The sequence below is a fragment of the Carettochelys insculpta genome, chromosome 20 (assembly GCF_033958435.1).
Source record: "Carettochelys insculpta isolate YL-2023 chromosome 20, ASM3395843v1, whole genome shotgun sequence".
Taxonomy (NCBI): domain Eukaryota; kingdom Metazoa; phylum Chordata; order Testudines; family Carettochelyidae; genus Carettochelys; species Carettochelys insculpta.
This window is the reverse complement of record NC_134156.1, coordinates 20,316,661-20,443,824: the sequence shown is the minus strand read 5'-3', so window position 1 is coordinate 20,443,824 and position 127,164 is coordinate 20,316,661. Positions and strand designations below refer to the sequence as shown.

General features: G+C 49.3%; 1 protein-coding gene across 1 annotated transcript; it reads left to right on the top strand.

Annotated features, from left to right (window-relative positions):
- The first annotated feature begins 22,299 nt into the window (after positions 1 to 22,299).
- On the top strand, positions 22,300 to 95,996 carry RGS9 (regulator of G protein signaling 9). Its single transcript, XM_075014741.1, has 19 exons — positions 22,300 to 22,308; positions 24,233 to 24,329; positions 32,133 to 32,183; positions 32,345 to 32,451; positions 35,224 to 35,275; positions 37,071 to 37,129; positions 38,939 to 39,015; positions 42,357 to 42,438; positions 43,642 to 43,704; positions 56,521 to 56,550; positions 57,204 to 57,265; positions 63,678 to 63,791; positions 66,434 to 66,549; positions 67,030 to 67,117; positions 68,316 to 68,454; positions 70,923 to 71,008; positions 76,892 to 77,009; positions 87,361 to 87,863; positions 95,840 to 95,996. The coding sequence occupies exons 2-19, from the start codon at positions 24,248 to 24,250 to the stop codon at positions 95,994 to 95,996; spliced, it is 1,986 nt and encodes a 661-aa protein (XP_074870842.1). The 5' UTR covers positions 22,300 to 22,308; positions 24,233 to 24,247.
- Positions 95,997 to 127,164: the final 31,168 nt, after the last annotated feature.

The window sequence follows — 127,164 nt, the reverse complement described above, 5'->3', positions numbered from 1 at the left end:
GGGTATGTTTTCAACATTTTGATCTAAACAGAGACAAGTCATTGGAAAAATGGCATCATATGGCTCCATTTCTTTCTGTTTGCTTTGGTTTTTGGTGTCTCTGTGACTCCATATTAAATGTCTTCAATTTACACATAAGAACTGCAAGCTCAGCTGGAGATCAGAATCTCAAAATGGCTTTGGTCCATGCATTTCAGTAATTATTATATTTTGAAAATACATCTTATTTGACAGCTCTGTTGCAATTATATTATCCTAACCAGAATGTGTAATAATTTCCCTTTAGTGGTTCTGATCTAATATGTTTATACGACTTAATGTGAATCAACTTAACTTCACTCAATGTAAAAGTTTTACAGTTGAGTTCAAAGGCTTTATATATGAAGTACTTTACTCAGTAGAGTAAGTAGATTATTACAGAGACAGCATATCTGTGGTGCAAGAAAGTGCTGTTTTTACAGTCACTTTTCCAATCATAACTGCTGAAATTTCTCCTTAAAATAGGTAGACCAGATTTGCAGCTGAAATCCAGCTGATGCAGCAGAAGAAAAGCTACCAGGAAGCAAGTTACTTTTTCCAGCTTTCACTTCCTCCAGGTCTGGTCCCCTGAAAAGTTAGATTTGAGCATCTTGGGTGGGACCCCGCTGCCACATAAGCTGATTTTCATCAGCATATGAGGCAGGAGTCAGCCCCACTCCTCCTCCCCCATGCAGCTGGAATCTTGCTCAAAGCCATGCCGCCTGTGGATTAAGAAAAGATCAACCACCAACTAAACGGTAAAGATCTGCATCTTAAACTTCATTTATTAATGAAGCTGTTGTAAGCAGGACTATTAGTGACTTTAAAAAGTATCACCAGCACTCGGACTATACATAGAAGTCAAAAGGTCAAATTTCAGCCCTCTGCCTCAGAAAAGTTGCTGACCCTGGAGCTCGGCAGTGGAATTCAGTCTGATATATGTGCTTGACATGCTTACAATATCATTCCACTGGCTTAATGTCTATTATCTGTCATATGCTCAGATAAGAAAGGGGTCACGCTTGTAGTACTACCAGTGGCAGATTGTGATTTATGAACACAAACCAAAGAATGTATTCTTAAAAAAATATATCATTCAACAGAGTTTTTCATTCAACATCATGCTCTTCATTCAGCAGGGAGACAGCAAGGAGAATTGACTAGTGGGATGTGAAGAGACTGGTTTTAATTTCCGTGCACTTCAGCATTAGGACAATGCCTCAGAGTTAGGATGTGATGGGACCTTTTCCTTGCATTTATTTGGTGTTACTACTAATCAGGAGACAGAGCAGAGAGATAACCAGGGCTTACTGGGATTAGCTGTGGAGTTTTTATTGTGCATGTTGTCTGAAGAAAAATCAATCGGGATCCAAACACAAATAAGAAGCAAAACAAAAACCCCCTCACTGACCTGGCCCCCAAGTGAAAAGTAAAAACTCATGCTCAACTCGGGGCAGCAGGGTGCTCCTGCTTGGGGCATCGCCCAGCAGTAGGGTGACCCAGCACTCACCTTCCAGCTCTGTGAGGGGTTGCCAGGTTTTGGAGACTTGTCTCAGGGCTGGAGAGCGAGCTCCAGCTTACCCTTCTGCTGGGGGAATGCCCCTCACCTCACCTCATGGAAGATCAAAGTAAGCCTGGGGCCAGATCCAGCCTGCTTTAAGGCATGGTACTCATTGGGTGCAATGTGGAGCTGTTCACCCCAGGCAGGATTCTCCGCCAAATTCTGCCTGCAAGGGAGTAGCAAACTGCACTGGCACTGTGGCAGCACGCTGCCCTCTCCTCCCCATGAAGTGATGAAGGAGGGACGGTGTCTTGTAGCACATAGATGGATACCCTTGGAAAAAAAAAACAGTCTGTGGGCCCTGGCAAGCCCAGGACCTGTGGTTGCCACTAATGCCTCGAGATTTGTGGGCCAAGAGGGCAAAATCTGGCCCTAATGTAGCTTTCCAGCACTCTTATGAAGCATGCAACTATAGAAGTATAACTGGCTCCATTCTAAAGCTCAGACTCTGGAATGGAAAGTGATTTTGCCCATGTGTATGTTTCTGGATTGAATTCATGGGGCCAGTACTTGCAGTCCCCAGAAATTAGTGAGTGGGGAGGGAATCTTGCACAGATTCTGCCTTCATTCTGACTGCCTTGCATTCAGATCCTGCCTCCATTCTTGCCCGAATCTTAACAGACTCACACGCAAAATCAATCCAAGGAAACTCAGAATTACCCAGCTGCCATAACCGGGGATTTGCTGGTTTGTTCTTCTCTAATCTTTGGTAGTTAACTGTTCTTTCCAAGACATTTTACATCTGATCTGCTAGAATAGTTGGCCCACTGCTTCTGATGTGTCTCCTTTGACAGCGTCACTTGCTGGCCCAGAAATGGGGAGCAGATTTCTGGTGAGGTGCTCTGACTTTTTTCACTCACAGCATGGAACCCCGAATCCATTCCTGATTCTGGCTCTGTTTTTTTGCTGTTCCAACCCCTTCAGGGTGTTTATTCAGGTACTGATTTTGAAGCACATGTTTTAGGCAGAGTTGGCTTTAGCTGTGTTTGGCTTTAATTGTATCACCATTAATACCATAAGTTCAGAAGTATCATTATCTGTTGATATCTAATCAAGATGATTTGGAGTCTATGTACTGTAATTTATTTCCTTTCCCTAGTTTTAGGTCATCATCATCATCAATAACCATGGGCTCAGCACCCATTGGTGTCTGATGCCTCTCTCACTATTCCTTTCCATCTTTCCCTGTCCAGTGCAGAGGGGCTTAGTTTCTATGGACTAGCTTCACACCAATCTACTATATCATCTACCCATTCTCTGTGGGGTCTGCCTGTCCTTTTCAAACCGTCCATTATGCCAAATACCACGGTCTTGATTTTTTGTCTGTCGTTCATTCTGGAAATATGCCCAAATAGTTTTAGCTTCCATTTTATAACCTTCTGCAGTAGGTTCTCTTTTGGCTGCATCTTTAAATTGGACTATAAAGGGAAATCCTGCTGTAGCCTTAAGCTTGGAGTCCCTGGCCTTCCTCCATAATTGGTATCAAATCTCTCCATGTGGCTGGCAACACTTAATGCTGTAATCTAACTGGGTTTCCAAGCCATTCTCTTCTGACCTCTTGCATGCTTGTTACCTCTCTGATTCTGGTTTCATTTGCAAAGCTCATCACAGCTGAATAGAAACCAGAGATTCCTGACAAATGAAGACTTGAAGCAGTCATGTCGCTTGGACAGAGATACCCTGAACCCTCTCCTGCCTTGCAGCTGCCTACCCCAGCCCTGACCCCTCCTGCACCAGGAACTTCCTCCTGCCCCCAGTGCAGCATGGAGACCCTCCCACAGTCCAAACCTTTCAGCCCAAGACCTGAGCCAGCACCCCGCTTTGCTCCATCCCCTGTCTCAGCTTTTTGAAAATGAGTGAGGATGGGGCAAAAAGGGGAGCATTTAGTGAGAAAGGTGGGGCCTCAGAAGGGGTGGGCAGGGGCATGGCCTCCGAGAAGTGGTGGGGAAGTAGGCAGGGCTGGGATATATGGGTTTGTGGTGGATCCTGGATTGCACTTAAATTAAAAAAGTGATCTTAAAAAGGTTGGCGAGCATCTGTCTACTGTAAATCCATTCCTTCTGCTGATTGCCCTGGGGCGATTTCTGTGCTGCTAGCTTTTCTGTCATTAACTTTGTCAGCTCCTGAGGACTGCCAGTAGATGAACTTTTGGAAAAACTAGTGAGACAGTTTAACTGGAAGAAGATGAATATGGGTGAAAAAAATTACCCCCTGAACCTTGTGGCAATCAGCTAATGCCCTGAAGCCACAGATCTGTTTCCCCAACATTCCCAGGCAGAAGTCCAGAGGTTGTTAATAATCACTAAATCACGCAGCAGCAGGAAGCAGAGAATTGCAAAATAAAACCTGTCAAGCAGGTGTGCTGGCTGTCAGTGGCGACTGATTGGCGATCCCAGGAAGGTCAGACTGCGTGAGGGTCATACCACTCCAGGAGAGTGGCAGGACTGCCCCACACCAGAGCCATCCTGTCCATAGGATGAGGTGGGGCAGCCGCCCCAGGCTCTGCACTTTCAAGGGCCCCGCAGTGACTGCCCCACCCATCCTATGGATGGCAGAGGGAGGATTACCTGAGACAGGGCGCAAGCATTGGGGGCAGGTGCAGGTGGCGGCAGCAGCTGCAGCCACTTGCAGTGGCCTCCCCTCGGCCTCTCCCTCTCTCCCGCACTCAGCATGTGACACTCAACCACAGCTTCTTGGCCTACTGAGTCCCGCTTCTCTGCAGGCAGCTGGGAGGCTCCAGCCTCCCGTGGAGAAACGGGGTTCAGTGGGCTGGGAGACCACAGTGGAGAGCCATGTGGTGAATGGCAGGGGAGAGAGATCAGAGGACAGGCATCTTCTTGTGGCTGCTACTGCTGTCCACTGCCTGCACCACTGCCCCAGGAGATCCCCAGCCAGATAGGTTGGGGAGGAGGCCAGGGGTCAGGGTAGGGGGTGGGGCAGGGCTAAGGCCAGGGCCTGCAGCACAAGGAGACTGCCCAGGGACCCACACCTGGGGCACTGGGTGGGGAGGTTGCCCTGGGCCCCACCCACTCTGTTGGGATAGCCCTGCCCCACGCTCACTGGAAGTGGCATGGCGCTGGTGACGAGCGTGTGTGGGGGCGCAGACACTTGGGTGCATGCGACCCCTTGTGCACCCCCATGTTTTGCCCCTGCTGGCTGTCATACGATTGGAAGAGATGCAAAAATTTACATGGGGAGAGATAAGATACGGGAGCAGAGGCTGCTCATTCAGACGCTTCCAAATAATGTGTTGTTCTTCAAGGTGCTGCAGGTGCCTCCTTGTGTTGCTGGAACTGACTAACATGAGGTCATCAGCGCCTTTAGGCTATTGATGAAGATGCAACCTTGCAATGACTTCAGAACCAATGCACTTCACTGCGGTGTGGGAGCTGCGATATGCAGCTCAGACAAGAGTGACTTGAAAGTGTGTCACTGAGATGTGTTTGTGCATAGTGTATATGTGCATCGGTTCGGTGTGCGTCTGGGTGTGTAGTGTGGGCACATCCTTGGAGTCTTTGTGGGTGCATCCCTATGTGCAGAGTGTGGACGCTGATATGAATGGGGCGGTGTGGTGTGCAGGTGAGTGCATACAAAGGTAAGTGCATTGTATATTCATTAGAGTGTGTGATCTTTATGTGCGTTTGCAGTGTGTATATGAGTGTGTGCCCGCCTGACGTGTGAGTGATGGTGTCTGTGGTAAGTGTACATAAATGCATGTGCATGATATATGTGTTATATGTGTGGACGAGTGCACATATGAATGGTGGGTGGGGGTGTGGCATGTACTGGTGTGGGTGTCCCCAGGGACGGCAGGTGTTTCTATTAAACACCAGACACAATCATTATTGTTTTGCTGAAGCATTAAGATCTCACCTCTGTCTCACCCACAGAGGCTGTCTCTCTACATCAGGGCTGAAGTGCATTACTGCGGTGGTGAGGAAGTTTGCGTGACTGTTGCTGCATTGTACGTGTCTGGATAAATGATGGTTTTCAGTCTGCCCTGCTGTGAGTCTCACACTATTCATCCATCCGTCAGTCCTGGGCAGAGGAAACTCAAGCATGAGGAGTCTCTGTGACTGCGAGGCCTTTTCTGAATGCTTATTCAGTGCCATTCATCGACTCCCTTGACATGATCTCAGAGTGGGCTTTCTGGGGGGATCCCCATGCACTTTTTCTTTCATTCTAAGTACTCAGGTGGCCTCAGGCTTTTTGGGTTCCTTTCCTTTCCTTCCTCTCCGCGGGCATAGCCTACTACTGATGTCAAATAAAACAAACCAGAGGTGATCCTGGAAGGGTAATTTTCTATCCAGCCCTGTAAACTTCAGTGGAAAACATTCATTGTCTTCACAGGATCATCTCCTCTGGAAGCCTGTTAACTTCACCACCATCACCTGTTCATGATTTTAATCTCTAGTCTTGCAAATGCAAGTAACTTTACTCACATCATTAGACCTCTTGACCTTCACAAGAAGGGCTGTGAATTCCCCAGACTGGATGGGCTGAGCACCATTTGCAGCAATGGCATCCAGTCTTTCTGGTCCGACTGGGTTCGCAACCCCATCAACAAGACTACTCACATGCCTCAGTGTTTGCTTGGCTGTGCCCCTTAGAACCTAATTGTTGTCCCCTGTATGTGGCTGATTAGGACCCTACTTGCTCCTTCTGAACTGGCTGGGTGGTTGGCCACAGAGTTCAGATTGAGCCATGTTGAGTCCTTTGATGGGGAACTTTTTAAGGCAAGGCTTTGTCTTTTTTGTTTTCTGGGAAGTGGTGTTGATGTAGACGTACTGTACAAAATAATAAGAACAATAATCTAAGCAGAAATTGTCATTTTGTTGTTAGGAGTAAAACATTTTATTTAAACTTTTTTAAATGTTTTTCAGTAAACAGTAAGCACGTTGACTTCACATATTACTACATTTCAGCACCACCAGGAGTACTGATTTTAAAAATACTATTGTGTCATATTACATTTCTACAGAAATGTTGGCAAAGGCACTTTTTTACGAAGCAGCTGAAAGTGCTGATTTTTCTTTCATTTTACAAATGAAATGTTAGCTGGTGGCAGAAACCTGTTGTTTTTTATATATTATTTTCTAATGCACCAGCCAAAATACTGAATTTTAAAGCAGCTTATCAGCTGACATCCTCAGGACATGTTGATCTTAAGACAGTGATTATTAAATGTCTTTCACTGGGTCTAGTTAAATCCTTGGAAACGTCATCAGCAATATTGAGGTGGACCAGTTGGCATTCCGCAGCATCTAACAATCTGCAGAGGGGCTTGGAACGTTCAGACTCTGGAAAGACCTGATTGGCTGAAGACACGCCCACACCCCCCTCCCTTCTTCTCGTTGTGTGTCCAGGCTCCACCTAGTGCTGAGAGATGGGAAACAGAGGCCCCGATAGCCATGCAAATGAGGTCCTGAGAGCTGCTTGTTGATTGGCTGTAGAGGAGCAGTGTTTGCTCACCGCTGTCCTTAGTCTGTAGACTGGGGACTGCTCCAGCAGCAGAAGCACTTCCTTGCAATTGAGGAGTGGAAGCCTGGCTTTTCACTGTTTTGTTGTTTTGAATTTGGTTTCCTTGTGGCTTTTGGTTTGACTCAGTGGGGAAGGATGACTGTGAGACAGGTGGACCAAGGGCAGCATTACAGGCCAAGAATGGCATTCCTGAAAAAGGTAACCCAGTCTTAAAAATAATACCAATCCTACCTGATAGATAGTATGAGCATCAATATCTGTTGCTGCAAACATGTACAACTTCTGCCACCTGCATGGCTAAGCAAGAGGGCAGGAGGACGGGCAGGGCAATAATAGTCATTTTGTTATTCCGTATTATTTATGATCGTTCATGGAACTGAATGCCTGCAATGGCACTCTTATGACATATTGGTTATTAAGCGCTTCAAAATCTTTTTTCCTGCTCTGTTGTTACTGAAAGATTTGAGGCAAGTGCCCTTGTTTTCTGCAGGTTCCAGAGGAGGGCAACCTGTTACACAGCGCTGTTTGTGTCATGGGAGTCTAGAGGCATAAAGATTAAAACTGAGCAGGAAGGTGTGTTGAAAGCAGTCCCCCCCAAAAAAAAACCCACACGAATTTTTCTAATTATGCAATTGTATATTATGCCTTCTATGAGAAAGTTTTTATCATTTTTTTCCAAGGGCCATTCTAACTATATTGTTCGCTGGGATAAAAATCATCATCCCGAGAATTTGATTCTTTGATTCTGCTTTGAGCCATAATCTGGTTTATTTTCCCTCATGGGAGTGACTGTAAGCTACATATGACATATTACCCATGTTCATTTTTCAAAGGGCGCATACTGCCAAAAGGTTTGCTCTCTGGCTGTTTCATTGCATTTTGGATGGTGTGCATATTGATAATGGTTAGCTATTTGCAGAGCATGCAGATGGGAAAACCATGTTTTGATGAAATGTATAATTTTGTAAAGTGTTTCTATTTTTTCAACATTCTTTTAAAGGAATTTAAATATAACCTGCATCTGAAATATTTTAAACAGGATCAGTATTAATCCAGCTTTTCTATCATGAGTAGGCTGTCGTTCTTGTCTATGGCTTAGCTTGTTGAATGGAATTAGCAGAATTTCCAGTGACAAGTACGGCTGTCCACTTCAGATTTGTGATACAGTTAACTGCTTAAAAAAAAAAAGCTGGGGGAGGGGGGTAGCAAACAGACAAACAAAAAGTAGGCACAGCAGCTCTTTCGGCAGAGCATGTATGTAAACACCCCAGCAAGAGGAGGTGGTGGTAACACAGATTTAAAGAGGAGATGAGATGGAGTGTGAATTTATTCAGTCTCACAATATGAATCTTACAACAACAAAAACACTTACACTTTTCATGATGAAAGAGACATGCAAAATACTTCCTTGGGGGCTGTTCATTTATAGTGGCTTTGCCAGAGAAGCTCTGTCTTCTCAAGAGGAAAAACTAGCAAGCCAGATTTGGGGTTGATTTGTACTCTGAAATTCTACTGAAGGCTTTGGACAGGTACAGAGAATTGGCCTATACAGGTTGGTTCGCTCTAGTCCAGCACCCTTGGGACTTGATGGGTTGCTGAACCAGAGGATTTGCCAAACCATGGGCGACCAGTATTGTCTAGCAGCATTACCAACTCTTCCTCTATTTACTGGGTTCTTAGAAGACATTTAGGGCTGAATTACAAGTAAATAACAGCACAGAACACTGAGAGCCAGGACTGGTGGCTGGAAACAAACTTTTCGGCGCTGCTGGAATCTTGGCCACACCCGTGAAACGTGGACATCTGGCTGGCTAAAAACATGCTGGACCACAGCTGCAGAGGTTCAACCTGTATATGAAAACAAAACCAAATACTATTTATCAACCTCTGCGAAGTGCGCTGAGGTTCTAAATAGGAAGGGTCTGTAGAGGTGAAGTGCGTGCCACTACATACCTAATGATCTGCTTAGCAGGTGGGACGTGCAATTTGTTCAGCTAATCGTGTCTGTGGGCAATGAAGAGCGCAGGAGCCATTCAGTAGCAGGGTGACTTCCTCTGCAATGTGATCTTCACAGTCCTGGCCAGGGGTTTTTGCTTTCCCGTGCCCATTCCTGTGACACTGTACTGCAGGAGCCATCAGCAACAGGGTGGCCTCCTTCCTGGGCAGGCATTCCTCCTCCTCCTCCTCCTTGCAGTCCTGGCTGGGCTATCTCTGCTCTACATCCATGCCAGTGCATTAGCTGAATCGCTTCCTTGTCCCTCAGTGTCAGCTGCACAGGAGAGAAAGAAGTAATTCAGCTAATGCAGAGGTTTGCCTAAATAACAGGGTTTGGGCTGAATAGGAGTATGCTGTGTTATTACATTGGGCTCTATACAGCCATGAATCACTAGTTGTGGGGCTGGTGGTGACTAGAGTGCTGCTGAAATGCACAAAGGCAGCAGAATCTGGCTCTTTATTCCCACGTGGGAGTCTGAATACGGAGTACACATTTTTAAAGGAAGGAAGATGGACCTTTTGGAGTTGCTGTTTCCATGTTTGGAAAGTGGCTCCATCCTGCATGCGCAGATCACTGTCATTAGCTTCAGTAAGAGGTGAGGTTGCTCAGGATCAGCCTGAATGAGACCACTGTTGCGTGCACATAGCTTTGACAGTGAAGTGTGGGAGGCTTGGTACAAAGGCTTATAGGCCTTGCTTTACTAGTTCACCCTCATTTACAGCTATCCTATCAAATGTGGAAGTGCTACTGGCTCTTTTAAACACCTTGATAAGTATCTGCGACATACCATAGGGAGCGGCTCCTGGCAGGTCAGCAGGAGGAAGCTCCCAGGCCACTCACCTGATGGAAAACCTGTTGAAATCAGTGGAAAGATTCTCAGGGCCTTGCAAGAAAACCCTGTGTCAGGAAGGGGCAGCTGACTTGGGCTCATGCTATGGGGTTACAAATAGCAGTGGAATAACCTGGAATCTAGTCTCTGAAACCAGGGTAAGGGACATGACGCCAGAGCCCAGGCTCCAGCCCCAGCAGGAGTGTCTACACTGCTATATTTAGTCCTGTATTGTGAGCAATGCTGTCTAATTTTTGACATCCGTGGGCAGAATGCATTTTGTTAGGTGCACCGATTCATGTGAGGATGTGCATCATCAATAGAAACACTGTAGGTGGTTGTGGGCGCCTTACAAATCAGTGGGCAATACCTGAATCTCTCCTGGGTGGCCACCCAAGTGCCCTGCTTACAGGCAACAATGCCTGTGAGCCCAAGTCGGTTGACCCTAGGCTCTGACACTCACTGCAGCCCTGGTGCAGAAGGGCACTCTGCAGCCAGCATGAGCCCCTGCTGCCCACACAGGGATGGAAATGCAGTTTGGAGAGGCAGTGCCCCTTCCCATATCCCTGCAGTCTCTCCCTGTGTGCTGAGCACCTTTAGCCTCACTGATCGTGGGACTTGAAGATCCTTGGTATGCATTTCTCTTAAAGGATCTGGCCCCTAGGAAGCCACATAGTCTTTGTTAATTGCTCAAGTCTGTGCAAGTGGCTCCCATCAGCTGGCACCCACAGCATATTCCCCAAGTATGTGTTCGTGCCAGCCAGGCATATGGGATTTTCTGATGATGTCACAATGCTGTTGGTCCTGGTAGCTGTGTGGGAGTTACAATCCTAGTGCATTTGAAGGTACCCACATGGGCTGCCTATCAGCTTATTACTGGAATGTACACAAAGTGTGGGGGGGGTGACAATGCATTCTCTTCTCCCACACACAGGCGGTTAGGACAGTGACTCTGCTTTGTAGCTTCTCCATGCAATTGATGGTCCATTTGAAATGGCTTTGTTTTGTGCAAGGGCTTACCCACTTGGTTGTGAATTAAACAGCACCCCAAAGCTAACCACGTGCAAGGAGGTGGCTGTCGTGCTCCAGCCAAAGGGATCTATAGTAACATGCTGTAACAATACATCCTGAAAGCAGACACGTCTGCTGCTTGTAATGTGAGTATCCACAACAGCGCTGCTAAAACTGAAGCTAAACATCTTTCTAAAGGAGTGTTCTCTCTAATTTTTCTGTCCACATACAGAATAAATTTTGTTTCGTGCACTGAGGCATATGCAAATGTGCACCACCAGTAGAAACACATGCTGCTGGCTGTGGGCACTCTGTTAATCAGCTGGGCAGCACTTGAATCTCTCCTGGGTGGCACCCAAGTACTCAGCTTACAGGGAATGCTGATCATGAGCGGTATCAACTAACTCAGCCAGTGAACAGTTTTACTGGACTGAAAGATTGGTGGATTTATCCTCCTGCTTGTTTTTTAGGATAGAAATGTCAAGCGCATGTAGTTCTGGATCTGGGGTGACCTGACATGAACATCCATGGAGCAAATGGCTTTAAGCAACACACATACTATAATCCAACTCAAATACCCAACAGCCAGTGCAGTCACCTGACCTTAGGGAATGGTACCAAAATTATTTGGCTGATGATGTTGCCTAATTTTGAGGAGCAGGGATGCTGAGAGTGCAGTACCCCAGTCCTGAGTCTTCTTGTAACTCACTTGACATGTTGGGGGAAATCTCTGTGTCCCACAGTTTCAACAGCATCTACTAATTTTGGGAGCTTTTGTTTTTGGGGGGCACCCAAAGCTGGGTAGCCAGAAGCTGAGCCACCGAAAGAATTAGAGTCCAGCCTGGAAAATGTGAGCCAGAATCTCTGGGCCTCAGTTTCACACTCTGTGAAATGGGAATAATATTTACTCACCGTCATAAGACATTTGGAGCTCCTCTAGTGAAAGGTGCCATGGAAGTACAAACATTGAAATAATCATTGAGAGCTTCCTTTGCTGCATTAAAAGAATTTGGCTAAGCCAAGTGCCTGCTTTGGCATTTACAGTACGGTTCTAGGTGGCAGGTTACAAAGATGCTGTTAATTTCCTCCCCAAAGTATTCAAGGGGACAGTGGAAATAGAACCTCATCCTTCTTTCTCCAAAACTGCAGCTGCCTACTTGTTGAAGGGAAGGTGAATCTCCAGTAGCACTTTCAGGTCTATGCCACACAGTTGAAGAGTTCCAACTCTATCCAGCAGAGAGCAGTGCTAGCTCCTCACATTACTGGTACAGAACCCACTGAGCAGTTATCATCAGTGAAGAAGAAAATGGAGGGCAGGCTGGAGAGGAGGGGAAACGGGAAGAAATGGGAGCCTTAGTAAACCAGGAGGAGGATGAGAATATCAGCAGGGCGGACAGCCACTGCCTGCCCTGGGGCAGGGTGTGAGGGATGCCTGGACAAGAGTGGAAGGGGTGGGGCCTGGAGCGGTCAGCCCTGAGCAACTCCTGGACTGCTACGCTGCTCCTTCCCATCGTCCAGTGCTGATGGAGCAGGGCAGCTTTGCAGCTGCAGCGGTTCAGAGGGGCCAGAGCTCTGCTCACCTTTGAAAGGCTGGGCCCAGGTGCAATTACCCCCTCCCCACCCCCTCTGTCAGTGGGCCAGGCTGATAGTGTAGGTGAAAGGGACCTTCTGCTGTGAGGTGGTCCGTGGAGAGCATCAAAATCTGGGAAGAGTTAGAAGTGATGGGAAAATTGCAAGGGACTAAGATGTATGAAGGGAAAAAGGAAGAAGAAAGGCCTGATCTGGATCCACTTCACAAGCATCCATCTCTCGGAGTTACTCCTCTTCTGCCCCATTGCCAGTGAGATGAGTGTCAGGCCCAGAGAGACTTGAGGAGTTAGCACGTACAAAGCTTAGCACTGGGGATTCGGAAGGAAAACAACGACCTTGGCCGCCCTACCCATAAGCCAATGCTGGGGAACAGGCATGTCTAACGCCAGCTCACCCCAGTCTTCAGTAAGACACCTGTGTGCTGGATGGCGTATGGCAGGAACTGCCATTGGGGAAAGCAAGACAGCTGCTTTGGCACCTACAGTGGGTTTTAGAGCAGTCTGGCAATGGGCAGTGCCTGTGACAGCTGCTTTAGGTTCTTTTATTTACCTTTTTCCTTCATAAACCAGCACAGAAGCACTGTGGCAGGAAAGCCTGGTAGGCAGCGAGGAGAGCGTAAGAAATACCCACCCTGCATGGCGGAAGTTTCAGGCTAGATCCTCAGCTGCCATAAACTAGCACAGCTTAGTGATTTGCACCCGCTGAGGATCTGGCCGATCGTTGTGCAGCTGAGGGCCTGTTAGTCAGCCCTGTGCGATGGTGTCTGTGTGCGCTGCATCATGACTCATATTGTGTAGGCAGGACTGAAGGCGGACACCTGCCTGTGCCCTCCACTACCTTTTCAGGCTGGTCTTTAAGGCATCTTTTAGCATCTTCTGATACAATGGTTTGGTTAGAAAAAGGTCTCCTTCCTGGATCCATAGCTCTGACCTGGGGGGTTTCTTTCAGATCAAACTTTCTCCGCAGCCTTTTGCCCTCTTGGGTGTCCATGGGAATGGCCCAGGCTTAGAGCTGAATCTGCTCTGGGTTTGCTGTTTGTACAGTCCCAGATGTTAAATAGAATTCCTGCTGTGGGACTGCACGTAAGAGGAGCTGGGCTTAAGCTCCATGAAAGTTGCAGGAGCAGGGCTTGACGCTTCTTGGGATCGGGGAGGAGAGAGACTCTCAGGTTGTTCCCTGGTGAGCTGTGTTCTGCCCTCCCCCCCGGAAATGATCCCAAACATGTTGATCTCTTAAGAAACACCTAGTCACACAGCTGGAAAGGGAACAGAAGAGGTTGGGGCTGATGGAGCAGCAGAGAGGGGAAAGACTTCTCATCCATAAGACAAAATAGCAAATGACCAGGCAATCAGAAAAATCCCATTCCCTGTCCAAGGGTCCAAGTTCTGTAGTCTCCAGGCTATCTTCTCCACGTAACCCAGGGGTTGGGTGCCCGGCGATCCTCCAAGAGGTGCAACAGCTCATTGTTTCTTGACCAGGAGAGAAAGGGGTTTGGGTCACCAGGGGAAGGCCAGTACTACTGGGTGGCATGCAGGGCATCTGGCTGGGATCCCGTACCCCAGGGGGCCCTGCAAAGCTGCGTGTCATGATCCAGTCTCCTGTTGTGAGGGCTTGGGCTTCAGACTCCTGTAGTAGTTTGGGAAAGTTGAGACACACTGCTCTAGGAGAGACAGAGTAGAGGACAGCAAAAGGAGCTGGACCTCTGGAGACCTGTGTTCTTCTGGCCTGCTGAATGAATTTGAGCAAGTCACTTCCTCGTTCTGTGCCTGAATTTCCTGATCTTACAGTGGGGTTAATGTTGCTGACCTTAATAAAGTGCTTTGAGTTCTACTGATGAGCAGCACTGAATGAGAGCTAGACATTAGTGTTACTTTTAGTTTCGCATCTATCCCTGGACATTTCATCTGGAGGCCGTGTTCAGGTGGGATGGGCTGTGACTGAGCAAAAAAGGGTTGCTAGGCAGAGGGGAATCACCCTTAACTGTTAATTCCCAGAGTTGTCAGTGTTTGGGCATAGCTTTTTTGTAGCAAAACACCAAAAGTGCACAGTGGGCAGGAGCCAGTGGACAACAGAGGACACAAGTTCCACCTCTACCTTCTTTTTGTTTTAAATTATGTTTCAGTTGGTTAACAAACTGTTGAATCGTGTCAGAGGCTAAGGCTATACTGTTGTTTCTATTTCGGGATAGTTCAAGCATGGTATCAGAGGTGTTAGTCTGTATCTTCGAAGACAACAAGAAGTCCCGTGGTGCCTTATAGACTAACAGATATTGGCTACGTCTACACGTGAAGCCAACATCGAAATAGCTTATTTCGATGTAGCAACATCGAAATAGGCTATTTCGATGAATAACGTCTACACGTCCTCCAGGGCTGGCAACGTCGATGTTCAACATCGACGTTGCGCGGCACCACATCGAAATAGGCGCTGCGAGGGTACGTCTACACGCCAAAGTAGCACACATCGAAATAAGGGTGCCAGGCACAGCTGCAGACAGGGTCACAGGGCGGACTCAACAGCAAGCTGCTCCCTTAAAGGGCCCCTCCCAGACACAGTTGCACTAAACAACACAAGATACACAGAGCCGACAACTGGTTGCAGACCCTGTGCCTGCAGCATGGATCCCCAGCTGCCGCAGCAGCAGCCAGAAGCCCTGGGCTAAGGGCTGCTGCCCATGATGACCATAGAGCCCCGCAGGGGCTGGAGAGAGAGCATCTCTCAACCCCCCAGCTGATGGCCACCATGGAGGACCCAGCAATTTCGACGTTGCGGGACGCGGATCGTCTACACGGTCCCTACTTCGACGTTGAACGTCGAAGGAGGTTGCTATTCCGATCCCCTCATGAGGTTAGCGGCTTCGACGTCTCGCCGCCTAACGTCGAAGTTAACTTCGAAATAGCGCCCGACGCATGTAGCCGCGACGGGCGCTATTTCGAAGTTGGTGCCGCTACTTCGAAGTAGCGTGCACGTGTAGACACAGCTATTTTGGAGCATAAGCTTTCGTGCGCCAAGACCAACTTCAGAGCATGTCTTTGCCCACAAAAGCAAATGCTCCAAAATGTCTGTTAGTCTATAAGGTGCCGCAGGACTTCTTGTTGTTCAAGCACATTCCTGGCAACCGTCATTGTGAGACGAGGCTACCGAGAAGTTCAAAATAAGCACTTATTTCAAACTCTGGTGCAGGGTAGCCTGCACCAGGTTCAAAATAAGATGACTCTTAATATTTTGAGCTAGGGCTGCAAGATAGCTACAGTGTAATCCTAGCCAGAGGGGTAGAGAATAAGTGTTCATGGGTAAAAACCACTTCATTAGATACATGCACTCCATGCAGCAGGCAGAGTGGTTTTTACCCATGAAAGCTGATGGCTAATCAAATCCGTAAGCCTATAAGGTGCCACAGGACTCCAAGCTATTGAATGTTTGTAAAAGCACTGTGTGACCCTGTCTCTGTATGTTATTATTTGTTGCAGGCCCAGAGAAGAATAATATCAGCAGGGTGTGGTAGGATTAAGATGAAAGGGTGCATTGCCACCTCAAAAATTAGAGCTGGGAGTGTGATCTTTACAAATAGGATCAAAGACAGCTCGGGGGAGGGCAGAGATGGGCAGGCATTTATGATGGAATAGGTGCCAGGTGTTTACTTAGAGCCCTGGTAGGGGGCACTGGCTTAATAAAGAGCGTACAGAGGAGTGTGTGCTGAGAAAGAACATGAGTGGCTTTGTGAGAATGTGGTTCGACCCCTTTGCGATTGAATGTGTTGCTGTCACCGTCAAAAACGCTGCAAACAGCATTTGTCTCCTGTGTTAAGGTGTTGGAATTTGGAAATATCTGCACTGAGGGACATCACTTGTGTAATCCCAAAGCCGATCACCGCATGGATTTAGAGTCAATCCTGTTTGCATAAGCAAAGGTCAGTTAGGCACAGCGCTGGGAGTACATACGTGGCATACAGCACCGTAATCCAGTGGCAGGAATGAATCCGCTCTGTGCCTTTAAAGAGCAAGGACCTGTACTGTAGGTGTGTCCTGAGAGTTCATTCTGAAGGATCAAAGCAGGACCCTTGTCTGTGGTCTGTTTCAAAGGGTGAGCTGTGTTAGTCTGTATCTGCAAAAATAATGAGAAGTCCTATGGACAGTAAAGCAAATCCTTGGCTGCCCGGAATTTCCAGCCTGTCACTGTGATACACATTGAAATATCATGTGGACTCAGAGCTGGTGGAAATTAAATCCTTCTGCTCCAGATACACAGGCCTATGAGATAAACATCTTCATCGGGCATTAGCAGCCTGTCACATTAGACTTCTTTACAGCAAGTTATTCAGGAATAGCTCTTCTGGATTTACTCTTCCTAAATAAGTTCATGTGTGGACATACTTATTCTGGAATAAGAATACCTCAATTCTGGATTAGCTGAATCCGGTTTCCGTTGTCCTTCTTTCCCAGCACACCCTGTATTACATTTCGGCTACGTCTACACTAGCACAGTACGTCAAAGTAGCTTATTTCGAAGTAAGAACATCGAAATAGGCTACTTCGACGCGTATCGTCTATACGTCCTCCAGGGCTGGTGCCGTCGACGTTCAACGTCGAAGTAGCAACGGGGAACATCGAAAGGAGCTGCCCTGGAAGGAGATGCGGTGCGTCCACGCACACAAGCGCTCCCCGTTGAAAAAAGGGGCCAGCAAAGCCTGCGGACCGGGTCACAGGCTGGACTAGCCCTTCCGGGTCAACAGCAAGCCGCTCCTTTAAAGGGCCCCTCCCAGAGACACCGGCCTGCACAGCACGAGGTCTGCAGAGCAGTAGCCACTCTCTTGCAGACCAAGTCACAGCAGCTACGGACACCCAGCAGCAGCAGCAGCAGCAGGAAGAGGAGGCCCTCCAGGTAGTCATCCAGGGGGCAAGCGCCCTGCTAGGTGCTGCCTGGGAGGCCGCCCAGTGGTTCCTGCCTGAGGAGCCCTTTCTGGAGGCAGACGGGGATGCCCCTGACCACCGGGCTCCCCTCTTCCTCCCCCGGTGGCTGCTCCCTGCCTCTGGAGCTACCCCACCAGCTCCGAGTGGTGGGAGCAGCTCATCATGCGGGAGTGGGATGACAACATGTGGCTTCAGAACTTCTCCATGCACCAGCAGACCTTTCTCGAGCTCTGCCAGTGGCTCACCCCAGCACTGAGGCACCACGACACCTGGATACGGCGTGCCCTCCCCGTTGAGAGGAGGGTCGCAATAGCCATCTGGAAGCTGGCCACTCCAGGCAGCTATTGCTCCGTGGGACACCAGTTTGGAGTGTGAAAGGCCACGGTCAGGGCCGTCGTCATAGAGGTAAGGAGGCCCGGGCACGCACTCACTGGGGGGCGGGGGGCGGGCTGGGTGTGGGGTTGGGGAGGGAGAGATGGCGGGGAGGGAGGGGCTGGACGGGGGGGTACCCGGGGAGGTGCCTGGGAGGGGGGCCTGGGGGAAGGGCCCTGGGGCACCCTGCACAGCCTCATGGGTGCCTGTGTTCCCTCCCCACAGGTGGTCCGTGTGCTTAATGCCATGCTGCTCCAGAGGGTCGTCCGACTCGGGGACCTGGATGCAGCCATCGCAGGATTCGCCTCCATGGGGTTCCCGAACTGCTTCGGGGCCCTGGATGGGACCCACATCCCCATCCGCACCCCGGACCACAGTGGAGGAAGATACATAAACCGCAGGGGCTACCACTCCGTGGTCCTGCAGGGGGTGCCTGGGTCCCCTCAGGAAGGGAGCCCTGGGGGTGCTTGGGGGGCTAACTCGATGCCATGGTGCTGGTTAGAGGGTTCGGGGTCTGTAGAGGGCATGCAGGGCTAGCACGTGTGTGTGTTGCTGCCTGCACGCTCTCAGCTTCCTGCCACAGGAAATCCGGGTCCGTGGTGCTTTAAAGGCTGCCATGCTTGGGGACCATAGAGCCCCACAGGGGCTGGACACAGCATCTCAACGTCTCAGGTGATGGCCGCCATGGAGGACCCCACTATTTCGAAGTAGCGGGACGCGGATCGTCTACACACACCCTGTTTTGACGTTCAACGTTGAAGTAGGGCGCTATTCCCATCTTCGGATGGGAATAGCAATTTCGACGTCTCACCACCTAACATTGATTTCAACGTCGAAATAGCACAGGGCGCATGTAGACGCGATGGGTGCTATTTTGACATTGTGCTGGCTACTTTGAAGTAGCCGGCTAGTGTAGACGCACCCTTCATGTATTAAATAGAACCCTTCTGAAAACTGAAGGGGGGCGGCACTGGAAGGGGAAATCTTTTAAGGGATGAGATTTTAGTTTTATTATAATCATAGTAGGAGAGGCAGGGTTGTGTCATGGCTAGAGTCCTGGGCAGGGAATCTGTAGAACATGGGTTCCATTCACAGTCAGCCATTGACCTGTTGTGAGACCTTGGATTCTCAGTGCCCCATGTGTCTTCCCATCATTAAACCCTGTTCAGACTGTATGATTTTTCAGGGCAGGAGTGGTCCCTTACTCTGTTCATTCACTGATTACCCCTATGCAGGCCTGATCTTGGTAGAGTCCTAGAGGCTGGTGATGTTAATTGGCTAAACAGCATGAATGAGGCTTACCAGTGTGCCTACTGGGTAATTGGCTCTCTGGCCCTTTCCGGTTTAGCATCCTGGTAGTATCCAGCTGTGATCAGCCGTACCAGCCCTGGGCTGGTGGGTTGGGAGGTTGGACCCAAGCCAAGGGGGTGTGGGGAAATGCTGGGGCTACGGAGAGACCTAGATTAAAACAATTACCAGTTAGGTGCTGTAGTTTAGCTGTTTTAACTCCCCTACTGTAGATGCAATTGTAATACAAACAACACAAGGGTTGATGAAGCAGAAGGTGAGCATTTGAAATAGGAATGACAGTCCTCCGGCTGGGGGCTGGGGGTGGGGGGCCCATTTCTCTACATTGTCTCCATTTCTGCGAGGAAACAAACTCACATTCCAAACCAGCATTAAACGCCGCGGCCTCCATGAAGGGAATGTGCTCCTCTGTTTCCTATGGCGATCTGCAAGTGGGTTTTGTGCTGTATAATCGTAGAAACGTGCTGTTTTCAAGGAGACACAAATGCCAGGTGGGAGAAAAGGAGCACCCAGGGGAGACATCATGTTGGAGAAGATATCTTGTGCCCACCAGGGCCATCTTGGAGGGTTTCTACACTGTGGTCCAGATAGCCTTGGAGATTCCTTCAGACACGTTTGTTTTCTGTGTCCGTTTTTGTTTTCCCTGAGTAATCAGAATCCACTGATGAGTAAAAACAAAACAACCCTGAAGCTCAACCACGTAAATGAAAGCTGTGGCCAGTGTCATGAAACATGAAATAATGTGCCTTCGAAGGCAGTTGTGCCTTCATATATTTGGATCAGCTACAGCATCAACCAGTTAGCCATACTAACGAGCTAAACCTTGTTGAGCCAAAGGATTTTACATAGTGACTGAATAGAAGATGGAGTGCAGAAGCTGTAAATAGAATCGTTTGTGTTCGGGGGAGCCCCCAAAGACCAAAACTGAGCGCTGCCAGCAAGATATGAGCGAGCCTGGCCTGATGACTCATGGGACACAGCTATGAAGGAGGTTGCTCCAGAGACACTTGCTCCGTTAGTTCTTGGGGGTTGTTTTGAATTGCAGAAGTTTTGCCTTATCAGGATTTCCAACTGAAGGGAGGAAATCAAAGCAGGAGAATTAAAGAGATGACACTGAAAATTCTGTTTGTTGAGCTATAGTCTTGTCCTGCCTGCTGGCCTCCCACCTGCTGCCTGTGGCACATCACCCTTGCCTACAGTACCGCAAACTGTCCGCCTAAGCTGTAGCTGAAGTCGACGTAGTTGGGTCTACTTACTGCGGTGTCTTCACCACAGTAAGTCAACAGCTGACACTGTCCTGTTGACTCCTCTTATTCTTCTAGTTTTGGTGGAGTACCGGAGTCAGGGAAAGAGTGCTTGGCGTTAAATTTATTGCTTCTGTACTAGACCTGATAAATTGACCTCCACTGGATCAATCGCTACCCATTGATCCAGTGGGTTGTGAAGACTCTAAGCTCTCTGGGCAGTGACTATTTGCTTTTTATTTGCCATTAGAGTGCCTAACATCATGGGACCCTGACCCTGATAAACTATTAATCACTCTCTTCCTCGAGTTATGAGTTCAGGATTCTGATTTTCTTCCATCATGGTTGATGACCTCCCAAACACAGGCCAGAGAGACTTTCCTAGTGGTGAAATTCACCTTAATGCTCTTCTCAAAATAGGGTTGAGGTGGATCTTAAATGCTACCAGTGCTTTGTGATGGCTCTCTGTGCTGTGGCATGTTTTACCTACTATGAATTGATTTCAAGGGGAGTCTCCACCTATGGACCAAGGCGAAGACATGACTTCAGTGTCTACAAAATGAAAACCAGCTAGAGAACTCTCCTGGGCAAAAGCATGTTACAAAACGTGACAAAGCTGCAGAAAAGAAAGCAGATGTCCTCATTGTATTTTAAACAGCTCTTCTCCGCTCCTGCTGACAAGCTGGTGCTGAAGGCAACTTCTAATCTCTAGGAATCCCTAATAAGCAGCCGGTTCCCTTAGGAGAAGAGGAAAAGACCCGCTGAGTTTTGATCAGCAAAATGCGAGGTTTGCAGCCGAATCAGCAGGCACCCTGAGCTGGCAGCTGCCTGGCTTATCTCACATGCTTCTTTTGATATATGTTATTTCTTAAATCACCAGAGGGTGCTCAGTGGGGGCAGGAAAGCGACACGTCTCCAGAGCTGTTTGCTCATTAGAAAAAAAGCGCATCCCGAACCAGCAGGCGGAGTGGCTTTTGTGAACCAACTGTTGGCGCTTGACTAGCAAAGGCCCAGCAGGCAGACGGCGAGAGCCCTGTGCAATCACTCCACGCACAAGGGGTCGGACTGGAACATGGGCTACACAACAGATTTATTCAAAGGCTCTGCTCTCACAAAAACTGCTGGGACTCGCAGGGGTCAGAACATTGGTGTAAGTGGCTGTGTAATGTACCTGTCTAGGTCTTCAAAAACAATGAGAAGTCCTGCGATGCCATATAGACTAACAGATATTTTTGGAGCATAAGCTTTCACGGACAAAGACCCCATCTTTGCAACTGATGAAGCGGGTCTTTGCCCTTGAAACCTTGCGCTCCAAAATATCTTTTGGTCTATAAGGTGTCACAGGACTTCTTGTTGTTTTTGAAGATACAGGCTAATTTGGCTACCCTCTGATACTTGTCTAGGTCTTGTTTTCTGTGCCCCTTCTGTAATGTATTTTTCTTCACCGGACCCTGGCAGGAGGGTAGTCCTGCAGTTGTTCCCAGTTACAGACGGGGAGCAGAAGCACAGAGAGGTGAAATGACTCACCCAGAATCTCACAGAAAGTCTGTGACAAAAACAAGGTATTGAGTCCAGATCTCTCAAGTCACAGGCCAGTGCCTAAGCTCTGGACTATCCCTCTTCTCTTTGGGGCAACTGTTCTGTCTTCCTCCATCTTCAGATCTGAACACTAACAGGAAATAAAATCGTGAAAAAGAAAAACAATTACTTTATATTCTTTTAAAAAATGCGGGGGGAGCTAAGAGGATGATTTCAAAGGTATTTAGATAGGCCCCGGGAGTTATCTGGATCTTTAAGTGCCTAAATTACCTTTAAAGATCAGGCCCTAGGGCCCAAGAACCTCAAGGGTATTTAGTCATATAACTCCTGTTATTTTCAGTGTGCAGTAGGTACTTGAGTCCTCTTGAGGTTCTGGGTCTTATGCAGGGTTTTTCAGAAATAACTCATTTTGATGTTCTCACGTTGAAATAAGTTCATTTCTGAAAAGAGTGTTCTTGCTGCAAGGGCATTTCGAAATCGAGCATTTCCACTAGAGAGCCCAGTTTCTAAATAAGTGCAATGTTGGGGTGCCTCCCAGGAGGCCAATTAGTTGTAACTACCTCTGCTTAGCATACATTGAGTCAGTTTTGAACTTGAAAGTCGTTGGTTTTGGTAGTTACTATTTCGAGTTAAATACCCTGTTATTCCAGAATAACAAGCTTTGCAGTGTGGACACAAGGTTTTTTGTTTTTTTTTTCTGGAAAAAAAGAGTTTTTCTGGCAAAGAAGCCCCAGTGTAGATCAGCCCTAAGCGTTCAAGGGTAAGAGTGAGCTAGTCCAGGGGTGCCAACATTGGCATGCTAGCTGATTTCATCAGCACATGAAGCGACAGCTCAGCCCTGTTCCCTCTCCCCAGTGCAGCCAGGAGCTTACTCAAAGCCAGGCCGCCTGTGGATTAACAAAAGACCAGCTAATGCTACCAACCACTCCCTAAATGGTAAAGCTCTGCAGCTTCACTTATTTGTTAAGAAAGCTGTTGTAAGTAGGACTACTAATGACTTTCAAAATATCATGGGTGCTCAGACCGCACATAGAGGTCAGAAGGTCAAATTTCAGCACTACGCATTGGAAAGATTGATCTCCCCTGAGCTAGTCTCTTTACAGAAGGTCAGGTATATAGCAGCACCATGGGCTTGTTTCTCCCCTCCCTTATAGGCACTTTGCACTGTTGTGACTTCACTTGCTTCGGAGAATTTGTTTGGTATCTCACTGTTGGGGCAGGAGAGTCAAGCCCAGTGGCATTTAGTGGTCCACAAGAATGGACAAGGTACCAGAAGCTGTCTCTTTGCTGAGAGCTGTGCATTGTTTCTACTTCTTGAGTCGCAGTGTTCTCCCCGAGATGTGAATGCAAATCCCTAAAGGAGTCAAGAACACGAGGGCTCCTTAGCCATCTTCTCAACCCGCATATCCAGGGTCTCATCCTGCTGGGTGCTGAGTACAATTCCCTGTTAGCTGAGGTCTTGGGCGGCCACCCAGGAGAGATTCAGGTGCCACCCAGCTGATTAGCAGAGCAGCCACAGCCATCCACAGTAGGCATCCTGTGTTCCTTTTGGTGGTGCACATCACCCCATGCCTTGGTGCACATAGCAAAATGTGTTCCACCCCTGGATGGAAAGAATTAGAGCGAACACTGGTGCTGAGCACCGCCTGACAGTTGCTGGCCGGCCACAGCTGATGTCAGACTCCGACTGACTTGCATGTTTTGTGCAGCCTGTTAGCAGCGGAATGTACTTTGTCAGTGGTGTTTTAAAAATCCACCCCGTTATTATGCTCAGGCCAGAAAACAAACATTCTTGGCTTTGGCTTTTGCCTTCTGTGTTGACACCTTTGCTAATTCTTCCTAGGCATGATACACTTCCAAGTTAATCTGCAAGCCAAAGGAATAGCTGTGCAATGGAACTAGCGCTGCAGGTCTCTAGCACCACAGGTCTTATTCATCCCACACTGGTTCTCTTGAAGCCCCAGCAAGTTGCTAGTCTGGTGAAAAGATTTGTAGTTTGTCAGTTGTCAGTATCTCTCCTGAAGAAGCCAAGTGGCATTCTCTCTGAACTGAATTGGTGTGCGACAGCCGCATGCAGTGGGCGCTTAAGGTAATTGCCAAGGTGTATCTCCCCTATGGGAGAGCCTGGCAGGTCATGACAGCAAGATGGTACTTTGAGGTGGGATCACACTGTGGTATGAGTGTGCCCATACTAACAGCATGTTCATGTAAGCAGCCGCCCTAGGAAAGAAGAAGGTGGAGGGGTGATCTCTGTCGCCTTGTTCACTCCCCTTGTGCTAGTCTGGGATTAGTTGCCTTTGCAAAACTGACCAGGTTGGGCTGTGATGTTGTTTTGCCTCCCTGTTCATTCTCCCCAAACCGCTTGCTTTGCAGATTGAAGCCCTCGCGATGGAGATGCAGAATCCAGACACTGGCATCAAAATGCATACTCAGAAGGTGATGATCACCAACATCCCACATGCTATGACAGGTAAGATGTCACCATCCGGCTGTTTTTCTGAGTCTGTCAAGACGAGCTGGTCTCTTCATGCAAAGGGTAATACACCCATAACTGGCATCTCTTAGTGTTATTCTATTTATAGGCATTTGTATTACTCCCAATACCATATATGCTGGGAGCTTTATTGATGAAAGAGAAAAAACCAGGCTTGTGCTCTCCTCTTATTTTAGGTCTGTGTGGTGTATTCAGAAGGCTTGAGAGAGTTTTGTTAATAATAACAAGCGGCTTGTTATTTACATTGGAAAGCTGGGTTTTGTCCACACAGGAGATTCTGTGGATGACTGGAGAACTAGTGAAATGATGACGCCGGACAAGAGAAGGTCATGTGAGTGGCCACAAGACTGTCATAACCAAGATGGGCTCCTGGGCTAGGGTCGTTTTGCTAACTGTGCTTGCATACCTAGAATTTGCAGGGTGTGAAGACAGTCCGAAGCAGCACTTGAATGGTTGCAGAGGGAGCCCATGGCTCTCACAATGTCCTGTGCACCTCGCTTCATGTACCCTTGCTTTAGGTTTGTGCTGCTTCTCTGCAGCACGTGCCTATCTGAGCCTCCCTTTGGTTCCCAGCCTGTGGTTTCTCCTGAGGTCCTCCTAGTTCTTCCTTCCACCCTTTCAGCTTCTCCTGAGCCTACCTCAAGGCTCTCACCAACCCTGACAGCAGCCTGACTCTAGGGGTCTTTCATCAAAGGAGAATCCTGTCTCCTCTGCAGTATCCCCCTTACTGAGTTCCCTTAGGCATGATCTACACTAGGAAAATAAATCAATTTCAGATACGCCATTTTAGCTCTGGCAGTTGCGTAGCTGGAATTGATTTATCTACAATCAATTTACCTACCAGTCCTCACTGAGGAACTTCAATGGGAGAGTTTCTCCCATTGACTTCTTTTACGTCTTGCAATATCAGGAAGTGCAGGGGTTGACTGCCGACCCTGATAGGTCGATTTCATGCATCCCTACCAGAGGTGCGAAATCAGACCCTAGAAGATCAACTCTTAGCAGGTCGATCTTCTGGGTAATGTAGACGTGGCCTAAGTATCCTCCAATTCCTTGTAAGATCCCCAATTCTAATGACCCCGATTGGACAGCAGCCAGTCAGAAACAGGTCCACTCAGTGGGTCTTAACTCCACAGGCAAGAGGGGTGGAGTGTGCCCTATGCCATACAGATATACATTTCCCAAAAGAATTAAAGTGGGCAGAGCTATACTAGACTGTAATACGGAACTTTAGAAATGAATAGCAACCAATTACTCTCCCTTTTTAACATTTTTTGCTAATAATAATTTTTCTTGAATTCACTGGAGAGGAGCAAAATATTCAACCCACTTCTGTTCCTCTGAATTACAGTTTTTCCTCATTTGAATAGGTGGAAGAAACAGGCAGGTAGCTCTGCTTTGATGTGCCGGATTTGTCATTACTGTCAGCTGCTAACACACTTTCCTTTTGTGTGTGCCAGCTCCTTTCTCGTGGTGCTGGAAAGAAACCATTAACATCTTTACTTCCGCCTCCTAGAAACTGTCAGATGCGCCATTATGAAGAATATTACATTATTAATACGGGTTGAATCGCTCTAATCCAGAATTCTCTCATCCAGCATCATCCATAATCCGCCATGATTTTAGTTAACCAGATGACCACTTATCCTGGGTATGCCCAAGTTTCCCATGGTCCCATAAAGTTTGTTTCCAGCCACTAGCCCTGGCTCTCAGTGTTCTGTGCAGTTATTTAGCTGGAATTTACCCCTAAATGTCTTCTAAGAGCCTAGTATGCAGAGGAAATGTTGGTAGTGCTGCTAGACAATATTGACCTGCTGTAGTTTGGCAAATTCTCTCAGCTGGCGCCAGTCAGGTCCCAAGGTCGCTGGATTAGTGACGTTCAACCTGTACTCTCTGCTTTTCACACATTGTAGCAAATTTTTCCCTCACTTAGCCCCTTCTGCCTGCAGCCCTTGGAAACCCAGGACTGTAGAAAGTCCTATAGTGCTTTGTGGCTGAATTGTCCTCTGCACTGATGGCATGGGGCTGCACAGGGGTAACTGAGAAGAGGATTTGATCATAGAATCATAGAATTATAGAACACTAGGACTGGAAGGGACCTCAAGAGGCCATCAAGTCCAGCCCCCTGCCCCAATGGCAGGACCAAGTAGTGTCTCAGCCATCCCTGATAGACATCTATCTAACCTGTTCTTAAATATCTCCAGTGATGGAGATTCCACAACCTCCCTTGGCAATTTATTCCAGTGTTTGACCACCCTGACAGTTAGGAACTTTTTCCTAATGTCCAACCTAAACCTCCCTTGCTGCAGTTTAAGTCCATTGCCTCTTGGTCTATCCTCAGAGGCCAAGAAGAACAAGTTTTCTCCCTCCTCCTTATGACACCCTTTTAGATACCTGAAAACCACTATCATGTCTCCCCTCAGTCTTCTCTTTTCCAAACTGAACAAGCCCAGTTCTTTCAGCCTTTCTTCACAGGTCACATTCTCTAGAGCTTTAATCATTCTTGTCGCTCTTTTCTGGACCCTCTCTAATTTCTCCACATCTTTCTTGAACCGCGGTGCCCAGAACTGGACACAACACTCCAGCTGAGGCCTAACCAGTGCAGAGTAGAGCGGAAGAATGACTCCTCGTATCTTGTTCACAACACACCTGTTAATGCCTCCCAGAATCATGTTTGCTTTTTTTGCAACAGCATCACACTGTTGACTCATATTTAGCTTGTGGTCCACTATAACCCCTAGATCCCTTTCTGCTGTAGTAGTTCCTAGACAGTCTCTGCCCATTCTCTACGTGTGAAGAATTGTAGGGGAATAGTGTGTGCTCCATTTTGTGGATGGGGAAACTGAGGCAGATAGGTTTAGTAACTTGCTCAATCTTATTCTTAGACCAGGTCTTCTATCTTTCTGCATGCTAAGAGACAGCATGGTTTGCTTAACCAGGTGTAGCACAAAGGCAGTGAAGTGATTTATGGCAACTGAGGCTCTGGCCCTACGTCTTTCTTTAGTGCTATTGTGATGTTTTAAAACAGCCCCGCAGAGCTGGGTAGTTCTTATTACACTGGCGTTCACCAAGCAGCCCTATTGTATTTTGAAAATACAATTAGAGCAAATATGAATTGTGATGCTGGTGCATTATAAAGTACAACTGTGATTTTCTTTTAAAAATGAGTAAACAATGTGAAAGGAAAATGTTTCTGGGTGGCCATGGCTTGGTGGTTGCTGTCAGCTTTTACTCTAGCTCTGTAATTCCTGCTCTCTTCCACACGGTCATATATCCTGCCAGTTGAGGAAATGTGACTACTGGTCTCTTACATGCTAATCATAAATATTGCATGGACTGTGATATTTGCAGTATCTCCTGAATTGCATATCCATTGATTGAATACAGGGCATTTCAAAACAGATTGGCCTATAGGTAGTGGGCAGTGTTCCCTGTAAGCTGAGCCCATGGGCAGCTGTCCAGGAGAAATTCAGATGCCACCCTGCTGATTAGCAGAGTGCCCACAGCCGGCCATATGTGTTTCTACTGCTGATGCCATCTGCATATGTCTGCCTTGGTGCACATAATAAATTTTATTCTGCCCATGGATGGAGAAAATTAGCCGAAGCAGTGGTAGCGGGTGAGCTAATGTGTGGTGTAAAAGCACACAGCTCCATAGATGATGACACAGAGGACTTGGCTCGTCATGTTTAAGAAATGATGTAGGTGCACACTGAATGCCTAAAAAGTTTCAGACTTTCTTTGCAAGGGGGATTTGAGGGTCTCTTTCCATGGGGGCAGATATCCACCCATGTTTAATTTGCTCCTGTTAGGGAGAACACTTACAGAGCTCTCTAGGTATGAGTCACAGGATAATCTTTTAATTTAATCTATTTAAGGAAGCAGTCTGTGGGATAAAAGCTCCCAGCTCCTGGTACATGTCTAGATAATCAGTATAATGTCAGGAAAGGTCAACATTTCAATCCACCACAGTAGGTGACATTTGAAGGGAAATACGAGTAATTGATTAGGGACCCAATGCGACTTAGCCTGGCCTTGTTTAAATGGCAAGAGCGTTTCCATTTTGTTTGCTGCTCAGAAGATAACGAAAGGGCTGCAGAAGCTGATGCTGACTTTGTATGGCAGATGGAAACAGGCCACATCACCTTGAGAGACCTACGAAAGCTGAAATGCCTTTAAATATATGGAGCTTGGCTTTCCTCTGATATGTCTTATTGATCACTCTTGAAGGGCAGCTAGCTTTTAACGTCCATTGAACTCAATGGTAGAATTCATCCCAAAGAGAATTTTGAAAAAGAAAGCATTTGATATTTGCAAAGGTAGGTGATCAATGACACGACTCAAGGGGATAGCAAAGAGCAGTTATTTAGCAGAGACGGCCTCTTAATACAGCAAGAGCCGCAGCAGCACGGTGCTGTGTGCCTTTGGCTGTTTCTTTAACACAAGACGTTGCCAAGCGAAGGTTCTCTCTCTCTTTCCTCATTCAGTTCTTTTTATCCAGACTCTTTTCCTGAAGCTGCAGGCCTGCTCTTGCTGCCAGTGGCATTATGTGACCCATACCTTTGTCTCTTCCGTGAGATCAGGTGACAGGAAGGCACATGCATTGTGTATGTAATGTACACATCTACTGTGTGTGTTTCACTGTCCCATGTAGTAGCACCTTAGACCGTGTACACAGAAAAAGAATGAGTAACAGAGAGATAGCTGTGTTAGTCTGTATTCTGTCAAAACAAAAAAGCAGTCATGAAGCACTTTAAAAACTAGCAAAATAATTTATTAGGTGATGAGCTTTCGTGGGACAGACCTACTTCTTCAGGTCTATAGTCTTACCAGAACAGACTCAATATATAAAGCACAGAGGTCCAAAAATTGTTATCAAGGTTGGCAAATTAGCTAGAAGAGCAGAGAGAGGGCGTTGTGGGGTGGGGAAGTAAGTGTTAGGTCAACCATCAAAGTATGTGAAAGAGTCCTTATAATGGGTAAGTCTCCTACAGGCTTAGCTGAGAGCTAGCTCGCTTTTGGCTCAGACTGTAGAGGCTGCTGCACTAAGCTTCTGAGGTCCCAAGTTCTCATGGCAAGTTCTCATGGCAAATACACACATGACCTATGCGTCATTTATGTGCCATGTAAGGCAGATCACTGCGGCTTAAATGATTCCTTGACCTCATGTGGGCCCTCCGTGTAGGGGAGATTTCTCCCCTGTGAGGATTTAAAACAAAATTCCTAACACCATCACCTTGAGACTTCACACGCCCCCATGATCACCTCTTCATCAACTTCCTTTATAGGGAAACCATTGTTTGCACAGAACAGGTGTTTGGGGGCATATTTTCTTCTAGGGAGAAGAGATGGTTCTTGGAGATATTGGAACCCCAAAGAGTCCCCCTCTCATTTCTTCCCTTAACACTCCACATCTTTGAGGTCCTGATTCCAGCTACCTGCCTACCGGGCCAGGGTGTTTGAGCTGAATCCCCTTTGAAGTCCATCAATAACATTTCCTAGCCACCATAGAGCAGTGGGGCCGACAGCAGCTGCCATGGGTCCTGGGACAAAGTGGGAGTGGGGCCCCGCACTACACCTCGGAAGGGGCAGGGCCAAGAGCAGAAGGGGCAGGGCCTAGAGTAGTCAGCCTTCAGTGTCGCCCAGACTAGGATGCTGCCCCCTGAACTTCCTTGCAACCAGTGCAGCACTGCTGTGACATTTCAAAGGGGCCCAGGGCTCCGGGGCCCCTTTGAAATGTCATGCCCGAGGGGTAGAAACTGCTCCCTGTGCCCCCACTGTTGGCAGGTCTGCCATAGAGCAGCAGTCCTAATGTTGTTAACTCATGCTGCAAAAGAGCAGTTCCATTTCCGTGACCCATGCCAGACTTGACTTTGCATAGGATTGGCCGTTTAGTGATAGCGTTCCCTGTAAGCTGACTGCCTGAGCAGCCACCAAAGAAAGATTCATGTGCCTCCCAGCTGATTAACAGAGCACCCACCGGACCCACAGAGAGAGCAGCATGTGTGTCTATTGGTGGTGCACATAGACACGTGTTGGTGCACCTGACAAAATTTATTCTGCACACAGATTAAAACAATTAGAGGGAACACTGGTCTGGACTGAGAACCACAAAACTCATGTCCTATAGCCATTAGATTACGAAGGTTTTTTATATTTAAACCTACTATCTCCTAAAAATAACAGGCTCTGTATTACTGCTGATTGGTATTTTTTTTATCGAAATAGATTTTTGACAATACCAGCTTTTTGACCAAAGTGAAATTTTAAAAAATTTAATCTTGGCTAATTTTTGTAGATTTTTAAAAAAAAAATTGTTTAAAATTAAAACTGAAAATATTTTGATAATCAAAACCTTAGCATTTTTAACTTTTTCTTTTTTCATTCAGTTTTCAGCAAAAACTTCTTGCTTTAAAAATTTTAAAACCCAAAAATGTAAACAAAAATGATTTTTTTAACTACAATCGTTTTAAAAAACTGAAATAATATTTATTGTTTATAAACCATTTTCAGTCAAAATGATCTGTTTCTGAAAATCAGAAATTCTTGTGGAAAATTTTACAAAACGGATTCTCGTTTCCCAAATTGTCATTTTGGAATAGCCATTTTTTAAACCGGCTCTGATCTGTTTCCCATTACCAGTTCGTCAAACCTTCTACTTCCCCTGCTTACTGAAAGTATTTCTATTCAATGATTACATCCCTTTTCAGCTTAGATAGAAGAACTCTTTTATATCACTGTTATATATTTCCAGCCTTTGAAACCTGAATTGTTTTTTTATGCTTCAGTGTAATTTGTCAATAAGAATTCTAATTGAATTGTTCAATTCCTAAGAAGGGTTCCATTCCTTTTCACGCAGGCAATAAAATGTTCTCTAGGAGTTCACCTTTACAAAGAACACATCCGGTTTACATTTCCAGTTAGGTTGAATTTTGATGTGGTGTCTTACTAGCAACACTGAACATTGTTTTTTCATTATAAAAGATCTTGTTTGGTTATTGCAGAAAGATATTCATTAAACACCAGCAGAAATATGAATTTCAAAATGAAGGCTTTTGTAGACACCTAAAGGCACAATGGCAGCTGCTAAGAGATGTTTAAAAATACTTTGTGCAGGGACTGGTTGAGGCTACATCTACACTGGGCAAAGTAAGTCAACTGCAGATACTCAGTTCTAGCTGTGGCAATTGCATAGCTAGAATCGCTGCATTGGCACTCGGCTTACTTGGCCGTCCTTACTGAAGAAGGTCAATAGGAGAGTTTTTCCTGTTGACCTCCCTTACTCCTCATGTCTTGTAAGGAATACAGGGGTTGACTGCAATTCCTGAGAGATCGATTTTGTACATCCCTACCAGATGCGTGAAATCGTACCTGGAAGATAGATGCTGAGTGGGTCGATCTTCCAGGCTTGTTTAGACATAGTCTCGATGGCTCATGTAATGGGCAGTTACTATTATTTGTTATTTGTATTGTTTTAGCACCTAGGACAAGGATGGACAATACATGGTCTGTGGGATGGATGTCGTTCGCCAAGATTAGACCCTGGCAAATATTTGGCTATAGGAATGAGGGGATTTTGAAGTGTGTGGGGTCGTTTTAAAGGACCCCGTGTAAACAAGCTGCTCACGATCGAAAGCTTATGCTAATGATGTGCTGCATATTCATTGCAGTGCCTCATTAGCATATCCCGAAGTGTCTCACTAGCATCCCCCTTTCGAAAGGGGTCGGGGGGCTAGTATAGACATAGCCATAGTGTCTGATATTTTCCTTGTCTTGCAGGTAGCGATATACTGCAGTGGATTATCCAACGTCTGAAAATCGTTGAGGAAGGTAGGAGGTGTAGCCATCTAATGCTTTTCTAGCTTTGAACTCCAAAGCTGTCATCGGTTATTAGATGCAACCTAAATTCTTCTCCCCTGGGTAATGGATTGCTTCTTCATTCTGCTGCGGCCTCTTTGTATCATCAGTGTATCTGACTTCTCTCTTTTCAGAGGCACTGAACTTGGGGAATCTGATTGTCAAGCATGGATACATCTACCCTTTGCAAGAGCCGAAAAACCTCATCCTCAAGACAGACAGCAGCCTCTACAGATTTCAGGCAAGTTGTATCTTAGACACGGAACGCTGGCTGGGCATGACATACCCTTCATCTTGGCTTAGAAACAGAGAGTTCTGTGCTTCTGTTTAATTAAATTACTTTCCTTTATAGATTTGGAACACCGGTGGTTCCTTCTGAATGTATTTGCTCTTGCAGTTTATGCCCTAGCAAATGAAACCAATGGAACAGGTTCAGGAGACAGTACAATCATGGAATACTAGAACTGGAAGGCACCTCGAGAGGTCAAATCCAGTCCCCTGGACTCATGGCAGGACCAAGCACCATCTAGATAATCCCTGATAGATGTTTATCTAACCTGATCTGAAATATCTCCAATAACAGAGATTCCATGACCTCCCTAGACAATTTTTTTCCAGTGCTTAATCACCCTGACTTTTAAGAAGATTTTCTTAATGTCCGGCCTGAACCTCCCTTGCTGCAGTTTAAACCCAATATTACTACTTCTAACATCAGAGGTTAGGGAGAATAATTTTCTCCCTCTTTCTTGTAACAGCCTTTGAGGTACTTGAAAGGTGTTATCATGTCCACACTTCATCTTCTTTTTTCCAGACTAAACAAACCCAGTTCTTTCAATCTTCCCTCACAGGACATGATGTCTGGACCTTTAATAATTTTTGTTTGCTCTTTTCTGGACATTCTCCAGATGAACAAGTAGAGCAGGAGTGGCCAACCAGTTAGGGACTAAGAGACACAGACAGAGTGCAAAGAGCCAAGTGTTATGTATTTTTATCTCTGATAGAGAGATGAAAGTAAATATACAATACATGTCTCAATGCCCTCCCCCTCCCCCCAGAACCAGACACCCCCTGCTTCCCGCTATAACCTAATCGCCCTGTCCCTCCCGCCCCAGCCTCTCCCCACTCTAACTTGATGGCAGCAACTCACCAGAGCCACGATCACTGCTGCTGCCACATGCTTCTCCCACTAAGCCCTAAGGCACATGCATAGAGCAACGGACAGCACTTCTGGTGCACGGCTCGAAAGAGGAGCTGCATTGAATGGCTCAAAGAGCCGCAGGTTGGCCAGCCCTGAAAGAGAACATCCTTTAGTAAGGGGATGTGATAAACAGTTGAGATCATGGTTGAACTTGCCTTCACACACAATGGCTGCATCTACACGTGCATGCTACTTCGAAGTAGCGGCGCCAACTTCAAAATAGTGCCCATCATGGCTACACGTGTTGGGCGCTATTTCGAAGTTGAAATCGATGTTAGGCGGCGAGACGTCGAAGTCGCTAACCCCATGAGGGGATGGGAATAGCACCCTACTTCGAAGTTGAACGTCGAAGTAGGGCACGTGTAGACGATCCGCGTCCCGCAACATCGAAATAGTGGGGTCCGCCATGGCGGCCATCAGCTGAGGGGTTGAGAGACACTCTCTCTCCAGCCCCTGCGGGGCTCTGTGGTCACTGTGTGCAGCAGCCCTTAGCCCAGGGCTTCTGGCTGCTGCTGCTGCAGCTGGGGATCCATGCTGCATGCACAGGGTCTGCAACCAGTTGTCGGCTCTGTGGATCTTGTGTTGTTTAGTGCAACTGTGTCTGGGAGGGGCCCTTTAAGGGAGCAGCTTGCTGTTGAGTCCACCCTGTGACCCTGTCTGCAGCTGTTCCTGGCACCCTTATTTCGATGTGTGCTACTTGGGCATGTAGACATTCCCTTGCAGCACCTATTTCGATGTGGTGCTGCCCAACGTCGAAGTTGAATGTCGACGTTGCCAGCCCTGGAGGACGTGTAGACGTTATTCATCGAAATAGACTATTTCGATGTCGCTACATCAAAATAAGCTATTTCGATGTAGCGTGCACATGTAGACGTAGCCAATGAGAGATTAGGGCACTGTCGTATACGTTTCAGATTAGGTTATTGATATCAGCCGTCTGGTTCCCGTCTTGTTCCCCAATCCAAGCTCCAGCTCCTTGGCAATGTCAAGGAGAACATTGCAAAGTAAGACTATGATAAGCATATGCTTTGTTGTTCAGAAAGCTTGCATGGTTTTGAAAGCTGTGCCTTGTTAACAACAACTGATTGTCAAAGCAGAGGAAGCAGATATGTAATTGACACTCTCTTAAACCCGATTTAACAACAAGAACAACAAAGATAGCCTGTCTTATCTTCCTAATTGCTTATTAGGAAGATAAGAATTGCTGAGCTAAGAACGTGGATAGAATCGTAGAATCATAGAACACTAGACCTGGAAGGGACCTCGAGAGGTCATTCATTGAGTCCAATCCCCTTCTTTCAAGCACTCTCTAGACCAGGGTTTCCGAAATTTTGTACTGTTGGGAAGTGGTTTTTTTCAGTAAGATTTTTTGCAGTCCAAAAATAGAAATGCATATTAAAGAAAAAGAATGCAAAATAAATAAATTTTCACTGTTTATTATTTATTCACAGTAATAATAGAACATAGTGATAATTGCATATTTTCTAAGAACCGGTATTTTTTTTCCCAAGGGCCGGTACTGGGCCACGAACCACACTTTGAGAAATGCTGCCCTAGACCTTCCCTGGTAGATGGCTATCTAACCTGCTCTTCAATATAGTTTGTGAGCATGTTGATTCAGCTCCTTAAATGGTAGAAATATGGAGAACAATAAGTATTGTTTTGTAGCACATTTTCAAAGGAGCTGATGCCCCCCTCCTTCTGTCTGACAATGTAGTCAATACGATACTAACAAATATAAGGATTTTCGAGTCAGATGAAGCTGACTGTGGCTGCGTGAAAACTGAGGTCTTGTTTTTTGGCTTCTTTCTGCAGACACCTTATTTCTGGCCCACCCAGCAGTGGGCAGCAGATGATACCGACTATGGTAAGTGCTAACATTATAGCTGTTCTGTGGAAGCTTTGAGGGTACAGCACATTCCCACGTAGTCAGGCGGATGCTGATGATACACTGAGTGTTTCCTCTGTGTGCTGCTGTCCTGGCTATGCTCAGTGTGGGCACTCTGTCACCCTAGTTTATGTTCTCAGGCCCAATGTGTTCATTGCAGCGAATGTGGGGGCAGTCCCTCCCTTTTCCCAGGGTGGTGCAGCCCAGTGAGTGCCACAGGGCCATGTGTAACCGCCGACAGGCGCACTGGGATCTCTGGAGCTTAGTGCAGGAGCCTGTACAGTCTGAGCTGAAAGCCAGTTGGCTCTTAGCTAAGGGTGTAGAGGACACTCATTCTTTTTCTCTGTAAGTCGTCTCGGTGCCACAGCGTGGGCCAGCGAGTCACATCTTTGTGTGTGGGTCACTCATCCACGCGCCAGAAACGGCGTGGCACTAACAGTGAATGTGGGGGAAGATGCTGGGGGTGTATCCTCATCTGTGGCCCCCACTTATCAGGTAGGGCAAATAATATGGGCTAGGGGCAAATTTTCAAAGCGCCCGTAGAAAAGTCAGTGGGAGGGAGGTGCCCATCATGAAGTCTCCCAAAGGCTTCGGATCAGGAGCTGGGTTCATAAAGACGTTCCATGGAAGGGCTGGTTTTCACTTACTGTACGATTTTACAGGTGCTTACAACAGCCCCTCGTGAGCTGGAAACCCAAGCCAGTTTCTGTATCAATCGGTTTCCTTCATTGGTGATGCAGTGTTATTGTAAGGCTGCTCCTGAAGACTGGGCTGATCGTTCTGGCTATTCTAGGGCTGCTCATGGTCTTTAGAATACACAGTGATTTGTTCATTGCAAGGTTTCTTCTGAGGCCCTGGTCATCAGCTTCTATTTACCTGACTCTTTTGGGCCTCATGTATTTGTCCCAAAATCCAAACGACTGACCCGAAAATAACATAGTTTGGTTTTGAAGGTTGGAAGAAAATATTTAAAAAGCTTTAGAACAAAGAAGACATTGCCCCCAACTGAAAAAAACAGGCCCTGACCAGTGTTCCCGCTAACCGTTTCCATCTGTGTGCGGAATAAATTTTGTTATGTGCACCAAGACATGTGCACGTGTGCACCTCTGGTAGACACACACGCTGCCGGCTCTGGGCGCTCTGCCAATCAGCTGGGTGGCACTTGAATAGCTCCTGGGCAGCCGCCCAAGCACTCAGCTTACAGGGAACACTGGTTCTGACTTTTTAAGTGTTTGATTCAGTGCTGACTGAAGACCAGTTGTAACCCTCTCATTGACTCCAGCGTACTGTGGCCCAGGCTGTAAGGCAGGAATAATTTGTTAGCATAAAGCTACGTAATCAACTCCATCAAGCTCATGAGCGAAGGAGGACAGCCGTTCTTGCTCTTCTCTGTTGACAAGTGGCGCATCCCTGGCAGAACGGAGCTACTGAGGCTCTCTTCCTGGAGCCAGCTTCTGCGAGATTGGAACGTGTGTCTGGGAAATGCTTTGTCGGGGATCAGCCCCCGTTGTTCCCTCTAATTTTTTCCATCCTTGGGCTGAATAAATTTTTTTACGTGCACCAAGGAATGTACAGATGGGTGCCACCAATGGAACCACGCGCTGCCCACGGTGGGTGGCTGTGGGCGCTCTGCTAATCAGCTGGGCAATACCAGAATCTTTCCTGGGTGGCCACCCAAGTGCTCAGCTTACAGGGAACACTGGTCATCACACTGATTATGTGGACGAACTTTAGAGAGATATATAGTAACCAGACCTTTTCGCCTTTTTCCCAGCAATCTACCTAGCCAAGAAGAATATTAAGAGGAAAGGGATGTTAGAAGAGTATGAAAAGGTAAGAAGATGTTCAATGGTTTGGGCCTTTGTCAGTTCTGAGGCTGATTTAGCCTGAGCCAGCTGCCCTCTGGACTGGAGGGTGGAAAGTGACCAAAAGCCTCCGATGCGCTCCCTACTTTGGTTGCATCAAGTCCCAGTAAGTAACATCTCTGAATGGCTGTGAAATACAGGCTGCACTGCCCTTGTCTGGCACCATCAGGGGCTGCCCAGTCCCGAATGAGGGAATTTTCCAGACGACAGGAACTCCCCTCTGCCAGCCTCCCAGCCCCACTGCCCTTCACTACCTGCCCTGGGGTTTCCTTCACTCCAGGCCAGCCCCTCATCCCTGCTGGACTGAAACCGGCCTTGGCCATGCCAGGCTTCCTGTGGGGCCTCAGCCCCAACCCGTGGGCGCTGGCTCCAGCTCTGGCCCCGCTGGTGACACAGCCCCGGCCACAGCCCCACAGGCACCGGCCCTGGCTAGATTGTCAGATGCGACCTGGTCAGGCTGCCGGATACAGCTCAGCCCTATGGAGGCTAGCTTCAGCCTCGGCTTGGCTGCTGCTTCTGACCCGAGGCCACAAGCCCTGATGGGCTCCCCTGCCCAGGGCCACTGGCCCCGCTTTCTCCAGGCTCCACCCAGCCCAACCCCTACCAGCCTTCCAACCTGAGAGTCTTTGGTGCAGTAACATCCGTGGTCGTTCCAGACCGCTGATGTTTCTGGGCTAGAGATCCTGGTTTTGGGAGGTGAAACCTGTAGCTGCTGATGCACAAAAGTGCTAAAAGTAAATGATCGCTTCAATACACCAGTTCCTCTCTCCACGGTGGTAGAATGAAGTATTCAGCATGTCTGGAGCTCATCGAGATTCATTTCAGACTCACCCAGGTTTTCTAGCTCAAATTACCAGCCCGACCCTGGTTTGATCCAGAGAGGAGAGTATATTTTTATCATGAGCTGTAGGCCAAGAGCTCTGGACTGATGGGTGTTATTGTTATAGTGCATTTTTATTCACCCTCTTTGGTCCACCCAGGACACCCATGCTAGGCTTCTGGCTTCCAGCTGTCTCCTTTTTTGGGCAGAGACCCATATCTCCCTCTCTTCTGACTTTAAGGCTGCATATATCTCTGTCTACACAGTAATATCACCAGCAAGCCAGATTGCCCAAAAGGCCAGTGCCTACATATTGCTTCTGCTCCTTACTGTGTATTACCTGCAGCTCTGAGTCACCACCCAGCTCCTTCCAAGCAGCCACGTTTAAGCATTACAAAGAAAACACACTAAACCCTCCACCTCCAAGACTACACGCCTGCTAGAAACTTGCCTGAGATCACCCCTTGACATGTCTTTAGCTCTGCTCGGTTTGAGTCCTTCAGACATGCAGCTCTTTTCCCTCTGTTTACAAGTTCATCCATCTTTGACCCATAACCAGACCCCTCGTCTGTGCAGAGCAGTCAGGTTTTTTTATACAGCTTGGACCTTTGATCTTGGACCTCCAGACCAGGCAATTAGCAGACAATGACCCTCTCTTCAGAAAGATGTTTTCTTGCAGAATCAAAGCTGGGAAATTTGAACCTCTCCCCAGGAAATCCATGCCACTTTTATTGTCCCAGAAGTCCACACTTGTCTGCCATGTTTTCAGTATAGTCCTTTGAACTCCCCAGTCTCACATCTGTCACATCCCTCCTCTAGAGATTATATACAATCCTGTCCCACAATAATACATAAACGTAATAGAATGAGGTCTTCCAAAAATCCTGCAGGAAATTGCCAGGCATGTCAGAGCAGCTCATGTTTTTCTACTGACTGTGTGTTTGTTTTAAATTTCAGGAACATTACAGCTTGCTAAATAAAAAAATAAACTACAAATGGGATTTTGTTATTATGCAGGCCAAAGAGCAGTACAGGTAAGCGCTCTCAAATTCTGTTACCTGCTTCTTCATCCGCCCTGGGCGTCGATCTGATGCGCAAACAAATGGTAGAGTTCAAGTAAAAGCATTACATTGCAATGGTACAGCAGCTTATTAACAGATCCTTGGGAACATGAAGGGGAAAACCGCTTCCATATGAACTGTATTCCCAAGGGCGCCATTTCGGGAGGGGGAGGGGCAGCACCGCTGTGTACCAGGCCGCTGCTTGCTCTTCCTCCCATCGTCTTGACTATCAGGGAGCAAGAGGAAAGCATGCGATTTGAGTGCGTGCCTGTCACTCCTGGCCAGTGAGGGGTGCAAGCAGAGGAGTAATTCACACAATCTGTGCACTTCCCCTCGCTCCCTGGTCATGAGAACGAAAAGCAAGCAGCATCCCAGTATGCACTGCTGATTCTCCCCTGCCCTCCTTGCGTATTCTACCTTCACATGCCACCTGCTATGCATCTGGTGCTTAGCAGAGAAACTTTAGCCCAAGGTTTCAAGGGTGCGGGCAGTGGCCCGCACAAATTCACACTCTCCCATTTGCTCTTGCACAGGTGCACAACTAAATTTGCTGGCACACAGTGTGGAGCTGCAGCGTGGTTCTCGTAGGCAAAGGGGCACACGGGGTGCTGTGCATGTACCCCCCCTGCAGGTGCAAATGCCTCTTTGCACATGCAAAAGTAGGTGTTTGCCCTTACATATGTTACAACTCCTGTTGAAAATGAGGTGCCTGATCCTGCTGCATAGAAGTCCTTTCTTGGGCAAACCTCCCAGCAACTAGAGTGCCGGCGTGGCAGGAGGAGGGATTTCTGAATCAGGCCCTCGACCCTTTGCAGCTGTAAGAGGTTCTCTTTGAGTCCCCATTCACATAGACCTGAGGGCAGAATTTCAGACCCAAAATGAAGAGCAACAGAAAGTGTCCCTCAAACATTTCTGCAGAAAGCCTGGTGGAAGTTCTGTCAGTCCCAAGTGTTCAGCAATCACAAGTCGGGCTTGCCAAAAATCATGAAACTGCCTTGGAAATAGTTCAGCTATGCAAAAATAATTGATTTGGAGCACTTGCTATTTGTGTACTGCTTTTTTTTTTTAGTTTTCAGAGTGCATTGGGGTCATATTTTGAAGCTTTCGCCATGGTCACAAGGGCTAGACACGACCTTGTCTCTTGCCGAGTGAAGGCTGGAATCATACATCTACAGCAAACCCTCGAAATGCACAATTTCAATTTGTGCTTAACTCGCATTAACGTGAGTTAAGCACAACTCAGACTCTCACCCCCGCGCCCTCCCAGCCCTGGCTTAACCACCTTGTCACCGTGCGGCCCCGGCTCAGCACCCTGCAGCCCTGCTCACCAGCTACACCCAGCTCCGGCTCACCCGCCACCCCCATGCCCGGCTCTGGCTCTTGCCCATCACCCCCGTGCGGGGCTCTGGCTCAACCTCTCCCCTGCCCCAGTTCAATCCTCCCTCCCCCCGCGCAGCTCTAGCTCAACTCCATCTACCGCCCTCTGCAGCCCTAACCCACCCCAGGCTTAACCCCCCTGCCCCCCTCCCATGGCCCCAACCCACTGCCAGGCTTAACCCTCCCCAGCTGCCCCCCAGACCCCCAGGACTTTCCTTTCAAAAGGAGCTGCAGTGCTCCTGTTGCTTCCCCAGCTGCAGAACCTGCGTTCTGCTGGGGAAGAAAAGGCCGCCCCTGACTTACGCAAAATTTGGGTTATGGGAACGCAGCCCCCACGTAAATGAAGGTCTGCTGTAGTTGACTCCAGGAACGTGGCCTTATGGAAAACAGAAATTGTCACGAGACTCTTGACAAAATCGTGAGGGTTGGCCATGGTGTTGGTACCAATGTTCAAGCTGTGGTACAAGTATCCACCCTGGGGTCCCTAAGGTTTGGCCTGGGACATTCATATTTAGACACTTTAATACAGATGCATGATTTGCAGAAGAAGTGAACATCCGTTACTTCTGTGAGGTGGCAGAATTGCGGGAAGGTGGAAGAGGGGTTGGACATTAGGAAAATTATTTCACTGGGAGGGTGGTGAAGCACTGGAATGAATTACCAAGAGAAGTGGTGGAATCTCCATCCCTAGAGGTTTTTAAGTCACGGCTGGGATGATTTAACTGGGAATGATCCTGCTTTGGGCAGGGGGCTGGACTCAATGACCTCCTGAGGTCTCTTCCAGCCCTAGGATTCTATGATTCTGACCAATTGCTGCCAGGCCAAACAGAAGGGAATAATCCCAGCAGAGCTCAGGGACAGTTTGATGACTCGAAAGCTAGTGCCCCTCAGAGGTAGCATGTAGAGGTGCACGGTGGTCCCGTGCACCCCCCGCAGCATTGGACCCCCCCATTCACTATCAGCACTGTGCCACTTCTGGTGTGTGCAGGGGCAGTCCAGCCCTCCCCTGAGTGGTGCAGCCTGAGAGCATCACAATCTTCCTCGTTCTCAGGCTGCATTGATCCTTGCAGGGGCAGGGTGGGGAGGAGACCCCTGCATGCACTGGAAGTGGTGCAGTGCTTCCACAGAGAGAGGTGGGTGACGGTGGAGCAGGGGAAAAGGGAGAGCAAGGGCAAGGAGAGGGTGGAGGATGGGCTCACAGACCAGAGGAGGAGGGGCATGGGTGTGGCATGGGTAGGGAGGAGGTGAGATGCAGCATGTGGCCAGTGCCCCTCCTAGAATCCCTGTACAGGTTGAACCTCTCTAATTGGGCACCCTTGGGACCTGATTGGTGCCCGACGAGAGATTTGCCAGACCACAGGAGGTCAATAGTGCCTGGCAGCATTACCACCACTTCCACTGCTTACTGGGCTCTTAGATGGATTTAGGGGTAAATTACATTTACATAACACTGCGAGCCAGGTCTGGTGGCTGTAAACAAACTTTACAGGACCGTGAGAAACTTGGCCGTATCAGCTATCTAAAATCATCCCAGATTACAGATGTTACCAGACGAGAGCGTTCCAGATTAGAGAGGTTCAGCATGTACTGCTTGTCTCTGGCATCCTTCATTTATATCAGTGCGGTGAAACCAGTTGTAAGTTGTAAATTAGGACAGAAAGACATGTGGTCCAGAAACGGCAGCGTTTACTTGTGGCCTGAAGAAGCAGCTCAGAGTCACACCTTCTGGATTCAGCCAGATGAGCCTGTCAGTCAGAAAGCTGAGGGAAGTCAGAACAGGGTCATGTTCTCGATCTTGCTCTTTTTCAAGGAAAAACTCCTTTAGTGCTGTCCCCATCCCCTGGAACTGTGGCTAAAGGGCAAGAATATGTCATCAAAAGGGGAAGACGACCCACATTTCCCTCTGATGGGCTTGAAAGCCATTCTTTGCTTTACAGGGCAGGAAAGGAACGGAAGAAGGCAGACAGGTACGCGCTGGATTGTCAGGAGAAAGCCTATTGGCTAGTGCACCGAACACCTGTGAGTAGATGACCATCCTCCATAGCTGTAGAGTCTGTATTGGAGATACAGGGTCCAGAGAGCTCAGCCAGGGGCTGCACCTTTGAGAAGGTGCCTTGGAGTACTGCCTTGACCGTCGCGCTTGGCCAGGTGCCGCACAGGCAGAGACGGACATAGAGCCAAAACAGAGACTTTAATCCACTTTGCTGGCTGAACTTCCCAAACCCCTTGGACTTGCTCTCAAAGGTGAAGTGAGGAACCGTTCACCATAGCATCCATAATATGCACAGTTATTCTTAACTGCTTGTGTCCCAGGGAGGCTGTTATTTTGGAGGCAGGTGTCACCAGCGTGTTTCTTGAGAAAAGCCATGCAGGTCCCAGGGTGCCACTGGACTCCAGCAGGTACCCATGAGCGACACTCCCTCATCCCAGGCATAATCAGTGAGCCAGTTTAATTGTATCTGCTGAGTCAGGGGCCAGTGGAGAGCCCTGCAGGTGACATACTGGGATGCTTCGAGCCTGAGGCAAATGTCAGCCTGTGATTAGAGCTTTGCTTTCAGGTAAAGCGGTTGCTGGGAAACTTGGCCCCACTCAAATACCTTGGCCTCAGTTCATGCGTGATGCCACCCCTTTGGTGATAGTGGGTTCTTGGTTCTTTTGATTCTGATTTAGACTTGGATTAAGTATTTCTATCCAGGTCTGTTTCTCCATTTCCCCCATAAGAGCTCACTCTTGAGACCCAATTATTGACCATTATCTAAATATGGTGGATGATTAAAAAATCACTTGTGCCCAAGGCAGCCATGCTAATGGTACTTTTTTGTCCCTTCTTATTGCCTGTATCAAGGTGTGTCTCCTCTGTATAGATCATTGCTGGAATGAGCGTGGTTTTCCCCATGTGTGTACCCCTTGACTTCTAGTGACTGGGTGTCTCTGGATCTCTCTTGTTAAATCTTTCCTGGAGTATCTCTTGATCTCAGCTATGTTTGGACACGTCATGGTTATACTTTCATAGGTGTCTCTTGCTTTATTGACTTGGGCATCCCACATACATTCCCATGTGTCCCCAGCCAAGCGCTACAGTCATCTCCAGAAAGATCAGTCGAAGTTTTACCTTTTCCCACCCATTGGAGGACTTATTCATTTGCAGCAGATTCCTTCACGCGACTAAGGCGGTGTCGAGAAAGCAGACACAAATGTATTGTTGGTTCTTGTTTGTGACAGCCGGACATGCAAGACATCCTAGAGTACGGACTGAACCGAGTAACCGACCCCAATGAAAACAAGGTAAACTAGGTAAGGCTGCTTGCTTCCAGATCTACACTACACTCACAGGGCGTATCTCTGCTGATGTCAAAGGTGTAGGCTGCACCTCTGCAGTGTGTGTAGCCATACGTGAACCAGCTTTGACCTGGGTCAGTGCTTCCCAGCCTTTTCACTAGTGCGGGCCCCCGACCACCTCCTCCAGACCATTCGCAGACCCCTATCCGAGCCAGTTCTAGCCACTAAGTGAAATTAAATGAATTAAATGAAATGAAAAAGGAAACTACAACATAGATATTTGGACCGTGATTAATAACATTGTTGGAAGATATTGAATTTAAAAATAATAATTAGTTGTAACTTTGCAATTTATTTAAATCTTATTTTCGATGATCATTTTTATTTGTCTTTTATTTTTTCACGGACCCCCTGCAACACCCTCGGTTGGGAACCACTGATCTGGGTTGTTCATATTACAATAACAGTGCTGCCGGGTGGCACGTACTAATTGCCTGAGTACATACCTGGTTTGTCCAGTCTCTGCAGCTGCTTGTGCTGCTGCTATTAATACTCAAACTAGCTGTATGAAGTGTAGAAACAGTCCACATCCAGGACTGTACAGTTATTTGATTTTTCACTCCTTCTGAGTGCAGCAGAGTTACTCTGGATTTGCTCTGAGAGAGAGAGAGAGAGAGAGAGCAGAATTCAGCCCTAGAAATAGTATCTGGAAGCTTCACATTGCTTATCTTGCCTCCTTCCTTAAATCAATCAGAGTAATGCTCTTGGTCTGAGAATGTAAATGAAGGAAGTGACTGGCCTCCTGCATAGACTTGTCGCTACCATTGGTTCCCAACCAGATGATGCATACCACGCAGAGGTCTTCTAGGGCAGGGGTGGGCAATAAGCAGTGCATGGGCTGGATGTGGTTTGCCAGGGTTAGCCCATCAGGCCGCTGGACACTTTAGCTGTGTCTACACGTGCACGCTACTTCGAAGTAGCGGCACTAACTTCGAAATAGCGCCCGTCGCGGCTACACGCGTCGGGCGCTATTTCGAAGTTAACTTCGACGTTAGGCGGTGAGACGTCGAAGTCGCTAACCTCATGAGGGGATCGGAATAGCGCCCTACTTCGACGTTGAACGTCGAAGTAGGGACCGTGTAGACGATCCGCGTCCCGCAACGTCGAAATTGTGGGGTCCTCCATGGCAGCCATCAGCTGGGGGGTTGAGAGACGCTGTCTCTCCAGCCCGTGCGGGGCTCTATGGTCACCGTGTGCAGCAGCCCTTAGCCCAGGGCTTCTGGCTGCTGCTGCTGCAGCGGGGGATTCATGCTGCATGCACAGGGTCTGCAACTCGTTGTCGGCTCTGTGGATCTTGTGCTGTTTAGTGCAAGTGTGCCTGGGAGGGGCCCTTTAAGGGAGCGGCTGGCTGTTGAGTCCGCCCTGTGATCCTGTCTGCAGCTGTGCCTGGCACCCTTATTTCGATGTGTGCTACTGTGGCGTGTAGACGTTCCCTCGCTGCGCCTATTTCGATGTGGTGCTGCGCAACGTCGATGTTGAACATCGACGTTGCCAGCCCTGGAGGACGTGTAGACATTATTCATCAAAATAGCCTATTTCGATGTCGCCACATCGAAATAGGCTACTTCGATGTAGGCTTCACGTGTAGACGTAGCCTTTGTCTCTCACAGCTCTGGTCTGTTTCCCACAGCTTCCATTGGCTGGGAATGGCGATCTGCAGCCAATGGGAGCTCTGAGTGACTGTAACTGAGGTTGTGCAGGTAAATAAAGCATTCTGTTGCCCTCCGGTGGCTAGCCCTGGTGAATTGCATCCGGCCTGTGGGTCGCTTGTTCATAGAATCTAGGGCTGGAAGAGACCTCAGGAGGTCATTGAGTCCAGCCTCCATTTCTGTTTTAGGGGTTTCTGTTCGCCGGCGTTTTAATGGAGTGGGCCATTCTGTTAATGACTTAAGAGTTTGCGTGTTACTGAAGAGGAATTTTCACAACACTCTTGAAAGAAAGGCTGCTGAATTCTCTTTTATATTCAAATTCGACACATTAACACGTGGTTTGAACCGGGATGGGAATTTTCTGGGTCACTATAGGGACTTGTATGCACACTTGGCTTAATCTAATTCTTGACTCCCCCCCACCCCCGCCCCTCTACTCTCTGATTTGTTCACCTTGATAATTTTTCTCTGTGCCTTAAATATTGAGTCTGTTCTGGTCTGGCTATGGTCTGAAGAAGTGGGTCTCTCCCACGAAAGCTCATCACCTAATAAATTATTTTGTTAGTCTTTAAAGTGCTACTTGACTGCTTTTTTGTTTTGGTAGTATATAGACTAGCATGGCTATCTCTGTGTTACTGCTTTAGGGGTGTTTGCCTAGTTGTATAAAAAGCTACGTAAAACACACTAACAAAGTCAGTACAAACAAAAATTTCATTTAATGACTTATTTATACAACTCTATTTACTACAGACTGAAATGTTAGTACAATATTTATATGCCAATGGATTTGTTTTATAAATGTATGGTAAAAAAGAGAGCAAAAGCAATTTTTCACTAATAGTGTGTTAGGTCACTTTTGTGGTTTTCTCTGTGATATTGTTAGCAAATCATTTTTAAGGGAGGTGAAAGTTGGGGTACTCAGGACAAATCAGGTGCTTGAAAGGGGTACAGCAGTCTGGAAAGGTTGAGACCCACTGGCCTGTAGGATTAAGTCTATGCTGTGGTAGCTAGAACCATTCTTATCTTTCACCCATGGCTCTGATGAAAGTGAACAATGGAGCCCATGAAACAAGTGGTCCCATATTTACATGCTTAGAACCACCGCTGACAGCACATTTGGGCAGCTAGGTGAGTGAAGGCAGAGCATTGCTCATCCATCAAAGGTGGTGGTTGCATTGCTAAAGCTCACCGTATTGCTGATAAACTTTTCATGTTCCTGACGGCCCTTAAACATCTCCACTGTTAGAGCTAGATAATTGCTTTGGCCAAGTGGATTCTGTTGCCATGGAGACTGAGAAGCAGAGTGGAGTGCCAGGGTTTAGTACTCTCTCCTTTACTGCAAGTAGGAGCTGCTGAAATGTCCTTTGAAAGGAAACAAAAACACACACACACACACACACACACACACACACACACACACACACACACACACACACACACACACACACACACACACACAAAATATTACAGCTGGCCTGGAAAGCTCTTTAGATTTGCAAATGCTTTCAGAAGTCATCAACCATCTGGTGGCTGGTCAGTGGCTTATGTGAAACAGGTGAATGGTTCTCAGTTCAGTTCCTACCAGACCAAAGCCCTCACAACAACTGCAAAACATTTCACTGGCACGGTGCGTGCCCTTGTTGGCCTCTCAGCAAAGAGCCCAAGAAGGGAAGGCTGGATCCAAAGCCCACTGAATTCAGTGGGAGAGGTTCCATTGATTTCAATGGGCTTTGATCAGGCTCTGAATGGCCCACATGTACTTCAATACCCTCTCAGCTTCCTGGGTAGAGCATTGCATGGATATAAAATTTGTATCTGCTTCCACGTTTGTATCTGCAGAAATGAGCCATGGATCTCCACATTATAAAACAGATAGCCGAGGATTTGCGGGGTTCTAGATGCAAAATTTGCAGCCGCATCTGTATCTGCAGAAATGAGGCACGGATATCTGCATCCCCATCCACGGATGCCCAGGGATTTGCAGCGCTCTCTTTATGGGCTGCAAGTTGAAGTGTTTTGGCAGGGGGGTGGGCAGAGTGTACTCTTTTTGTCCCTGTTCAATAGATAAGGGAGGACTGCAGGCTTCGGAATTGTCAGGGGACCCTGTCCATAAATGCACATGCACACAATAAGGCTAAGATGTGGGGGAAAAATCAGTCCAATGTTCACACATGCCGCACTGCAAAATCTTCACATTATCACAAAAAGTTACACTGTAAGGGACAGAGAATAAGCCCCAGGAGACAGAAGTAACAAGCAACTGCAGAGAAATCCAAAATTCCGCTGGAGTTTACTGTGGATCTAAAGAATGTCTTAAACACCAGTGAGAAATATAACACAAGAGACCAGGGACTGCGTCTTTCCCTGTTTGCAATATGGGCTGGATTCTCTGCTCTTTTACGTCAGGTCAGTGTAACGCCATTGTGTTTGGTAGAGTTACTCCTTATCATCAGCAGGAGATCAGAATCAGATCCTTTGTTTGCCCTCTGTCTCTGGGAGACACCCCTGCTGCTGAAGTAGTGGAAGCGCTGCTGTTAGAACCCCGCTAGATATAATTAGAGGCAGGCAGATTGCAGTGTCTGGGGATGGTATAATATTTATGTTTGTAGATGGGTTGAATTCACTGTTGCTTTTCAGTTTTTTAATTTTTATATACTTAGCAGGATAATCAGGGCCCTTCTGTGGATGATTATTTATGCTAAATCTAAAACATGGACATATGTAAATAAATGAAAATTAGCACCATTTGGTCCATTGCAATAAGTAACTGACAGAAGTGCGAACAAAGGGGAAGCTGTAAAGAGAAGGAGCGGAGGAAAAATGGGACAGAAGGAGAGAGGGAATAGAAAAGAGAAAAGTGGTAATAAGCAGTAGGTGTTTGGGGGAGGAATTTCTTTGCAGTTTTGGGGTATTTTGCTAAAAACCAGACACGCAAATGGATAGGATGCCTCCTGCTTCTGTTTTTACATTTCAAAGTTATTGGACATAATGCACCAGAATAATGGGCTGAAATGCAGGACCTTGCCAGCATCTGACAAGCAGCTTTTCTGGCATCTCTTGAAAAACGCCAGACTTTCTGGACCCTCTACACGGGCAGCTTCCCCAAACTCCTGAGGCTTTTAACCTGCAAGAAGCTGAGCACAGGAGTATACTTTCACTTCTCTCACCAGGCACTGAGCTCTTTGGGGGATCTCGCTCTGATGGCCAAATCCTGTTCCTGCTGACTGATGTTTTCGAGGACAAACGTGTGCACCAATCCAACTGCTTTATTTGTGACTCAGCTTAGGCCCAGGCTATTGCATCTTAGTCTGCCAATTAGTTTTCTTCTCTCTCACTAGCTGAAGAGAAAAATATTCCCATTGATAATTAATTTCAGACATCAAAATGAATTCTTTGAAGCAGATTTAGGAATGAGCCATATCAGAGCCTTGCCTGGGATTGTTCATTGTACAAGCTGCCCACTGCCTAGATGATTGTCAGGGGTTTTTGGAATAAACAGCAGCTGAGTCATGGCACTTGTGAGGTGGCTTTTAGAGTTGACCAGTGGACTGTGGCTGGACAAAGTCCAGCAAGATGCAGATTTCAGATTTTCAGTCATCCAGTGGAACAACTTAATAAAGTATGTGATCGATTCACTATCACTTTAATGCTTTTAAAACCAGGATGGGTGTCTCTCTAGAAGAAGAGCTGTATTTCAACCACAAGTTATTGGGATTAGCGGGTAAAATTCTCAGGCTTGTATGATGCAGCATGTCAGAATAGATGATCATAGTAGTCTCTTCTGGTCTTAAAATCTGTGAATATCTGTAGAGCTTACTGATAAATATGCTCATGTTAGGCACATTTGCTAATTAAAATGACAGCATTTGCTGCTGCCATTAACATTAACTACTTCCACAGTTTCTAATACCCCTTTCAAGAGTGTCAGGCGGATGGGTCAATAAAATAAACAAAAAACTTAACCCAATATGCAGAAGCTGGAAGAGCCAGAAAATTAATCAGAGAACAGTATTTTTCAGTTTAGGTTACGATAGCCAAAGAGGTCCGCAATAAAGTGATGGGAGGGATTTTCACCCAGCGAGGACAGCATGAGCAATTACTTCACGTTTAGAAGCAGTGTCGCAACACTGCGAGCAGGAATGGAGAGGCCAGTGTTAAGGCAGGAAGAGTGTGGGCTCCAAGAGATGTAACCGTAAAAGAGGCTGGAGGCAGGAAGGGTTCAAACCCCGGTTTGTAGCTGTAGGGTGACCAATAGATTTTAAAAGATATGCATCTTCAAAAGGGTTTTATCAGACTCCCCATTGTCTCTCATAGTTTTGGGCTTGCTGTGAGGCCACAGTCCCCATGGGAGAGCAGACTGTGCAGTCCACTTTTCGCAGTGCCTGGCAGAGCTGCCAGTTGGTTCTGGCGAAGAGCCAGTTTGCCAGAGAATGGTTCGTGCTGAGAAGGGAGATGAGGTCTGGGTAGCAGTGGGCAGTGTGACTCAGGCCCGTTGATGGGGGTGGAGTCAAAGAGTGCAATTGATCAGGGGCCCAGGCAATTTAAAAGGGTCTTCGGGGCTTCTGGCCACTACCCCCGGCAGTGCAGGAGGGGCTAAGGCACAGTGGTGACAAGGGACACATAAGCACGGCGAAATGTCGTAATCCCGCCAGTGTCCTGAACAGTGACATCTTCTCCCCGGTGGAGCCTCATCCTCAGATCAGCTGTGCTGATTTACACCAGCCGAGGATCTGGCCCTTACCTTTGGGCGGCAGCAATTCAGAATCACAATCAGCGTGAAAACAGACCCCAGGTCTCCTCAGATGTTACTTCCAACCCCCCCTTACTCCATGGCGGGATAGGAAGAGATGGGCCTGACCCAGAATGCCAGCTCCAACCCCCCATCTGCACCCCCCTTTATTCTGACCCCTGTTGGCACAGACACTACTCCTTCTGTGCTCTGCGCTGATTAGTGGGGGGCCCACTAACATTCTGCCTGCTGACTGAGGACAGCACCCGGGGGCACTTTGCCCTAGAGCACACCAGGTGTATTTCCACCAGCACACAAGGGGTTAATCCCCCGCCGCTGGCGAACGGCCCCACTTGCGTTCAGCGCCAGAGCTCTGGGTTGTGTCCAAAGTGCTTCACTTCAGGGTTGCGTCATGCAGAAGAGTCCTGATTCGAAGTCACGTTCCCCTTTCACTTGCTGTGTGGCTGTGCGGGGTTCCCAGCCAGGCTGCCCTTGGAGTTTCCTCCTGAACGACGGGGCAGTGGATGCTGCGTGGCTGCCCATATAAACCTCGCAATGGAGAATGCTTTGTAGAGTACATGACAGTCAGATGAGACTGGCTGGAGTCCTTTATTCATTGGCATTTTGATGTAAGCCTGGAGGACCCATAGGCTTCTGCGCTGGATAATTGTTGAAGGGTATTACTCAATTAATCTGCTTCACCCTCGTTAAGGGAATATGGTAAATGACTCTTGGTCGCGGCATGAGATTCCTGTATATATCCAAGCGCAGGATGTCTCTCTTTTTTGGAGAGGAGGCACGGCACATTGGGAAGCTGATTAAATTGCCTAGGGTGGTTGTAGAATCTCCATCGTTGGGGATATTTAAGAACAAGTTGCATAAATATCTAACAGGGATGGTCTAGATGGTGCTCGGTCCTGCCATGAAGGCAGGGGCCTGGACTCGATGAGCTCTCAAGGTCCCTTCCAGTCCTCGTGTTCTGTGATTCTGAGCTGGAATGGGAGCTGTATGCAGAGTGCATTGGGGAAAAGTGGTGGTTTGTTCAGTGGGTCTCTGAATTCAACCTAAAGGCTTGTCTGGGGGCTGAATTGATGATGCAGTAGCTGCTGCCCAATGGTCAGCCCTGTGACCGCTCCCTCATGCATTTTGTCATACTCCTGCTCAAACAAGCAGCATGTCCGGGGCACTAGGAAGCTTTCAAAGTGTGGCAGCAGGAGCCGCATGACCTCACTAGTGAGCGGCAAGCTAATGTGTGGTAGATTTACACCTGGACTGGCTGGGCACTAAATTGGCAGCTGCAGGTGCCAGAGGAGGACCAGGATGCACAGAGCATTTACAAGTGGCAAGGCTGGGTTTCTAGTGGAGACAGAAACAATGAAAGCAGATCTGCTGAGGTGGGGCTCAGCATTCCCATCCATGCGCGGAATGCATTTTGTTACATGCACCAAGGCATGCATGGATGTGCACCAATACAGACACACACTGTGAGTGGTTCTGGGCGCTCTGCTAATCAGCCAGGTGGCACCTGAGTCTCTCCTGGGTGGCTGGCGAAGCACTCAGCTTCCAGGGAACCCTGGTGGGGAATACTGCGACCATTGGAATTATTGTGAAGGGGAGACAAGTACCGCTGCGCAGCCGAGGGGGGCTGGGACTCCTTTCGCTGCCTTACAGCAGCTTGTAAAACACTGCCAGACTGAGAGCTCTGAGGCTGCGGCTCTTTGGTTCTCTCTGCATAGCCAGTGCAGCGGATTGCTCCTTTCTGCTCCCTGCTCCAGCAATGTTCTAGTGTTATTTCTAATGGTGAGGGGGCAGAGCCATTCCGTGGCCCATCCAGTCCTCAGCTTTCCCCCGAAACTCCCACCCAGGGGACTAAATCCATGGCTGGCTGGTGATGGGGAGGAAGCTTTGGGAGCTGGACTGGGAGCTAACAATTCCCGGCCCCAGAGCTGCAGGGAGAGGTGGATGATTTGGGGAGTATTTTTGGGGCCAAGTGACCAAGAAGGAAGTGACTTCCTCAGGGTTTTGTGCCTTTGGGAGGATTCAGTTGCTCTTTCAGAATCTGTGTGTTTAAATCACCTCCCAGGCCTGTGGGTAGGTTGGTGGGAATTTAGTGCTGGGAAAAGCAAGAGGCAAATGCAACTGCCTAGAGCCATACCCCGTGGGTGTTATCCTGCAAACCCAGTGAAACTCACACAAGCCTCTGCCAGAGGATGTTGTGAGGTCCATGGTGAATTTGTATGTTTCCTTTTAGCCTTATCTTTAAAATCCACCCCACGGGCGAGTGTGGTCAGCTTGCTCAGTGGTTCTCAGCCCTTGCCACACCAGGACCCCTTTGGCATGATGCCTCCCGCTACAGTTTGGATCCTCCTCCCATCTAGCTGGGATCCTCTTCCAGTTTAGCAATATGAGAGGGGCAGGAGCCATGACCCCTTACCCCTGTTCGTGGCCCTCAGATTAGGAATGGAGCAGATGGCAGGATTTTGGCCTCTTCCCCTAGAGGCTCCCTACGCCCACCTCTTCATCGCAGTGCCACATTAGGTCCTGCAGTGGGGCCTTCCTTTCCAAGGTCACTCCTCCTGCTTCAGAAACAAACCCATTAATCTTGCCCAAGGCTGGCTTTCCAAGAGCCCAACCCTGCATCCCCGGCTCCTCACTGAAGGGAATACAATGGGCATTGAGAGCAGGCAGGACCCCTCCCTAAATGTCAACTGAATGCTCAAGAAGCCTTTCCAAAGGAATACAGGTTGGACCTCTCTAATCCAGCACCCTCGGGACCTGAGTGGTGCTAGATGGGGGAATTTGCTGAACCACAGAAGGTGAATATTGTCTAGCAGAGTTACTGACACTTCCACTCCTGATTGGGCTCTTAGAAGACATTTGGGGTAAATTACAGTTAAATAACAGCAAAGGACACAGAGCCATGCATGGTGGCTGTAAACAAACTTTATAGGACCACAGAAAACTTGGCCACAACCATGGTAAGTGGTCACCCAGCAACTAAAAGCATGCTGAATTACGGAGATTGCCGGGCAAGAGAGTTCCGGATTACAGAGGCTTGATCTGTACTGTACCGCTACGTGCTCAGATGTAACCTTACAACCCAGACTAATTGGAGAAGAGTTTTGAGTTTATTCGGAAGACCACCCATGTTAATTTCATTCATGGCTCTATTGCTCTAAGTAACCTTTAATTTACTCTTCCCCTTCTCTCTTTTTCTCTTTCCCACCAGTGATTTGTCTCTCCTGTGTGTGGCATGGCTGCCTAACTCTGAGGCCCTCGATCTGTTTTGCTGTAGAAGACTAAAGCATCTTAACTTCCGTACAAGCTGTCCTCTACCCACTGTGCTGGCACCCTTCCTTTTTCTTTCCTAATCCAACTGCACTGTTCCTGTCAGAAACATCCACTTGTGATAATGCAGATGGGGAGGGGACCAAGGAAAGGACTTTAATTCAGAAGAGTTTTCTTTCTGATGTACTGCGAGCTAACCCATTGATTTTCCTAAATTAGCCGCATCAGCCACCCTCATACCTCTGCAAGCAGAATAGTTTAGCCAGGACTTGATACATCGTAAAAGTTCTCAGGACACCTCAGGAAGATAACAAATTCCCATTATACATGAAATAGTTTGGCTTGAACAGAGTTGTAGTTTTCCAAAGAAGATGCTTCTAAAATGTTCCTGTCAGAGTAGTTAAACATTGGAATAAATTGCCTGGGAAGGATGTGGAATCTCCATCACTGGAGAGATTTAAGAGCAGGTTAGATAGACATCTATCAGAGACGATTTAGATGGTACTTGGTTCTGCCAAGGGGGCAGAGAATTGGACTCAATGACCTCTTGAGGTCCCTTCTTGTTCTAGTGTTCTGTGATTCTAAGTTAATAGAAGTGCAGTAGATTTTAGTCTGTCCTGTGAGAATGGGTAGAGGTAGATGATTTTCTGCTCTCCATGGCTACAACAATTAGATCTGAAGTAAAGACAACACAAGTAGAAATGTGAGGAATCTCTCTGTGGCTTTAATAGTGCAAGTTAACCAGCAGCACCAAGTCAGAACAGGAAATGTGCGTAAGCATAGGCTGAACCTTAGTCCCCATATGTAGTATGCGATCAGCTCTCATGGTGCTTTCAGTGGACCTGATGCTGCATTGAAAGCAACAGGAGTTTTCACATTGCCTTCACTGGGCCCAGAATCAGGTTCAGTGTCAAAGACATAGTGGGTGCAGAGCTCACTTAGACTTAGCAAAGTAACTATGAGCAACCTGTGGAACTCCTTGCCAGAGGGTGTTGTGAAGTCCAAGACTATAACCGGGGTCAAAAAAAGAACTCGATAAGCTCATGGAGGGTAGGCCCGTCAATGGATATTATCCAGAATGGGCAGGAATGGAGTCCCTAGCCTCTGTCTGTCAGAATGGGCGACAGGAGATGGATCACTTGATGATTCCCTGTTCTGTTCATTCCCTTTGGGGCACCTGGCATTGGTCACTGTTGGAAGACAGGAAACTGGGCTAGATGGACCTTCAGTCTGACCCTATATGGCCATTCTTCTGTTCTTATGAGCAGAATAACAGGCCTGTTGCAAATAATGAACCTGCAGCCCAGACTCAAGCAGAGTCAAGCGCAGCCCTGCAGCCCATTGTCTTCAAGCATTCCAATACTGATCCATTGGTACCTTGGGAGCGTTACACTCTGAGCCTGATTCCTTGAATGTTACGGACGGCAACTGATTTCCACAGGAGTTTTGCCTATACACAGACGACAGGATTGGAGCCTTTGTTAATAATTTCTCCCCTTCCCAGTTTGTCACAGCACTTGCTGCTTCCCAGTCTTGTCCACCTAAGCAGAGCAGTTGTGTCCTCCACCAGTGATATTTGCCCTGACACCTGAGGCCACTGGATTCCGCAATCATGAGACCTGATTGCACTCTGAGGGGTTGCATTTTCCCCTGCATGTGTAAGCCTCACTCTCATTCACATCAGGTCCTGCATGTGTCTAGTGGGGGATCATTCCCATTGGTGCAGAAATTATTTTTGCATTTCCTACTGGCCTGCTAGCTTCAGCTGAGGTTGCATCCACTGCAGCAGGTCAGATCTATTCATGATAGTTCCAATGGATGTCTCTGAAAAAGAACTTCTGCTTAGCATGTTGTACAGGTGAGCTGTGTGTTAGTATCACATGGAATAGTTTGTGTTAGTGTCACGCCGGCCACACTTGTGGCACCATGGTGCATTTTGGATGCTCTGTTGCGTATCCCGCTCTTGTCACCACGGCGGTGAGTATATCTTGTCAGAAACAGCTGGGGTTCGGCTAACTGTGCACATGTTCTCCCGCCAGAGGTGTAAAAAGGTGCTTGTGTGCATCTGGAGAGAAGCTGCTCTCTGATCATAGCAACCAAATGTGGCACTACAGATTAAGGGGAGTATGGGTCAGTTAGGAGAGAGTGGAGGGAGTGAATTCCTTTTGGGGGGTGAGTCAGAAGTGTCCAACACCTGGCTGCTGGGCCAGATCTGTAGTGCTGGGCATATTTATGCGACTCACATGGCAGGTACCGATTCTGAAAAATCTAACGTTTCCTTGGAAAGACAAACATCTAACCTCATGTTTGCAAATGTCTCTAGGGCTGCCAACCTGGCAGTTTTTGCCAGCGCTAGCCTCCCACAGCGCAGTCCATGTCACTGATTTTCCCGCCATGTTAATTAGATGGGAGAATTCCGAGCTGCAGCTCCAAAGATCACATGGGGCAGATGAGCTGCGTAAATTTAATGAGAGACGCAGGGCTAAAAGCCTGTGCAGGGTTTTGTAGGCTTTCCGGGAAGATCTCTGACTTTACCTGCCTTTCCTCCTCTCTCCTCCAGTTTACTCAAGAAAAATAACTTACTCTGTGCTTCAAAGGAAGCTGCATGAATAAACACCCTGCAGTTAATGTCTTGCCATCAATTGCGTGCTCATTGATGGATGACATATAACATAGTCTGAACAATTGAAGCCCCTTTACACAGCAGATATTGTTTCCACTGCTTTTTAATTGTGCTGTTTTTACTTGGTCCCTGCCTCCTTTAACTGCTATTGAATGATGGAATCTGTGTCTGCTAACTGAGTCTATTTTAGCTCCATTAGAATAACCCTGTAACTGAATGCACACAGGCTGTGATGGCGTAGGCAACGCTATGCAATGCGTACGTCTACCCACATATGGTATATAGATGCACTTAGCACTGATGATACCCTGATTAAACGAGCTGCTGGCCTGTATTTGTTTTTAATTGTAATAAGGATTAAACAGCAGAAAGGTGCCCAGTAGGGAATCCTGGAATTGCATTTTAAGGAGTAGCTTTGAGCACTTCCCCCACCCACACCCCATCTTCAATGCTTTTGCTTCTTTGTTTTGCAGAAAAAAACCATTGATGTTTATAGAAGAGAGGTAATTGAACTTTCACCTCTTTGCAAATATTAGCTGTTTGTCTCTTATTATTGTTGTTGGCATTTGTTTTGCATCAGTGCCCTAAGGTTAGTGTTTCTTATACATAGATCAGTGTGGTTCCTGCCTCCAAACATTGTCAGTCGAATACATTTTCAAGAGTCTCCCCGCATTGCACTGCCATCAGTGCCAGCAGGCGGCGGAAGGCTCTGAGTGGGACTAGGCCATGTGGTGAAAACACTTCTGTCTGGATGTGGATGGATTGGCACCAGCAGTAGAGCCATAATGGGAAACACCCCCGAGGTTGCCAACATAGAGACAGCCAAACTGCAATGATAATTGCATGCTTAAATCCTCCAGAACATCTGTAGGTGATCAGACTCATTGTGCAGGCAGAAGTGCTATTATGTTGTGGGGAGCTCTGGATAATTACTTGCACATTATATTCTCTTGACATTTGAAAAACCCTAATGAAAATAACCGTGGGGATAAAATAATTCAATGACTCTGAGGCTCCATCGGGCACCCACTTCTTAGGGGATATGCAGGAACTATTGTAATTGTCCAGCTGTCTTGCAGAAGTGGGGAGGAGGTGCCCAGTTTTCACCTAAATGGTTGCCGTTCTGCTAACCATACAACGTATCTCTTCCTCTTAGATCATGTACTATCAGCAAGTCATCATGAAGTCCACAGTGAAGTCTTCCGTCTCTCTTAGCGGGTAAGTCTGATTCCCTTATGCTCTCTATTCCCTAATTAGTCTTCAATCCTCTTCCCTTAATGAGATGCTTAACCTATTTAGTTTGACAGCTGGTGACTCAGGAGGGCAATCGATAGCATGGCCTCACACAGTGTTCTTCAGATGCAGCATCTCCAGGCTGTGTAATAACTAGATTGGAAAGTGATGAGAAAACCAAGGGCACCCACAAAGCAGAGAAGGCTCTGAGTCCCAGCTCTGTCATGAAGGCCCAGTACTAATAATATGGAGATGCACATCTCATAGAGCTGGAAGGGACCTTGGGAGGTCATCAAGTCCAGTCCCCTGCCCTCTTGGGAGGACTGAGCACCATCCTTTTTATGTTAAAAAAAAAAAAAACAAAAAAAACTACTTGCCCCAGGTTACTGAACAGCTACCTCAAGGACCAAACTCACAACCCTGACTTTAGCAGGCCAATGCTCAAACCACTGTTCTCCAATTGGGAGCTTTCCCCTAAACTTAAATGGAAACAGGATGCAGTGGAACTAATTAGTTAATTATAACACGCAAACTTTGGGACTGAGCATAGATACTTATCATATTCTTTACCACCATCATCATTTTGACAGGAAATCAGTATCATCTGCCAGTATCAATGACTAGTGAGGCTGAAGGGCCATGGACATAACTCAGGTTCTGGTTTAAAAGGAATGAGTTATTTGGGAAAACAGAGTGGAACAAAGCACCATCAGTGAAGGAAACTCTGGTTCTGGCAGGGGAAAGCACCCGATGTTAGACAGATACTGTAATTCCTGTCACTCACCACCATGATATCCAGGGGCGGAATCTGTCTGTACCACATGAGGGTGCAGCAGCTATGTTTCACAGGCTACCTGGTTGTGGTTTGGCTGGGTGCCTGCCCTACATCCGTTTGCTGTGGTGGGCTAAGCGGCAAGTGAGATGGACACTTCTCCCCACCAGTCCATCCTCTCATTTTTTTCCATCAGTTTGTGGAATAAATTTTGTGATGTGCACCGAGGCATGTGCAGCTGTGATAACACATGCTGTGGGCACCGAGGGTGCTCTGCTAATCAGCTGGGGTACAGCTGAGTCTCTCCCGGGTGGCCGCAAGCACTCAGCTTACAAGGAACACTGCTCCCTGCCCTCCACAACCTGCTTAGCCACCCTCAGCCGGGCGTCTACGTTTTAGCGCTTGGTGTGGGCGCTCAGCAGAGTTCAGTGAATCATGGCAGCAAGTCTTCCAGTCTGGCCCTACGCACTTAGGGCTGCAGAGCTCACAGTGGTGCTCCAAAATAGCTGTGTGGGCAGCACTTAGAGGTTGAAGCTGAGGATTCAGGAATCCCACTGAGGGCGAGGGGACAGGTTTCAGAGCCTGAGCTGCGACATGGACACGGCATTTTTTAGCATAGGAGCATCAGCCTCCGGAGCTAGAGTCTTATGGTGGAAGGCTCGGTGCTGTGGACAGCATAAACATATCCTGTGTACAGGTTGAACCTCACCCTTGGGACCTGACCAACACCAGACGAGAGAATTTGACAAACCTCAGGAGGTCAATATTGTCTAGCACATTACCAACACTTCCACTGCTGACTGGCCTCTGAGAAGACATGTAGGGGTAAATTACAGCTAACTTCACAGCACAGAACACTGAGAGCCAGGGCTGGTGGCTGGAAACAAACTTTATGGGACCCCGGGAAACATGGCCACACCCATGATAAGTGATCATCCGGCTAACTAAGATCATGCCGGATTACAGATGGTGCTGGATGAAAGAGTTCTGGATTTGAGAGGTTCAACCTGTGCTCTTAAAAGTTGTGACTGAAAACTATCCCTCCTGATAGCCTGAGAGAGCGACTTCCCTCCCCCTCCCTACTCCCCACTGAGATCTTTCCCGAATCATGCGAATTAACTGCTGCACTATCTGGTTTTTGGGTTAACCCATTTCACTCACTGGATGGGAGATGGATGAACTGCAACATGTGTTTACCAAGTGCCGTTGCTATGCAACCTGGAAGCTTATATGGCCTCATAGATTGCCAGTGATGAACACAGATTGACATCCAGCCAGACCGTGACAAGGACCTAGCTAGAGTTTGATCTGGGTGTTCTCCATTGGGAAAGAAGTCATATCCCTGTACCATGAAGATAATGAAGACCAGCCTCGAATGTAGGTCACTTTGCATGTACTAGGCAGTTATGGTAGAGTCCAGTTCACACACATCGATCCCCACCGCTTGTTTTGCATATAGTACCACCCGTCGTGCGATTTCACCACGTCTCATGAAGTTTGATGTTCTGTCTTAAAGCCCCAGCTCTTGGAGTTATGTGGTGACATCAGACCATCCCCATTTTCATGAGAAATAGCCCAAGCTTCCGTCCCTCCTGGTTGCAGAGGAGAAACCCTAGAGGCTCAGAACCCAGAAGGCAATTCACGGGTTTAAACCAGGGGCGGGCAATAAGTTTGATGGAGGGGAGCATGCCAAGAATTTGGAATGTGGTCAAGGACTGCACTCTTCCATGATATTAGTGGAGGAGATGCCAGGTCTGGGAAGGAGGTTGGTTGCAAAAGGAAGCTTGGGGTCAGGGATTGGGGTGCAAGAGGGCGTGCAGGATTTTGTGTTGTGACCTAGGGAAGGGCACTGGGGTGCGGAGTCTGGGAGGGGCATGGGTGCAGGAGAAGGGGCAGAGGGTTTGGGTTATGTACTGGGCAGGCAGAGGGCTTGGGGGACAGAGGGTCTGGGCTGCCAGAGGCAGACTGTGACTATGAGACTTATCTGGGCAACTCCCAGCCAGCAGCCCCGCAGGTTTGTTAAGAAGGCTGCCTGCCTGCCCAGCCATGTGCTTCTGTGAACAGCTAGGAGACTGAAGGAAGGAGGAGGGGTTCTGTAATCTGGATGCTCCCATTGGCTAGAAACCAGCCAATGGGATTATGAAGCTTCTGCCCCCCTCCACTCTGCTCGTGGCTATTGAAAATCTAACAGGGTCCCGCTGCCCCTTTTTGGACTGGCATGTGGGGCAGGCACGGAGCCTGCCTAAGGCTGCCCTCTGCATCTGCAGGCTGCATGTGGCAGCTTGGCAGGCCAGATTTGGTCTATGGGCCATATTTTGCCCAGCTCTGGTTTAAACCAAGCTCCTGGTGTGGGGCAAGGGCTTGTCACTCAGGAATTCTGAGTGCTTGGCAATGGCAAGGCCGGGCCAGGAGGAGCTGGGTCGTGGGTCAGAGGTTCATACATTTTCAGGCAAGAAGAGACCATTGTGAGCCTCTATTCTGACTTCCTTACTAACGCCAGCCTGAAGGTCCAGGAATCCACTGAGGGTGAGGGGACAGGGTCACGTCAGTCGGGTAGTGGTTGGAATTGTACACAGACAGGTCCTGCCCTGCTCTGGGGAGTGGGAGGCGGTCAGACTATGGGGCAGCCCATGCTGGGAAGGGAGCTTTTGGAGGCTGTTCGTCGTGTGGCTATGGAGGAAGGGTGGGGAGAGACAGCGGGGCCCCGAGCCCCATTCCCATGACCCTCAGAAGTCACTGGATTGCTGCTCCATGCCCTCTGGGCAGAGTTCCCTGTAAGCTGAGCACTTGGGCAGCCAAACGAGAGGTTCAGGTGCCTCCCAGCTGATTAACAGAGCGCCCACAGCCACCCACAGTGGGCTCCCTGTGTTTCTATTGGTGGTGCACATCCACACATACCTTGGTGCACATAACAAAGTTTATTCTGCCCATAGATGAAAAAAGGACACAAGGCCTCTGTGGAGGATTCCTTCTCCCCCTGCCCAGCAATTGATCTGGCACTGAGCCATGTTACCTAGGAGAGGCGTGTACGAAATGGTTATGTTCTTGAGGAAGGCCTGGAAGGAAGGCAGTGTGGTCTGCTGGTTACAACAAGGGAAAGGTGTTAGGTGTTCTTGTTCAGTGCCTTCCTCTGCTTCTGTCTCTCCTCTCTGCCCTTGGGCGAGTCACATAAACCTCTCTGTGCCTCAGTCCGTGAACTGGCGCTGACGGCACTTACCTGCCTTCCATGCAGCGGTGCCGTGTCGCCTGCAACTCCAACTCCCCGTCAGTGACGTGCCGCTTCTGGTGAGCGCAGGCACGGTCCTGCCACTCCCCCAGAGTGGCCCAGCCCAAGAGCAGCGTGAGCTCGAGCAGCCCTTTGGGAAGAAGAGGCGTGTGGGGGTGCAGCAGGGCGGGGTGGGGAGGTGTAGGGGTGGAGCCAGGCCCATCGACGGGTGGCGGGGCAGGACAAAAGGTGATGTTGCCCCCGGGCCCTGCATTTCAAAGCAGCAGGGGCAGCCGGCGCTCCGGGCCCCTTTCAAGTGACACGGGAGGTGGGGGGCCTGGGATGGACTGCCTTAAGCTCCACCCCATCAGCAGGGAGCCAGGCCCCCCTCCCACCCCTGGGCCCACAGTGGCTGTGGCACTGCTGGGGGGAGCAAGGGTAGGGAAGGGAGGAGCAGGGATATAGCTGGGGCAGGGAAAGGAGGCGCTTGGGGGGATTTAGTGGGGCATGGAGGGGCTTATGAGCAGAGAAGGGCGGGGGTGGGGTGGGGGAGGGACACAGGGCCAGCGCCCTCCCTGGAGTCACCCTCACCAGCCACCACTGCTTCCAGGGCTTAATTAGCCAACATTTGCTGATGAAGCACTTCACCGAGGGACTAGCCCTGTCTCTCTGCTGGCTCAGACCCAGTCCCCAGAGCTAAGCTTCCCTCAGCTTGGAGGCGATTTGGAGCTTAGAGCTAAGCTCAGAACTCAGGCCTGTCTCAGCCTTATGGCTCAGGGCAGGCTCAGGCTCCAGACAGCAGGCACACGCCAGAGTGCTGTATGGATGCAGGAGGAGCTGGCAAGCCTGGCTCATTAGAGGGACTGAGCGGGTGGGTTAAGAGTTGCAGCTCATTTAGAATTGACCTGAATTAGGCGAGTGCTGAATACCTGGGCATTTCCACTGAGACCATAGCATCAGCTACGCTGGTGTCAGACCCACCAGTTGCTCTGGGCAACAGCGTCATGTAGGTTCTGTGCCAAGATCTCTATTGGCATCACAGCTTCGGCCAGCACGCACCCAGCTTTGAATACACATGGGCACAAGCCTGGGATGAATTTTAAACACAGCAACCAGATGGCTCTTTCAAAAACGAAGCAAAAAGCCTTTCTCAGGGTGTTAGTGAAACTGTTGGAAGTGCAAGTCTGGCCAGCCCCTGAACTGGAGGTGGTACCTGAAGTAGGTCTCTGCTTTGCTCCTGCTCAAACAGATGTTGTCTTCCTACGGAAAGCAGCTCAACGCACTCTGCAGAGTAACAAGCTAGACCGTCACTGGGGGGAGGAAAGGGGTAGCCAGCTGCGGCACGCTGAATTAAGCTGTGATGCTGATGGAGATCTTGCCCAGCCAGGTCTTATCTCCCCAGGTTCTCTGGGACATGGAACACTGACAGGACAGTCCGGGGGGAGGGAGCCCATTGTGGCAAAAATTCAAAGGTGCCATTTTTTGGAAAGTAGCTGCTCAGGGCCTTCTCGACGTTCTACCCGTAGTCCATCCATCAGGCTGTCTGGATCCCTGTCCAGGTTTCTGCAACTTATGTTTTCTTTCCTTTCTCGGATGGGTGATATATCAAAGCAGCAACCCTTTGGGGTGGGAGTCTGGTCCAATGGTTAGAACAGAGCCTGAGCTCCTGATTCCTGACGGGGGGGATGGACTTGATGACCTCCTGAGGTCTCTTCCAGCCCTAGGACTCTATGATTCTATGATAGGAGTCTGTGCTCTGCTCCTGAAGTCACCGTGGGACCTGGGGTATGCCTTAGGTTCAGCTCTCAACTCTGGGACCATTCACATCCCCCCCACCCAATCATTGAAAGGCAACATAGATGGCTGCATTTGGTGGGTGATTTTGTTGCATGTTGTGGCTGGATGGGAAAGCAGCAGTGCGAGGACATTGTTAAGAGTGGGGGTGCTAACCCCCACCTTACCTCTGTCTTCCCTCCCAGCAGAGGCTGGGAGCAAAGTCTTAGCATGGGTCTGGCTGCAGAGCCTTCAGCACACAGAACCAGAGCAGAGCCCTTCCTCACCCCCGCCTGGGTGCACAGGGCTAGCAATTGGGACCCCAGGTGTGGGGCTGAGCATGGGGGAGCAGCAGAGACCACAGCACACAGGCTACCTGGACCCTGGGTGCTAGGCTGGGAGTCCTGAGGTGCTGCAGAACCCCACACCCCTAGTTTCCACACCTATGTGGGAGAAGATTTTTTGTTCTTATTAATTCTGACTCGCATTGCGTCAGTGCTCAGAGGCCCCATTCAGGATCTAGGCCCTATTGTGCATGCACTTAGGCAGAGGCCCAGGCCCTGGGGAGCAACTGCCTTAGGTTTATAAACATGCTGGTTGAAATGCTGCCTGCAGCTGATCATCTGGGTTTCATCTGCTCTTTTCAGACTCGTGAAGTACAGCGAACAGTTTCGCTCCAACGACCCCATCATGTCTGGATGCCTCCCCAGCAACCCCTGGATCACAGATGACACGGAGTTCTGGGAGCTCAATGCAAAGCTGTATGTATTTACTCTCCTGCCAGTTTGGGGCTTATGAGACCTTTCCATTTTTCCATATCCAGCAAGGGAGGTGTTGAGTTAGTCATGATGTCCATTCTGCTGTGATGAGTCAAGGTGCTTTCCTGTTCTTATCAAAACAAAAAAGCAGTCCAGTAGCACTTTAAAGACTAACAAAATAATTTATCAGGTGATGAGCTTTCGTGGGACAGACCCACTTCTTCAGATCATAGCCAGACCAGAACAGACTCAATATTTAAGGCACAGAGAACCAAAAATAGTAATCAAGGTTGACAAATCAGAAAAATATGATCAAGGTGAGCAAATCAGAGAGCAGAGGGGCAGAAGGGAGGGGGGAGACAAGAATTAGATAAAGCCAAGTATGCAAAAGAGCCCCTATAATGAGCTGGAAAATTCCCATCCCGGTTCAAACCACACGTTAATGTGTCGAATTTGAATATAAAAGAGAGTTCAGCAGCTTCGCTTTCCAAACGGTTGTGAAAAGTCCTCTTCAGTAAAACACAGACTTTCAGGTCATTGTCCACCTTGATAACTATTTTTGGTTCTCTGTGCCTTAAATATTGAGTCTGTTCTGGTCTGGCTATGGTCTGAAGAAGAGGGTCTGTCCCACGAAAGCTCATCACCTAATAAATTGTTTTGTTGGTCCTTAAAGTGCTACTGGATGGTTTTTTTGTTTTGATAGTATATAGACTAGCACAGCCATCTCTCTGTTATTTTCCTGTTCTTGGTATATGAAGGAGGTTCTCTGAGTGGTCAGTGGTCTCTTGGACATCTGTACTTGCAGTATCATAGAAGTGTAGCAGTTATCACATTTGCCTGACAGGTGAAAGCTCTGTGATCTATTTGGCACCGGTGAGGTCACATCTGGAGCATTGTGTCTAGTTCTGGGCCTCCCGGTATAGAAAGGATGTGGATGCATAGAAGAGGATCCAGCAGAGGGCAACAAAAAGGATTAGGGGGTTGGAGCACATGACCTGTGAGGAGAGGCTGAGGGATCTGGGCTTTTTTCATTTGCAGAATAGAAGGATGAGGGGTGATTTGATAGCAGCCTTTAGTTTCTGGGCTCCAAAGAGGGTGGAGAGAGGCTGCTCTCAGTCGTGACAGTTGGCAGAACAAGGAATAATGGTGTAAAGTTATAGTGGGAGAGGTGTAGGTTGGATATTAGGAAAAACTATTTCACCAGGAGGGTGGTGAAGCCCTGGAACGTGCTACCGAGAGAGGTGGTGGAATCTCCATCCCTTAGAGGCTTTCAAGTCCCGGCTTGAGAAAGCCCTGGCTGGGATGATTTAGCTGGTGTTGATCCTGCTTTGGGCAGGGGGCTGGACTCGATGATCTCGTGAGGTCTCTTCCAGCCCTAAGATTCTATGATTCTATCATCTGCTTTCTCTTTAAGTGGAGTGCTCCATACTGGCCTGGGAGTTCATCCATTCACACCATGCCTGTTCTGTGGGCTTAATTCTGTTCTTGGAGGAGTGTGAGGGGCTCTCCTTCACCTGAGGGCAGAATTTGTCCCATTACCATCAAGCTGGCATACTTCATCTAAGCTGCAGTCCTGGACCCCAGTCCCGAGGTCCACAGACAAGCAAAATTCCACCGGGAGACCTCCCTGCCTAAGGACTGAAGCCCCGGCCCCATGCAGTGCATGTCCTGTGAGAGCTGTTCCCTTGCCAAATTGGTCAGTAAAACTGGGTACAAGCAGGGCTGGCGGCAGACTTTGCTGGGCCCCCAGGCAAGGTGTGTGGGGGTGGGAGCTCCATGGAGCGGACGACAACCTTCCCGCATCCAGTTCTCACTGCCACCTGAACAGCGCTCTGGCAGCGATTTAAAGGGCCTGGGGCTCTGGCCACAGTCGCAGCTGTGGTGGCCTGGAGCCCCAGGTCCTTTTAAATGGCCGGGCCCCAGGCAAAGAGCCCGTCCCATCAGTGGTTCTGGGCACATGACTGTATTGTGTTGACAGAGGTGCATAATGGTCACAGCTATTGCAGCCTCCCAGGGGGACCGACAGCCACCGTGGGCCCCAGGGCAAGGTGGAAGTGTGGGGGGGCCAATGGAGCCAAGGGTGGAAGGAGCCAGGCCTAGGGCAGTCAGACCTTAGAGCTGCTCAGACCCCGGCCCCTCCCTCCACCAGAGTTGCACACAAGGACCTGGTGTTCCAAAGGGATCCAGAGCTCCAGCCACCACCACCACCAAAGTAGCAGCTCTGGGCCCCTTTGAAACACGGGGACCCTGTGCAACAGCCCCCCCTTGCCCCTCCCCCGCCCATCAGCGGGCCTACAAGCTTCAGTCCAGAGGGATCTATTGTATTAGATCAAATCTCACACCAGTGTAAATCAGCAGGAAGTCAATGGTGCAGCACCACTGCACAACAGGTGTAAATCAGAGCAGAATCAGCCCCTCTGAGCGTCATGCCTCATCCCACTGTGCAGACAGCTGTTTAAATGCCACTTATCTGATGGGCTGACCTCAGGAGCTCATTACAGTGGGCCAGAAAGCAGACAGCATGAGGAGATCTCCTGGCACTGCAGCGAAGGACATTCTGTTTTTAATTAATATGCCAATTAAGCAGGTGACTCAGATCCTGACTCCGGAGGGTAACGATGGTGTTTGTGTTGAAACCTTTGCAGAGTGGAAATCCCTACCAGGATGCGCGTGGAGCGATGGGCCTTTAATTTTAACGAGCTGATGAGGGACCCGAAAGGCCGGCAGAACTTCCAGCTGTTCCTGAAGAAAGAATTCAGTGGTGGGTCTGAATTCCTGTATCTCCCCCATGACCCTCTCCAAAGTGGCAGCTGATGGGGTATTTTTAGAAAGCCATTACATTACAAGCCGGCAGTGCTCTGCCTTGCTAGATGTGACTGTGCAGTCAGCGTGCACAATACCATCTAGTGGCAGAGGACATAAAATACAGCCATGAAGAAACCACTCTGCAACAGGAGCTGTTTTTTTTCCAGAGTACCTGCAAATCAACCAGTACTATAAAGAATTATACATCTCAATTTTGTATGCACTTAACTGAGGGCAAAATTCAACTGTATGCAGAGAGACAGCCAAAAGCCTGCACCAGATGGAAGGCCTCAGGGTGGTGGTCATAATGAGCGTTTCAGGACCACAGACAGTAAATATTGAATCCCGTGAATCCAACTGAGGGTTTTTATTTCACTTAGCTGCTGCTTTCTTTCTGTCTCTCGCCCATTCTTGTAACTGATCTCTCATTATTCAGGAGAGAATCTGGGGTTCTGGGAAGCCTGTGAGGACCTGAAGTATGGAGACCAATCCAAGGTCAAAGAAAAAGCAGAAGAAATTTACAAGTGAGTGTTCGGATGCTTTGGTTTTCAATCCACCTCCTTGATGTGTTGCCATCCTCATCCTCGACTTGGGCTGCTCTCCTCTAGGAAAAGTGTATTCCTGAGTATCTGCCAGGATTTCTTTTGTGAGCTGCCATGGAACACGTGTGAGATAGTCCCAGTGTAGGAGGGATGCCCCAGAGATAAAAACTAGTATTGTTTTGTTATAAAGCAACTCCCCCACCCACATCCATTTCATTCATACGAGGAAGAGGATTTGCTGGGAGACGAAAGCTTTGAGTTCTGCCTAAGTCTGAGGCTTGGCCTACACTATGCAGGTAAGTCAGTTGCAGATGCGTAATTCTAGCTACGGCAGTTGCATAGCTAAAATCGACTTACCAACAATTGACTTACCTGGCCATCCACAGTGAGGAAGGTCGACGGGGTAAACTTTCAGGTTGACCTCCCTTACTCCCCGCAATAGTAAGGAGTGCAGGGGGGGATTTCGCATGTCCCTTCCAGGCGTGCAAAATTGAACCCAGGAAAATCGTCCCTGAGCAGGTCGGTCAATCTTCTGGGTAATGTAGACTTGGCTTTATTCTATGATATTCAGCCTCCTCTTCACACCCTGAGGAAGGGGAACAATATTATGTCTGCACTTCTCATTAGCATTATGAGGCTTCATTAGCAAATATTTCTGAAAGCACTTGGCGCTTTCCAGAAGAGGGAGGGTCTGCGAGGGCCTAACCCAAAGCCCACTGAAGTCTATGGGAAGACCCGCATTCATTTCTGAATCAGGGCCTGCATGCAAAATACCATTCATACTGTAAATTGTAGCATCAAAGCCGGTGATTTTTGGTTGTGCCAGAGGTGCTCATTCTGGCAAAACGGAGGTTTGCGACCCCAGGGTGTGGCAAAGAACCAACGGGGACTTCTGGGTGGCAGTTGGAAGTGTAACCGCCCACAGGTGGACCTGGACCTGGGATCTCTGGAGCTCAGAGCAGGAGTTGCTACAGTCTTAGCTAAAACCCAGTGGGTTCTCAGCTAAAGCTATAGAGGAGACTTGTTCTTATTCTCTGTGTAAGTGGTCTAGGTGCCACTCCATGGGGCAGTGAACCACGCCCAGGTGTGTGAGTTACAGAAGCACTTTTCAGTCCATCCATAGAAGCGCAACAGTCTCCGTTGGGTCCCAACTTGTGAAATTGACTGTTTCTGGTTTCAGACTCTTCCTGGCTCCTGGGGCAAGGCGCTGGATTAACATTGATGGCACGACGATGGGGATCACAGTCAGAGGTCTCAAGCATCCTCATCGCTATGTTTTAGATGCTGCTCAGACTCATATTTACATGCTCATGAAAAAGGTTTGTAATTTGCTTAGAAATCCCAAGAGCATCCCAGTTGCTCTGGGCCTTTCCCTGTCTCTGAGTGCTACCTGCTCTTGCTCCCAAGTCACCCCTGTTTGAAAGAAGACAACCTGCTGCCCTGCCGTGGAAAAGAAATGGTTCCTACCATCACTGCTGTAAGGCAATGTGCTCTAGTTGGTGGTTCGAACTCAGGGCCATGAACCAGAAAATCCCAGACTGGAATTTCATCTCTGCTGCTGACTCACACTGTGCCTTGGACAAATCACTTCACTCCAGTGTCTCGTTTTTCCTATCTGTAACATGGGGATGCGAATACCGCACTCAGTTACAAGGTTAGACAGACCATTCTGATCTAGTCCAGTGATTCCCAGCCTAGGGTCCGTGGACACCTGGGGATCTGTGAGGGTATTGCAGGGGGTCCGTGAAAAAAATAAAACATAAATAAAAACAATCCTAGAAAATAAGTTTTAAATAAATTGCAAAATTACACTCAATTATTGTTTTTAAATATCTTCCGATAACATTATGAATTGCTGCCCAAAAATCTATGTTGTGGTTTCCTTTTCCATTTAATGAAGTGTACATAGCAGTTAGGGTTGGCTTTGGTGGGGGCTTGAGAACCGTTGCAGGGGCTGATTGGGGCTCTGCAATTGGTTTGGGAGGGTGACTGGGGGTCTGCACAAGTGAAAAGGTTGGGAACCACTGATCTAGTGTGATCTCTGTATAACATAGGCTAGAGAACTGCCCTGAATTAATTAGTGTTGTGAAGCTGCAATAATTCATCAGAGAGGTAGCCGAGTTAGTCTGTATCTTCACAAACAACAAGTAGTCCTGTGACACCTTATAGGCTAACAGATGTTTTGGAGCATAAGCTTTCGTGGGCAAAGACCCGCTTTGTCAGATGCATGAGTGCAGGAGGAGGGGGGCGGGATTCAGAGGAGGATTTAAAGAGGGAGTCAGATCTCACAAGACCTATTCAGTCAGAGTGGATGTGGCCCATTATCAGCAGTTAATGTGCAGTTGTGAACATCAAGAGAGGAGAAATCAAGGCAGTTCAGTCGGGGGATGTGGCCCATTATCGGTAGCTACCTATAAGGTGCCACAGGACTTCTTGTTAGTTTGTGTAATGCTTTACAGTGCTCGATTTTGTTATTGTTTTGTGGGAATTACAGATGCATTCAGTATCTCTCCCAGACCTATTCAGCATGTGGCAGGATGCACATTTTAGCTTAGAGAATTCCTGCGGTAACTGTGGGAGGGTTCATAAAACTGGGATACACAGAGGTGAGTTGTGTGCCAAGAACACATGATGCAGTGCTGCCCCTGAACAATAAGTTTTTGTCCTGTGTTTTCATGCACTTTCCTTGGTCCAGAGGCAGGCGCCCTGTTATAGAGCTGAGCTTTGGAGCTGTGTTGACTCATAGATAGGCTGAGTCAGTGTTGACCGTCAGACGGTGGCAACAAGAAATAACAACGCCTGGTCTGAGTCTTCCTTGCACTTGGGAGCTAGGCAGCATGCTTAGAAAAAAGGGGCATTGCGAGCCAGATCCGCAGCTGGGAAAATTGGCGTTGATGGCAAGGGAGCTGTGCTGTTTTGCACCAGCTGAGGACAGCGCCTCGCACTAGGTCTTGATTTACACTGCCATGACAGCGAGGGTGTGCCTACACTGCAGCAAAAGACCCCTACTAGCAGGTGTCAGGCTGGTGGGCTTCAGGCAGCGGAGCTGAAAATAACAGTGTAGTGTGGCCAGAGCCCCTCTTCGCCTTGGCCAGGGGTTTGGGCTTGCAGCTGGTTTCTGGGGTGCAGAGCCCAGCCACTCCTTCTGGGACTCTCCCCCCTGCTGCCACCCAACTGTCTCTAGCTCTGTAACAGCTGGTGCTTCATAGTTATCAAGCACATACGGTCCCTTATAACTGGGGAGGCTTTTGTAGACTTCCAGCAGGCCTGAAGTGGAGTCAGCTGGCCCCAGTCTGCCTGGGCCAGCTCCCTGCCATTTGTTCCCAATGGTCCTGCAGCCTCTCATTAGCTGGCCTTTTACCCTTTGGGGGCTGCCTTTCCCCTTCTCTGTAGCAGCCCTCTGACCTGACCTTGTCACAGCAGACATTTGTGCTTGGCCGAACATCTACATTGCTATTTTAGCCCTGCAGCCTGAGCCCTGTGTGCCAGCTTCAGCTGAGCTGTGCTCTGAGGCTCAGCCAAGTGGGTTTTTTATTGCACAGTAGATGCAGCGCAAGAGGTCCGCATGGTAAGCTAGGCGTATCAGTCCCCTTTGTTCTGAGTTCTACCTTGGGGATGTTACTGCCACGCAGGAAGCTGTTGGTTTTGATGAACAGGTTCTCACGGGTGGCAGGGCAAGATTACCAATTTTCCAGCCTCCTTGGCTCCTGAGCAGCTGTACTCAGAGATGCTTTTAATTAGACTGTTTACAATCCGTAACTACCGCTTTCCCTTCTTCCCCCAGTAGGACTCTTACGGTCGCTATTTAAAGTCTCCAATATACAAGGAGATGTTGGCCAAGGCCATCGTGCCCCAACAGACAGTGAAAAAAAGGCAAGTAAATCGGGGCGTAATTGTGGGTTACGTGTGTTTTGATTGCACTGGGGAGACGAGGCACTGGAGCTGCTGTGAAATGACTGTGATTTATACATTTGTTTAATCAAAGTGGGTTTTTCCACTGCAATGAAGTCTTGCTGATTACCCGGCTTGTTTGTGAACCCTGTGGAAACAGCTTGCGTGCAGTTAGAGCCTATCTGGCAAGTGCTAAATTCCTTTTTGTCTATTGAGTGTGCCTGGAAAGGCGGTGATTGCTGAATTAATGATTTCCCGTCCCCAGGGGAGGGAGTACTGTACATGAGGCATGAAGCAACCTACCCAGGGTTAAGCAAACCCATCCAAAGCTCTCTGGGATTTAGGGCAAGACAGGGTAGCTGTGTTTCCCTCCTTTACACTTGGCACATATGTGTAATTAGTGCTCACAGCCCTGCACTCAGGTAGCTGTATTACACAAGTGCAAAGCAGAGAAGAGCAGTAGCATCTTACACTCCCTGTGCACCGTGGGAATGCTGGCACCAGTACAAGGCACTGGAAAATCAGGCTGTTTCCAGATCAGACACTGGCTCCGCCCATCAGCTGTCACCAGTGTTCTGGGTAAGCTGAGCACTTGCATGGCCACCCAGGGGAGAGTCAGGTGCCGTCCAGCTGGTAAGAGCACGCACAGCCACTCGCAGCCAGCAGCATGTGTTTGCAGCGGTGCTGCACATCCACTCATGCCTGGGTGCACATAAATAAATTTATTCTGCCCATTACTGGAAAAACATTAGTGGGAACAGTGGCTGCAACAGCGATTTCAGCTGTCTCATCAGGCCAAACTTGCCGGGTCATGGCCAAAAGGGGAGTCTGCTGCCTCTGGGGCAGGGAGCTCCTCTCTCTCTGTGCACCGGACACAGCCCATTACCCAGCACGGAGAGAGCATCTCACAAGCTCTGTTCTTCTAGGGCCGGCTCCAAAGCCCATTTAAGTCAATGGAAAGAGTCCTGCTAACTTCCGTGGCCTTTGGATCAGGTCCTTACTGAGGCCACCATTTCCAACAGCAGGTCATATTAAGGTAATTTTGGAGTGGCTACAGATGTAGCTGCCCCCAAACTTCAGGAAGTCCTCTGCAGAGACACCAGCTCCTCATTTGTTCTCGCTCCTTCCCAGGTTGTGCAGAATCCAGGTTCAAGGCGCTTCCAGTTGCAACTGCAATAACAGATGACACATAGATAGACAGATGGTTTTTCCCACTTCTGCAGATGCAGCATGTGGCTCTGTCCCATGCTCAGCTACCAGTGAAGGCTTGCTGCCATGCCCGCACGTCCTAGAGAGGTCGCTTGTGGTGCTGGCAAATGCATTCATGTTCCCAGAGCGCTGCTTTTGGGATGTAATATTCACCCCCCAGACAGCCGCCAGCGTGCTCTGACAGAGAAAAACACACTGGCGCCTCACATCAAAGGTTGCTGATTTGATACTGGATTTCGTTGTCGTTGATAATGGTTTCCTCGCGGAAGAGCAAGGGCAGTGGAGAGAGAGATATCTGTGCATCACCGCAGACACGAAAGCTCCAGCTTGAGCACCCAGAGAGCTGTCGCTGCATGATACACCTTGCTCGCAGAGGGTTAGGCAGGTCCTCTCAGGGTGGCGTGAGGTGACACGCCTCACAGAGGGAGGGGAGGAGTTTGCAGCCTGTTTCACTGAAGAGAAGGTTTAGGTTGGGGTTTAGCATCAGTCTCCCAGTGTTTCTCAATCTTTTTGATACCAGGGACCAGAGTCAATGTATGTGGGGTACACAGGTCACATGCACCCCCAGCGTCCCCCTACGCACTCACTGGCAGCACCACATGCTTTGTAAACATCTCTTCAGAAGCAGCAGGCGAGGGCGGAGCAGGGGAGCGGAGAGGCAAGGCAGGGGCAGAGTTGGGCGAGGTGGATGGGTGGAGCATGGGCAGGGAGGGAACAGAGCAGGGGCGTGTGGCTGGTGCCCCACTGGGATCCCCACACTAGTTGCCTCTTCCAGGGACCAGCTTCGTAAATGGTGTCAGGGAGCTCTGAAGGACCACGGACGGATCGTTGAGAAACACGGCTCTAACTTCTGACAGTGAAGTCCATGGTAAAATGCCCGAGGCTTGCCCTAGCAGCAGAATTAGGCTGGTGTGGAGAGGACTTGTAGAAATCTCTCCCATCATCCCCGGCCCCACTAGCAGACATGTGACGATTAAGGGCATAATGGCCCCCATTCTAATCTCATGGAGGTCAGTGCACAGCTGTCATTGAGCTCAAAGGTTCAAGAGCAGGCCCGTGTCCTCACTGCGGGCTGGACTGAAGGGCAGTGATCGAGCCAGTGAGAGGTGGTTTATCATGTCTCGTACAGTAGTCCCTCGAGTAATGCAAGGGCTGGGCTCCCCCGCACCCTCGCGTAACTTGAATTTTGTGTAAGTGGGGCGTGGCTTTGTTCCCCAGCGGAACGCACGTTCTGCTGCTGGAGAAGTAGCAGGAGCACCCGGAGCTCCTTTTGAACAGTAAGTCCTGGGTTGGGGGAGGGTTAAGGCTGGTGGTGGGCTGGGGCCATGGGAGAGGGGTCAGGGGAAGTTAAGCCTGGGGTGGGTTTGGGCTTCAGGTAGAGTTGAGTGGGGCTGCATGGCCCTGCAGGGCATTGAGCTGGAGCCATGCGGATGGGGTGGTATTTGAATCAGGGCTGGTGGGGGTTGAATTGGAGCCGTGCCTGGGGGGTTTGAACCGGGGCTGGGGTGGTGAGCCAGAGCCACATGCAGGGGGTGATGAGCCAGGCCACGGGGGTTTGAACCAGGGGGGAGTGGGGTTTGAACCAGAGCTGTGTGTAGGGGTGTTGAACTGAGGCCAGGAGCTTTGAACTGGGGCTCAGGTGGTGAGCCAGGCTGTGGGGGGTTTGAACCAGGGTGTGTGTGGGCGCGGTTTGAACTGGAGATGCACACAGGAGATTTGAACTGGGGCTGGGGGTTGAACCAGGGAGGGGATGGTGAGCCAGAGCCATGCAGGTGATGAGCTGGGTGCCGGGGAGGTTAAACCGGGGCCATGTGGGGCTGGGTGGTGTTGAACCGGGGCCAGGGAGGTTGAGCCAGGACCAGGGAGGACCGGGATTTTGAGTTGCGCTTAACTTGCATTAATGCAAGCTAAGCGCAACTCGGAATTGCGCATTTCAAGGGTTTACTGTATAGACGTGATAAATCAACTGCTGGGAGCTCTCCCGTCGTCTTTCGGACTCCACCGAAATGGGAAGAGAGCAGCTGATGGCAGAGCATCAGCTGTCGACTGACCAGTAAGCAGACTTCAGTATGTTGACTTCAGCTATATTGCTCAAGTAGCTGGAGTTGTGTAACTTAGATTGGTGGCCTGCAGTAGTATAGACAAGGCCTCAGTTACCTGCTGATGCACATAATGAGGGGGAATTTGCTACTTCTAGTCCCATACCTGGCATGAGGAGCAAGGACACCCTTGTTCTGCTGGCAGATCTGCAACTGACTTGTGTGGCTTCAGCCCATTCACTGAGACCTTGTTTGCTTTTAAAACGCACAGACTTCCCATCCCTTTTACTCCGGACGTGCTGTTTTCTAAATGGCGCGTGCACAAATGCGGGCTTTCAAATCAGGCTCTTCATCTCTCTGGGTCTCCATGTACCCACCCGCTCTCACAGGGCTGGTGAAACTCAGAACCAGCTGCTCTTTGAAAGTGCCTGGAGATCCCCAGCTGGAAAGTGCAATCAAAGCCTCAAGTATCCACATCTGCATTACCTCGTACTTCCCCAACCTTTGCTCAGACACAGTGACAGGAGCCCACGTGCACACCTAATATATAACCTCAGGGGTTTAATTTAACAAGCTGTTTCTGTAACTGGTATTCCTTCTCTGCTCGGGGCCATCTGGATACTCAGGGATTTCAGTCCAGGTTCTCCTTGCTGAATGAATGGCTGCAGTACTTGCTGCATGTTGAAAACAAATGTGTGTTACTTTGTAGGTGTGGCAATTTGGGGGCAAAGGTGTCTTATGGTAGCACTTGGAAGGTGCACCCCCAAATTCCCCAACAAAGTTTTAATTGCTAAATGGGGTGCCCCTATATTCCCCACTTCTGCCTCTCTGGATAGCCCTCTCTATACCCCTTCCTCTCATAGGCACCAGTTGCCTATGTTTGCGGGTAATCGTTGGATTTAGGGTGATATCAGAATTTAGGTGTTAAGAACATAAGAATGGCCATACTGGATCAGACCAAAGGTCCATCTCACCCAATATCCTATCACCTGATATCAGGTGTCTTGGGGCATGAAGAGAACAGGTAATAATCAAGTGATCCCTCGCTGGTTGCCCATTTCCAGCTTCTGGCCAGCAGAGGCTTGGGACACCATCCCTGTCCATCCTAGATAATACCCACTGACAGACCTATTCTCCATAAATTTATCTAGCCCTTATTTTGAACGCTGTTATAGTCTTGGCCTTCAAAACATCCTCTGGCAAGGAGTTCCACAGGTTGATTGTGTATTCTGTGTTTCTGTAAATCTGGGCCAGAAGAGGGGGCTTTTTACAAATTCGCAGCCATTTTCCATGGTTAGGGCCAGAGTCTACTACAGATTGAACCTTTCTAACTTGGACTTCTCTCATACGGCAACTCGGTCATCCAGCGTGATTTTAATTAGCTGGATGTCCACTTATCTTGGGTGTGGCCAAGTTTCCACTGGTCCCATAAAGTTTGTTTCCAGCCACCAGTCCTGGCTCTCAGTGTTCTGTGCTGTTATTGAGCTGTAATTTATCGCGAAATCTCTTCTAAGCAGTGGAAGTGTTGGTAATGCTGCTAGACAATATTGACCTCCCGTGGTCCGGCAACTTCTCCCATCCAGCAATGGTCAGGTCCTGAGGGTGCCGGATTAGAGAAATTCAACCCATACCTTCATTCATGATAAGTTATACCTTCCTCTGCAGATGGTTCCACTGATTTCAGTGTGAATTCAGAGCAATTCAGGGTAACAGAACTGGGCCCTAATTGACTAGAGATGGGCAAAATGTTCCCAACATAATCTGAGGTTGAGCCATTTGGCCAGTTCAAACCTTGTCCCATTCTCCCATCATCATCATGCCACTGTAGAGCCTGTCCCAGTCACGTGGTTTATACAGCGTGCCTCAGTCCTGCACAATCTCACCATCAAGTTCATGGCCACAGGAGGTGAGAAGAGGGGCTGGGAGGCTGCTGGAAATGCCATGGGAAAAATCTGCGCAGTGCATCCTGCCGCTGAACTGTTTTGGAGTCTGCTGGGGGAGAGCCCCTTTGTAGCCGTAAATGTTGGCAGTGTCAGGGCCTGAGTCTCCTGAAGATGTTAGGGGAGTTCTGATGCTGGTTTTAATTGTGGCAGCGCCAGCGGGGCTGACAACCACTGAGGGCAAAGTTGGGGGGGGGGGGCCCTCCCATGCTGTACCTGGAAGGGGGGAGGCCAAGGGCAGAAGGGGCAGGGCCAAGGACAGTCAGCCCTTAGCACTGCCCAGACAGCAGCTACGAGACCCCCCCTTCCTGCCCCCCAGCCGCGTGGTGTGGTGCAATGGTGCTTCTGTGGCACATCAAAGGGGCCGGGAGCTCTGACTGCCACCTCTGCCAAAGTAGCAGCCGCAGCCAGAGCTCTGGGCGCCTTTGACAAACCGGGCCGCAAGGCAGCTGTCCCCGTTACCCCCACCCTGTCGCCAGGGCTGGGCAGGGCTGGGTCCTTGGTAGGTGGTGTCTGGGATGTGTGTGTGCTGGGTTGTTTCTCCAAACAGAAGACACTAACACCTCCTTGCCGCCAAGCAGTGGCCTTGGGCACTGGGTGACAAGGATGCATTTTCTGGTCCATTTTGCCTCTCTCTGACCCCCAGTAACTCCCTGCTTCTCTCTCTCTCTGCTTAGTTCCAGTTTCCCATTCGCACGCCGTCACCTCCGGTCCAGCCCCAGCCCTGTCATCCTGAGGCAGCAGGAAGAAGAGGCCAAGGCCAAAGAAGCAGCGACAACCGTGGATATTACCCAGGTTATGAGCAAGCTGGATCGCAGGAGCCAGCTCAAGCAGGAGCTTCCCAAGTAGGCTCCAGTCCTTAGTCCAGGCCACGCCTCAGGAAGAGAGCAGGCAAGGGGCTGCTGGCAAGGCTGGTGCTGAGTTTCCTGCCTCTCACCGGCAGGTGTCAGTGCTGCCTTACCTTACCTTTCCAGACCCGTTTCCGCTCTGCAGCAGGCTTCCTGCAGGTTGCCGTGGCAGCGGGAGCAGCAGTTGTCACCTCACAGGCACAGCGGGGTGTGGAAATGCTGAAAGCCGGCTGCACCCCAGGCTTTGGCTCTCCCAGACTTTTCCCCGCTGCAATGGGCTCATCGGACAGGTCAAGGGGAGGATGTTTCTGAAGGGCCCCAAACCCAGGCGAGGATCCAGAGCTCCATCCGTATCCCTCTGCCTCTTCCATCCCTACCAGCCACCTAGAGAACTTGGATGGTGATTCTGTTACAAGGCAGCTTAGAAATCAGCTCCTTATCCTGTCTCCAGCCTGTGGGTTAAGGCTGGTGCGAAGCCGCCCCACCCCCGGGGGCAGCACACTCTTGGGCGTGCTGGGGGAACATGCCCTAGAACCTCTAGCCCTGCCCTGTGCAGCTGGGCAGCTCTGCCATGGTTCTGCTTTGGGTGCCTTGGGGTGCACCCATGTTGCTATAGGAGGGAGCAGGTGCGCACGGAGGCTGCAGCTGTGTTTGGCTGCTGTTCAGGAGTCAGAAGGATGAGCGCGGATTCCTGGGAGGAGCAAAGTTAACTTTTTCAAAGGCACCGGGGTGAGTTGGAGGCCCCTTATTCCCTTGGCTGCCTTGAAGCTGTCAGCCTAGAGGTGGTTAGCTGAGACCTCGTTTCAGTGAAAGGGATCTCTCCTGGTCCCTCCTGAACTCACTCGTGTAATGAGTCATGCACGGGCTTAGAGGGGACAGCAGCCTCCCACTAGGACAGGCAAGTGAGAGAGCAGTGCCTCACTTCTGATGGGTTGCCTTTAGCAAACCCTGTCTCACTTCTGCATCGCCTTTGCCTTGGGATGCTCCTTCCTCTTGTTAAACATGAACAAACATCAGCTTCCAGGGGCTCATGCTAGCTTGTGGCCCAGCAGTCATTCTGTTTGGCGTAGGATGTAGGGGTTGGTGCAGGCCCTTCTGTAATGGACTATTCATTTGCTCCTGTTTGGACGTGATCGGGAGGGGAAGTTACTTCCTGAAACCAGAACTCTCCAGTTAAGTGCAAAGCACATTTCAGAGTAATACCAAACCAGCCGGGGAAGCCTTTGGGGCTGGACCAGCCATGATCCCAGTGGGGTCTGTGGAACACTTGGGTGGGAGGGACAGCTGCATCGTCCTGATTTAGAATTTAAGTGATCCTGGGGGATGGGCAAAGGCTAAGGCTCAGGCTATGTTTTAGCCCCTCTCTCCATCGGATGATTTCCCAGAGACAACGAGAGCAGGACCTGGCTGGCAGCAGGTGCTGCGTAGGGAAAGAATCTCAGCAGTAGTTTCTCCTGTATCTAGACACAACTTTCAGTCCCAGGGCTTTTCTGCACAGTGCCCTGCGGATGCAGTTGTTCAGTAGCCAGCATATTTCAGCGTCCAGAGCTTTTGTGCAGGTCACCGGCTGTGCTACAGCCCCTCACCCACCTGCCGTGTGTCCGGCCGAGAGACCCTGTCGGTACCACATGAAGGTGTGGAGCTGGGAGTGGCAGAGCATTCAACATTCCCCATTTTCCCCTTGGGCCAGTCCACAAGGACCTATCTCAGGCCAAAGTTCTGCAAGTCTGGGGCAGCCGGGTGTCCCCTCTGCACCTTTGTTCCATCCTCGGGCTTTGTGTCTCCAGGAGCAGACAGTCCTAATGTCCTGGGCAGTGGGGAGCTCTCGCTCCCACAGCTTCTGTTCTGGGCTGCTTCCTCCTTGACTATAACCCCCTTCTCCGCTGCCCTCAGCAGTCAGCTAGATCCAGGCCCACCAACAGGAGTGGGAGGGTGTCAAAGGGAGCCGCTGTCCCAGGGCCTGGTGATTCAAAAAGGCCTGGAGCTCTCAGCTGCTACTGCAGCAGTGGCTGGAGCTCTGGGCCCTTTGTATCACTGCTGGACCCCTGGCTGGCACGAAAGGCTTGGTGAGCAGGAAGGGGGATGGAGCATGGCACAGACCAGGCAGTGCTGAGGCTGGCTGCCTCAGCCCTGCCTCTTCTGCCTGAGGCCCTACCCCTTCTGGGAGCATGGCACCACCCCGCCCATTTTCCCCAGGGGGCTGGCAATTCTGTCAGCCACCCTGGTTAGAAAAATGACAGCCTCTGATGAGGCCGTGATCCCATTGGCAGTCAGTGGCCAAAGGCTGCCTGAGCAAGCGTAGTGAGCCCTGTCCTTGGAGGCTGAAAGCATCACCTCCATGACTCTGCCAGGAAAAGCCAGGCTGAGAGTCAAGGCTGGGATTTTCCAATCAGCTTAAGGGCGCACGAAATCCCATTCTTAATGACTTGACTCCTTCAAAAACCCTAGATCCAGACTCAGGTTTTGTGCCCATTCTAGCCTGTACCACCACCATTCTGCTGCAGCTCCTGTGTGAACTGTGGGCTGGTGACATTTGCCCACTTCTTGTTTGCTCCTGTTATGCTGGGCGTCGGTGCGGCTGCGCCTAAAGCGCACATCAGCCTGTGCTAGAGTCACATTTTGCCAGGCAGGTCAGAACAGACTTGTTGTAAGGAGCGCGGCCGAAGCAAGCACAGTAAAGATTAAAACCGCCAAGGGTTTTGGAACAGGCATCAATTGTTGTGCACCATCCTTCAACTAACGGGGGTCAGGAAGACCCTTTTCTGTGGGGCAGGTTATTTCCCAGCTGCCTCTTACAAAGTTTCTTTCCCCTTCCTCTGCAGCTGCTGGTACTGGCTGTTACAGGAGACAGGATACTGGGCTGGCTAGTCTGGTTTGGTCTGGCAGTCCCTGAGTCCCTCTACAGAATGAGAGTAGCTCGTCTGCTAATATCTGGTCAGGGTGCGGAGGCTCTCCTGACCAGCAGTAACATTGCTAAAGCTCTACTCCTGGGTCTCTTGAAATCAAGGGCAAAACCCCCATTGCCTTCAGTGGGAGCAGGACAGGCCCGTATGAAGGGAGGGATGTGAAGGAAGCAAACTCACCACCCCCATGTCTGGTTGCATTCCCTTCTTCCCTGCTGCACTGTGCCCGGGGAGCCTGCAGGCATGATGGGCAAACCCAAGGCATTCTGCGAGTTGTAGTTCCTTGGCCAGCTCCCTGCCTAGAGAGCTGGCCCAGGAGCATGGAAGGGACTACATTTCCCAGCATGCCTTTGGCTGCCAGCAATAGGAGAGGAAGAGGGACAGAAGGATATTATTTTTCACTTACAATATTACAGCAACATTCCAGAAGGTAATTTCTATAAAACCTTAATTACTGTACACGTTTTTAGTATGTTCTAACAAAGCCATTTTACCATTCACTGTTTCCAGTCCTGCAAGGCGCTGGGCCCCGTCAGCTACCCTCCACATCCATGGTTATTGAGGGTACTTAGCAGTGATCTGAATTAGTCCAATGCTAATTGGGATCTCCCATAAGCTAACATGCAGCGAAGTGGAGCTCGAGACCATGTGAACTCTACAGTCTTTCTGTAGCGGGTGCAGCACCAAATGGAGTGGGACCCCAGTCAATGGTTGGAGATCCCAAGTGCTGTCATAACACAGATAAGAAAATAGGTTGCAGTCACTCTGCCTGATGCTGCATTTGGTTGCTGAATGGCTTAGCTGGTATCTCCATTGATTGGTTTCTCTAGATTTTATGTAAGTCCAGCACCATTTTTATACTGCCACCCGCAGTGTGTCTACAGCCTGGGTAGATGTGCAAGCTGGTGATGGTCTAGCTGCTACATTAGCAGCAGCGAAGTCACATCAGTAGGGGCAGCAGCTTGGTCTAGGTCCTTGCTTAGGTACCCAGCACCCTAGGTGGCTTTCATCAGCCCATGCTGCTGAAGCTGCACTGCTTTGTTATTCAGGCTAGCTCAGGTGTATGTGTGTGTGCTGCAGTCACACCTATAATGCAGTGCAGGTAGGCCTGGTGAGTGTGAAGCATCTCCCCAGGGCTGGGAAGATCAGGACCAAATACCCACACTCTTAGAAGTAAGCTCAGTTTTGGTGCCTGATTTCACACTCTACTCAAAATGTTCCTTCTAATTTTTTTTCCATCCATGTGTGGACTAAATTTTATGTGCACTGAGGCATGCATAGATGTGCACCAACAATAGAAACAAATGCTGCCAGCTGTAGGTGCTCTGCCAATCAGCTGGGCAGCAACCGAATCTCTTCCAGGAAGCTGCCCAAGTGCTTAGCTTACAGTGAACACCAACTACATACCTTTTGTAGCTAGCTGCATTCACACAGGTCTGTGTGATCAGAGACCTCATGTCTAGAGCGCTGCAAAGCCGCAGATATCTGCCGGTATCTGCATGGGTGGATGTGGATATCTGCAGCTCCTTTTTGCAGATGCAGATACCATTCTTTCTATCTGGGGTCCCGCAAATTTGCAGATATCTGCATCCGCCGATGTGGCTGTGGATATCCGCAGATGATTTTTGCACATGTGGATGCAGATACCAATTTTGTATCCACGCAGGGCTCTATTCTTCTCACCCCTTGTTGTTCATCTTCTGTTAGTAGGCCTTTTTATCGGCCAGTCTCCTCAGCATGCTATGAGTTCAGTTTCACTCCATATCTCACCAAGGAATAGTTTGTTTCCATTGGATTTAATTGGATTCCAATTGATTTTCTCCATTGTTTCTATGCTTTATTTGCTTTCCCTCATCTGTCTAATAAAAGTGCATGTAGAAAATGGAACAGACCATTGTGTGTGTCCTTCATTGTGTTGTTTTGTTGCATGTGCGTATTTATCTTTTTGTGCTTCTGCTTTTAACATTTTTGTTTAAACAGTTCAGCCTGTTTTTATTTCTCCTTATTTAGAACCTTACAGTAAAACCAGATCTTAGAGAAGCTAGGAATGCATAATGTAAGTTAATAACCGCCGGCAAATTATTCTCATGAGCCTATGCTACACCAGGTCTACACTAGGCCGAAAAGTTGTCCTAAGATAATGTTGTCCCAGCTCTGACACTTGCATAGCTGGAATTGACATATCATAGATCAATTTTTCTGGCCATCCATACAGCGGGAGGTGGACGGCAGAAACTCTCCCATCCACCTCACTTACTCCTCACGACAATGAGGAGTACCAGGGCTGACTGTGGAGCCCTGATGGTTTAATTTAGCATGTCCCCACTAGGCATTCTAAACTGAACCCTGGAAGATTGACCATGAACGAGTTGATCTTTCACTAAGTATAGGGGTACCCTTAGCGTATGTCCTAGGTCTCCTATGGAAGGCATGACACCGTGATAGCCCAGCTACACAACCACGGTGCTCAAGCTGTAGCAGCTTCTGCTTGTGAGTTCTGGAGGAGTTGGTCAAGATGGTGTCTACCACATATGCACCTTCAAGTCAGATCTTAGCCCTGTTGTGTCCTCCATCATCCATGCCTTAACCACGTTGTAATTGATTTGGGGGCTCACCAGCTTGTCACTAGGTCGGCTGCCCAGTTGCAGCTAGTAATAGTCTCCCAGAGCTCCTTGCTAACAATTATCCTCTGCTGCGGTTAAGATGCATTCCCTTGCAGTGATTTGCCCTGTAACCCTGGGCCTATCCAGCCATCGTTGAAGCCAATAAAAATTTAGCTAGTGTCTTTCACAGGTACTCAATCAGGCCACCGTACCTGCTTGTTTCCCCTTTTAGTACATCGTTGTACATGCTTCAGGGTGAATGAGTGCTGTCCAAGTTTCAAAAGTCCTGAGCTATCCAACTTTCTGAAGAGCGATGATTTTCCCAAAGGCAGATTGGGATCTGTAGCCCAGCATAGGGCCCATCCATTCTTCCTAGTTGCTCATGGAGACAGACCTCTGTACTCCCTGAACTCTGATGCTGCTCTGATTTTATGAACACCTCCAAGCCTTCTCTAAAGCCTGCACTACGGGATGAGATGACTCCACCATTCATGCTCATTCCTACCTAAGCATTGACCTTATACCTGCAGCCACAGGCAGTTCTGGGCAATCTGAGCTGTGCTAACAGCTGTCTACCTCAGCAAGAAAGGGAAAGAAGGAAGAGACACAATCTTCAGTGCCTCAGTCCCCTGGAGATCTGCTGTCTTCGAGACCAAAGGGAAGGAGTTCTGCAGATGGAAACAGCTGCATAGCCAGGATAGCGCTAGCTCTGCTCAGTAGCAAATTCAGAGCCCCCCAAAGTCTGACTCACCCAGAAAGAGAGATGCCATGGAGGGGACAGTTCCTACTTGTCTGAAGGCCCTCAAAGTATTTCTCTTGTCCTCAGGCATGAATGCAAGAGTAGAATCCCTCATGTCTCCAGGTGTCATTCTAACACCAACAGACCCTGGTTCTCTGTGGTCAGTATTGAACTTGAGACCTCAAGAGCTTAGTATAACAGTCTCTTTGGCAGGACCTAAAGAGCCAGACAGCTATTACCAGAGGCTGGTGAGAAGATTCATTATTTGGATAAGTGGTCTCAGTGCCATCAGATGGACTCAGGAGGCAGGTAATTGCTGTAACCACCCTGATGGTTTCACCCAGCTGCCTCCAGCTCTCATTTGTTCTATTCCTTTCCCTTTTCTCCTGGGTTATTTCCCCAACTGTGAATTTTCTTTTGGTCTCTGTGTTTTTCCCTTCCTTTGCGCTGCCCTCTTTCAGCTCCCTTTCTCAAGGGCTCCATACTGCTCAGCCGGGGGGGCTTTGACGAGGGCTCTGGGCCTCCTCACATGCTCCCTGCTAAGCTGAGTGCTGTAGGATCAGACAGGTGGACTCCTGTCTGGAACTTCTAGAGCTTAGTGCAGTTTGAGCTAAATGCCAGCTGGCTCTCAGCTCAGAGTACATAGGAGACTTGTTCATTCTCTGTGTAAGTGGTCTAAGTGCTACTACATTGGACAGTGAACCACACCCAGGTACATGGGTTACATTTACAACGCAAGTTAGGGTTCTCCATGACAGTCAAGTTTGAAAAGGGCTGCTGTGGCAGGAGCACTTGTCAGAGAATTGTGTCTTTTTTTAAGCTTCTCTGCCCTTTGCTCATCAAGGTGGTTCATTCCCTGTTCTCTCACACCCACTATTTCTTGTATGACGCAGAAAGATTGCTCTGGTTGAGAAGCCCACCACAGGCAATAAGCCAGAACAAGACTGCATCTGCCTTCCCTCTGGCTCTTTGCTGCAGGGGTAGGCAGGTGGGTATGGGCCTATCCTGATCTCACAGTGCTTTGGGGGAGGATACTCTGAAGATAACACCGTGTTGTATCCCTTGGAGAGGAGGGTCAGTCTGTAGTGAAGAAAAGATGACAGCTCTCCTAGATGGCTAACATCCAGCTGAGGTGACAGGCCCAGTAGTAGCATCTTGTATTAACAATACTGGCTTGGGGGTAGGGCCTGTGACACAGAACCAGGAAACATGGGTTCAAGTCACATCTCTAGGCCTTATTTTACCCACCTCTGTAAAGAAGATAATGACACTCACCTGCCTTCCTAACCTTCTTGTGATCTTAGGGTGAAAAGTGATAGATGAGGGCTCAATGAGCTGCCCTGAGGCCCATCAAAAGGTCTCAAGGAGAGAGAGGTCCCAAGGCAAGCCCCCCAGCTCAGCATTTTGGAGTGTTTGGACCCACATGGGCATCTGTTTCTTTTAGAGATGAGCCCATCTTATTAGAGGTGAGCTCAAGCTGCAAAGTCTGATTGGATTCAGATCTTCCTCCAAGCTCAGTGCGCTCTTGGTGAGAGCTTGGTTCCAAGCCTTACTGAAGGCCTGTGAAGTAGGCCATGATCCCCATCCAAATTTCTCCAGGAGATCCCCTGGCTGTAGGGAGGCACATGCAGGCAGGTGGGGTGAGTGAGTCTGGGCCATTCCTGTGGAAGCAATTTCCAGCATTGGTTTGGTGGCACCACCCTGATGGTTTCACCCAGCTGCCTCCAGCTCTCATTTGTTCTATTCCTTTCCCTTTTCTCCTGGGTTATTTCCCCAACTGTGAATTTTCTTTTGGTCTCTGTGTTTTTCCCTTCCTTTGCACTGCCCTCTTGCAGCTCCCTTTCTCAAGGGCTCCATACTGCTCAGCCGGGGGGGCTTTGACGAGGGCTCTGGGCCTCCTCACATGCTCCCTGCTAAGCTGAGTGCTGTAGGATCAGACAGCAGCTTGAACCAGGAGACAGCACTTTAGCCCCAGCCTCAGGAGCCTTTTGAGGGGACAACTCCAGAGTCAGGTAGGTTTCTCGGCCCCCATAGTATTTATCCTCTCCATCCTTGGCTGCACCAGAGGTCCTTCATGTTACAGAATTCTAGCCTAAGGTCAGGTCTACACTAGACCTGAAAGTCGATCCTAGATACGCAGTTGCAGCTATATCAATTGCATAGCTGGAATCAACTTATCTAACATTGACTTATCTGGCTCTCCTCACTGAGGGAGGTGGACAGGAGAAACTCTCCCATCGACCTTCCTTATTCCTCACGATAATGAGGAGTACGGGGTCGGCTGTCGAGCCCTGATAGTTCAATTTTGTGCATCCCTACTAAGTGCATGAAATTGAACCCCAAAGGGTCGACCCTAACAGGTGTGCTGTGAGCAAGACACGAGAAGTCATTCTTCTGCTCTTCTCTGCGCTGGTTAGGCCTCAGTTGGAGTATTGTGTCCAGTTCTGGGCACCACATTTCAAGAAAGATGTGGTGAAATTGGAGAGGGTTTAGAAAAGAGCAACAAGAATGATCAAAGGTCTACAGAACATGACCTATGAAGGAAGGCTGAAAGAATTGGGCTTGTTCAGTTTGGAAAAAAGGAGATGGGGACATCATAGTGGTTTTCAGGTATCTAAAAGGGTGTCATAAGGAGGAGGGAGAAAACTTGTTCTTCTTGGCCTCTGGGAATAGAACAAGAAGCAATGGGCTTAAACTGCAGCAAGGGAGGTTTAGGTTGGACATTAGGAAAAAGTTCCTAACTGTCAGGGTGGTCAAACACTGGAATACATTGCCTAGGGAGGTTGTGGAATCTCCATCTCTGGAGACTTTTAAGAACAGGTTAGATAGATGTCTATCAGCGATGGTCTAGACAGTACTTGGTCCTGCCATTGGGGCAGGGGGCTGGACTTGATGACCTCTCGAGGTCCCTTCCAGTCCTAGTGTTCTATGATTCTATGACCGGGTTGTTCTTGTAATTACAGATGTACCCTAAGTTTTCATGTGCCTCCCCTATAGTATGAGCCACAAGCTGCCAACCTGAATCACCTCATCGGAGGGTTTGCTCTCTCTGGTGTGTGCTCACCCTGGGCTATTTAAGAAGCCTCAGCATTTCTATAGCATGGTATGTTAATCCAGTGCCAGCCAGCCGGAAAGGCTTCTGCTGTGAGGTATCTGACAACCATCCTTTTGATGTGCATCCTGCTGGGGTGCCTGGCAGGGTTCCCTCCCTTTTTTAATCTCCACGGCTGGAATAACTTCTGTTATGTGCACCCTGTGCAGATTTGCGCCCCCAATATGCACATGCTACCGGCTGTCTGAGGTGTTGGGCACTCTGATCACCAGCTGGGTGGCATCTGAATCTCTCCTGGGTGGCAGCCCGTGTGCTCAACAGGCAAGGAACACTGATGCCAGGTCTTGCCAATCCAAGAACTCAAGCCTCTATCATTTGAGCTAAGAAGGGCTCTTCCAGCAGATAGCAGTAGCAGGTCTCTTAGCCTCTCTCAGGGTCAGTCATGAGAGGGCACCATCACACGGTCTCATACACACAGTCTACCTGCCTACCGAGAAGCTTAGCTGCCCCACATTGCTGTCATCCCTGAGCACCAGTCAAGCTTGCCAATTGGGGCGTGGTGGTGGTGGAAGGGATCATATGCCCTTTCAAAGGCTGCCACTGCCACTACTGCAGCAGTGGCCGGAGCCCCAGGCCCCTTTGAAATGCCACAGAAGGGCCATTAACGCCACTGCACGGCTCTGAGGCTTTGGGGGAGGGCCCAGTGCCATGCTCCAGGCCGTGCTAAGGCTGACGGCGCTCAGCCCTGCCCCTTTAAGCCAAGACTCCCCACCCTTCTGGGTGTGCAGCAGGGTCCCCCCCCACACACCTTGCCTCTGGGCCTGTGATGGCTGTCAACCAACTGGCACCAGTAAATTGCATATCTCCCAAAGTGCTCGTAAGCGCTCTCTTGCCTTCTCTGGGGGAATTATTTCCAGCTGGTAGCTACACTTGCTGTTGTGTACCCTGTGACCAGCAGGCTGCTTTTCCCGCTCTAATCTGTCTCCTTTTCTTCTCCGCAGTTGTGTCAGTTCACTGCTCCCATTCCTCACCTGGCTGTGTACACCGGTGCCTCCGTTCCTTCCTCTCCATCAACTCCGCCCCCCTCCTGCCACGTCCCAAACAACCTGCCTGCCCAGTCCCCTGGACGGATCACTCTGCCCAACAACGCTGTCTGCCCCTCGCCCATTAGCGTAGCCCTCGACAGCATCCCCTGCCTGGAGCCGAAGTGGGAAGCCAACGGCTCCCACTCTAACAACTTTCCTTCTATCACCGAGAGCACCGAGATCTCTGTGGACTCTGAATCAGGCACTTGCAGCAGCCAAGTGCCCGAGAACCGGGAAGCCAAGGGGCCTCCCAAATCCCGGATGACCTTGTCCTTCAGCAGGTTCCTGAAACGGGGATGTTTAAACTCGCCCATGTTTGCCACTCTCTCGCCAAAGTGCCCGTCTATCACCCACGGAAAGGTCCAGCCGCTGGATGATCTGGAGGAACAGCTACAGCAGAAGTCCAAGAAAGTGACTAAGTAAGTATAGCTGTGGTGTGTGGAGGAGCTCTGCTCTGGGATATTACAGGTGGCCAGCCTGGATAGAGGTGGGATGGGACTTCCAGGCAGTGGTGTCTGCATGGAGCTACTCCTGCTCTCTCACCTTAATTATATGTTGGTTACACTCTGGAAGCATCAGCCTCGCCTGGGGCAGACATGGAGAACCCCTGGTTGGGCTGGGCACAGAGAGGGATATGGCCAGAGCTCAGAGGACTACAGCTATTCTCTCTGAGAACAGGGGACCATGAGAAGTAGAGTATAAATTAGCAGAGCCCTGAGATGGCTCTGACTTACAGTAGGGGCCAGGTAGGGCACTGAGCTAGAGTTACCATGTAAAAAAGAGGACACCCCTGAGAGGGAGTGTGTCTGTCTCACTATCTACCAACTCACCTTGTATTCATGTGTTATACATAATACATTACTACAAGGTGAGTTGGTAGATACTGCTGCAGATACGCTCCCTCTCAGGGGTGTCCTTTGAAAGGTCAAATGCGGTCACTTGAACTGGACGCGCTCAGAACATGGGGAGTGCAAAGGTGGCTTACTGCCTCCCCCACCTTCTCCAACCCTCTCAGCACGGGGCCAGAGTAACCGAGTAAAAACCCTCACTGTCCCTCCCCAACCAGCCTGAGACAACGGAGGCTCTTACCAACCTGGCTCCAACTCCTGAAAAATTCTTAAACTTTACTTCAAAACGTTTCAGACTTTGCACGTAAGGAGACTGGGGAAGGGAAAGAGGGAAATATCCAGCAGGCTACCGTCCCCTCCCTCAGTGCCACAAGCCACAGGGATGAGTGCCGGAAGAGATGTGGGGCACAGTCAGAGGCAGCTACTGAGTCCTGACTGGCAGACCCCCAAGCTCAGTGTGGAGAGGAAGGCCAGAGATTGCCCCTAGAGTTTCCAAAGCCCCCAGCTTTTGCTTGGCTTCTAGTGCAAGGCCCAGGCTACTGGGCCTCACCTAGTTTCATTCTGTCTGTCAGACAGGTAGTACTTCCACCTTTCCACCCCTTTTGGCTATGTCTACACATAGAAAAAATCATAGAATCATGGTTCAATAGAGCTGGAAGAGACCTAAAAAAGCCATGGAATCCAGCCCGCTGCTCTAAGCAGGACCAGACCCATCAGATCAGCCTGGCCAGGGCTTTGTCGAGGTGCGACTTAAACACCTCCAGGGATGGAGACTCCACTACTTCCCTGGGTAGAACATTCCAGTGCTTCACCACCATCCTGGTGCAAAAGTTTTTCCTAATGTTCAAACTGTACTTTTCCAACCACAACTTGAGACCATTGTTCCGTGTTCTGCCATCCATGACCACTGTGAACAGCCTCTCTCCAGCCTCTTTGCAGCCTCCCTTCAGTAAGCTGAAGGCTGTTATCAGTCTCCCCTCAGTCTTTTCTTCTGCAGACTAAACAGTCCCAATTCCCTCAGCCTTTCTTCATAGGTCATATGCTCCAGCCCCCTAATTATTTTGGTCGCCCTCTGCTGGACCCTCTCCAGTGTATCCACATCCTTCCTATAATTGGGGGCCCAGAACTGCACACAGTACTCCAGATGCGGGCTCGCCAAAGCCGAATATAGAGGCATAATCACTTCTCTGGAGCTACTGGCAATGCTCCTTTTGATGCAACCTAATATGCCATTAGCTTTCTTGGCTACAACGGCACACTGTTGACTCATGTCCAGCTTCTCGTCCACTACAACTCCCAGGTCCTTTTCTGCAAAATTACTACCGAGCCAGTCGGACCCCAGCCTGTAACTATGCTTGGGATTCTTCCGGCCCAAGTGCAGGACTCTGCACTTGTCCTTATTGAACCTCATCAGATTTCTTGCAGCCCAGTCTTCCAATTTGTCTAAGTCAGTCTGGACCCTGTCCCTACCCTCCAGCATATCTACCTCTCCCGCTAGCTTAGTGTCATCCGCAAACCTGCTGAGGGTGCAATCCAACCCCTCATCCAGGTCATTGGTAAATATATTGCACAGAAGAGGACCCAGAACCAAACCTTGGGGCACTCCCCCAGAAACCGACCGCCATCCTGACATCTAGCTGTTGATCACTACCTGCTGGGCCCGACCTTCTAGCCAGCTTTCTATCCATCTGACTGTCCATTTATCCAATCCACGTTCCTTTAACTTGCCAACAAGAATATTGTGGGAGATCGTATCAACAACTTTGCTAAAGTCAAGATAAATCACATCCCCTGATTCTCCCCTATCCACAGAGCCAGTTATCTCATCGTAGAAACTAATCAGATTGGTCAGGCATGACTTGCCGTTCATGAATCCAGGCTGACTATTCCTGATCACTCTCCCCTCCTCCAAGTGCCTCAAAATGACGTCCTTGAGGAGCCCCTCCATGATTTTCCCAGGGACTGATGTAAGACTGACCAGCCCATAGTTCCCTGGATCATCCTTCTTCCCTTTTTTAAAGATGGACACCACATTTGCCTTTTTCCAATCATCTGGGATCTCTCCCAATCTCCACAACTTTTCAAAGATAACGGCCAAGGGCTCATCAACAACATACGCCAACTCCCTCAGAACCCTAGGATGAATTAGGTCTGGGCCCATCGATTTATGTACATTTAGCTTTTTTCAATAGCTCCTAACCTGTTCTTTCCCCACCAAAGGCTGTCCACCTTCATCCCACAATGCATCACTTATTGCATTAGTCCGGGAGCTGTCTCTGTCCGTGAAGACAGAGCCAAAGAAAGCATTAAGTACTTCAGCTTTCCCTACCTCGTCTGTCACTGGGTTACCTCCCTCATCCAGTAGGGGCCTCATGCCCTCTCTGATCACCTTCTTCTTGCTAACATGCCTGTAGAAATTTTTCTTGTTATCCTTCACATTCCTCGCGAGTCGCAATTCCAGTTGCGCTTTTGCCTTCCTGATAACTGCCCTACATTCTCGAGCTGTACGTTTATATCCCTCCCTAGACATCTGTCCCAATTTCCACTTTTTGTAAGCTTCCTTTTTGTGCCTAAGTTTTCCAAGGATTTCCCCATTAAGCCAGTCTGGTCTCCTACCATATTTACTTCTCTTGCTGTGCATTGGGACAGTTTCTTTCTGCGCCTTCAATAGGGCTTCCTTAAAATACTGCCAGTTTTCCTGGACTCCTTTTCCCTTCATAGTAGCATCCCAGGGGATTCTGCCCATCAGGTTGCTGAAGGAGTCAAAGTCTGCTTTTCTGAAGTCCAAGGTGTGTAATTTGCTGCTCTCTTTCCTTCCTTTGGTCAGGATCCTGAAGTCTACCATCTCATGATCACTGCTTCCCAGGTTGTCTCCCACCTCTACCTTCCCTATTAGTTCCTCCCTGTTTGTAAGCAGAAGGTCGAGCCGCACACGACCTCTGGTCGGGTTCTTCAGTACTTGTACCAAGAAGTGATCCCCAGCATTCCGCAGAAATTTCCTGGACTGCTTGTGTACCACTGTATTGGTCTATAGGACCCTGCAAACATTGAAGTCCCCTTATTCCTATCAGTGATAGGAATAAGGGGATTTCAAAATCTGCGGAGTCCTTTAGAAAAGGACCCCCGTGTCGCCAAGCCACGCTCGAGCCAAATGTGGCACTTTGAAAGTGCTGTGGCTGGTGGCATACTAATGAGGTGCTGAATATTCATTTCAGCGCCTCATTAGTATTCTTTAATTTGGCCATTAGCATGGCTATTTTGAAGTTTTTTCTAAGTGTAGACACGGCCTTTGAGTGTCAAACCGTTCATTGCTCCTCTTGGGGCCAGCAGGAAGCTTGCCAATGGGGTGGGCATCTGGAGAGGGTGGCAGCACACACGCCATCACCCCCCCGCCGCCAGCTCTGTAAAGACAAGCTGGGAACCAGCTTGTCAGCACACATTAGCTAACAGAGCAGCTGCAGTTTCCCTGTGCAACCCCTTGTCTGTCTTTATTGGGTTACTTGGGAGCAGGCAACACTCACGTGCCCCTGCACCTGATGGGTTTAATATTAAAGGAGATCCTGAGCGTCCCAGTGGTGATGTTGGATAGTTGGGAATTCCCTTGCCACCCTTGATTTCTAAAGGTCCATAAAGTGGCAGGGCCTCCACCTGGCTGGCCCCTGTACACTCTTAATGGTGTGCGTTGGGAACCTCCAGGAACACTTATAGGCTGGGTTTAACACCCAGCCAGCAATTATAACTAGTAACTATGTAACAGACCCAATTAAATCAACACACACCTTTACTTAATTTAAGGAGACCGGGGGTAATGACTAAAATCAATTAACAATATCCACAGAAATGAATTTATCTCACTAGCATGCACACTGCCGTGAGCTATCCCACCCCAGCGCGCACACTCTTCAAATATCAGAGCTGCAGATGCTTGCATTGGCGCGCTCGCTGCTGGTGTTCCACTGGATTGCACACAGCTAGGTGAGAGCTCTGAGTGTCGGGCCAGGCGAAGCAGCAAGCTGACCAGCCCCTCTGATGCTGGAGCCGGCCTCTGCTGCATTTTCACAGACACAGGCAGAGTTCCTTCCCTGCAGGGTCTCTCAAGAGCAGGCTAAGCAGTCCTGGCAGGGAGAAAACTCCACACCTGCCCTGAAGTGGTCTGTTTGATCACAGTGTGGCCCCCACAGGAGCCTTCACTCCCCCAAAACCGGGAGACCACCATCTTCTTCCCCAGCCAGCCAAAAAGCCCCCTTTTCTTCCCAAAGCACCATGGGAGTTGTAGTCGCTAGAGCCAGATTGCCGCACACAGGATCCTCCCAGTAAAAGGCAGAGGCTCCCATTGACAGAAGAACCTATGCCTGTCAGCCCAGGGGCGGGGAGCTGCGGTACAGCATCTGTGGCCTTGCTTGCTAGTGTGAGAGGTTACAGATGAGCCTCACCTGCAGGCCCTGCTACCACCTGGATCCAGAGCTGGCACTGCAGGGAAGCAGCCTCTGAGGTAAGCCAGTGCTCAGGCCTCCAGCTCTGCGGTGTTGCTCACTTACGCTGCCCCATGCCCTCCTGCCCTGTCTGCCATGAGCTGTGGTGCCCATCGACTGCAAATCCCGCTGTCACAGCTGCTGACAATGCTCTTGGGCCTCACAGAGGTTTGGGGGGGATGCTGGGGGCACATCTGAAATGGAGACACCCCCCCCAAACCTTTCTTAAAGAATTATCCCCGAGGGGAGGCTCGGCGTGTGTGTGAGGGAGGGGGGCATTGGAAAGTGAGCCTGTGCCTTTAACAGGGACTTGGCTTCCATCCCACGGGCCTGGGCTGGTTGCCTGCCCCGAGTGTTGAGACGTGGGGTGCCAGCGCAGAGCCACACCCCAGGTTGGGCCTGGCTTCCCTCAGTCATGCCAGAGGGCCTTCCAGGGCCGATGTCAGGGAGGAGCGCTGTGACCCCGCCTGGCAGGTCACCAGGCTGCTTGGCTTGAGGCCCTCTCACATGGTCCCTTTTGCTCCACAGCAACAGAAGAAATTGATTGTGAGTCACATGTTGGCTGGGTGCGGTCCTGGTTAGTCACAGAGGAGCGGGCACAGCCCTGTATGCCTGAGCCCAGTGCAACCAAACAGGCAGTTTCCCGGCTCACGATTTCCAAGCCTGCGCCTCTGGCCAGTCCAGCATCCCTCACAGCTCTGTCTCTGCTCCCCCTCAGGGCCGCCCTCACGACTGCTTCTCTCTCTCTTTCCTGCCGTTCGGGTTCCTTCCAGCCCCACACAGCTGCCAGCCAGTCATAGCTGCTGCCCCTGTTTTTGCAGTCCCCAGGGAAACACCTTGCCCCCCCCACCCCCGCCCTGTGCTGTGCTGGTCTGGAACTGAGGCGGTGGCTCCTGTTGCTTCAGATTGCATTAGCCAAAGGGCATTTCGTTTCACGTGCATCTAATCCAGAACATGAAAAGTGCTCAGCCTTCACCCAGATCTGTGGCTGGTGGCAGCCGTTAGCCTCTTCTAGCAGAGCCAAACATTAAAGATTAGGAGGTGCACAGAGATTGTGGCAATGGGGGATGTAGCAGGTTCGTGATTCACCACCTCCGCCTCGGTGGTTCCTGCTGGCCAGACTGGGATTAGCTCTTCAGCCTCGGAGAGCCCCCTGCTGGGTTTTTCTTATTACTTGTCTCTTGTTAGTGGCCCCAGCACTTGCCGGACTCCATGTACCTTCCAGCCCACGATGCCTGTTTCCATGGAGTACTACCCTGTGGCAATGCCCTCACCTTCTGGGGTTCCCTGGGAGGGAACCACAACCCCCTACCACCACCTTGCCTCAGTGACCTACTGCCAGGCATCATCTAGCCCCTTACCTCAGGGGCCAACTACAGTCTGACAAGGCCACTCCTCTTTTCAAGGGGGTGTGGACCTGCTGTCTTCTCCTGGTCCCACTGCCTCTCTGCTACCATAGTACCCTCAGGCCTCAGCCTGGGAGTTTGTCCAGTCAGAGCTTCCCAGCTCTGTCTCAAGTACCCTCTCTAACTTCCAAGGCAACCAGGTCCTTCCTGCTCCCTAACTGGATCAAGAGTGTGGGTGCCTCCTCTCCAGGTGCCCTTCTTATAGGGCTTAGCCAGGCCCTGATTGGCCATCTCTAGCCGTCCTCTGATTCACCCAGGGCCATTTAACCCCTTATGGACCAGTCCACTATCACAGAAGGCATGTAAGTAGGATAGAGCTACACGGACTGATGGTGGGGGAGAGATACTACTGCCAGACACACCTTGAGCCTCCTTGGAGATGGCACCCTTCCCGTTTATCTTACCTAGTTCAGGGTCTCTCTGAGCTAATGTGTTTTCCTGCCAGAGGAACTGGGGCTCTGGCCCACAATGGGATTCTGTACTGTTCGAATTGAACATCACAGGAGTGCGCGTTTGGGCTCTGTGCTGGCTATCCCCAGTCAGAGGCAACCTTCAAATGCTGCCTCTGCCTCTTTGTCCTGGCGCAAGTACTTAATTTTTGTCCTGAATGGCTGCCTTGAGAACTCGGCGGAGGGGGTGGAGGCGTTGCTGGATAGATCTAGCACTGGTTGTTGCCTTCAAGCAGGCCTGCTGATGGGGCTGGGGGTGCACAATTGCTGAGGGGCCCTGCGATTCACAAGGACCTGGGGCTCTCGGCTGCTGTTGCCACTCCTTCAACAGCAGTATAGGCCAGAGCCCCTGGCCCTTTAATTTGCCACTGGAGCATCATCAGGCATGCTCTGGGCAGCTCCGATGGCTGCCTGGGGATGGGGAGGGGTGTTGCTTGGAGTGTTCGAGATTGCACCAACGGCTGACTACCACCAGCCCTGCCCCTTCTGCCTGAAGTCCCACCTTCCTAGGAGTGTGGAGCCAGCCCCCCCGCCCCCCATCTTGCCCAGGGGCCCAGCAACTCTGTCCATATCCCTTCCCTCAAGAGACATGACTGGGTAATGTCAGAACAATGTAGCAAGTAGGCATCCCAAATCTGACTTCTCTGACCCCGTTGTCTTGCCAAACACACTCCTATGGTTTTGGTTCCAGTGCCAGAAGGAGACTTTCCCCAGATCTGGTTCAGGTGCAGCCCATGGAGGTGGAAGAGCAAATGACAAGATGGTGGGAATCTTGTGAGGTGATCTCAAAAATTCTGCCACGTGGGGTCAAAATAATACAACACCAATCTATGACCCAAAAGGTGTTGGTCCGGAGTTTCCTTCACCCTTGTACCCAAACGCTACCCCTGGTTCCTCCACCTACCTAAAGTTAATCCAGATGGGAAACCCTGCCCCACACTTTGGAGTCCATCTCTGATCCTGATCAGGTAACTGAGTCTAAAGTGCAAAACTAGGCCTGCAAACAAATCTCTTAATTCACTTGGCACTCGTCTCTGTTGCTTCATAGAGGGGTTGGTATGCCTCTTCTCCCCTCTTCCAGCCACCTGGGCATGCGTCCATAATGCATGCTTTGAGAAACTGAAAAACTGAAAGCCAAACTCTACACTGTACATTGGTCATCTTCAGAAAGCAGTTCAGAAAGTGCCTGATATGTGATGAGTTTTCATTTTGCAACACAGCTTCTTCCAGATAAAAGTGGACATTCCTCCGGAGAGCAGAATCTATCCAATAGACTCCGAAGAAGAAGAGGAGGACGGCTCCCGGGCTTGCAAGGACTCTGTGATGGAAGTTATCTGCCCTTGGGAGAACCTTACAGAACAAGGGAAAGCTGGATAATAAGCAGCTCTTCAGGCCGATGGGATGTGACCTATTTATAAATGGAGATTTTCTTTCCAGGCTCTGACTCTGAAAGTTCCACCATGTACATTTCAGTATATGAACCAAGCTGCTAAAAAGTACATTAGAGTCATGCTTTAGAATCAAGGAGGCTCAAACCATTCTGATTATGAGTAATGGATGCAGACACACACATGTGGGTGTAATCTGGGAACCTTGAATGTCTCCTGACCTATTTTCCTTCATATCTTTAGAAAGTCAGACTCATCTGTTACTGACTTCTTGACAAATGAACCTTATTTGTTGCCTTATAGCTGATAAAAATATGTCCTAGGAGATACTCTTTCCCATGTAAGTAGATTCTTGGTCCAAGGTGCTGGTGCACTGCTTGTAAAGTGCTGCACAGGTGTAATTTGGCTATCTTGAAGGCATCTCTAAGACTAGAATTCGGACTTCAAGCATCTCCCAAGTTTGGGGGTCTTTGGATTCTAGTGTCAGGGGAGTAGCTGTGTTAGTCTGTAACTTTGAAAACAATAAGCAGTCCTGGGATACTTTAGAGATTAACAAATGTATTAGGTCATGAGCTTTCATAAGTAAAACCCACTGTCTGGATTCAGGACTGTCTCTAATTATTAACAATTTTTTAATTCTAAAGCAATTTAACTTGGAAGCATCTGCTGGCTGGGGGAAAAAACTAAGCTCAGACATTTTCATGGAGCAACTGTAAGGTAGATGGATTGGCATAACCCACTGACCAGCTACAAAACTGGACTCCATGGAAAACAAAGAACAAAGGACTTTTTAGGTCCCACTTACCGTCAATAGGCCTTCAGGGCCAAGATGGGTCTTGATTTCCTGAATCTAACCACACATCTGAATGTTTGGGAAGTTCAGGGTTGGTTCTAGATCCAAACTCGGCAGCTCAGGCTCACATCTGAATGTGAATTTGAAATGTTGTCCTATGCCTTAACTGCATCTCTGCCAACAGCGTTAGAGCATCACTTTCCTTGTACAGTATATATTAAGAGGTTCCTCTTCCTCTCAGTTTCTACAGATGTGTGGAAGTCTCTAAATGTGACTATCCTTGGGTGTTGTTTTGTAAAGAGGCCAAGTGGCTTGTGGCTGTAGGCACTGGTGTTATTTTGTCTTTTCTAATGGTATATGATGACATGTCCATGTTGAGTTGAAATGGTTCAACACGCTGATACCTACTGCAGCATTTAATGTCCTACCCTCTCCCAACCCATGATCATATGAACCCAATTTAAGGGCAGGAATTAAAGCTGCTGTTCAATGCATTGTCCTTCTCTTCAGTGGTGGCTGAGCTCCAATATGCATGTGTCGTGTGAATTCCACAGCTACCAAACCACCACCACAAAGCTCGGGCTGTTCAGATTCACAGTTCTGGCTCAGTCCTGTTGTCGTGACCCATACTTCTTGGTGGATCATGGAATCAAAGGGTTGAAAGAGACCTCAGGAGGTCATTGAGTCCAACCCTCCTGCTCAAAGCAGGGCCAATCCCAACTAAATGATTCCAGCTGGTGCTTTGCCAAGCCAGGACTTAAAGATCTCTAGGGAAGGAGATTCTACCTCCTCCCTAGGTAACTCATTCCAGTGCTTCACCATCCTCCTAGTGAAATAGTTTTTCTTAATATCCAGCCTAGGACATGGTTCCCTCTGGGTTATTTTCCATTGTGTTTCTCGGTCAGGCAGATGTAAGATGCTCCCCTCCCACTTCTGGGAGTAGCCACAGTGCCCACAAGCAGAACACAGAGTCTCTCCCTGACCTCAGTACAAACCAGGTGAGACTTGGGCACGGAGTAAAATGGATGTCAGTGAGATGAGAGCTGGGGCCCTTCTTTTAAATCCTTGTCCCCCAGCACCACCTTCTCACCCTGTCCCAGGAGTTGGCACCACCATCTTGTTTGAAGACTAAATTACCCTATTTAGTGACAGACATTGGGAGGAGGGGTTTATGTCATTCATTCATTAATTTTTTTTTTGAAAAATTGCCATGGACCTCAAAATTTTTACCACAAACACATTGTTGATCCCTGCCCTTTCCTGTGCACAGTCTAAGTTGCGGCCCTTCTGGGCAATCCTGCTGGATTTCAAACAGACGCACTCCTGCTGCCCAGAGTTACATGCAGGAAGACAAATTTCTGAGGGGTAGCCATCTTGGTCTGTTTCAGTAAAAACAAAGATCCTTTGACGCCTTAAAGATTAACAAATTCATTAGGGCATAAGCTTCCGTGGGCTGGAGTTGAAAACGTACACCCTAATGAATTTGTTAACCTTTATGGTACCGCAGGACTCCTTGTATATGTAGGTAGTTTTTTAACGCAAGAGGTCCTGGCCTGAGTGTCACTAGGACGTTCCCTTCCCTTTCTTTACAGCTGGATGGGAAGGGCTCCCACAGGTTCCCAGCTGGTCACAAGACATACGGAGAGCTTCAGATGGGTTGCGCCTTCAGGAGGCGGTGGAATTCTATCCAGCCTTCGAGCACCATTCTGACCATTGGCGCAGAGGTACGGGATGGGGACATTTTCGTTTCTGCTTTGCTGAGGTCTGAACAATCAGAGAGAGTTGCCCTGGCTGCTCAGAGGGCTCCCCCATTTCCCCAGAGAACCCAAAGGGGGAGAGACAAACTGAAACTCGCTCCAGGTCAGGATGAAGATTTAGCAAAATTTTCTGGCTTGCCTCTGTCCCTGGCTATTTTTCTCAAAGAGTTGCTGCCCTCTTCTGGGGATTTAGAATCAGTGCAGCTGTTGAGGTGATGTGGCCTTTTGTCTGTGAGGCTCCCTGTTGAGTTTAAATTGATAGATGAGGCTGTGGGGAGGAGGGAGAGGGGTGTGTGGAGGTGTGTGTGAGAGAGAAACAGATGGGTGTGATAGGTGAGAAAGATGGAAAGAGCAGAGAGCACCCATGTAATACTGACTTCAATGTGAAAACGTATCTGCCCGGCCCCAGTCTGAAGGATTGTGTTCAGCTTTGCTACAAAGCAAAGTCATGGAGGCCCCATGTGGCAGAGGGTTACTGAAAGGGTTAATGTCCCACCCCTTCACACGTGCATGCACACCCCCCTCGGCCCCACCCACACCTAATTCTGATCTCCTGCGTTAAGTGTGCACTCTGTCAACGTGATCTATTTGCCGTCGCTATTTGCTTGGTACTCAAATCTCTCAAAGAGGGCAGGGGAGGGCTTCTGGTAGCGGACGTTCCTGTCCGGGTGTAGTGAGGCTGGATCGTGACAGACAGCAGCAACCGGCAGAGATGAGGGATGCACTTTTCGCCAAAGCAGTGGGGGAGGAGGGCAATATTGCAGCTCCTTCGTGGGCCAGGCAGGGTTTGATGGACTAAGATGCCCCCGCTCCAGCTCCAGGATGGAACATATCTGGTGTCTCCTGCTGGGCAGGACAGACCACAAGGCTACTGCCCTGGCTTGTTGGATACTCCCTGAGTCATGTTCTGAATCAGGGTCATACGCCTCCCCCTCAGCCCCAGCCCACCATCAGCACCACACTCTTTCTGGTGAGTGCAGGGGTTGGTACCACCCCTCGCTTTGAGCAGCCCAGTCCAGGGGCAGCGCCTCAGGCCACACCGTTCCAGGGGAGGGACAGGGCTGCCCTTGTGCTCATTGGAAGTGGGGTGGTGCTTCCAGAGGAAGATGCAGGCCGGGGTGGGGCAGGAGGGGGGCAGGGGTGAACAGGGGTGGGGCAGAACACATGGCCAGTGCTCCCCTTCACACCTCCCTCGCCAGTTCAGGAGGACAGTTTCCCCAACCTGTATTGGGGGACGAGGTGACCTAGGTGGTTGGTCAGACACCACTGGAGGTGTTGCTCAGCTGGCCCTATCCTGTTAGAGCTGTAACTGCTTTGGCAGAGAAACACTTTGTCCAGCCCAGGTCTTGAAGACCAGAAGAGAATCGGATGGGAGCCCAAAGGTGCAGCATCTCTCCCACCATGAGATGCATAATAGTTTCTTTGAGAAGGAAACCTCTCAAACCAGGGCACAGGAATTATTACTCAGGATATGACCATTAGTCACTCTACTCTGGAAGCCTGGCCTTGGGCCCCACTTGGCAAAGCTCTTAATCATACGCTTAAGTCTCATTGGTTTCAGTAGGATTGAAGCACATGTTTAAAGTTAAGTGCTTCCTTGAACTGGGTCTTGGGAAAACAGTGAGTAACACATACCAAATTTCTAACTGACGCTGTTCGTGAGTTTATGCCTCGAATCGTGATGTCTGATGATTCCTTCACCATTTTATCCTAGCCAGTATACTGCAGATATTCACCTTCATATACCTGTCTTTTTTAAAAAAACTCACTTCATCATAGCTTTTCCTCTCCCAACATCCTACAGCAGTGAGTTCCACAGGTTTGTGGAACACTGCATATAAATATATTCCCTTCTGTCTGCTTTAAACCTGAAGCCCTTTAATCAGCCCTGATCAGTTTGGGTGACTCCCATTTTGATACTAAGTCTTTCTGGCAGCTCCCATTCCCAGCTCTTCTTTCCTTCACTCCTTTGTGAGGAGAGGAGCAGGGTTTCCCTGCTGGAGTCTGCAACCCTTCAAGATTTCACCTACTTTAACCACCTCCTGCATTCAAGGCCAACATCCCTCTGGCTGAGGAATGCTGAGAAGGCATGGGGAGGTTGTTCAGAGCTCATCAACAACCCCCTCCCATGTCCGGCTGTGTAGTGGAAAGCCACAAACACCTATTTGGGGGTTCTAGCTTTTCTTAGGCATAGACAGTTTTGCCAAGGGAAGAGGAGAATCATGCATCACTGGCTGGAAGTGGCTGGGCACACATCTCTGTCCAGAAGCAGCTCTTAGCTGTTTTGTCTCACTCTACCTACCGTTTTAAACCTACCAGCAAGTTAGGAGAACTTTTTTTGTCATTAGTACAGGCTGAACCTCTCTAATCTGGCATCCTTGGGATATGACCAATGCTGAATGAGAGAATTTGCTGGACCACAGGAGGTCAATATTGTCTAGCAGCGTAACCAACACTTCCACTACTTACTGGATTCTTAGGATACATTTAGAGGTAAATTACAGCTAAATAACAGCACAGAACTCCAAGAGCCAGGACTGTTGGCTGGAAACAAACTTTATGGGACCACTGGAAACTTGGTCACACCCATGATAAGTGGTCATCTGATTAACTAAAATCATGCTGGATTACAGATCTTGCTGGAGGAGAGATTTCCAGACTAGAGAGGTTCAACCTGTAGCAGAAGCTAACATTAGCATAGCCTACGCCTGGTATCTCACTGACCTGTACAAAACATTCATAGTTTACCCTCTAATTGAGAGAGAAAAAAATATTGTGCAAAGCTCATCTAACAGAGAGAAACTGCTGTTTTATAACACTGTGTTTGGTCCGGCTCTGACCACACCACTCATTCGCTTCTGCCAGAGGCTGAACACATTGACAAGCCTTTCTGTTCAAAGTTTCAAGCCACTGGCAATATGATCCAACATTTATTTGATCCTGGAAAAAAAAAAGTCTCCAGTATAACATAACTCACGCCAGACCTCGCAGTCATTTTGCAGTCAAAAGTCCTATTGCCTGGCTTGGGAATTTGGATTTGAACTTGGCCCAGACAGGGAACAGAGAAAACTGGCCCTTCAAAATTAAGCTTTTCCCCTAAAAACAAATATCCCAAGAGCAACGGACTTAAAAAGTGAAATGAAAACATGTTCTCTCCCTGAACAACAAGAATTCTTGTGGCACCTTATAGACTAACAGATAACTAACATGTTCTCTCCCTGATTCACTTCTGCGTACTGGCGAGCGTGCTTCTACTGCTCTTAGCTATGGACAGCAGTCATCTCTGATGTCAGCATGACAAATGTGGTGTAATTTGCCATCAATAACACCGTGTGTATGTGTAACGTGTTACTTGCCAGTAATTGCTTTGCGCAATGGCAATATAGAACCCAACACCCACAAGTTTAGGGCAACTTTGTGGTGCAGAGGAAATGGGGAGAATCCTTAAGTAGTTTGGGAACCCTTGAATGGGCCACCTTTTTTTTTTCTATTGTGGAAGCCACCAGATTTGAGCCAAGTAGCAGTGTATACGTGTATCTAGGACATGTATGTTTGTATGTCTCTGGTAAACACGGTGCTCCCCTTAACCCCTCCCTCGCCAGTTCAGGAGGACAGTTTCCCCAACCTGTATTGGGGGACGAGGTGACCTAGGTGGTTGATCAGACACCACTGGAGGTGTTGCTCAGCTGGCCCTATCTTGTTAGAGCTGTGGCTCCTTTGTTGCTTATTTAGAACCATTTCCTATAAGGCAATTCAGAGATGCAACAGTAACAGCCCTTGGCTGCCACCCTCTGTAGTGGGGATCTCACCCATGTGCATCTGAACAGCAGTATGATGGCAAGAGCATTATCCTCTGAGCTCTGGGAAAAGATGTATCCTGTCCCCAGGATCTGGCTGTGTCACAACCAGCTGCTCAATGCATTGATTCTCTCTTTTTATAGCACCATCAGCATGCTCAGGGCGGCACCGTACACTGTAATAACAACAATCCCTGCCCCCAAAGGGCTTGTGACCAAACAGATCCAGAGAAGACAGGAAATCCCCCATTGCAGAGGTGGGTTCTACAAACACTGACCCCTCCGGGCGGAGGGTGGGGGGGAATGTTTATACAATGCTAGTGCAATGAAGTGATCTTCCATAACCCAGGCACTACGGTAGTACACTCATCCCTTGCTATACGAGCACAGGTGGTTCTCAACTTTCTGCTCATAGGCGAACGCTATGAGGGACACTAAATTCCTATTAAAATACATGTAAAAGTCTCTGATTGGTTCCAAGTGCTCCTAGCTTGCTGAAGGGATGGCAGCAAGTGGTGCTGCCTTTGGAAGGCACGTGAACCTTGGGTTTGGGGGTGGGGGTTGGAGAGGGTTAAAGGCTGGGGGGCAGTTTGGGGCCATGAGTGGGAGGGAAGGATAAAACCTGGTGGTGGGTTGGGTCCATGGGGCGGGTTGAGGGGGGTTAAGGCTGCAGCAGGTTGGGTCTGCGGGCCAGCGGGGGCAGGTCAGGCTGTGGTGGGTTGGGTCTGTGGGGCCGGTGGCGGGGTCAGGCTGCAGCGGGTTGGAGTCGTGGGGAGGGGGATAAGGCTCGTATTAGCGGGGGACGGGGGCAGTTCACTCCTCCAGTGAACAAAGGTAGGTATAAGCGTCCCTCGTTTTAGCGAGTACTTGTAAGTACAGTACTCGTTTAAAGAGGGATGAGTGTACAAATAAATAATGCCTAGGTGACAGCCAGGCTCAGAGGCTTGGGGACTAGGGTACCCATTGGCTTTGCATTGGGAACTCCAGCCGAGATTTTCTGTGAATTTGGATGGACAACCTCAGCATCTTACTCCAGGTATTTCAAACAAAGAATTTGACTTGATTCTTTCCCACTAGTGTGGCGGAGACTAGACTGTTCGTGGATCAGCGCTGGCTTTCCCATAATGCCAGCAGTAGTGATCAAAAGCTACTTGACCTTGAAGTGACCCATTCTGGTTCCTAGTGGGCGCCCCACAGCCTTCCCTGCCATTGGTAATAGCAGCAGCAAGGCACATGGCTGAAGGGGTCTAGAAACTCTACAGTCCTAAAGGGGCATCCATATTAGGGTCAAACTGATGGCAGAACAGAAGTTTCGCCTGCGGAGGATGGCACCCATGGTGACTCTCCTTGGTGCACAGGGCAAATTTCCTCTGTGCCAAGGGCCAATGCCAGCGAAATGCACCACTTAGTCCCTCAGAACGGGGCACAGGTGGGACTGAAGTGCGCACACAGAGTGGGGGTGTCAGTGTTTGCAGGGACGCAGTGGAGAAATTACCTAACTAAATAAATAGTCGCAGGGGGATAGTGTGCAAGTTTCACACATTTAACCCCGGAGATCTCAATTATCACACTCACTACAAGGACAACTTCCCCCCTTTTGATATTCGCAAGACTGGCACCACCCACCCATCCCACTTCATTTACTCCTCCCACAGTCCTAGTAATGACAACTGACTACCCCACTCCCATACACTCCTTTTTCCCCCTTCTTTTTCTTCCTTCCCCTGCTATATAAGGTTCTCCTCCTCTGCTGCTGCATTCTTCTTGCTTCTGGCAGCCACACAGCAGTCCTGTAGCACCTTAAAGCCAAAGGCTTTTATTTATCTGGTAATGAGCATTCATGGGTAAGACCCACTTATTCAGATTCTGGAGCAAAAATTATATATATGTAGGGAGAGAGAGAAAGAGAGAGAGAGATGAGATATATACATATCTATATCTCTACATATATCTAATTTTTCTCCAGAATCTGAATAAGTGGGTCTTACCCACGAAAGCTCATTACTGGATAAATAAAAGCGTTAGTCTTTAAGGTGCTACAGGACTCCTTGGTTTTAACAAAAACAAGTTTTGCAGTAACAGTGATCAGCTCCAGGGTACAAACACGCCTCGCTGAGGTCGATGTGTTGGTGGAGCTTTATCTGTGGAAGGCTCAAATCCCTCGACTTGCTTGTGTCACTGCCTCGGCTTGCAGAATGACCCCGGATGGTATTTCCTGCTACCCCCATCGCCGTCGGAGGCTTGCCACCCTGCTTGTGGCTCTGGCAGTTCAAGTTGCCCTACCATGCGGTAGCCCCATTCAAAGCTGGTTGGAGTCACCTGGGTGACTTAGCTCTCTGCAGCAGCATAGACATCCAAAGTATTCTGGTAATGCGAAGGATGTGTGAGGTTAATGACTGGGAAAAGTGATCCCTCCCTGTGGGCAGCCTCTGAAAAAGTGCCCTGCTGTGTGGCTGCCAGAAGAAAGAAGAATCCAGCAGGAGAGGAGGAGAACCTTTGCCCTCGTGTGAGTTGGTCTGTGCTGCACCTGCCTCCCCGCTGCTGGGGTGGGTAGGGAGGAGGATGGTGTTTTATTCCTGGATCTGCACTGGCACACAAAGCAGCTTCTGCTGCTCAGATCCTATTACTGTGAACCTCGGTCCCACAAAGCAGCCGCCTGTGCATCTCCCAGAGGCAGCGTTTACGGCTGCTGTGCTGCTTTTCACTCGCAGGCTTGGGAACTGCGTTTGTGCTCCTGGTTCTGCCCGTCGGATATTACGTGGCAGGGCTGGTAATGGAAGGATTGACAAGAATGCCTGTGTCGGGTGAGGGGAGAAAGATACTTGATTAACAAGAGGTCTCCTCCGTATCCCCAGCTGAGAGAGGGGGTCACACGCTGCCTAGTGGGGGGATCAGGTGGGCTTATTTAGTTCTGACTAAAATAAAAAGTGACCCGTGGCTGAGACAGAAACAGGTTTTCTGGAGTTCATGCGTATGGGAATTATGCCAGTGAAAGGAGCCGGCCCCACACCTCTGGAGGCTGAAATCTTGGATTTGTCCAGAGGGTAAAGGCAGCGTCAGAGCAAGGTCTCCTCATGCTGCCAGAATGCCTCAGGGTGGCATTCTGGGATGCTGGCTGTCTAATATAGACGCCTTAAGGAGAGGTCCGTTTTCTCAGAGATGCCGATTGTCCGCAGCCCCCTCCAGCTGCTGTGTCTACCCCAATCTCTCCCGCTGGGACCAGCAGCCAGAGTGCCAAATATAGGGAGGGACTGCTAGAGGCACTATTGACTTCAAAGGGAGCTGAGAGCACCTGGCATCTCACAGGATCCAGCCTCAGAAGCCCAAAGCATCTGATCTCTCACATGAGATTTCCGACCCAGGCTTTCCAGCCGATGCGGTGTGGGTAGCTCTGGCCAGTGGGTAAGCGATGCCTATCGGCCAGGCCCTCTGCCCGGCTGGAAGGGGCTCTGGTACCACAGCGAGGCTGGCAGTTAAGGGCCCCATCTAGCAGAGGATCAGTGGAACAGCTGACTTGGAGCATGGCAGCTTCATGCAGCATCACATCCCTGACTTTTCTCTCCTGGTTGCCTTCATGGCCGGGAAGCAGAGAAGTAAACGGAGCCCCTGCCCCCCAGATCCCTGCCCCAGCTCACCATCCAAACTCTCTGCACCCCCTCTCCCTCCGCCCCAGGTCACAGCTCCTTACCAGCCCCTCAGCCCCCTCCCCCAGGCCAGAATCCTCTCTGGCACCCATACCCCTTCCCAGAGCCTGCACCCTAATCCCCTGCCCCAGGTCACAGCCCCTTCCTTCAAGACTCCACCCCCACTCCTGCACTCCAACCCCCTACTTCAAGCTCCCTTCTGCATCCAGCCTCCAGCCCAGACCCTGCACCCGCTCCATAGAAAAGCGCAGCCCTTGAGCACCTCCCAAACTCTCTGAGTGGCCCCCATCAAAAATTATGTCCCGCCCGCCCGCTCTTGAGAGCCAGGCTGTCTGGTGGAATTTGCCCACAGTGCAGGGGACTGTGCCTCTCTTAACCGTCCCTCATATCCTCCAAATCGGGCATCCATGGGACTTAGGCAATGCCATCGGCCCTCTGCGCAGGTGTGAGTTCCCCTCAGTTAGAATTAGGATGGAGACCTTGTGACGATGCCCTGACAGAGGATAGAGCCTAGACCAATGAGGCACGAGGGCAGGGAATCCCCTCACTGGTGGCATCACCTCCTTGTTCCCTGGTGACATGGCTGAGTCATTTGGCAACGGGCTCGGCTCAGAAGCAGCTGTGATGCTGGGCGAGATCCTCTGCGTGCTCCTGGTTCCAGGAGCTGTTCCACATGGCTCTGAAGAGGGAAACAGGAAGCTCCGGTAATTTGATTTACCTTTTAAAATTCACGTTGCCATAGCAGCTTGGCACAGCACCTCTTGTTCTCCTGCTTGCAGAACTTTGATCCCCAGGAAAACAGCAGGATGCTGCTCCCCCTCGTGCTGCATGTGGGTGTGTATTAAAGGGCCCAGGGAGCAGGCTTTTGCTCTCCACAAAGCTCTAGGTTACGTCTTCCCCCAAGAAGGTCACAGTCAGAGGAACAGAATTTCAAACAGGTAGTCGCGTTAGTCTGTATCTTCAAAAGCAACAAGAAGTCCTGTGGCTCCTTATAGACTAACAGATATTATGGAACATAAGCTTTCATGGGCAAAGACCCCCTATAAGGTGCCACAAGACTTTTTGTTGTTCTTGAGGAATTTCAAACGCCTGCCCCAAATGCTGCAGGTTGCAGTCGGGGCCAGATTCATGGTTGGTGTAAATCTACGTCATTCTGTTGGCGTAACTGGCTTCTGATTTGGACCAGTGGAGGATCTGGTTCCAGGCGTTGCCTAACACGGTGTGGAATCTTACACGGCCCAGTATGGAGTCGGCTTCCGGTGGCCAAGGGCCGAGTGGGTCAGACTTTTCAGACGTAGATCACCCAAGGGCGTGAGAGGTGAATTTCCTCCAGTGTGCCGCCATGGGGAGTGCTTTGATAGTTCACAGAGTGGAGCCTCCAGAGGGAAACAGGGCAGAGAATGAAAAAGAATCTCAGGAATCCAGCTCATGTAATTTCCTGTCTCACTTTTGCAGTCAGTTCACTAAGTCCCATCCTCTCGGCAGTCTCCTGCATCTCTCTGCTTAAAAAGCTCGCTGGGTGGGTGGGTCTCTTCTCCATTGTGCAGAGGTCTTCCAGTTGCAATTGTCAACCTCACCCTTCTCCGAATCCAGGACAGGATTAACTCTTCTGGGCTACGTCTACACGTGAAGCCTACATCGAAGTAGCCTATTTCGATGTGGCAACATCGGAATAGGCTATTTCAATGAATAAAGTCTACACGTCCTCCAGGGCTGGCAATGTCGATGTTCAACATCGACGTTGCGCAGCACCACATCGAAATAGGCGCAGCGAGGGAACGTCTACACACCACAGAAGCACACATCGAAATAAGGGTGCCAGGCACAGCTGCAGACAGGGTCACAGGGCGGACTCAACAGCAAGCAGCTCCCTTAAAGGGCCCCTCCCAGACACACTTGCACTAAACAACACAAGATACACAGAGCCGACAACGAGTTGCAGACCCTGTGCATGCAGCATGAATCCCCCGCTGCAGCAGCAGCAGCCAGAAGCCCTGGGCTAAGGGCTGCTGCACACGGTGACCATAGAGCCCCGCATGGGCTGGAGAGAGAGCGTCTCTCAACCCCCCAGCTGATGGCTGCCATGGAGGACCCCACAATTTTGACGTTGTGGGACGCGGATCGTCTACACGGTCCCTACTTCGACGTTGAACGTCGAAGTAGGGCGCTATTCCGATCCCCTCATGAGGTTAGCGACTTCGACGTCTCGCTGCCTAACGTCGAAGTTAACTTCGAAATAGCGCCCGACGCGTGTAGCCGCGACGGGCGCTATTTCGATGTTAGTGCCGCTACTTCGAAGTCGCGTGCACGTGTAGACACAGCTCTGGGGGCCCAGGGCTAGTAAATTTTGTGGGGGCCCCCCTAGGCTCTGGGGAGGCCCAAAAATAAAAGATTCAGTGTGCGGGAGGGGGCTGCCAGGGAGTGGGCTGGAGGTGGAGTGCGGGGTCTGGGCAGGAGGTAGGGTGTAGAAGTGGGCTGGATTGCAGGTCTGGGAGGGAGGAAGGATGCAGGCAGGAGTGTGGGTGTGGAGTCTGGGGAGGATGAAAGGTGCAGGAGGGAACTGGGCTGTGGGAGCTGGGAGGGAGGGAGGGTGCAGGAAGGGGCTGGGGCTGTAGGGACTTGGAGGGAGGTGCTAGGCAGAGCCGGTGGGGTGCAAGCTCTGGGAGGGAACTTGGGTACAGGAGCAGGCTGGGGATAGAGGTGAGGGGTCTGGGTAGGAGGTAGGGGGGCAGGAGTAGCCTGGGAGTGCAGGTCTGGGAGAGAGGGAGGAGGGGGTGGAGCAGGGTTGAAGTGCAGGCTCCAGGAGTGAGACAGGGTGCAGGAGAGGGCTGGGGCTGCAGGTCCGGGAGGGAGACAGGGTGCAGGAGAGGGCTGGGGCTGCAGGTCCAGGAGGACAGGAGGTTCCAGGAGGGGGCCAAGGGTTGAGGCATTTACCTGGCACAGTTCCCATTTGGTGGGTGGGAACAGGTTCTGCACTGGCCTGCTCTTGCAGGTCCCACCCCCTGCCATTTCCATTGGCTACTATTCCCAGCCAATGGGAGTGCTGGGGGAAAGCCTCCAGGTGAGCGCAGGTGCAGAGAACTTTCCTAAACTCAGGGCACCCTGGCTCCAGCCTGGGGGCCAGGGGAACAGCAGTGTCCAGAGCCATCTCCCTGTGCCAGGCAGAGCCATCTAGGAATGCAGCACTGGGGCTCTGGGCTGCAGCCTCAAAAGCCCCTTTCATAATCTGGCTCTGCCTGGATGTGTATAAAACTAAATGGTGCAAAAAAAAAAAAATAAAAATCATTTGCTGATAACAACATCCAGATCCAGCACCTCCCAACCTCCCCTGTGCAGACAGTAACTCACCACTTCCTTATTTCACCAGAGAGAAAACAGAGCCAATGAAGAGAGGTGAAGCAACCTATTCATAAGGCCCCACAGTGAGAGACCGGCAGAGCTGGGACCAGCAGCCCCTGGCTCCAGGACCTTGTAAGGTTTGCTATCCCCAACGGCCTCTCCCAAACCCAGGGCTGTGACTGGACTTTATTTGCATGTTCATCCAGGGCCAGTCAGGGGGTGGGGAGAGGGCAGGAGGGCCATTTGACCTTGTTCTCTAGCTCAAAAGGGGACTCAGATTTAGACACTTGTTCGTTTTTTGGCATGGGGTAAGTTCTGCAGCTAGTTTTTGTGCAGCTCTCTCAATAATTAGTGCATGTACACAGCAAAAGTCTCTGGACAAGAGATTTTTAAGTGCAGGTTAGATAGATACCTATGGGGATGATCTAGATGGCATTTGGTCCTGCCAAGTGGGCAGGGAACTGGACTCAATGACCTCTTGAGGTCCCTTCCAGGTCTAGTGTTCTATAATTCTATGTCTACTCTTTTTTTGGTGCCTTATTTTATTTTCACGTGTCCTTGTTTCTTATTTTTACTATGGCTAGGGGCTTCAAAAGCTGGAAGCTGCCCTGGTCTCAATCTGGCCTATACTGATTTGCTGCACTTCCAGCCTTTTCAGCTGGTACATCTTCTCTGGCTTAGTGGAAAAAATTGTGGGGTGCAGTGATACACCCTGGACCTCACCTTGGCCCTTGTCCTTGACCCTGACCTTATTTTTGAAGACCCACCAAAGCACTAATTTTCCGAAAGTGTCTCTTTCCACAGGAATTGTTCTGCCAAAAACATCTGGTCGTATTCATTCTTTGCCACTGACGCTAAGGTAGTTCCCCTATGCTGCGCCAGAAGTAAAAATAGCTATTTAGGCGTCTTTCTCAGTGTGTTCCCTACCAAGATTGGTCAAAGCCTCAGAGGAGTTAGATGCCAAATTTCTGTTGGCTGCCAATGAGCCTTAAGCTGCTTGTGCACTTTTGAAAACCCCACTAGACACCTTTATGCATCTGTGGGAGCCTAAATACCTTCTCACATCTAGCAATGGGGAGCCAAAGTTTCCTTGGAAGTCAGTAGTATTTGGCATCTTAGTGACTTTTGAAAATAGGACTTAGGCTGCTGAGTCACTTTGGTGTTTCTGAAAAAAATTGCTTTTAGTTCCTGCATCCCTCAGGATACGCTGTGAAAAAGACCTAATTGGCTGCCTCTTGAAGCCAACAGCTGGTTTCCTGTTGCCTACATCAGGCATTGGCTCAGCCCCTACATGGAGGTAATAATAATTCTACCCACCTTGTAAGGTTATATTTAAAGGGGTTTCAGCTCTTTGGATGAAAGGGGGCTACAGAAATGCAAAGTATTATTAATGCAAGCTAAAGGGAACAGTATCATTAGGCAACGTAATTGTGTTTTATTTCACCAGTTCATCTAATGCACAAAGGCTGCATCAACTCAGCTTATGTGACTCACTGTGACTATGTCATAGGTCCTCTCTGCAGCCAGTTCGCTGAGCGAATAGCTGATTTTTTTTTTGGAGCTGGGGGAGGAGGGTTTCACTGGCTAACCCAAAAAATCAAAACAATATTTGGTTTTAGATTGATTAGTAACAAAAATATTTACTGGCAACCCAGAAAAATGGGGGAAACTGATTGTTCAAAAAAATGCTTTTTTTAACCCAAAATATTTAATTACAGGTTTTAGAGGTTTTGGAAAAGTAAAAATGAAGTAGCACTTGAAATAAAAAGTTGTTTCACAGTCAAAACATTTTGCTGAGACAGGGTTTTATTTTCAGAAACAACAAGAAGACCTGTGACACCTTATAGACTACCAGATATTTTGGAGCCTAAGCTTTTATGGGCTTCATCGAAAGCTTAGGCTTCATTGAAAGCTTAGGCTCCAAAATATCTGGTAGTCTAGAAGGTGACACAGGACCTCTTGTTGTTTTTGAAGGTTTGATTTGATTTTTTTCCTACCAAAACAATTTGGCAAAGTCAAATTTTTCAGGAAGAAAAATTGAGTTGGAAAAATTTTGCTCAGGTTTAGGTTTAAGTTGGTTACAGCTCCAGTTAAGGAAGGTTGGTGTGTTCGCTTAATGTGTTGCAATTCTTGCTTTCACTTCCAGAGAGCAAGGGTTCAATCCTCCATCTGTCAGCCAAGGTGGTAGTTGTCACATGGTTTCATAAAATTCCTCACTATTGCATTATGTAGCTTGATTGTAGTTGTCATAGAGAGAAGGAGATGGAGTTTTTTTTACTGCAGTGGTGAAAATGCCTTCTGGTGAAAATGTTTCCTCTGCATCAGCTCCATCAACCATACTGGGACATTCCAAGAGAAGAATCGAGGAGAGACATGGCCAAATCTGCTTTAACAAACCACCAAATCACCCAAGGCAAGTCTTCACTACAGGAATCTTCTGGAGTTTGATCTAGTGCGCCAAGCCTAGTAGGGACATGCTAAATCAAACTCACAGGGCATTGGTGTCATACTCCTGCCCCATTTTAGGAGTAAGGGAAGTCCTCCCTTAGCGGAGACGGCTTGGAAACCTGAATTAAGGTACATCAACTCTAAAGACATAATTTATGTAGCTAGAATTACAGACCTTTATACGACCTTCCACAATAATGCAGACCTGCCCACCATTAAACACCAGATCAACCAGCACCACCTTTTTGTTGTTGATGTTAGTCGTCCACTGCTCCAGCTCTGGAGCAGCTCCTCTAAGACGGGAGCTCAGCGCTGCGATTTCGGAAAGCTCAGCGTGATTTTTCTGAGCTCGTGCAGCCAGACGTTTTCAGTCAGTCTCCTTCTCGCCTGCCCGCCCTCCCTCCCCGCCAACTGGGGAAAAAACAAAAGCAGAAATTGGGGTAAAAGTTGAAGAACGCTTTAATTTATAAGAAAAAGAGCTAAATAATTGATGCAGCCGTGGTGCCAAAGGTAACTTCGCTGGCTCCCTCTATCACACAAAGACATTGAGCATTGATTGAGATCAAAGTATCAAAAACCCCTGCTGCTGAGCTGAAAGGCAAAACTTTCCGCTGCCTTTCTCTGCTCTAATAATATCGTCTTTATGTAGTTAATAAACTGCACACTTCAGTCAAACTATATCATTACAGAGGACTTAGGGAGCTAATAATTTAAAAGCAAAGAATCGCCTCTGTTCTTCGCTTTGAACTAAACAACATTCTGTTGAATGAGGGGGACATCAAAGCGTCGTCACTATTACCAATGCGGCTGGAGGAGAAGGCCTCACAGGGTGTGTACTTCAGTCGTCAAGGGGGAAAAAAACCAAGATTAAAGATATTGGCTTATCAACCCATAGGCAGGACCAGGTGTTTTTGTTTCTGCTGTGCAAGCATCAGGTGGTTTACTTATCAATGAGTTTTCTTGTTAAATGGGTGGTTATGAATTAGGCTGAACCCTTCACTCCCCGCTCTGGGCCTTATAAAGAACCGCTTTCATTTTTAACTATTTTTTCTGCTTCTTTTTAATGGCTGCCTTGTATTTCCCCCCATGCGATCACACTTCACTTCTGTTCTACTTGGTCCCATTTTCTGTGGGTTGTTATAGCTCCTTGTCACCGTAGGACACACATGCTTCTGAAGCACCAACATGCAGAACCAAACCTGGGATCTCAGGAGCGTGGTGCAGGAGCCACTACCTCTCGAGTGAAAATCCAGCTAAGGCTGCAGAGAACACTCATTCATTCCCTTTGTAAGTCATCTATGGGCCATGACAGGTTGAACTGCTCTAGTCCAGAACTCGCTCGTCTGGCAACATCTGGCATCTGGCATGATTTTAGTTAGATGGGATCACCACTGGGATCCCACGGTCCCATAACGTTTGTTTCCAGCTGCCAGTCCCAGCTGTCAGTGTTCTGTGCTGTTATTTAGCTGTAATTTACCCTCAAATGTCTCTCACTCAGCAGTGGAAGTGTTTGTAATGTTTCTAGAAAACACTGACCTCTTGTGGTTTGGCAAATTCTGTTGTTTAGCATCCGTCATGTCCCAAGGGCTCTGGACTATAGAGGTTCAACCTGTACGTGGCGCAGTGAACCACACCCAGTAGGTGCGTGGCATGGGTTACGTACTTCCCTAGCTGAGCATCAGAGACCCAGCTGAAATCCCAGATGAAGCCTCACTTGTAACACCATCAACAGGCAGAACAGAACCACAAACCTCTGGAACTTAGTGCCGGAGCCTGTGCAGTTTGAGCTAAAATCCAGCTGCCTTGCAACTAGGGCCGTAGAGGAGACTGATTCTTCCTCTCTGTAAATTGGTCTACACGCCACTGCATGAGGACAGTGAACGGCAGCCAGTGTGTGGGTTACATGTCTGTTAGGGTGTGTCTACACTTGCATTCCTCTTTCGAAAGAGGCATGCAAATAAGGCATATCGAAAATGCAAATGAGGCATAAATTTACATATTCAGCAACTCATTTGCACATTCTAATTTCAAAAGAGCTTCTTTCGAAAGAAGAAAGCCAGTGTAGACTCTGCTCTTTCGAAAGTAAACCCCATCTTTGAAAAAATCCTTCTTCCCATCAAATAAAGGGAAGAAGGATTCTTTCAAAGATGGGTTTTCTTTCAAAAGAGCAGAGTCTACACTGGCTTTCTTCTTTCGAAAGAAGCTCTTTTGAAATTAGAATATGCAAATGAGGTACCCAATATGCAAATTTATGTCTCATTTGCATTTTCAATGTGCCTCATTTGCATACCTCTTTCGAAAGAGGAATGCAAGTGTAGACACACCCTTAGTGTATGTTAGTTCCACTCACCTGGGAGAGCGATGGAATGGGGTAGGATGCCAGGAACCCCACGGGCACAGGAGTCACTGCTCCCTGCAGGCTGAGAAGAGGTGCCATGCAAGCCAGTTCCACCCACTGCAATGCACAGGGGTCTGGGCAAGAGTAGGACGGCAGATCCCTGATCACAGCTGAGTCACCAATCAAGTTCTGCTGCAGTGGGAGAAGAGGGCAGAGGCAAGTTCTCCCTTCAGCGTACCTTGGCAGTGCCCTGGTGTGGCTGCAATGCTGCTCCCTGGCCGCTCCTGGAAGGTTTACGGCCCAGGCATGGGCTGCTGGAAGTGACCAGATGCCTTCTTCCCCATCACCACTTTACTCCTCCTCTCCTCATGTACTGGATGCTCACTCCGAACATGCTGTGCTCCGATGAACCAGGGTTGCCATAAAACACATGGGAATGGGCCCTGGCTACAATGGGGGTGGGTGAGTGAAGGCCACCATGACAGCCTTCTGGTCCCTTTGAGTCAGCAAGAAGGGAGAGGCTTGGACCTGCTGCTGCACCCCAAGGTGCTCTGGAGTGGGGACAATTCCAGCCTTGAGCTGCTGGCTACTCTGTCTTGATTTGGCTAGTGCCAGGCCTGAGTGACCCATGAGCAAACTTTGGGATGAAGACTCTGAATATAACTGGGTCACGAATCCCTGCCACTCTCACTTCAGCTCCATGCAGCCCTCCTCCAAGGACCGCCCCATGAGAGTGAGCTGCAGAGTGCATGCGGGTCGTGAGCGACGGTCCCAATAAGCTGAGTGCTTGGGCGTCTGCCCAGGAGAGATTCAAATACCTCCCAGCTGATTAGCAGAGCACCCACGGTGCCGACAGCTGGCAGCGTGCGTTGCTATCGGTGGTGCACATTCCTCCATGCCTCGGTGCACATAACAACATTGATTCTGCACATGGACGGAAACAATTAGAGTGAACATTGGTAGCTAGATCCCTCAATGATGACGGACTCTGACGGGTCCCTTAGGGTCCCACCCCAAGGCATGGGGTACCGGACAGTCAAATAACAAAAACAACCATCTTGGTGGGTTTCTTTACAGCTGGGGAAGATCTGGAACTGAATCCAGTTTGGTGCCTGCCCCTCCCCGCCAAAACAAGCTGAGGGGCATTCAGACTTGGGGTAATGGTTTGAGCTCAGTGTCACCAGCGCAAGGTAAAAACAAGTGCTTGGAGGGAGGGAGCCTTTAATCTCTGCCCCTTCCTGGGCCTGTCTCCTGTTTCTGATGGTTAGTGTGTGCCCATTATGGCAGATACCTCTGCCTCTCAAATCCTGACTTTCATTTGCATCAAACATTCTGCTTGGATCTCTGCTGCCTGGACCTTGTTCCCCGTTAAAGATGGGTGTTTGAAAAGCAGAAAATAATGGCGTATTTCAAAGCCACAATTCTGCTGCCTTTTGAAATGCTGCCTCCATTCAAAACCACTTAAATTTATACATCTTTCTAAGTCCTTGCTATCCTCAGAGGCTTCCCCAGTTTGGCGCCAATGCCCCTGATTTGTGCAAATGTTCGCCTGGATTTCTGTGTCAGAAAGTCGAGATGTGACATGAATGCATTGGACCTTAACGGTGGGTAACAACCCTCTCCTGGGAACTATTGCTCAAATTATCCTTTAAAATCCTTTGGGGACGAAACTTGTAGCAAACAGATTTTCAGAAACAGACGAGTGCCTGGCTGCCGGATCGTGAGTGTGCATGTTTGTGTGCCAATCCGTGTGTGCACACGCATGTGTGAATGCATGTGCCACATTCTCATTTACACTAATGCCACTGTACCCCTCCTCTCTCTCAAAGCTACATGGAATGGCTCAGCAGCGCTGCCACGGTGTTCCAAAGCGGCCCAGAGCTCTAGCTGTCGCCCCGGCCAAAATCTCAGTAGCAGTGGCTGCCACTCTAGGCCCCTTTGAAAGGATGTGCCCCAGGGAAACTGCCCCGGCCCCCGCACCGGCAGGCATGGCTTAGGGTGGAGCCCTGCCATGTTGAAGTCAGCGGGGCCAGAATTTCACCCTGGATGTGTAAAGAGAATCTAAGGGGAGTGCAAATGTAATTGACGGCCAGGGTTGTGTCAACTGGCCTTGATGTAAATAGGAAGCAGATCGTGTGTTCCCATTCAGAGGTTTGTAAGCGTGTCATATTCTTTGGTTGAATGGATGAGCATGTGGTGGCATCTGTGTGCGTCTGTGTTCCTGGGCATGTGACTGTGTGTGCTCAGGCATGTGCCCATAGGCATGCAGCAGTGACGGGAAGATTATTTAACATGTGGACAACGCTTCCCAGGTGCTGACAGTAGAACTGATGGGCTGAGGAGGTAGTGCTTAAAATGCATCACATTTTAGTTTGGGGAGCTCAAAGCCAAATCTGGGGCCTACTTAACAGCATCAAGTTCTTGTCAGTTTGGAAAATGTTGACCCCCACTATAGCAGAAATGCCTTGCAATCGCCTGAGCTCCTAAGATTTCCACCATCCTGAATGACACAAGACCACGTGGCTATTTTATACAGACTCTATCACACCCCGCCCCAGAACAAACAAATCCCTTCGGTAACACCGCTGACAGCACTGGGCTTTCAACTCTTACTTCGGCACTGGTGAGGCCACAGCTGGAGTATTGCAAACAGTTCTACCCCAACCCCACAAATACAGAAAGAATGTGGATGCATTGGAGAGGGTCCAGCAGAGGGCAATGAAAATGCTTAGGAGGCTGGAGTGCCTGACCTCTGAGGAAGGGCTGAGGGATTTTGACTTGTTTAGTTTGCAGAAGAAAGAGTGAGGGGTGATTTGACAGCAGCCATCAGCTTCCTGAAGGGGCGTGCAAAAGAGGGTGGAGAGAGGCTGTTCTCAGTAGTGACTGGTGGCAGAATAAGGAGCAATGGTCTCAAGTTACAATGGGGGAGGTGTAGGTTGGATATTAGGAAAAACTATTTCACCAGGAGGGTGGTGAAGCCCTGGAATGTGTTACCTAGAGAGGTTGTGGAATCTCCATCCCTGGAGGCTTTTAAGTCCCAGCTTGACAGAGTCCTGGCTGGGATGATTTAGCTGGGGTTGATCCTGCTTTGGGCAGGGGGCTGGACTGGATAACCTCCGGAGGTCCCTTCCAGCCCTAGGGTCTATGATTCTATGACGTGTTGGGAATAGCATTTCACATACGTGTACAGAAACTAGCTCTGCATGCGAGCCATCAGCACATGAGGCAGCTTGAGGAACACAGAGGTGTCAGGTAGATTTATAACGGAGCCACTTAAAGGCGTGAGGTTAATGATAAAAGCAATTAGAGGCACAGCCAGAGCAGATCAGCATTGTGCTCCAAGGAGAGCTGGAAGGTGCTGGCATGTCAATGAGCTACGAAGGATATTTGGAGGGACTGTCAGAGAACAAGGCTCTTGTATCAGCGGTTGCGGAAAGTGGCTCTGGTGATGGTCACTGCAGTGCCAGACACAGCGAGCCTCTCTCTGGCCTTTCCCAAAGCCAGAGGCACGGGCCTTCCAACAGGGGGGAGTCCGGGGGTCAACTGTATAGGAGCCCAGTGTTTCAATGGGGCTCAGAGCTCCCAGCTGCACTCCGGGCCCCTTTGAAAGGCCACGGGAGCATCACTCTACTGCTCCTCGTGGCTTTGAAGGGCTGGGGAAAGGGGGCTCAGCGCCATGCTCTGGGCAGTGCTAAGACCTGCTTGCCCTTGGCCCCGCCCCTTCCCCCAAGGCTCCACCCCTTGCAGGAGTGTGGAACCGCCTCCCCCCACACCTTGTCCCAGGGCCATGGTAGCTTCAGCCCTGCAGCAAAGGCAGTGACATTGCCTTTAACGTTGTAGCTCTCAGCAGAGCTAAGTAGGTTAGCATCTTGCAGTGGGTTTTCAGTGGCAAGTTGAACCCCTCTAGTCTGGCAATATCCACGGTCTGGCGTGATGTTACTTAGCCAGATATCTGCTTGGTAAGGCCAAGTTCCCTGCACTCTGCCTGCCTCACCTTTGTTCACGCCTCTCACTGCCCCATGCTGGGGTGTTTGCAGACCCTAGCTGTGTCTACACGTGCACGCTACTTCGAAGCAGCGGCACTAACTTCGAAATAGCGCCCGTCGCGGCTACACGCGTCGGGCGCTATTTCAAAGTTAACTTCGACGTTAGGCGGCGAGACGTCGAAGTCGCTAACCTCATGAGGGGATCGGAATAGCGCCCTACTTCGACGTTCAACGTCGAAGTAGGGACCGTGTAGACGATCTGCGTCCCGCAACGTCGAAATTGCCGGGTCCTCCATGGCGGCCATCAGCTGGGGGGTTGAGAGATGCTCTCTCTCCAGCCCCTGCGGGGCTCTATGGTCACCGTGGGCAGCAGCCCTTAGCCCAGGGCTCCTGGCTGCTGCTGCGGCAGCTGGGGATCCATGCTGCAGGCACAGGGTCTGCAACCAGTTGTCGGCTCTGTGTATCTTGTGTTGTTTAGTGCAACTGTGTCTGGGAGGGGCCCTTTAAGGGAGCGGCTTGCTGTTGAGTCTGCCCTGTGACCCTGTCTGCAGCTGTGCCTGGCACCCTTATTTCGATGTGTGCTACTTTGGCGTGTAGACGTTCCCTCGCTGCGCCTATTTCGATGTGGTGCCGCGCAACGTCGAAGTTGAACATCGACATTGCCAGCCCTGGAGGACGTGTAGACGTTATTCATCGAAATAGCCTATTTCGATGTTGCTACATCGAAATAAGCTATTTCGATGTTGGCTTCACGTGTAGACGTAGCCCCTCAGGGCTGGTGGCTGGGACCCCAGGTGACAGCAAAGAGGCTGGCACCTGGGACATGGGGCTGGCAGATTGACCTCTCATGGCTCAGCAAAATTCTCTAGTTCAGCATCGGTCAGGTCCCAGGGGAGCCAGACTAGAGGGGTTTCACCTGTATTGCCACAGATGGGAGGCAGCAAACACGCTCTCTGTGCAGGACACAGCACAATGCCTCTTCCACACCGTTGGTTTTCAACCAGCCCAAGTCCTGGGCTGTTCCTCGGCATCAGCTCTTCCAAGATTTCAGCTCTTTCCTCCCAGCTATTTTTCAGTGTTCAACTTGAAAGGAAAATGTTGCATTTTAGGCCAAATTTCCCCCCTCCCTCCCCAGTCTCTGGAAGAACAAAGTGATTGAAATCAGGAAGCAAAGGGACTCTGTGTATGTGCTCCGTGGGGACCTCGATCCCTGCTGGATTTGGTTTGATTGGATTGAAGTGTGATTTCATCCTTCACCATTTGTCATAATGCCACTGATAAATAAAAACCACATGGCAGCCAACTTTCAAATCCCCACTGAGGAGCTCTCTGGGAGGAAGATGCTATAGAAAAGGGGCTTGAGGAGTAGCCTTTGCTTGTGAGAGTGACAGACAATGCATCTGCATTTTCAGGACTTGGGATGATGCTGAGTTGCAGCAGATGCTTTATATAACTCTAGTTTTGCTTCTTAGCCTTGCGACGAAGAGGGGAAGGATGTGTCTGGACTTCTCCCAGCTCTGCCACCGGTCAAGTCCCTGTCACACACATCTTTAAAAGGGAGCTCTGATTTTGAGGGCCTACCTGGGAGGGCCCTGAATTTCAGTGGTGGGAACTCGGCCCTTCCTGAAAAGGAGGTACCTTTTGGCGTGTTGCAAGCTGAGTGACCTATAACTGAGCCCCACCTCCCAGTGCCTGTCATTTTTGAAAACCTTGATTTTAGTTGCCTCCCTTTGGGAACCAAATGCTTGAGTACCGCAGCCCAAGTCGGGTGTCTGAAAATTAGAGGTCACCTTTGAGGAGATGGGTTGTGACCTCTTTGTGCTGCAGTTTAAACTCTCCCTGCCTGTACAGAGGGATTAAAAATACTGAGCTCCCTTACGTGAGTGGCAGGAGGCTTTTCCCGTTCAAATCCGCAACACATTTTGAGAGTCTTGGGCAGCGTTTCCTGTAAGCTGGGTACTTGGGCACCTGCCCAGGACAGATTCAAATGCTACCCAGCTGATTAGCAGGGCACCCTGCCTCAGTGCACAAAATACAATTTATTCCACCCATGAATGGAAGACTCAGAGGGAACACCAGTCTTGGGTGAAAGTTACTGTAGATGCACAAAGTATGTGCATCTGCTTCTCAAAGGGAACATTTTCCCCTTTATACCTTCTGTGTTTTATCAGCAAAGACATTCCATGAAGTCTGCATATCTTCAGCACCAACTTGCATGCTGGTCTGTGCCAGCGAATGGGGAGGAAGGGTGATATTTTGCTAGCTGTGATACTGCAGAGTTTAGCCTTTGGAGAGCATGCTCTTCCCATGGTCTACCTGATCACACCTTAGGGGATCCATTAACACATACCTCTTGCCAGTCAGAATGTCTCCAGGGCTCTGGACATTCTGAGACTTTTCCTAGGAGAGCAGATGGATACATGGCAATGGATACTGGACAATGAGGGTTTTCTATGCACACAGGTATGCTGAGAGGCAGGGAGGCCTCCTTGATGGCGTATTGGGCTTTGGGCTAAATTCTAAATCCTCTCTGGACTCCTGAGCTCTGTCCCTTTTTCTGCTATGTGATCTGGGGCCATCACATCATCGCTCCATTTCCCCATCTGTAAAATGGGACCAATAACACTCACCTACCTCGTGTCTTGTGAGGATTAAATGGGGAGACTATCTTTACAGAGCTTTGAAATGATACAACATTGCACAAATGCTTGATATCTGTGGTTCCCTGTAAGCTGTGTGCTTGGACAGCCGTGCAGGAGACATTCAAAAGCCTCTCAGCTGCTCAGCAGAGCACCCACAGCTAGCTTTTTTTCCTACTGGTGGTGCACATTCACACATGCCTGAGTGCACATAAAATTTATTCCACACATGAATAGTAAAAATCCACCTGTGGATGGGAAAGGTTAGCAGGAACATTGCTTGGCATCAGTGTAATGATGGAAGGCCACACTCAAATCAGCATGCAGCCAAGTAAGGGGTGCATGTTTGGTCCAGGCTGTTGTATAGATGAATAATGTCAGGGCTGAGTGGGGGCACTTGGAAAGGTGCCCTCCTCCCTGAGCAGTGCTGCTTCTATCAGTCTCATCACTTTACAGCCTGGGAATCCGTCTCAGACCAGGTGAATCTTGCTACCTGGGAGCAACGTCCGAAGTGTCCCCACCATGGGTAGTTAGGTAGCTTTCCCCAGCACAGGATGGTACGAACATGAGCAGCCTCGGACCAGTTTCCTGTAATGGCGATACTTTGAGAAAATGCTGCTCTGTGTAGCCCCCAGGCTCTCACTTGCACCTGTATGCCTTGTTGATGCAGGGTTAGCATGCTGGACTGTAACCTAACACACATTCAGAGGAACTGAACTGGCACGGGACTTCAGAAAGTTTCCTGTCCTATCCTCTTTCAAGTCCTCTGGCTTATCGAGTGTTGATGAAATTTTTGGCACAGTTGGAAAAATGGCTTTGCACCTGAGCCTGGCCCATAACAACCTCTTCAGTGGACGGAAGAGGTTGAAAGGGATAGGAATCTTGCTGGTGTGCAGCCTCGTTCATAGTCAGTGAGCAGGTCCAGTTTGTTTCAGTGGGGGGTTTCCTTTTATTTGTTGGTTTTCATTTCTCTGGAGGGAGAACGCATGTGTGGTAGGTGGTTTGGGGTTAGTCAGCTTATCCCATGACCTCTGTCCCTGAGATTCTCAATAGCTTCATCTGTCCGCAGGGGGCACTTAGGGGAAGTAGGCAGCCAAGTGTCAGAGGGCATACGCCTTCTCAACCCAGTTCCCCTAAGCTCGGATGGTACCAATATTGCAGCTGTTTTGTGTTTGGGACAAGGAGGAGGTGCAGGTGTCTCTTTGCTTCCCTTTGATGCTCATGTTGCCAGCTGAATTGGTGGGTTTGTTTCATGATGCCCCCCTTGGCCTACTGGGAAATGGATTGAGACTAGGAAACTCCCAGTAGCCCATCAAAAAGCCGCCATCTGGTCACTTCCAGCCTGGGCTGGAGCTGAACTGATGACCCAGAAATGAATGGCTCTACATTGAGTGCATTTCAAAAGTGCCTGTTATCATATCCATCTAGCTCCATTGCCTAAAGTGTGCTTCTTTCTTCCACTAACATCAATGTAAATCCTATGCACAGAGTACTATTTTTTTGTTTGCATTTCAAATGAGAATGCCTCCCCCCCAGAGCTTGAGTCCCCAGCAGCATTCCCCCTATTTTTTCCATCCATGTGCAGAATAAATTTTATTTGTGCACCTAGGCATGTGCAGATGTGCACAAGTAATAGAAACATATGCTGCTGGCTGTCGGCCCTCTGCCAGTCAGCTGGGCAGCACCTGAATCTCTCCTGGGTTCTCTCTGACCTCTGAGTCTGAATGTTTCCAACCAAGCATCATTTGACAACTCGACTGTCGTCAGTAAAGGAGGAAAGTAAATGTCTTCCAAGAGAGGTGTATGCTATATTGAGGGTCAGGGATGAGAAACTTTCACCTACAACTGGAGGCTTTAGAATCACATACACCTTCTTTTTGGGGTCTTTTAAAACTTGGCTTTGGTAAAAAATCGCTGTTTGCAGATTTCAGCTCTGCTTCTCATCACAGGGCCAATGCACAGGGTACGTCTACTGCACAGATCATCAGGCATGTATGCTAGAGGACACATGCCTGGGATTTTTTATGGTGTGAGGTGCCTCCTTTTAGCAATCAAATCCCACACACCACTAATTTGAGTGGGAGAAGGATCAGGACCTAGCTAACTTTAAGGGCCAGAATGTCTTCAGCCATCTGACTCCTTTGCGGTAGTGCAACAAAGCCAGGATGTGGCTACTAGTGGTTGGCTGCGAAGTCCCCTAGTTCTCAGGGCATAACATTGGCATAGCTGACTATTGTTTCAACTGACCAAAACTCTCTAACACCCGGGGCTACGTCTACACGTGCACACTACGTCGAAATAGCTTATTTCGATGAATAACGTCTACACGTCCTCCAGGGCTGGCAACGTCGACGTTCAACTTCGACGTTGGGCAGCACCACATCGAAATAGGCACTGCGAGGGAACTTCTATACTCCAAAGTAGCACACATCGAAATAAGGGTGCTAGGAACAGCTGCAGACAGGGTCACAGGGCGGACTCAACAGCAAGCCGCTCCCTTAAAGGGCCCCTCCCAGACACAGTTGCACTAAACAACACAAGATACACAGAGCTGACAACTGGTTGCAGACCCTGTGCATGCAGCATGGATCCTCAGCTGCCGCAGCAGCAGCCAGGAGCCCTGGGCTAAGGGCTGCTGCACACGGTGACCATAGAGCCCCGCACGGGCTGGAGAGAGAGCGTCTCTCAACCCCTCAGCTGATGGCCGCCATGGCGGACCCTGCTATTTCGATGTTGCGGGACGTGGATCGTCTACACATGCCCTACTTCGACGTTCAACTTCGACGTAGGGCGCTATTCCCATCCCCTCATGGGGTTAGCGACTTTGACGTCTCGCTGCCTTACTTCGATTTCAACTTTGAAATAGCGCCCAACACGTGTAACCGTGACGGGCGCTATTTCGAAGTTGGCGCCGCTACTTCGAAGTAGCGTGCACGTGTAGACGCGGCCCACGAGTGTTGAATCAGCACAATATCCAACAGTCGACTAAACTGAAAGTGTACAAGGCTGTAGTCCTGACCAGTCTCCTGTATGGCTGTGAAACCTGGACCTTATACAGAAAACATATAAAACTGCTGGAGCGCTTCCACACACGCAGCCTGAGGTCAATACTGCACATTCGATGGCAGGACAGAATTACGAACCTGGAATTCCTTGACAGAGCAGGAACCATGAGCATCGACGCTATGATTCTGGAAGCCCAGCTTCGCTGAACAGGGCACGTCATATGAATGGAGGAGTCAAGAAACCCTAAGCAACTCCTCTATGGTGAACTCTCCCAGGGCAAAAGGAATCAAGGTAGGCCTCGCAAGAGATATAAAGACGGCATGAAGGCCGACATGGCTCATGCTGGTTTAAAACCAGATCAGCTAGAGCAGCATGCGAAAGACAGAACAGGCTGGCGTGCTCTCGTACGACACGCGTATGACAACTTTGAAGAGCAGCGACGCGTACGCCTCCTTGATGCTCATAAGAGGAAGAAAGCAACAGCAGCAGCCGCACCAACAGAGCCAGGACAGTTCCCTTGCCCCCCCTGTGAACACCCATGCCGTTCAAAGCTTGGACTCCTCAGCCACACGCAAGTGCACAACCGATGAGCCTGTGCAAGCTCAAGACGTCATTGTCGGGCACGACGGACTACCTACTACTAATCCACCACTGGGGCGGGCAGATTGAATCACCAAATGAAAGCACCTGATGCTGTTTTTTCCTCTCCCCCACACTGTTTCCAACTTCTTCCAGCAGAGTTCTGAACGCAGGAGAGAATCTGCAGCTAGTTTGCTAACTGCGGGCACAGCTCTCACCCGCCAGCATGTGTGGCAAACTGGAGTTTTGTCCTCCGCTTACTGGATTGATCTTGGACCTTGGTCTGTACTAAGCAAGTAAGGCGTTTGCAGATATGCAATTGAGCGATGGCAATTGTGTAGCTAGGATTGACTTATCTGCAATCGACTTACCTGGCCATCCTCACTGAGTTTCTCCCGTTGCTCTCCCTTGCTCCTCACAATAGCGAGGAGTACGGGGATCAACTGCTGACCCCAGATAGGTCAATTTCACGCCTCTACCAGGTGCACGAAATTGAACTCTGGAATATTGACACTGACTGGGTTGATCTCCGAGTAAGTAAGGCAATTCCTGAGAGTAATTTCAGCACGTTCCACTCTCTATTACACAGTCCTGAGTCCTTCCACCAAACTCAGCCTGTGCGGTGCGAAAGGAAGATTTAGCCCAGAGTCGTGAGAGAGGTACTTAACTTAACTTAACTTGCCTGAATTCAGTGAGATTTGGTGACCTGCAAAGATGGCGCTGATCTTATTACTTTTCATCTTGGGATTTTGGCAAATTTTGGACTCTCTTCTTGTGCTCACATTTCCACAAATCCTTTAAATGGCATTACGCTTTCCTGAGACTTTGCACAGAGCGGTCTGTTATTTAAAAAAAAAAAAAAATAAGACACCCTCCTTGGAACTCAATCCACCAGTCAGCAAGCAGATCAGCCTGTCACAATAATTAATAGGCCTCCCTGTGGTCCCTGGTAATCCATCCCAGCTCTGCACAGCACTGGCTCTGTTTTAGTTAGCATATGCAAGCTTTAGAACTACACGAAACAGTGCATTTTTCATGACACTGATTCATTCAACACCTTGCAAGGATTGCGGGTATAAGGTGGGGGCAAGTTTACACAGATGCAAGTGTCCTAGGGCTTGCTAGCAGGTGTCTCCTAGCTTTACTCAGACCACCCTGACACTGAACTCACCCCTTTGCTTTGGGCCTCTTTGAGTTACATGACTTTGGTCTTTGAGTTCCTGTTCGGTGAGCGATTTATGGCCTTACTTATTGATATTGTTACAAATAAGTGGAAGGAGAGCTAGCTAGCAAAGGGTGCGGGTTTCACAAGGCCTTCAATTAGGCGAGGCTTCTTGACTGTGCAATTTCACAAACTACCTGTGAAAAAGAAAACACCACCATGAACTGCTGTAAAAAAGAGCTAATGACAGATTTGTTGAGCAAACAGCATTTGCCTCTGAATTTGGCCATCTTGCCACGCTGAAGTCACATGACAGCAAAGAGCCCCTGATATGAGATGCGCTGAGGTAGGACCCTTTGGGAGCAAAAATCTCTTAACAATTGTTCTTTGTAGTGACAATAACAGATCCCCTACTGCCAACACTATTGAATAATAAAGTTGGGCACGAGCCACAATAAACAGATCGGGCTTCCCATAGTTTTAGGGTGATTGGTTTCAGATGGGCCACTATAAATGGAAGGTCCACTTGTAAAGTTATGATCATTTTGTGGCTCTCTACAGACGCCTCTCAGATATTTCAGTGTTGTTTTTGAGTGTGAGTGGGTAGTGGTACAACTGCCCCACTCTTGTTGGAAGGGGTTAAAGCAGGCTGGAAGAAGCCTATGCAGAGCCCCAGCCAATCAGGAGAAGTCTCACAGGGAGCCAATTGGAGGGCAGGTTGTGGAGGCAGGCCTGTTTATAAAGAGCTGTTCAGCAAAATAGCGGACAGTTGGGTCCTGACCAGGGAGGGTTCAGGACTTTCCTGAGAAGAAGCACCTGGGGCAGAGCGGTGCTAGGCAGTCTTGGGGTGGGGTGGGGTGGGGTGGGGGGGGGGGGAGAGAGCGAGCGAGCGAGCGAGCGAGCGAGCGAGCGAGCGCCTATGGCCTTACTCCTGCCATACTATGGCCTTGACCCAAGGTCTGAGAACTCATGGATCACATGGAACTGGCCCTGGGAACAGGGGTAGTTTAGTTGGTAATGCTGCTAGACAATGCTGATGTCCTGTAGTTTGGCATGTTCTTTGGTTTGGCACTGGTCAGGTCCCGAGGGTGCTGGACTAGAGAGGTTCAACCTGTACTGCCCTGCGCAGGGCCAGGACTTCAGCCATAATTTTTCAGTCCAGTTTTCTCTTTTACCTGTACCATTCAGAAGTAGCCTCCACCTCCACACAGTTTGCCCATCTCGCTCCCCCCCACAAAGCCAATGAAAGAGTTTGTTGTGAGTTTGGGACCAAATAATGCATTTATAGCAGAATCCTTTTCTAAGTTGCCAGTGAAAAGTCAGGCAACTCAGGCATCTGCTTCAGGGATTTCCCCTCATAATTTCTTAATGAGTTTGACGTACTTTTTCCATCTAATTATGTTGCAGTGTCTTGAGCTTTGTTAGGAATGTCAGTTTTACTGAGAGGAATTATAGTTGTGTTTCAGAGTACAAGACTCCTAACCAAACACAGCCTGGTGTGTTAACTTTCCTGCCCTGGATACTGCTGTTCTGCAAGCCCTGTCTCCCTGGAGCAGAAACTGATTCCCGGAAGTCCCAGTGTGGAGTTAGATTTGGTAGTAGGCCCCAAAGGTAAATGTATCTCAGTGCTTTTTCCATTCACAGGGTTGATGCAGATAGGCAAGAAGAA

Coding starts and splice junctions, on each gene's coding strand:
- RGS9 (XM_075014741.1), top strand. CDS start 24,248: ATGGAGATGCAGAATCCAGACACTGGCATCAAAATGCATACTCAGAAG. Junction 42,439..43,641: donor GGCTAGTGCACCGAACACCT/GTGAGTAGATGA, acceptor TGTTTGTGACAG/CCGGACATGCAAGACATCCT. Junction 66,550..67,029: donor CCTGAAGAAAGAATTCAGTG/GTGGGTCTGAAT, acceptor CTCATTATTCAG/GAGAGAATCTGGGGTTCTGG.